The sequence below is a fragment of the Cynocephalus volans genome, chromosome 10, assembly GCF_027409185.1.
Source record: "Cynocephalus volans isolate mCynVol1 chromosome 10, mCynVol1.pri, whole genome shotgun sequence".
NCBI classification, from domain to species: domain Eukaryota; kingdom Metazoa; phylum Chordata; class Mammalia; order Dermoptera; family Cynocephalidae; genus Cynocephalus; species Cynocephalus volans.
Window position 1 is genome coordinate 23851527 of NC_084469.1, and position 121633 is coordinate 23973159.

A 121633-nucleotide genomic window follows, 5' to 3' on the forward strand; every position below is an offset into this window, starting at 1 on the left:
GGGCATTTGGGAGGTGATTAGGCCATGAAGGCCGAGCCCAATGCATGGGACTAGTGCTCTTATAAAATTGGCCCAAGAGAGCTCATTCATCCCTTCCACCATGTGAGGACACAGTAAGAAGGCACCATCTATGAACCAGGAAACAGGCCCTCACCAGACACCAAATCTCCAAGTGCTTTAATCTTAGACTTTCCAGCCTCCAGAACTGTGAGAAATAAATTTCGGTTGTTCATAAGCCACCTGGTATACAGTATTTTGTTTTAACAGCCCAAACAGACTAAGACAGCTCCAATACTCCAGAAAATCAAGACATTTTTTAGATGCATGTTAAAAAAAAAAAAAAAAACTGGCTGTCACTCATGCCTCTCCAGCTTGCCCAGATGCAGTGGCTCAGCTCTGTTCAAATGTAGGAAGAAGGGCAGAGATTACCACCTGGGGGCTTGCTGTGGGGACACAGATCTCCTATTCTCCTGGGGAAGGAGAGGTGAAGTAACACCCACCAGGGATGGATCTCAAAGACTGTGCACAGCAATCCTAATCTTAATTTTATAGAGAGGGAAAAGAACCAGAAAGGTCCAGTAATTTGCACATGGAATGTGGCAAAGTTGGGATACAAACTCGTGTCTTAGCTCGTAAGTCCATTCTTTTCTACTCCCACACCCATAACCTAGAGAACTCACAATGTTATTAAGAGATCATTTAGTTTCTAGGGCTGCTAGTCAGTATTTCCACAAGGGTTCAGTGACTAAGTTGCTTCTCGAGAAAGGGTTGCATAAACCAGGAAAATTGTTAGACACAAGCAGATTAATACATCTGCCTGGGTACTTTAAGAGTAGGCATGTGTGTGGCACGTAGGTGCAAATATCCAGGACTCGGTTTGGTAAGGCATGGACTGGGCAGGATGGAGATTGGGTCAGCTTCCCCAGGTTCAGTTCCTCAGGGACAGGGGAAAGGGCAACTTGCCAAGACCTGACTAGTATATCACTCCCCTGTTTAGAATTCTTGAGAGTAGAATCTCTAAAGAGGGTAAGAGAGGATCTCTGGACAAAGCACAGGTGAGTGCAGCCCGGTTCTACTGTGAACAGGGTGGGTGTAGGGGGTGTGAAGTGGTCAAATGCATACTAAATCCCAAGACTCAGCTCCTGGATGCTGGCAGCCAGGCCTTGATCCTTCTGAGACCTAAAAGATGAAAAGCTGGGCGGACAGGGTTCAGGACAGAGGAAGCATCTGCAAATGGCCAAACAGAGAATAAGCAAGGTGCATCCTTAGAACTGAAAGAAGTTCTATATGGCTGGAGTGTAGTCAGATGGGAAGAGTACAAATTTGGCTGCAAAGGTCAGGGGCCAGGTCTGCAGGGCCTCCTAAACCACTTTAAGATTTGAATTTTACATAAGGGAAAGGGGAAGACATTGAAGGGTTTGTTCTATTTTTTTTTTCAAAATTATACATGTGCATACTTTATTACTGTAAAAATTTTTAACCACTGTACTGCTAACAAATTTGTAACTCAGTTGCCCAAACAGATTATAACCTCTTCAAGGGCAAAGCCTGTGTACTGAACTACTTTGACTTCAATGTCTGGTGCAGTGATTCTCAAAACTCAGCATGCACCAGAATCATGGGGTGTGGGGGAAGTGGGTATTGGGGGTGGGTGGATATTAACACAGATTTTGCTGGATCCCAACCTCCAAGTTTCTAATTCAGTAGGACCAGAATGGGGGTGAGGGTGGGGAGTTGAAAATGGTACTCCTTACAAGTTCCCAGGTTCTCCACAGTTGGAGAATCTGGGGAAAAAGAGATCTGCAAGGGAGTGAGTAAAAACAGCGGTGGATGTATGAAGATGCATTCAGCCACTCAAGCTCTCTGTGCTATACAGAAGTGGCTGGGATGGAGGAGATAAAATTATAGAAATCCCCAAGGCAGATTACAGAAGTAGAAATAAAAACAGTCAAGTTATTGACAAAACTTTATTCGAGCTCCCCCCGATTAAAGCCCCTGTTCCACAGTCCTTCTCCATATATGAAATGTGAATAAGTAAAAAGTAAAACAGTATTTTTTCCAAAATTAATAATTTAAGAACAGCTACACAAAAGTCATAAAGTGTTTTAAAGAGTAGTTATATCCCTTCCTTCAAATAACTGATGTAAACCTAACCACCGTGCCTGCACTCCTGTCAACAGATACCAACAATACGTTAGTGACAGCTACCAGAAATGAAGGGAAAATGCTTCGGAGGACGTGAAATGCTTCCAGAAAATTTGCCTTGTCAATTTTAACCCTTTTTATTAGCACCACGCTCTAACCAACTGAGCTAACCGGCCGCTCAACCGTTTTTAGTAATAGAAATGTCAAAACTCTTTAATGGGTTTTTCCTTTCCTCCCCCACCCCCCACACTCCCCACTTAGGCCTGGCTTTTTAAACAGAATATACTGCAAACTTTCTAAAAGTAGGAAATAAAGCCCAGTCGTTAAAGGCTGGCTCCTACACTGGAAGGAGTACTGAACTGGCAATACTATTATTGGAAAATACAGCTATGAACCAGAATGGCACTACGAAGTTAGGAAGTGTTTCCTAATGATGCCAAAATCTCACCTTCTAGTAAGGTGTCCATACTTTCTGAACCAAAAATAATTGAGACAAATGGTCTGACAAGTCGAGTGTGTCACGGGAGCAGGGGAACAGTTTTTGAAATTGAGACGCACTAGAGAGATCTGAGATACATGACTGACACTCACAGGTCAGAGACTTCCACAGAGCTGAGGGCGAAGCAGGTTAACAGACATCCCTTCTCTCTGACAGCGACTTCTGATAAATAGAGTTAAAAAGAAAAGAACTACTTGCAACCTTAGGGGTTTAAACAAGTGGGTTATTGGACTATGAATCTGGGGATGAAGGCATTTGAAAAGTCAGGCTACCCGTGTGGAGCATTCCCATACTGTGAACATTAAATTTAGCATCTCGACATGTGGTATTTCTCAAAAAGTATCTAGTCCCAAATCACCTTCCTAAAAACACATTAACTGTTAAAAATTAAAGTACGATGTCAAATAAACATGTTAATCAGAACTATGTCACATGCTTATTTTTAAGAGTTGCACATAAGTTTTGAAGACACCTTTACAGTGACTTTTACTAGTGCAATTCAGACAAATGGGGCATCAAAGTTAACTCCAGTTACATTCTGAGGGCCTCTTTAGGAAAGATTTACATTCCACCACAGAGATTGTGCACTTACCTCTGACTTCTCCCTGCTATTCATTATTCAGCGACCTTCCCTCAGGTCAGGGAAGTTCTCATTTCATTCAGGACTGGATCAGTATACTTCTTTGGTGCCTTTCCAACAGGTGCTGCGCAGATAGATATGCACAGACAGATATCCACAGTCCTCCCACCTCTTCTTCCATAGACCATTCCAGAATAGTTATGTGCTCCCCAAATTTCTAACATCGGAGCCCAATCCTACTGTAGTGTTTATCAGCACCAACAATGTAGAAAATTGGTCTCTTTGCAGTCAAATGTGAAAGAGATAGACATGAATGGAAAGAAGCAACAGACCCTTGATGTACTAGGTAAGGCTAAGTTACCACCTTATGCCCTAGGACTACAACCTTCAGAGTGATGTTTCTTCACAGGGATGCCTTGTTATACATCGAAGTACTGTAGCAAACAGCCTCAGATCCGTCCATTTAAGAGATAATGGAAATGGTGTAAAGTGAGATTTCCTTTCAACTCTCAAGTTCCTATTTTCCTCAGTACTTTTACAGCTTGCATCTTCCAAGCAAACTGTAAAAGCCAGAAGAAGCCTATTACTGTATTCACACATTTTTCCACGTTAACTTGTCTCTACAGTGGATGTAAATAAAGAAAAATATCTGCATGTGCCTGTAGGTTAAAGAGGAGAAAGCAGAGATAGTTCCCTCTGCTCACCCATCCCGCCTAGATCGACTGACGGGAGAGCAAGGACGCTTAGCCAGGGGCATGCCTAGAGCAGGTAGGAGGTAGGGCAGGTGCAAGGTAGGGCAGCTGCCAGTCTGCCTTCTTGTGAAACAAAGACACCAAGCTTCAGATGGAAAGATTAAGAAAGAAAATCTAAACATATAAACACACCACTTTTTACCTCTTGTCAAACTATCATCTTTCCTGTTTCTCACAAACACAACAATCTATAAGGCATATTCATTTAAAACAATATTTCAATCAAAACAGAAAAGAACTTGGAATGAAAGAATTGTCACTGAAAGCTGTGTAACTGACAAATTTATTTGGTAAATGGAGAATTCTCAAAATAATAAAAATAAGGAGTTACCAGATTTTTGCTTAGTTTTCCTTTTCCTCAAATTTAGACTGAAAATGGGAGGGGGAGGGAGAGACAGAGAAGTATGCAAGTAAATGTGGCATATATTATTTTACAAGCTTATAGCTAGTTAAGTTATACTGTTACTAGTTGCTCAAGAAGTGTAATCTTGTAAGAAAATGTCCCTCAGAAAAGCAAAGGGGAAAAACCATGTTAAATGAGAAAATAAACATGTAAACCATAGTAGAAACCATATTAGGTATGTGTATGGGAACCCAATTGTTCTTTTCTAAGGACAGATTTCCCAACAACTTTTAAATATATTTCCTCTTACATATATAAATCATACTTGACTTTTTAATGAGTATTATCTTTTCACATAAAAAATAATTTCCCATGTAAGAAAGATAGAAACCAGAGGACTTCGCTCACTTCTGTACAGAAATATTTACTTTGTAAGACAAAAAACTCAAGATCATAGTACACAGCAGTTATTTATTTAAATACATGAAAAGGTCAATGATGGAAAAAATAGGTTTATAATGAGAGTATAATCATTAGATTTATTTTATCATTTAAAAAAGTGCTGCCTTTAGGTTATCCTAGCCAGATATAAAACACTTCATGACACATGCAGCTACTGTAATACACTATAATAGACAGAGCCATTATAGAATGATTCACACTTTGGGAGGAGATTTAACAGTAGTAAGGGTGACTGTTTATTTAAACTAAAAACATTGATAATATACAAATTGTTTTTCTCATTTGATTGAAAGGGCTATAAAACTGAACATACTGACAGACAAAGCAACATAATCACATAGGTAACACCTCTAACTGCTTTTACCTTACTTCTTCCTTAAAGGAAAGCTGCACACTCAGCTGTACAATTTTCTAGACTGCACAATGGCTTCGAGGCTGGCCTACTAGAAGTGACTGAAAATTGTGTTGGTAAACTGACTCTGACTCGTGTGTTTTTAAAAATGGAGAGAAAATGCCAAATTGTGCCTCGTGTACTTATAGAACCCAAAGGATCATTCTGAATAAATGTGAAATAAATAAGTGATCCATGAGTAAATACAATCTCTGGGCTGACTTAAACCCAGGAGAGTGAGCCACGGAGCACTAACAATACCATGTAGAAACATCTAGAAACACTATTTCTAGAACTCAGTTTGGGAGACCATATCTTGCCTGAATATGTACATTATTTACAAAATATTCCCTTTTTGGCCTCTGAAATTTAGCCATTTTAGTTTGGCTGTTAAGCTGTTTTCTTTCTATATGCTAGCCAATACTGCAGTTATAGCTATCATTAAAATACTCTTATGCATGAATTACAAATATTAATAAAGTAACTCTGCATGTATAAATATCTCAATATTTCTAACAGAATTTAAAGCATTCAGAATATACATAAAAGTATTTGTTTTTGTAGGGCCAGTATTTTTTTAATCATCGCTGTTTCAATAATGCTTTGTACATAGCAAAGCCCAGAACAGCAAAAACAGTAGCACCAAAACTTGCTCGAAGCCAAAACGTGGAGCTCTTGAGGTCAGCTTGTGTCACATGCCTGTGGTCAGAAAATATAATTAATATTTAAAACATGATTAGTATGAAAACCTTATAACAGTTATATAATAGTCTACTTTTAGGGAAGTATTAGCACACTTGTCAGGATAATTGCATACAGTAATGCTTACCAAAAACATTTATCATATAGCCATGTACACAGTGCTTAAATAATCATTATCTTAAAAAAATGACATAATGTGGACATCAATAAAGAGAAATATTTGCAATTAGCCACTACTTAGGAGGAGACATCTAAAATTGTATACAGTTTCTTCACATGGGAAATGAAGTTCACACAACTTAATCTCCTGTCCCCAATAACCAAAAGCTACCTTGTAAGCAGTTAAGTGACAAGTGACAATACTTTTCTATAAGCAATAATTAAAGTCAACTTTGGAAACATTGAGCCCCATAAAAATTTACCAAAAAAAAATCCCAAAGGGGGAGGACAAGATTTACCAGTTTGCATTAATTTGGTTACTTCTAATTAAAGAGAAAAAACCCCTGGTGTTAGTCAGACAGGCAGTGATAATGGTACCAACTAAAGGACATAATGTAACATGATGGATTGAAAGGCAATGACATAAAAGAAGCCATAGTATGCATGACAAGAACAGGAACAGCCTGTACCACACAAACTGAGTTTGTGACCATGCTCAGTTATAACATTGCTAAGCACCCTCAAGAGTCTCAAGTATGACAGCTTACCATGAAGAAGATAAAGCTTTAAAGCAAAGGTTGGAACTTTTTATTCAAGTGTCACTGAAGTCTTAGTTAAGTGAACACAATTGAGGTGATGTAGAAAATTTACAGAATTAAGAGCTTAGAGCAACTGTGTAGTTTAGGTTATTTTACAACTAAATTTAACAAACAGATTTGAAGCAAAAGCCAGATGTCATTAAAAGACCAAGACACTGACATATGCAAAAGAGTTAAGAGCCAAGAATTCAAATTGTACAAAACTACTTTGCCTCAGTAATAGTCACAGAATGATCAGATTAGTTATCACAAAATGCAATCTGTACATTCCTAGAAACATAAGTCTACAATACAAGTGAGTGATCCATGCTTAACACCATGGCAAAGCAACACAGCACTCCAATTTCTCATCCTCACTAGTTTTTATTTGGGGGGGAAAAAATCACTCCGCGAGTAATTATTTATTATAAAGCAAAGTGATAACACAGGTTCATTCCACCTTGCAAGTTAGTTCTTCCAACAGGCAATGTTTTATTTAAAAAAAAAAAAAAGTTAGGGAAGAGAATGGTTAGGTTTCAGTTTTTGCAGTTGGAAAAACTCCAACAAGGCCAATCCATTGGGTCTGGGAAATGTTACCTGGCTTCAAGAAAAAGTGGACCATGAGATGACTCCATGAAGATGGAATCTTCTACAGAGCTGACAGCGTGCACCTGGTGAGTAATACTGCCTTCGTCGTCTGCTAACAGCATGGCACCCCACTCAGCTACCCGGGCTCTTAACCTTTTATACACATGCACAGTTTGCAGTTCACAGTAGAGCTCACAAAAGAAGTGGACTCAAAATAACATCTCTCAATTAAACATCCCATAAATAAATTGACTTGCAACCCTATATGATGCATCTCATGCTTTCTATATTTAAAATAAACATATTCTATAGCAAATTGCCAAACTTAAAAAACAACAACAAAAACTCTATCTATATGTACTCTTTTAAAACATTCACACCAGACAAGGAAACCTAAAGCTGTTACATACATTTTCTATATATCCCTCTGAGGCTGGTCTTGGTATATATGAAACACTAAGAAGTCCTTGACACCAGTACCTTAAGCAGTACCTGACAACATGTGGTAACCATAAGTATTCATTTGAAATGAAGTTAACAAATACTAGTCATGAAGTTTATAGATGCTTATAATTTCAGACTCTCAAAAGCTATAAATATACATCTCTGAAAAATTGAGTCCAACATCCCAAATTCATAGACCAACTTGAACCTCTGATGACAGTAACAAAGTTTACAACTGTCAATAGAGATGTATAAAATTTAAAGTGAGAACATAGGCTAACAGTGCATTAGAGCTTTTGCTTCAGCTTTGGTCTTCCTGGGATTATCATCTATCTTCACTGCTGGAGGTTTCTGTTTTTGTTTCTTTCTACATTTATTTTTTAATTTAGAGGGAGAAAGGGATTAGAGGGATTAAAGGATTAAAGCTAGCTGTAATCACACTAAAATCAGTCTATATGATTTCTCATAAATATTCTTCAAATATAGATGTGTTTTACCTAGCTCCCCTTGTGTTTTAAGAAAGTATTACCATTTGTGAAATAATATATTCTGACTGACTTTATTGCTTAGTTTTCTTTTGCATTTCAAGATAGTTACTATTATTTTCCCCAAGCTAGAGTATAGCCTTCAATAGGCAAAACAGATGTACATATCTACGTATAAGAAACAATATAGACACACATTCAAGATACAGCTAGTTTAAAATTAAGGCAACTCTTAACTTATAGAATATATTTCAATGGCTCCATCAATGGTACAATAGTATTTTGAGACACTCTTAGACATGGGAAATGTAAATGGTTAAGATCTAAAAGTATAGTGTGATCGAAATGTATTCCATAAGTATCAAGAACTAATTTATGTTTGTCATTTCAGGTCTCAAGCACAGGTAGTTTTTTTTTTTTTTTTTAATCCTATATAAAGGTGACCGGTAAGGGGATCTTAACCCTTGGCTTGTTGTTGTCAGCACCACGCTCAGCCAGTGAGCTAACCGGCCACCCCTATATGGGATCCAAACCCGTGGCCTTGGTGTTATCAGCACCGCACTCTCCCGAGTGAGCCACGGGCCGGCCCAGCAGAGGTAGTTTCTTAAAGCTGCTTCCTACTTCATTTCTAAACTCCAGCAGAAATAATTCTCCCACAATTCAAAAGCATAATTCTTTCAAAATGACTCAAAAAATATCATCTTAGAATAAGCCATAATATCTTACTGCGCTGTTTTACTTTCTCCTTAAAGTTCACTTTCTTTTAGACTATAAAAAAGGTAATATACACCTTTAGAAACTATATAGAAAACAAAGTAGGAAGAAAAAAAATCAATATGTATCATCTAAGACAACTCATTAAAACTTGGGGTATTTCATTTTAGACCTTTCTTACGTATTTTTTACATGTATTGTGTGTGATATTTAACTTTATATATTTTAAAAAACTTTTTCATAGATTATGGAAACATTTTAAATAGCTGCATTATATTCCATGCTCCTATTGCTAGTGATCTCCATTTATGAGTGACTACAAATAAAGTGATATCTTCCTACCCAAGATTTTTCTCTATATTTAGTATATTTTCTTTAAGATAAACTTCCCAGAAATAAATATTACAGGGTCAAAAATATGGGTGTGAGCATGTGTGTGTGTATAAATGTTTGTTTTTTACTTAGTGATATATCAGCATCACTGAATTTTCCTATTCTATGTCGAACAAGATCATTTAGTTCAGCAGTATCTCTTTTTAGAACATAAGAGATTATGAATAAATGCTGGAATACAGTTTGAGTACACCTTTTCCAAAATGCTGGGGATCAGAAATGTTTTGGGTTTGGGATTTGTTTGGATTTTTGAATATTTGAATTATACTTAGAGTTCAGCATCTCTAACAAGAAAATCTGAAATCTGAAAAGCTCCAATGAGCATTTATTTTCAGTACCATGTTCGTGCTCAAAAATTTTGGATTTTGGATTTTCAGATTAGGGATACTAAACCTGTATAACCCTAATTAATCATTTGTAGCTTGTCAGAGTTTTCACGTTCTTATGTGGAAAATTCCCCACATCTGGGATTCTGGCTTTCTGGCGTAGAAGTGCTGAGGGCCCATATGTAATTAGCTGTCAAGCTGTCCTTGACACAGGTGTGGAAGCCAACCAACATGTTTGGACTTGGATATCATTAAGGCTGCTACCTAATAATGCAGAGAGAAGAAAATACTTCAAAATTCAGCCAATGAAAAGCTAAAAGAAGAAGAGTTTGTGTAAGAAGAGTCACACAGGCATATACAGGGTGACCAAAATTTGTGTACCTTTGTACTGGATACCTTAAAGAAGGGATACAAAATGCTTTTAATTAATTCTGCAACTTATGGTGAATATAAAAACATGAGCTAAAGACTACTAGTTCAATGGATGTAACCAATAATAAATAAAGGAAATGTCATCAATTGTAATATTTAGAAACATAAAATATCAAATTCTAAAGGGCTTAAGGGAATTAAATCCATTTTATTTATTCCTTTTTTTTTAAAAAAAAAAAAAAGATGACCAGTAAGGGGATCTTAACCCTTGGCTTGGTGTTGTCAGCACCACACTCTCCCAAGTGAGCAACCGGCCATCCCTATATAGGATCCAAACCCGTGGCGTTGGTGTTATCAGCACCGCACTCTCCCGAGTGAGCCACAGGCAGCCCATTTTAGCTATTCCTAAATAGAGTATTTTTAATATTCCAGTTGAAATTGTTTTTTATAATCTGTCACATGATTTTATATCTGGGGCATAAAAACTATATTGCAGTGACCTAAAAGTCTGCAAAAATTAAAATTTGAGGAAGGGGAAGAATTCAGAAAGGTCTAGATATCAATTAATCTTGTCTTAAATGGAAGGCTATTATGCAGAGGGAAAGAAACGCTCAGTAAAATATCCTCAAATGCACAAAGCTAAGAGTAGCTCCACCCAGAGAGTCACTTTTATCAGTTTTCTCACAAAATTTCCCAGAAATGAATTTGAATTTCCTATTTTTTATTCTTCTCATCTCACCATTTTATCCTTTCCAAATATGAGTGTACATCAAAAAGCTCATGGAAAGATTGGTATTATCTTTTAATTCTACTTTTCCTCAAACTTTTTGAAGTATCCTCATGCAACTCAGAGTTGTACAAATGCACTAATACGAATGGTCTTCTAATTTCACAACTCTAACCATATATGTATCTCAGGCATGAACTTTTAAGATGATACAACCTACATAACTGCAATGCATGTGTACCTAATGTTACTAGGGCACAGAAATATCATATAGTTTTTTCCTATTTGCAATTATGTATCTCAAGCTGAAAACTGTACTGAGGTCACCAAAACTACTGTCAAGTTTTCTGGTTTTAAATTCCACTTTTTTAAGTCTTCTGAGTCTTACTAGTTTTATTTCTCTAAATGTTTCTACCTAGTGAAATATTTACTATAGTTATTTCTAATAATAATGCCATACTGCTAATAATAATTTTAATAATGATGATTCTCCTAATTGAACTAGTAGGCATGAAATATTTTAATACGATATTTCTCAAAATAGGTTAAGAAATTGATATACAGTGTCTAGCAAAGATGAATTGCAGCACAAATCATAAGCAAGCTGTTAACTGAGCATGCCTAAATAGTAACATACTTTGGAAAAGGACATAGGTGTGCACCAATGTCAAGAAATGCTTCATCAAGTCTTAGAAGAATCCAAATATATACAGATAATGCTCCAATATCTGTATGTTAACTAGTGATACTTAAAGATCAGACTAGGTAAACTCCACCATATCACGTCCCTTAATATACTAACCAAATAGCAAAAATTTAAAAAATTATAAGCAGCAGCAGCAGCTTACTTAATGAGAATCTATAACACAAACTCTTGTATAATTTTAAATTTATAACTATGTATATAAATTCAGAGAACAGACTTATAAAGACCTTCATACAAGGGAACATAGAAATTTCATAAGAAACTAAAACAGGACTTCCTTGGATACAATATCTTATTATAACATAATATCCTAAGACTTCTTAGATTCCTGACATCTAACTTGAAGATTTCTAGAAACCTATCCTTTTCTTAAGGCAATCCTGTGAAAAAGCAGTTCATTTTGGTTTGATTATAGTAAAATTCTTTCTCCAAAAGAGAGCTCCTATTTTAAGTAACATGAGTTTAAATACATAGAAGAGAAACTCAGGTGATTATTCAAGCAATATGGGTAAATGAAGTAAGTCACTAATGAGTGGCTTAAAATAAATGTCACATACATTCAATTAGAAAAATACATTTTAAAAATAGGGTGAAAAATACAATGGGTATGATGACTGTCCATCATACCCTTGGGTCTCTGTAAATATTCAGTATGAATTATGCACTTGGTTGCCAAAGTAAAATGCTACTACTGAACTTAAAGCAACATAAACAATTTATAAGGCTAATGCAAATAATCAAATGGAATGAAAGAAATCCTGAAACCAAAATATGCACCAAAGGAAATTACACCAAAATAATAAATTGTAAAATAAATAATTTTGATTAAATTATAAGTTAGGATAAGTGGGAAGACTATATACAGAAACCTAGGTGGGAAAGAGATCAAGAAGATTAAAAAATGACTAAGTGGCACAGACAAATAAGTGAAATGAACACCTAAAGGAAAGGACAAATTAAAGTTCATAGCACACTACAATACAGTAACGTTCTCATGCAAAGTAGGAGTGTTCTCAAGTCAGAACAACAAATACCTAATAAATAAAAATCCTGGATAGTTCAAACCAACAATCAGGCTCATTCCTACATAATCATTTTATCACTTTTGGATTTAAAAGTATTTAAAAATTAAAATATATCCAAAAGGTGTTTTTCCCAAGTAACATGATTTACAAATCATCTGACCACATTAATCATCCTCCAAATGTATTTAAATCCAAATCATTCCAGTTATTCATAAACTGTTCTAAAGAAAAACATAAACCTACCCAGATCTGAAGAGTGAGACCGTAATTACCAAAGAGCAAAGTTACACATGAGATAGATGTGTTGTAATTTAATACTACTCTTCACATGTTAAAGTACACTCAGTTAAGTTGGAAAGAAAAAATTTTTCTTAGCACTTTCTACGTAAAATATGCAGTGTCAGTAAATAAGATCAAGAAAAAAGACTTACTTTTTCCTGGTAAAAGAGAAAAAACAGTTTCAGAAATTAACCTATTGAAACTGCCTAAACTCATGATCAGATTATAGCACTTTCTTTTTTAGCATGAGAGACCAATGTCACTGAAAATATAACTAAAGTTTAAAAAAAAAAACTTTAGCAACATAACATTTAGAAAGGTACTTAAAGGCAGGTATCATATCTTCATCTTCAAATTTTGCCCCAGCTCACAGCAGGTTCCAATTCAAACCAGGTACTTAAATATTTTGAATGAATAAATCAAGGTGGGGGTGAAAAGTGGGAGTGGGGTAGTGGGAGAATGGGGCCCCAAACATGTATTATATCTGGTAGTAATTTCTATTTTAGTGATGAAAAATTCTACAACCACATTAAAACAATGTGCTAATTTGAGACCAGCATGTATGTACCAATACTGTCTAATTTAATTCTTTGCAGACATTTAATGAAGGTTTTTGCTTAAATAAAAATGACAAACCTTTGGACTGCTCTTTTTACAGTTCTAAATCAAACACTAAGCACATCAGTTCTGATTTCTAAAAACACAGATTTAAGACTTAGTGTTAAGTGGGAACTCTCTCTACTGAACGAAGTACAGTGAAAAATTCTTAAATGACTTTTACTCAATTAGTTAATCTTTTTTCTGCTTATGTAACATTAAGTATGACTAGCATGGCAAACCAATAGTGACCAACCACCAAAGGCTGCCAAAACCTGAGAAGTAGTAAGAAAAGGCAGCACCATTTTCACCCTACCACCCAATAACTTTTTCAAATTTTCCATGGGAAAGTAGTAAAATGTTAGGGTGGGGGTGGGAGCAGAGACATTTTCACTCCTTAGGTATCCTTTTTTTTTTTTTTTGGCCTCCACTTTCACAACTCTAGACCATATCGTAAGACTGAGGTTGCAAACTGGTGGCCTGTAATCATACTTTGCTCTGATTAGTAACATACTTTTAAATTTTTTAAATTAACTGCTATTCTTTAAATATCAGTAAATTTCACATAAAAATCTTGATTTCCAGGGCTGGCCGGTTAGCTCAATTGGTTAGAGCGCAGCCTTGTAACACCAAGGTCAAGGGTTTGGATCCCCATACCAGCCAGAAACCCCAAAAATAAAATAAAATAAAATTAAAATAAATATCTTGATTTCCAGTCTCTTAACAGAATCAGAAAACCTGGCAATGTCAGGCTTGCACAGCAACAAATGGCCACAGCTGAGTGGTGGCTGCCTCTAGACAGGGACCATCACAGTCCCCACCTCTCCGTTTCTTCACTTGGCCACTTTCATTCATTTACGTTATCCACCCAGACTCCTAGGCTCTGAGTTTTTAGCTCCCACCCACCTACCTTATCTACCTATAGCCTTTCAGAAACTAGAAGAAACTTCAATATAGAACCCCGAAACTCCACTATACTTCTATTAAATAAGTGATTGGGATACTAACAAGAATAAAAAAGGAGTTCTTTGAATGGTACACTGGTTTCCCTACTCATCTTTTTCATTCTTTCCATTCTTGATTACCAGATGTCAGTGACGAGTGCTGACATTACCATTAAACTACTTCCAGTTTATAAATAGATATGACAAAATGCACTGATTTCTCTTTGAGAATTGCTGTACAGAGTAATTTACTACGAGCAAGTGCATCTATTTAATACACATCCAGCCTACTTCATTTGGAAACTGACTAAACCCACCTAAAATTGACACCAATAAAATAAAATTGTCACCAAAGATGCAGACAATAAATCAGCCTGCAATTATGGACAATCAAGAGCTTCTAGAATAGATAATAAAATAAATGGTTTGTGATCAGCAATTACTGGGAGCTGAGACGAGTCCACCAAGAATAAGACACCAAGTAGATGGTACTTCCTACTTCAATAAAGTTACATTGGTAGATCAGAGGAATGTGGTGGAAATTACATACTGATTTCAGAAAAAACCTTCATGAAATCTCTAAACAAGAAGATAAAATGTGGGCTGGATACTAATATATTTTTAATTGACCAAAAATCCTTCCCCAAGAATTTTGAACCTGTCACTGGGAAGAAGAGTTTTCTAGTGGAGTACCATAGGGCTTGCTTGTTTTAGCACTCTCTCCAACCTCTGGGTAGTCAACATTATTTTTTGTCAGTTATCTTTTTAAATTGAAAGATAAAACATATCTACCAAATTTGCAAATAACACAATGCTGAAAGAGATATATAATGGGACAAATGACAGAAATAATGTTTGAAATGACTGAGCTAGAACAAATGGATCAAAAAGAATATGACATTTAATAGAGATACATATGTATCTGCACTTAGATTCAAAGAGTTAACTAAAAATGTCAAATACACAATTAGAGAGAAGGGGACATATGCCTTAACTGCACTTTATATGAAAAAAATCTGATTTCAATTAACCCCAAGATAACATACATCAACAGTGGGATGGGGCTGCTAAAAAGTTAATTCATGCACTAGACAGGTGCTGTCCTAACTGTGGAACATGACTGCCCAACTCTTCTGGACTAGTCAGACCACATCTGGAGCACTGTTATCCATTCTCAGAAGCACCTTTTATGAGACACCCTGAAAACCTAAGGGGCTTTCAGATGAGGGTAACCAGGAATGATGAGGTCACTAAACCATCTAATTTAGGAAAAGGCTGAAAGAAATGGGGATGTTCTACCTGGAGAAGAGAAAATTAGGGGAGACATGATGGCCGTCTTCAAATGTCTGAAGGATGGCTATGTTGAAGAGGGAGTAGAATAGTCGTATGTTGTTCTAAAGGGCAGAACTAAAACTAGAGGAGAGAAAGTTATAGGGAAAACATTTTAGTTTAAAAAAATAAAACCAAAAGCAAAAACCCTCTTCAATGAGGAAAGCCATCATCAGATAAACAGCACTCTCTCAGGAAGGCTTGGGAAGGCATTCTAACAGGAGGCTAGGCCAGATGAACTCTAGAATCTCTTCCAACTCTAAGATCCCAATACTGGAGCTCCTGAACGTTGTTTGGTTTGAACTAGCCTTGTATTTTCTCAGTCAGTTGTCATGAGAGAAGCTGTCTGGGTTACTACTTTAAGATGTTACTCAAAGGATAGAAGTAGAACTTTACCACCAAATGAGTGTGGTGATCCCTTCAAAGCAGTCACCTGCGATGGCTGCATCCTTATTCCAGAGCTGCTAGTGCTCAAAACGTCACTGAAACTCTTTTAGAATGCCTTCAAAGTCAGTTTCTGACTCACATAAGAAATTGTCTCACTGTTTCATAGACACATTTACTATATTGCTGGTAAACACAAACTATGATCATTTGATACAGTTGGGAGTCTAGCACTCAGTAAGTGGTCCAATGGTGAACCAAATAACTGACCCATTTCTAACCAAAATCTATTATTTAGCTTGATTATCCATCCTAATCAAGCCCAGTTCCCAATGACATTTAAATGATTTTCAAAAACCTTATTCATCCTTAGACATATACAAATTTGACAGATACAAATTATTACATAGGATCTTACATGCTCAAAAAATGTAAATCTGATTTGAACAAAGGTGGCATGATCAGAATAAGAATATAACCTTTCACGTTCATTGCTTTGAGGGCATGTATACATCTTTTTTATCTCTTTCTTTTTTAAAAGCATATTACTTTATAGAAATACTTCATATCTGGCTCAGTTATTAAGACCTCAAAAACCAGTACTACATATCTTTTTCATTTCCATCTTTCTTTGAGTTCTTAAAGTTGGTTATTATCCTCATTTCCAGAACCATGTACTTTCAAATAAACATCCCAGTACTTAAAAGTAGATTGTATTTATAAATAGTTTCAAGAACAGAGAATTTTTTTCAAACCCCAAATACTGTTTTAATAAGACATATTATTTGCATATAAACTGAGCACAGTATAACATAATATCTTTTATTTGGAATAAACATGTCTTTTCCTTACTACAAAAGTCCCAAGCTATTTCTACAACTCACAGCCAAAAGATTTTAATCTCCTGACACATATTATCTTCTAATATGAAAGATTCTTTAACTTAATGAAAAAAATTCAAAATCTCATTTTATAGTCCTCTAAATATACCTATTAATTTTAAAAGATTATTAAGGATGCTCCCAAGGCTAAAAACTGTCATCACAGTGAGAATTTTAGTGGAAGTTAGTTGGGCATCAGTCAGCTTGTTGTCTTTGTGGTGAGTATCTGTATAATAAAGAGTTATCCACTTTTTTCTTTGGTATTTTAACAGAATGCCTGGTATCCAGTAAATAAAGTTAAGAACCTGTTAAGAACTGCAGTGAAGATTTTGTTCTTTACAGATTGCAGCAAGTCTGAGTTGAGGAAGTTCTGACAGATGCAAAATGTACACCTGTTGCAGGTGCACATACAGCGTAACCGGGCATGGCTGCGAAAACACACAGAAGGACAGGAGTTGAGTTCTTACTTACAAATATGGCACAAGTCAGGGTGTGCCAACTTAAAAAAAAAAAAGGTTTAGGCATAAGCAACACTCTTTGTAGAAAGGAAAAGGACAGTGTGGGGCATGCTAAAGTTGTGCAGAATTCCACATTTACCAAAAACATAATAAATAGTAATAGCTTCCTCCTCCCTTGCTGTAGAAAATCTAGGAAGAATTGGCTACACTTTTGCTTTGCTTTTTTTTTTTTGGAGAATTATTATTACATGACTTTTAGTGGAATAAATATGCACAGCAATAGATGGCACCCTCATCTAAATTAATAAAAAGAAAAACTGAGTAAGCCATAGCACCCACCAAAAGGACAAGGTTTGCTAGCACTTAAATAACCATTCCCTCCTCCTCCTCCTCCCGCAGCATACACACATGCCTGAAAACCAGGAAGGAGAAGAGTGACAAATACACAAGAGTCAAAAGACGAGTATATTCAACCCTGAGAAGATATGAACAACATCGTCTTTAATTCATCAAGCACCCTGGCTCCCAAAGGAAATCAAAGTGCTTCATAAATTTCCACGTGAACAAATATAAGGTTAATTTCATCTGCTACCAAAACACAACAGCTAAGTATGATAGTATAAATCTCTGGGTAAGGATGTCAAAATCAACAATGGATCTAATTGAAATCAGATATGAAATTTAGGAAAGCTTTCTGACTCCTTTCTGGTTGAGTGGAGTTACACTAGTTGGTGTAGGCACATAGGGCAACCCATTTCACCTCAGTCCTAACTACCAAAGTAGGGATCTCCAATAACTGTTCAGTGGTCAGAGCCACTCAGACATACAAAGCCATCACACCACCCATGAAGAGGTACTGGCGCAGAACCCACTCAGAAGAGCGCCACCTGACGAATCAATGCCATCACTTCCTGTAACACCTGAATATTTTTAGAGGCTTCCCAGTCAAAGGACTGGCCCAATCTGACTTGGCTTAGCTTGTGAGATCTGATGAGACCATAGCATACGGTGGCATGGTTGTGGAGATTAGCAGCATCCCAATAACGCCTAATTTCCAACATGAAGAAAAACAAAAATTAATTTTTAAAAAACTTTTATAGGTTCAAGACATTTCTTTTTAAAACTTGACTTGTGGTGATGAGCATATCAATGCTACCAAGTCACTGCCAGCTGTCATACTGGAATCCATCTGTTATTTTATAAACTGAATCTGACTCTTCAACATACACAAGGCTCCACCCACCAAAAAGGAGAGATGCAAAGTATGCTTAGCAACAGGGAGATGCTTCATGAGAAGTAGTTTGGAATTAACCATATAAACAAATATCCATGTATGTACATTTATCATATATATACATACACACGCACACGCGCGCGCGCACACACACACACAAAGAATTGCAGTAAAATGTTTTAAAGATGTAGATTTAAAAACACAGTTGCAGTTATTTACAAGATTAAAAAAGTACATTTACATAGTAAACAAGACATCATAATACACAGTTAGGCTGTAAGCCCGACCAAGCAGTGCGTTTCTAGATAATTACTAAATGTAAATTATGGCAAGAAAGGAGACTTGGTCATCCTATAAGAAAATGTCAACAAAATCCAACATAAGTCATAAAGAAAAAGTAACTTACAAAGCAGTTTTTAGAAAGACCCAGATTTTTCTCAAATTCTCTATTCTATCAGTGTTGCCCATGGCTCGGGTGAGTCTGTCTCTGTAATGATCCTCTCTGTAGATAACATACACGAGAGTTTTAAAGCAAAGGTAAAACATAAATAAGGTTTTGCTTATCTGATAGTAATAGGAATGACTTGTCTTCCAATACAAATAGATATTCAAGGGTTTGCTGCACTATTTTAAAGTATTAGTTTATGGAATAACAGTAAACTGAACTCTGATTTTAAAAATCTATACAAATTAACACATTTGTGAAAAACCTCAGTCTTGGTTTATAGCAACATTTAATTACTACTCTATTTTATACTGTAGTTTTCATAAGAAGAAAAATACTTTAGGGACTAAACTAATAATAAATAGAATAAGCTATAGAGTGAAGTCCTGAGAAACGCACTGCCTGAAAAACTACTTTGTTACAAAACATAAGCGAACACATTACTTGAGGAAAATGCCACTAAGATCCATGCAATTTTAAGGCAGTTAGTAAACTATGAAGATGACAACAGTTATGTGCTTGTGCATATGCATGTGTAGATATACAATAAATGTACATGAAATTTGTGGCTCATAACGTTTTAATGCAAAACATTTATATAGTGGAAATTCCAATTATAACTACTTTTTACAGCACTTAAAAAAGACATTATATCCTGAACTCAAACATAACCATAATTTCAACATAAATTCATAAAAGATTTTAGAATATTTCACATACCCAAGGTCAATTAATCAACAGAAAAATATAAAAATGAACTTCTCGTTCATATGGAAATGCCTTATAAGCATAAAACAACAGGATGCCAACTCCGTTTTATTGCAGTTAAGATGTTTTTTATGCTAGGTAGGGGGTTATGTTTTATTGTACTATCCTATTGAGATAGTTACAGCCTGCTCAAAAATATTGTCGGAAACACCGTTTACATCATTTTATTATGATACCCAAACCAAAGTTGCATTAACTCAAATTTGTACCTTCTCATTTTTCTTTCTGTTGCTGAGCAACTTCTGTATGACAGAGATTCCTGCCCCCCCCCCACCCCCATGGCTAATAATGGCATGCAATGTTATTATGAACCATGCAACATGAAAGTGAAGACAGAACAAGTACTTACGGGTACATGGCCATTGTTGTCAATTTAACAAAGATATCCTTACTGGGTGCATCAGCAGTACTGCAAGTGAAGGCTTGTGGTGGAGGCATTTTGTGTTTCCTGCAGAAATCAGTCGGTGAAATACTGTATTCTTGTTTAACTTCATGCAGGTCTGACTTTGCAGCAATAATCAAGCAGGGTATTCTGCTGTCCATAAAGTGTTGCTATAGAATAAAAAATGAAACAAAAATCTGATAAGTTCAAAAATTACTATTTAATTAAATGTGAACTAAAAATTTTCTCTGGATAGGCAAAATAACAATAATTTCAGGGAGAGAAAATAAACCAAGATGCAAAGACTGATCTAGGTCAGTCTCACATAAAAATAAGACCAAGCCACTTCTCTAATGCTGGTAACAAACCAGACCTATACTGATTCTTTAGATTCAGTACCATTTTTAAAATATGTTTTTTAAATTAAAAAGACACAAACATTTTGAAATAAAAAGAAAGCCACCTGAATTCTTCTATCCTAAAGGAGACTATTTTCATATGACCTCTAGTCCTTGAGCATATGCATTTATATACATGTTTATATAGTGGTAGTCATGCTGGACATAACCATTTAAAAATATAATGCTATATCTTTTTTTTTTTTTTAAAGATGACCGGTAAGGGGATCTTAACCCTTGACTTGGTGTTGTCAGCACCACACTCAGCTAGTGAGCGAACCGGCCATCCGTATATGGGATCTGAACCCGGGGCCTTGGTGTTATCAGCACCGCACTCTCCTGAGTGAGCCACGGGCCGGCCCCATAATGCTATATCTTTCATGTTCTTCAGAATTCAAAACTATTGTTTTTAACGGTTGCTTAATATTCCACTACGTTATTTTATCTTAATTTGGTAAACCATCCTCCTATTGTTAGACATCTTGATCATTCCCAGCATTTTTGCTATTAAAAACAGTGCTAGAATAAATACCTTTGTACATATAGCTTTTTACTTCTATTGAATCTTGTTGATAATCTCAAAGTGACTTATAAACTTTCCAAGCCTCTGGTTTATCCCCTTGCTCTGGCTGTTATTCTTGATGTAATTGGCAATATATAATACGTATGCATTCCTAACAGCCAGGAAGACCTTTCATTAATGCAGAAGTTCTTAACCATGAATGCTCATCAGAGTCACATGTGGAAAAATTTTTTTTAAAATACACATGTCTGGGACACTACCACTTTAGAACAAACCAGAACCTTTAGGGATAGGGTAAAGATATATGTATTTTTAAATAGCTCCATAAATGATTTTGTTGCATTTTTCTGGTTAGGAAACACCACACTGTAATACCATTAAAACTCCATATAAAGTTATATTCAGTCATAGACCATAAGAGCAGCAAACCTTAAAAATCCTGGCACAGTATTCAAAGGATTTGGGATTACTGACATCATATACCAGGCACACAACATCACAAATGATCTCCGCCTCAGTTAGAAATTCCGATTCTGAGATATCATGCAACTTGTAAAAGGAAAAAGATAATGAGAAATGTAAGTATCATAATATTGGTGTATAGTTAAAGTCATGATATTTTATTACTTGCTCAACTAGACTTCCTAATAAGAAAGTACTAGTTAAGCATAATGTTTCAGACCATTTTTAAAAGTAGAAAGTATAGAAAAATGAGTGTCTTTGGATTTTGTGGATTAAAAATGGTGATTAAGATTCTACAGAAATGAGTGACTAAATGTGTGCTGGGCAGACCCTTTACATGCGTTGTCTACATTCTACAGGTAATGAGACAGGGTAGAATGATTAAGTCAGCTGTAAAAGATAACACATCAAAGAAGTCATCAGACCAAAATCTGAACTCAGATATGATTCCCAAGTCTATTTTCTTTCTACCACACCACCTTTTCTCCCCACTAGTCAAAAACACAAAGCAGATGATTCTTTATACTAAGGTCATTTTATTCTACTTCACTGCCTACTCTTTTCAATGTTTATTATAAAATCTCTTAAAGAAATATCCCATCTATGATAGGATAATGATTCAACAACAGTAATATTCAGTACTAAGTTATATAAAAGAATGCATCATTGTTGAGAAGATGAAAGGGAAGTGTAGAGTCAGAAATGACTCAATATATCCCAAATAAAACACTAGTATAGCAGCATAGTCAGAGACATAAAAGGTAAGAATTTTCAAAGAATAGTGTAAGAATAAGAAAGAAAACAGAAAAATTAACAAGTCAACAGTATTTACTGAGTACCAAATATGTAGAATTATACTTATAGGAGAAGAATGGGAGATAAACAAGGTTTAATAAGAAACTGACAAATTTTTGTCATAAAAAGTAAAATATGTATAAAATTCAATGTGATCATCTGGCCAAATAAACTATTTCCAAAAAGAAAAGGAAAGAAATGACCTTTTTATAGTACCTATTATTTGTTAGGAGCTTCTTTCTCATTTAGCTAACTTAATAAGACACTCAGACTCGGAGAATAGGCCACTTGCCCTAGGTCACACAACTAATCAATGGTAGACCAGGGATGAAACTGAAATATGACTGGATCCAAGGAGAGCATATAACCTCTTTCAACTGTATTTCATAGTATCTCTTCACTTCCTTCATAGATTTTTCTGGTTTACACATTTGTTAAATATACTTCTCCCTGCTAAATAGATAAACTTGATTCAGATTATACATAAACTACCAAGCACCAGCACTGCTTTCATATTAATTTCTAGTCAATCATAGAGGAAATCATTTTTTTAAACAGAAGTGGAAAAAGAGTAAAAAGGGTAATTTTTTTTTCTACTTTTTTACTGTGGTCTCACTAACATACAATTAAGTGCACAAATAGATGTAGTTTTCTACTTATATCTATATCCATGAAATCATCACACAAAGGAATTAAAATCCCAATGAATAAACCAGGTGAAAAAAAAATTGCACATAAGTTCTACATACAGCCATTAAATTAAAACCAATTTGTTTTCAAAGAGTCGCTTCAGAATGCACCCAGGAGTTAATAATCTTGGTATGCCACGGAATTTCTTACCAATAAGTATTTCTCTTGTCCGTATACATAAACAGTATTAATAGCATAGTAGGATTTATGGTCATCACGAATTTTTTTCTGCCTCTGAAAACAGAACCGAAAATCTCAATATTTACAGTAAGAAATTACAGTAACTAGTTTTCATCAACACACACACACCCTCTCTGTATGTATGTGTGGGTGTGTTACAAATAAAAAGGCATTCTTCCCTACACTATGTACTATTTATCAGTACAAAGAGGGTATTGATTTTATGCTTCTCAGTTCTTAAGGTCTCAGACAAAAGATGCATTTGTTCTGCATAAAGTGAAAGTAGCCCAAAAGGAAATAAACTATATTACTGAAAGTAGGAGGGTACTTTAAAAAGTTCATGGAAAGATTTGTACTATCTTTTAATTCTTTTTTTCCATAAACTTTTTGGAGTACCTGCGTATACTTTAGAGCCACCTGCTGGCAATTCTCACTATACTATACTATAATTTGGTATGATATTAGACTCATTTGGAAACAGGTCAGTCTTCTTACTCAAGGGAGTAGTCAGAACTAGGTATCAGTACTCAATTTGAAATACTTACTATGCATTTACTTCATGCCAAGGACTGTGTTAGGGGCTTTCACCTGTGTAGGCATTTAATCCTCATCTAAGCATTGGTTTAAAAAATGATACCAATGAAACAAAGATAAAGACAGTTCAACAGGAGTATAGTTACATTTAGGTTGTACTTTACTAATACATGTAGGCCACTGAGTTCTAGTAATCATCTAAAACAGTTAATGGCTATGAAAAAAATTATGTAAACTCATGACTATAAAAATTTGTGTATAAAGTTCTATTTTCCAAGAACTCTCACCGCTAAGTTTCTTCCAAGAAGAGCCTGAAGAACTCCACTTTTCCCACAGTTCTTCATTCCAATTACATTACATCTGAACACATTTCTTTGAGTCTGTTTTTTCTGTAGGTCTATCTTTTTATCTCTTGTTACTAAAAAGAAAAAAAAACAAAACACAAATATGTACCACTTAGAGTGACTGAGCCTCCATCACACCTGCTGCAAAATAGGATACTGTTTATCACTTTTATGAAGTGTTTGATTTATAAACACATACTGCAATAGTCAAGCTGTATGTGAATAAAGTACTAATTGTAATGCAGAGGGACCTCACTTAGTGGTAAAGATGAATTTCTGAAAGTTGACTGTAAAGTGAATTTCTAGTACCCAAATATTTATTTCATAATAAAATAAATAGTATATTTTCATAAGGAAAATGATTTCCCACAAGGGAATGAAAATTACAATGAATGCTGCCAACACTGTATCCCATCTAATATTTTCTGTGATAAATTATAGTCATAAATCATGAACTAAAAGTTGCTATTTCACATATGCACTTTTTTGGAGCTGGATCTATATATGGGAAAGCAATATGCATTCTGGGGTTAACTGGCCTTTCAAATGTAACTCTGTAAAATGAGGCAGGTTAGAAAACAATGCTGTATCATCAGAACAATGAGGCATCTCTTCCTGAGGTAAAGAGACGTCCTTAACCTGTACCCAAAGTTTCAACTATGACATACCTCACTAGAGGCACTTCAATAGTAGCAAAAAACTGAAAATGATAAAAATACGCAATAATTATGACAAGAATGTTATAGAACAACCACATAATGAGACATTATTTAACATTAAAGATATATAAAGGTGTACATAGTGATATAGAAAGATGTCCACAATACGTTGAGTGAAAGAACCTCACGGCTGGCTAGCAATTAATTTCTTACTCTCTGCTGCTGAAATTAATACTGTCTAATTGGTTAAGTACTTTAAAGGGTACTTGCTCTGTCAATTTAAGAAAAGCTGTCTTCTTGTGCTAGGGTTTTTGGTAAGATACAACAGATTTTTCAACAATTGGGATATAAGAAATTCTTGAAATGATCAGTTCCTTTGTCATTCCATATCTATGGGTTTTCTTTAAGTGGAGCACATTCCTTGGCAAAAATGCCTGGTTTACATTACAAGATCTGTGAAACATTTGTTAATATGGAAAAATCTGAGAGATGTACAGTTAGTTCAAGATCAAGATCATGTGTTAATAGGCATTGTTTCTAGTGTTTAAAGAAAATTAAAATGCAAGATAGACTGGTAAATCCTTTAATGCCCATAGCTCTCCCTCATTTTCATCAGTGGAATACCACCAGGAAGTAGACTAGAAGCAAAATCGCTACTCTTTCTCTTTTGATGTACAATAAAATCAAGCATCTCAATTCAAAAGAAATTACAAAATCATGAGGAAAACTAATAAAGTATAGACATGGAAGACTAACAAAGATGAGTTTATTTTTACTATTTGTTACGTTTGAAACCGAGAGTCTTAAAAAATGTTTTTAATCATGAGCTAAACAGTATCCAGATACTTGCCCGTAATGGCTGAAGCTTGAGACTCCTGTTCAGTCAATATTGAATAGCCTAGATAGCCCAAATACTCCAGGCACCTCTGTACATCTAAATAGGTTGTAAGCCTAGGAAAGGGAAGAGTTTAAAATGTGAAAAGTTCCTAAATGAACATTTATAGAAAAAAATTTTACCCATTCAAAAAATTTTATCCACCACGCCCAGATAATTTTTGTCAAATTGTTTTAATTTTCTATGTGCCCAACTATGGTTTTTCATACACTACCATTGTTAAGGCTAAGAACAAAGGAAGGAGAATGCAAGATGGGGTCAAATTCCTCTATCTACTCCACTTGCCCAGAGAAAGCAAGGCCACATGAAAGAGCAGTGAGAAACTGATAACAATCTAGAGTAGGGATATTTTTTATTACCTGCTCCCCAAGTTAATATGCAGCATACAACTGCAAATATTGGCTTGTTGAGGACTTAATGATAATTAAACAAATCTGAAAAGGTTTGACAAAGGCTCAAAAATAACTGAAAGGCACCTATAACTAATTAGCCTTTCTTACATACTGTATCTGAAAAAAGAAAATATCCCAATGTTGAGAAAGTTAGTCTCACCAAGGCTAAAGCAATTATGTCATCATGTAAGACCAGATGATTCCCTTAATACCCTAGTCACAGTGTCAACCATACTATAAGTAGGTTGTAGACAAATCCTCACTGTCTTACTAAGAGTTCATTAAAAACAAATAATAAAAAAACGCAAAATAAGTCTTCACAGCCAAGTAAAATGTTTCTTCCCATATTCTGAAGGAGTAAGGATTGTGTGATTGCAAAGACATTTCCAATTCCCTTAATCAAAGAAGTACTAAAATTTAGTTCAGTTTTGATATGACTTATTACTGTTTCCCTGTGCATCATCCAAAAGAAAACAATCCCTTTCTGATAAATGTATAGAAAATCTATAGTTCATCTTAGAAATAGCAGCACTATAAATCCTGCCTAGAGGCAGCTATGGTTGAAGCATTTCATAAGATCTAACAAGCTTGCAAAACTAGTAGAAACTATAGAGGAAAGAAGTGAGCTCTATACTCACGTCCACTGGGAAAGGAATCCCTGGTAGGTTATCCAGCCTCTGTCATTCGTACAGACTGTGTTATTCACATCTGGCCCCCAGGGTATGTAAGGGAAAACTTTAAATAAATCTTTAAGCTCATCAGGTGACAAAGCACAGTCTCTATCCTGAAAATACACAAGGAAGTATATATAATGTTCAGATATCTAAGAGAATAATTCCCAAACACACAAGCCCCCTAGTCTAGTAAAGCTATGCTTCTAAAACTAATTAACGGGTTGGCCTGTGGCTCACTCGGGAGAGTGTGGTGCTGATAACACCAAGGCCACAGGGCTTGGATCCTATATAGGGATGGCAGGTTAGCTCACTTGGGAGAGCATGGTGCTGATAACACCAAGTCAAGGGTTAAAATCCCCTTACCAGTCATCTTTTCAAAAAAATAAAAATAAAAATAATTAACAAATGACAAGAAATTTACATATTATCTAGAAAATTTCTTACATGTATATTAGAACCTATGAAAGAGTCTATCAGAAACGAGACTTTTTCATCTTGAGAAAACAATAAAAGTAAGTAGCAGAAAATATTTTTGCTAGTATAACAGAGTGAATTTTTGGCTAAGTGACATAAGCATCCCATAGCTGAGGCTGGCTGGTTAGCTCAGTTGTTTAGAGCACAATCTTGTAACACCAAGGTCAAGCATTTGAATCCCCATACGGCAAGCCACATGCACAAAAAAGCATCCCATAACCCATAACTAAGAGAACAGAGTTAAATCATTCACAGAAAAATATTTTACCATATATCATAGAAAACTGTGGTGAAAAGCTTACCAAATCATGCTTGTCAAAGGTGCTTTGGAGAAACAAATATGCATGATGATTTAATTCAGTAGTGCAATCAGGAGGTATTTTTAGCCTGTCGATGAAAAAATTTAATAGTAAAACTAACCATTAATCAAACATTAAAATTTAAGAAATGAATGTAAAATTGCAACAAGTCTTTTTGTGGGATGACACCACTTACAAAAATATCTTCAATGGCATCAGTTAGACTTTCCCAGGGAAAAATCTCTGGAGTGGTTATGGCACTCCTCAGAAGAGTCACAATAATACTCATTCCAAAGTGACATACAAAGGCTCCTTAAATATCAGAAGGGCAGGTTGAAATAAAAATTTTACAAATAAAACTGATTAAACTGTAATGGGTTTGCTCTTCCTATAAACAAATTTTAAGTCATAATTATGAGTTTTATATTAATGCTAATATTATAATGAGTTGAAAATGATATGAAGAGATGTTATTTTTACCTGATTTGAACTTTCTGACCCACCCTAAATTCAGTTCAATAAACATTAATCAAACACACTGAGCTAGGTACTAGGGAGATAAAAACAAGACAGGCTCCCTACTTCTAAAGAACCAATTCAAGTGGGAGGTGGACCACAAACAGATCTCAACAGAATGAGGCAAGTGCCAAGTATGGGTAAGCTAAGGATGCAGGGGAGCCCACATGAAAGGGAACATCTCCTGCCTGGGGGTGGGAAGGTGTCAATACTGCTGGGAGACACTGTCCCCTGAAATGAGACTTAAAAGATAAGAGGCATTAATTAGGTTGGGGGAGAGGGAGGGAGAGAGTGAAAATAGCGTGGGCAAAAGCCGGTAGGAAGCAACATATGTCTGGTGAACTATAAATAGTTTGGTGTTTACTTCTAGAATGAAGGCAGGGGGTGAGCATAAGCACAGCAAATCATGAATGACCTCATATACCATGTTAAGAAGCTTGGGCTTTATCCTGTGTCTTGAAGGGAGGAGTTGAAGGGAGGTGACAAGGCCAAATTTGTATTTATATATCTACTAATCTATAAGCAATGCGAAGGACAGAGGCAGTGAGTTTAATAACAAGGCTAGAGAGACTCAAGTGGTAGCGCTAGGGGGCTATTTTGTGGAAAATTAAAGGCAGAGGGAATAAATAAACTCAAAGAGATGATCAGTATAAGTCACAAAGCTTTAAGAGATGGAGTTTCCTAACTCTCACACTTAAGAAAGCAATAAGCAACTTCCTGTAGAATTTATCTACCCACACAAATGGCACAGAAAAGAAAACTTGATGAAAGGGTCCCAGGAGAAATCCATTCATTTGGTAAATATTTATTGAAAAAAAATCTGAGAAATTAACTAGAGCCAACATTTAGTAACTTAAACAGGGGAAGTTTCAACTTAGAACTGAGTAATGGACCAGGAAGCTAATCAGAAAGATCTTTGCTTCCTCAGTGATGGGGAAGGGAAAAACAACAAAGCCTTTCTGAACTGTTTCATAGATAAGTCTAGGTGCTATGCTAAAATAGAAAAAGACACCATGAAGGTGACATGCCACTGAAAAAATGAAGAAGAAAGGCCAGAGTCCCAGGTCGGATCTTGAGAAGTCACCACTCCTGAAAAGCTTGTTTCCCTGGGGTACAGAAGAGGCATCCTGTGGCAAGGCAGTCTCCTGTTTGGGGAGACCACTGGGGCCATTTTTTTTTTTTTTTTTTTTTGGCAGCTGGCTGGTATGGGGATCTGAACCATGACCTTGGTGTTACAAGGCTGTGCTCTAGCCAACTGAGCTAATCAGCCAGCCCTGAGTCTATTTTTAAACAAGCAGAACATAAACATAGTATTAGCAAAGGAAAATAACTACAAATAGACCAATTATTTAGGAAAAATACTTATTTTATCCTGAGCTAAGAACAGGCTATAAAACTGAGGGAGGTGAAGAACTGATTAAAGGATAGGAAAATGCTAATCAACATATTTCTGACCTCTTGACTCCAAAGACAAGTTTTTCTAGCATCTTTTTTCTCCTTCCTCAGTAAAATGAATTTTAAAAAGATACTTGTATTCTCCATGAAAAGAAAAGTCTGAGCTATGATATAAATCAGTGGCTCTCAAATGGGGATGATTTTACTTCTTAGTGAACATTTGGCAATTTTGGAGATAGTTTTGGTTGTCACAACTGGAAACGGAGGTGTTAGCAGCATCTAAGGATGTGCTAAACATCCTATAATGCACAGGGCAGGCTCCACAACAAATTATCTAGTCCAAAATGTCAACAGTGCTGACACTGAGAAAGCCTGCTATAAACCCCTGCTATAATTCTAAATTATTTCTGAGTAGCTTGAAGCCTACCTACCTACGTGCTAAATAAAACTTAAAAATACTTGGCTTCGGATCCCATACCGGCCAGCTACCAAAACCAAACAAAACAGAAATACTTTGTAAGTGAAATCAATTAGAAAACCAAAGGTACATACAGGGGAAATAAATATTCAGGTGTCAAATCCAGATCATCATCGTAACCAAATCGTCGAAGCACAGTCCAAGTAGTCTCATGTCTCCCTCTCTGGATAAAAAGTGTGTGTAAAAAGAGAAAACCTGAAATAAAGTAAATTAGTAAATACAGTTGATGTGGAGAAGGGTACAGAGTCACATTGGAGAAAAGCATATAACACATAATGACAAGAGTTAGATTCGTGAACATATGTATACTGGTTTTTGCAAGTGTCTCAATGAAACAGATCTGATTTTGGAATCATTTCACTACGAGTAGGCCCAGCTCAGCAAGAGAGAGCACTGGATGCAAGTGCCAAAATTATATCCCAGGGAATACACTCGGTTCACAAAGTTACATGATAGACACAAATGAAACTGTTTTAGAGATCCTTGAGCTCATTTCTATAATGGAAAATTCTGGCCTTCGATTTCACTTCTTATTTTACTGTGGCTCTATAGTATATTCTACAGGGAACATTTTATATTTGGTAAATTTGATTCACAGACAAAATTCCCTAAAAATAACTTCTATTTAAAGGCAGTTTATAAGTAGGAAAAATTTTAAGATATATTTGTTTTTCCCGATATCTCTTTCCCTCAGACTGACCTCTATGTCTCTGAGATCCAACCAATTTCCCTATCCCTAACTTATACTGACAGTAAGGATGATAATCCCCAACAATGGCCTGTTGCCTCCAACTCCTAAATATCCAAGTCAGATTTTAGGCATACTAACATTTCCTTAAAATACAAATAATGCTATAAAGACTTCTTTTTCATCATCTTCTGCCAAATTTTGAAAATATTAAGTTCAAAAGGAAGAAAAACACCATTCACCCACCTTTCAGTGTCAATCCACTGTCAGCTACGCCATCACTTATATGTTTTCTGACTACGTTCTTGACATCTTCCAGAGCTTGAGGAGCTAATGGAGTGTTGAAACAAATTCTCTAGCAAAAAAATTATAAAAACAATTTAAAAACAAATCAGCTTTAAAACCACCAATAATATAAAACAATAATCCACAAAGCAACATTAAATTAAAAAGTTGTAACCAAAAGAAACAAATTCTAAATTAGGATAGTCTCCACTTTTTACTAAGTAAAATGTGTCATATTTAGAGGACAAGAAACTTTCCCAATTCCCCTCATTCTGTTTCAAAAACACAGGGCTGTTTGTGCAGCTATGATAGACAAAACCAAGAAAGCAAAATAATTCAGAGTTCGGACTTCGAGTCATCCTTAATATGCCCACTGTATACCATGAAATGAAACTATCAGAGTCCTCTCATTTCCTAAGCATAAGAGAGTTTTATACTCTAAGTAAAGGCTTAAATACCTTGATGTGAAAGATAATGTTGTTTAAGCTAATAATTTTTTATAGCTTATATCAGTAAAGAAACAGTATGCAAATGTCTAAAATAAAAGACAGCCAGCTACCTGAAAGAAGTTGAGTTCAGCATCATTGAGAGTACCATCATTATCTTGATCAGATATTTTAAATATACGAGTAAGTGCTTTTATACAGGCTGGTTTCATCTATAAATCATTGAGAAAAAACAATTAAAATAAGATTTTAAAATATAATTTTCACGAGCAATACTGGGAATAATTCTAACTGATTTCAAATAACATAAAAAATAACCATCAGGAAAAATGAACTAAAGCAAAGCCATTTACTTTTATACTCAGTCTCTTTAAGTAAATGAGGCAATATTTACTTGGACTGATATATGAAATGGTCAAACTCTCCTCTCATGACCACCAATCCTCTAACGATGGGCAAAAGAGAAGTTCATATTTAGGAAAGACTCATTCTTCCAGTCACATAACAGAACTATTTATTTATTTATGTCCTCCCTTATTCCATAAAGAATTTAAGCTGACTTATAAAACTTAGTTACTAAGGGCTTTATTTCCCCCCCAACTTCTGATTTCTAACCATCATCCTTCTGGTAGCAGAATGGGATTCAATGTTTTAATCTGTCCCTTGTGTGTGTATGTTAAAGCTGGGATATAAAATGTGCTTATTCATAAACAGGTGGCAAAACATCACTGAATAATAAGTGTAAAAGACTTTTCCTAACTTCCTATTATGAGGTAAGAATTATTTACATTTTTAAAAAGAAACTTGTCTTTTGTGACTCTGTAAGACTTTTATAAGTAATGCTGCTGGAAATGTATTTTGACTCTTTCATTTTTGTTTCAGGATTTACAATGAATAGAATAAATGTTTGATTATTTTTTTTAAAAAGGCCCACATATTTCTAATTTATATAATTACTATAGGGTAATCACTGTCAACAATTTTGAGAATAAAACTTTCAGGAAGATCTTTGAACTTTGGAAGTTTGAAGGTACATCTCTTATGGACCTATCTGAATCAGAGAAAAGAGATGGCAAGGTGAGGAAATGCATATTTATTAACTTATAACTTCAGTCACATGGCCTTACAGAGCAAAGTGGTAATGATGACAGCTTTGATACTATCAAACTTAAATGCAGAAAAGAAATTCTTTAAAAAACAGGAAAGGAAACAGTTATCTTCCAAACATACATAGTTAACCCCTTCTTTTTTTGTTTTAAATGGAGTCTCTGGGAGAGGAACTTGATATAGTGAAAGAAAGATAAAATATAAGATATAAAGAAATTAGAAAGTGGTGAAAAAAAGAAGTCAAACATTTAGAGAGCATTGGAGAGGGCTTCCTGTGTAAAATAGTACTAAATGTACCATAACCTGTAACATCTACAATCATGGGTGATTTATTTTTTTAAGTAAGGAAAGTAAGATATTGCTTCTATAAATGTGATCCTATTATTAGACATTCAAGACTAATAAATAAAGATTACATTGTTATATTTTATTTAATCTCCTTTAAAAAAAAAATCCATTATATAATAATCTGAAAGTTTCCAAAAGTAGCAATAGCTAGAATAATATCTAAAACAGAACCTAAAAATAACTTTATATTTTGTATGTGATTTTTCCTCAGATAATAAAAGATTACATTTTTTAGAAAAGTAATTTGAAGAAAAATAAAGTGATGCATTTTTCATTAAAGCTTAAAATGCATCAGAAGGTAAAGTGCTCTAAGGTGCTGGCTCAATGTGATATTTAAATACTAATCACCTTAATATTTAACACCAAAAAATTACAACTAAAAAGTATGAAAAATTATACCTCAATAAAGCTGTAAAAAATGTTTACAGTAATAAATCAAAAACATTTTGTATATGACTAATCTAAACCCTCACACAGTAAATGTTATAATTACATAATAGTTACATCTTTTTCAGTTTTAGATAAACTGAGACCACCATGGGACAGTACAGAGTTAATCATCAGTGGAAACATATTTACAGCTCAGGCTTTAATTCTGACTACTATCTTTTTGATGATTCTACCTCAAATCTATGTTAAAAACTTATTGTTATTTAAACAAAAGATTCTGGTATTAGCTTACACTTAAAGTTTGTACTTGTGTAAAACAAGGTATATTCTAAAAGCTGAAAATTTTGCTGAAGAGAGCAACACCCAGGGTCCTAGGCAGAAGCTGAGGGCAGCCCCCTCTGCCAAGAAGCAGGCAAGAAAGCAATGCTCAGGGTCCTAGGCAAGAGCTGAGGGTGGTCTCTTCTGCCCAGAAGCAGGCCAGGGAGCACACCAAAAACACCACTTCCACCACAGCCACAGGTGCTGCAAAATCAGCTCGATGCTGCAGCAGTAGCCACAGCCATCGTGCAGGCAGCTCACCAGACACTTGAATGCATTGACACAAGTCACCAGCAGAGACCAGAAAAAGAAAAGGATGTTTCTCTCCTCAAAGCCCACTCCAGAGTAACAGAAGAAGCAACTGCTCTACCAGATGACCAGACATCAATGTAGAGATACTAGGAATACAAAAACCCAGGAAAATGACACCACCAAAAGAATACAGTAATTCTCAAACACTAGACCCTATAGAGCAAGAAACCCTTGAAATGACTGAAAAGGAAATCCGAGCAACAATCTTAAGGAAACTCACTAAGATATGAGAAGACTCAATTAGACAACATAATGAAATGAGAAAAAAATCCAGGATATGAAAGAGGAAATTTACGAAGAGATTAATACCTTAAAAAAGAATGCAGCAGAACTCATGGAATCGAAAGATTCACCCAATGAAATAAAAAACACATCCAATAGCTTAAGCATTAGGCTAAAACAAGCAGAAGGAAGAATTTCTGATCTTGAAGATAGTCTTTTCAAAATAACCCAGGCAGACAAAAAAGGGAAAAAAGAATTTTTAAAAATGAAGAAAATCTAAGAGAACTTGCAGACAACCTTAAGTGCACAAACATTCAAATCATGGGTGTTCCAGAAGGGAAAGAGAAAGGAAAAGGTATGGAAAACCTATTCAATGAATTAATAATGGAAAACTTCCCAGGTATAGGGAGAGACATGGACCTTCATATCCAGGAGGCTCAAAGATTCCCAAATAGATCCAACTCAAAAAGATCCTCTCCAAGACACATTATACTGAAAGCTCAAAGATGAAGAAAGAATCTTAAAAGAAGAGAAAAGTGTTGTCACCTATAAGGAGGCCCCTATCAGACTAACAACAGACTTCTCAACAGAAACTCTACAGGCCAGAAGAAAATGGGAGGATATATCAAAATACTAAAAGAAAAAAATTTGCCAGCCAAGAATACTATACCCAGCAATGCTATCCTTCAGATATGAAGGAGAAATAGTGTCTTTTCTAGACATACAAAAACTGCAGGAGTTCACCACCATACAACCAGCCGTACAAGAAATCCTCAAGGAAGTCCTGCATCTGGAATGTGAAAAACAATAATCACTACCATGAACACACAAGAAAGAACAAAACCCACTGGTAGAACAAAAATGCAAATGAGCTACACATTAGATTACCTTCATCAGCCAGGTCCTGAGGAATGGAACTGGCGCAAGCTAAGCCCAGTTGCAACCAGCCACACTGCTGCCGACAACCTGGGGCCCCTCTGGGGTCCTGAGTTATGAAGCCAGGAGAAGCCAATCCCAGCTGCAACCAGGAATGCCACCACCACCCCAGGGTCTCACTGTGGTCCTGAGGCAAGAGCCAGAGGAAGCCAAACCCAACCACGACCAGGTAAAGAGCACACCAAAAACACCATTTCCACAGGGCAGCCCACCATAGCAATTGCAATTGCCACAGCTGCCGCAAAATCGGCTGGTCACTATAGCAGTAGTCACAGCCACCATGCAGATGGCATGCCAGACACTCTACTGTATTGACACAAGGAGAGTCATCAGTGGAAACCAAAAAAAAAAAAAAAAAAAGAAGAGGTCCTCTCTCTCCACAAAGCGCACTCCAGAGTAACAGAAGCAGCATCTGCTATACAATAATAGTGGGGGACCTGAACACACCTCTTTCAGTACTGGACAGACCATCTAAGCAACAAATCAACAGAGTAAGTTAATCTATCAGAAGGAGAGAACAAATCTATGATTACTAGAGGGGGGAGGGGGAAGGGGAGAGATTGGATAAGGGGCATAAAGAATAAGTATGATTTTTAATAATGAATATGCTAATAAAAATTTTTTTAAAAATGCAAATGGGAAAGAGAACTAAATCTTATCACTACAAAAAACCATAGTGACAATGTAATAATGGCCCTGTTTTATTTCTGATTTTAGTGATTTTGGTCTTCTCTCTTTTCCTTGGTCAGTCTAGATAAAGGTTTGCAAATTTTGTCGATCTTTTTAAAGAATCTACTTTTAGTTTTGATTTTCTCTATTGCTTTTTAGTTCTCTATTTCATATATTTCTGTTGTAATCTTTGTTATTTCCTATTTATATCTGCTTTTGGTTTAGCTTGCTCTACTTTTTCTATTTTTTTAAGGTAGAAGTTTATATTACTGATTTGAGATTTTTCTTATTTTTAATATAGGTGTTTAAAGGTATAAATTTTCCTCTAAGCAATGCCCTGCACCCTGTAAATTTTGATATGTTGCACTTCGATCTCTATCTGAAAGTACTTTCTAATTTCCCCATGATTTTTCTTTTTATCCATTGTTTATTTAGGAGAGTGTTGTTTAATTTCCACACATTTGTGAGTTTTTTAAATTTCCTTCTGTTGTTGTGGTCAGAAAACACATTTTCTATGATCTTAGTCTTTTTAAATGTATTAAGACTTGTTCTGTGGCCAAAAAAAAAAAAGATAATACAAACCTTTCCGTAAATTTTGAAGACTCCTCATATAAGTTTCATCACAAATCAAGTTTCTGTATATGTGTTATTCTCTTTCTAAGCTCTCTATTCTGTATCAGTGATCTATTTGCCCAATGTTGTGCCAATACAATACTTTCTGAATTGCTATAACTTTTCTAAAATTCTAAAACTTGGTAGGGCAAATCCCTTCACCTTATTCTTTTCTTCAGGAGCATCTTGGGCATTCTTGACCTTTGCTCTTCCATATAATTTAAAAATTCAATTTGACAAATTCCACAGGGAAAAAAAGTTGAATTTTTAATCAGAATTTTTACCAATCAGAATTTACAAATCAATTTGAGGAGAAATGACATCTTTGAAACCTTGAATCTTCCTACACATAAACCGTATATTTCTCCGTGTGTTTGAGTCAAGTTGTGTTCTTCTCTTTGAAAATGTCTGGCACACCAGATGCTATTCTTAGTTTATTTGTGTTTTCTGATGTTATTGTAAATATTTTTAATTTTTTTTTAACTATTTGCTGCTTGTTTATAAAAATGTATTTTTTTTGTAGATTGATTTTTGTATCTAACAAAATCTATGTCTAATCTAATTTTTCTGATTTATCTACAGATCCTTCTGGGTTTTCTACTAGACAGTCATACAGTTTGCAAATAAGAACAGTTTTGCTTCATCCTTTCTATTTTTTATGTTATTTACCTTATCACAAAAATTATAATCTTCAGTATAATTTTAATAGAATCAATGACATATAGGCCCCTTTCTCTTATTTCTGGTCTTAAAGGGAAAGCTTTTAGTTCAGCATCAAGTATGATAGTTTCTATAGGACTTTTGTAGATACCCCTTTTCAGGTTAAAGAAGTTCCCTTTTTTTATCTAATGTGCTAATAATTTTTATTACAAATTTTATAAAATTTGTTTTCTGCATCTATTGAGATAATCATATATTTCTCTTTAATTTGTTAAGTGGTAAAATATGTTAATTAACTTAACATCAAATCAACCTGAAATTTCTAGGATAAAAGAAACTGAATCAAAATGTACTGTCTTTTTATATTGCTGGAGTTATTCTTTTATTTAGGATTTTTCCTCTATGTTTCTGAGTGAGGTTAGCCTACAATTTTACTTTTTTGGGTCTTATTATAAGTTTATGCTAGTTTCATAAAACAAATTGATGAATGTTCCTGCTTTTTCTTACTCTGGAGTAATGCATAAGATTGAAGTGATATGTTCCTTATAATTTTTAATAAAACTCTCCAGCAAAACTAAAAAAGAAAAGAAAAGAAAATTTTACCTATCAGTCAAGTCCACCTAAGAAATGAATAACAGATGGTGGTAAATGTTTCACTCTTGTGGGACTATGGGAGAGACAGGGGGATTAGCAGATTAGCAGAACTAAAAATAGGCCTGAGAACAAAGTAGCAATTAAAGAATTGAGAACAAACTAATAGTAGGGATTTAATGTAGCACTTGGCTAAAGGCCTCAGAGGTAAATTCCCATAGTATAAGACTGTTTCCCAAATTTCCTTGATCATAATATACAGCACCTGATTAAATGAGAATGGAATCCATTTTTAACAAATATACCTAATGACTGCTATGATGAGGCAAGTCTGGGAAATAATGTGTTAAAGTAGCTTAGAAAGAATCATCCCAATTAAGAAACAGTAAATCAGGAATAAGAGTAAACCAGGGTAAGACTAAGGAATAACTCAGATTAATTATTCATACCAACGTTCAGCACTTTTTCTCTAAAGGGCCACATAGCAAGTATTTTAGGTTTGGGGACCAAAAGGCAAAATCAGGGATATCATGTAAGTATTTTTATAGCAAGAGAAATCAAATTTCCACAAAGTTTTTATTGATTACATTAAAAATATAGTAATAATAATAACTAAGTATAATTCTGCTATAAAGGTCTATTAATGGAAGAATGAAATTTTTTGGAGGGATAACATTTTTGCTTAACTGGGGTTCAAAGTTAGTGTTCTCTGCCATGAAAATTAACTGCAGATGTTCTTATGTTAGTGGTGATCTGTAATGAGATTTTATGTGGTTCATCTTTGAAAATGTCTTTTTACACAAATATATACTGCCAATACTGATACATATCCACAAACCAATTATTTTAATGGAGCACATTTGTTGCTTGGAAGGCATTTATAGAATTATATTAGATTCTTTTCTTGATATTTGCCTTTTAGCATGTTGTCACACTGCAGATTAATCAGTTCCAATTGAAGGTTAGGTGGAAACTCAACTGCACAGCTAAATAAATTATGAAATATGAAAATTTTCTTTGTACTTGCATCAAGGCCAAAAATAAGATGCTGGAAATGCAGCTTGGGCTTGGAATATTTACCTGCCTTGCCATCTAAAAATCCACTGTTTTCTTGTTTTGGGAGAATGGGTATGCACCAACAATAAATAAAATGTCATGGTAGAGTGATACACATGGTAATTGAAATGCTGTTCAGTTATAACTGTGTCAGTGCAATTAGTAGTGCACTGAACAGCAGTGAGAAGTGATGAGAGCACCACACATAAGCTCTGATGAAAGTTTTGTAGTATAAAAGCAGCCAAAGACAATCATAAATGAGTGAGCATGGCTGTGTTACAATAAAACTTTATGTATGAAATGACAACATTTGAACATATTAATTTTCACTTATCACAAAATATTATTCTTTTTTTTTCAATCATTAAGAAAAAAATGTAAAATGTATCCTTAGCTCACAGGCTGTACAAAAACAGGTAGCAGGCCAAATTCGGACAATGGGTCACAGTTTTCCAACCACTCACCTATACCATAAACTTTTCCTGAAAGAAATCTGCAACTTTTCTTGTCTTAAAAACAGTATCTCAATAATAAAGAGACAAATAATTCAATTAAAAAATGGGGAAAGGACCGTGAATAGACATTTCTCCAAAGAAGATATACAGATGGCTGATAAGGACTTGAAAAAGTAATAAATAGTAAGCGTAATAAAGAGTAATCAATGTCATTAGCCAACAGGGAAACACAAATCAAAATCACAATAAGATACCAATCACATCTACTAGGATGGCCACAATAAACCAAAAAAGACAAAGAAAAGAAAAAGTAAAATAACAAATGTAAGCAAAGATGTGGAGAAACTGTAACTCTCATACATTGCTGGTGGGAATGTAAAATGGTCCAGTCACTGTGAAAAACAGTATGGTGGTTACTCAATAAGTTAAACATTCAATTATTATGTGACTGAGCAATTCCACTCCTAAATATATACTCAAAAGAATTGAAAACAAGTGTTCAAATAAAAACTTGTACATGAATGTTCACAGCAGTCTATTCATAGTGACCAAAAAATAGACACTATCCCAAATATCCATCAACAGAGGAAGGGATAAACAAAATGTGGTATATCCATACAATGCAATGTTATTTGGCCATAAAAAGAAATGAAATACTGATACATGCTGTAACATGGATGTACTTTGAAAAAATTATGCTAAGTGAAAGAAGCCAGAAACAAAGGCCACACATTGCATGATTCCATTTATGTGAACTGTCCAGAAGAGGCAAATCCATAGAGACAGAAAGTAGATTAGTGATTGCCAGGAGCTGGGGTAAGGGGAGAACGGAGAGTGACTGCTAACGGGTACAGAGTTTCTCTTTTGGGTGATAAAATGTTCTAAAATTAGATAGTGGGGATGGCTGCATAACTTTATGAATATACTAATTGTATATTCATAAATATACATATATATGCACTGAATTGTGCACTTTAAAGAGGTGAATTTTATGGTATGTGAGTTATATGTCAAGAAATTTAATCAGTTCTCTAAAGTTTATAGCAAAATATTTTAAATTTTAGATATTTCAATAAGGAATTACTGTGTTTCTTAGCTATAAAAGAAGAAAAGGGAATATTCAAGTTGTGTTACATGTTGTACCCATGTCAAAAAACTACACAAGTTTTTTGTTTGTGTATGTTTTTAAGTTTGTAGATTTTATAATAGCAAAGCAAATAGATCATTAACTAAGTTTTTGGATTTTTTGTTGTTACGGTTGCCAATTCTCCTGATTGTTTTAATGGCACTTCCTGAAGTAGTGCTTGATCTAGAAAATATTCTGAGTATTTAATGTGAATGTCATTGAAGAAAGTTACCTAGAAAATGTAACAATTTAGTAAGCAATAAATTTAAATTTTGGTAGTTTTATCTTTACAACACTACTTAAGAGTTACCAAAAATCTCTACCATACTGGAGTTACTACCTACACATTCCAGCCCCTATAAACACAGCCTGAGGGGTTACCTCCTTCTCCTCTGGGCAGTACAGGGGCCCTGTAGGATGAAGAACAGCTTTCTGTGCATAATAAAAGAGCTCTGATATGTTCTTCAGGTTTTTTGCTGAGCACTGAAAAAAAAGTTTAAAATTTTACACTCTCAAATCACTTATGAAAGCCAAATACATTTTTTAAACTATCGATGTAAGGTAACAGTAAGATTCCTTGAAGAAACTGAAAAATGCATTTTTCTTTGTGGACAGCACAATGTGAATGTTACAAAGAGCTCAGAGGCCAACTCTAAATTCTCTGTTTTATTTGGTTTACATGACTTCATAAAGAACAGGAAATTTATTCCATCCCACATTGTCCCCCCTCCTATTCAGAACTTCAATTTTCTGAAAATTCAACAACAATAAATTTCTAAATCAAATGATGAGGCATACCTCCACACAGGTTTCTATTTCTGTATACTGATTCATAATAGGAAGGATGGTCTCCATACTACTATATTCCACCAGATCAGATTTGTTCCCAACTAATATCAAAGGCAGCCTGAAATAAACAGGGCATATTATAATAAGGAAGGCAAAAGACATTAGACTTACATTTTAATTTGCATTATAACTCATTCTAACTAAAAAAAGCTTTTATTTAATCTCCCCAACATGAACTCTCTCCTATAGTCGGAACAAGCCCCCTAGATAGCAGGTTCATTCATTTATTCAACACAGATTTATTGAGTACCTATTATAAGCCACATACTGTTCTAATATTAAGGACACAAGGCAGGCAAGGTATCTGCCTATTCTAATAGTGAAAACCAGAAAATGAATTTCCAGTTCACTAAGTGCTATGAAGAAAATAAATAAGGAGATATGGGATACAGTAATGGGAGAGAGCTAACTATATATAGTAATCAGGGAAAAACCTCACTGATAAGGTGATGTTTGAGCCAAGAAGTGAAGGACAAGATGGAATCTGTCATGTGAAGAGCCAGGGAAGAGCTGGCTGGGAAGGAACAACATGTGCAAAGGCCCCAAACTGAAAAAACATGCTGACAGGGCCAAAGAATAGGAGAATGCCAGGGTGGCTGGAGAGTACTGAGCAATGGGAAAGAGATATGAAATGGGGCTGGAGAGAGGATCAAAGGCCGGACACACAAGGACTTAATACACTGTGGCAAGGAGTGTGGGTTTTCTTTTCTTTTTTTTTTTTAAAGATGACCGGAAAGGGGATCTTAACCCTTGACTTGGTGTTGTCAGCACCAGGCTCTCCCAAGTGAGCTAACCGGCCATCACTATATAGGGATCCGAACCCGTGGCCTTGGTGTTATCAGCACCACACCCTCCCAAGTGAGCCACAGGCCGGCCCCAGAAGTGTGGGTTTTATTGTAAGTGTAAAATGGGAAGGCACTGAATAAGTAGAGAAATGACATAACCTGATCAACATTTTTAAATGCAGTGATTTATCTTTTATTTATTCATTTATGTATTCATTTATTTTGGGTGGCTGGTAAGTACTGGGATCGGAACACTTGACCTTAGTGTTACAACACCTGATTTGTTACCTTTCAGAGTTACATATTGAAATAATTACAGCATGATATTACATCTCAATTTGCTTCAAAATGATCTCAATGGGAGGGGTAATAGATGAAACAAGAGTGGCCATGAGTTAATAATTTTTGAAGCTGGATAACAGGTACACAGGGACTTATTATACTGTACTATTCTAATTTTGTATATATTTAATTTTTTTCATTAAGAAAACACCTATTATAAGCCTATTTAAATGTGGTGGCTTGGATTAGAGCAGTGGCAGTGAATATGGTGAGGAAATACTCAAATTTGAGACATATTTGAGTACAACTGACAGGAGCAGCTGATAGATATAGAGGTTGAGGGAAAGGCAGAAATCAAGAAATATACATAGGTTTTTGGCTGCAGAAAATGGGTAGACCTCCTAAGACAAAGAAGATTAAGAGGTCTTTTTTTGTGTGAATTCTGCAGGAGAGCTTGGAGAGAAAGTAAATCATTTTGCAGAACTCCCGACTGCAACAGAAACAGTTGCAAGCATCTAGTTTACCTAACTCTTGGTGTGACCATTATGCTTAAAAGGACTGATCCACTGTACAACCTAAATATAATTGGTAACAGAGCCAGGAGGATTTCCAAAAATGTAGTGGTTTGTAAGCAAAGGTGTGCATCAGAATCATTTATGGAGCCTAAAAAAAATATACCTGTCCAAGCCCTACTCCAAACCTAGTGATTCTAAAATTCCAAGAGTAGGCCTGAGGCAGCTACATTTTTTTGAACGTGCCTCAGGTGATAGTGATGGGCATCCCTGACTAAGAACCACTGTGACAATGGTCCAAGGAAGTCCTAAGGAAGAATATATAGGTAGCAAATATAAACCGAAGGTATGAGGCCCATGGAAAGTACTGGGGAGTGTAAGATTTGGGAAAAGTCAATAACAAGAAAGATAAGTATGCTCACATAATTCTGGGAGGGAAAAATAAAAGTCCGGGGATAGGCACATGCATGACTGTGGACCACAGCCACACCTGAGAATGATAAAATAGATCTTCAAGTATTAAAAGCTACTTCCAGGTGGTACTAAAAGGGCCGCCAAACTAGCCGCAGCATTTTAGCAAGCCGTCATAGTAAAGCCAAAATTTTTCAATTCAGTGGCCCAAGATGCTGCTTGACAGATCCTGGCAAAACTGCCTTCTCTGAAGAGTCCCTCCTGGAAATGGCTCAAGCAATCAGCAAGAACTGTAGGTGTCAGGAGCATGCAGGTATTGGATCCTCTACAGCTCTGCCCCATACAACCTTCTATGGTGGTGATAATGCTCTTCATTTGTACTGTTCATTTCTGTAACCACTAGCTACATGCGGCTCTTCAGCACTTGAAATGTGGCTAAGTGAGTCTGATGAACTGAATTTTTAGTTTTATTTATTTTTTCTTTTCTTTTTTTTTTTTTTTGGCGGCTGGCCGATGGGGCATCTGAACCTGTGACCCTGCGCACTGGTCAACTGAGCTAACCAGCCAGTCTAGTTTTATTTAATTTTAATTAATTTAAAGTTAACTTCCCACAACTGACTAGAGGCTAGTGCACTGGACAGCACAGCTCTAGAGGGTCATTCTCTCCTTTCTCCCTTGTCAGTAAGTCACCACAAAGTTTAAAACCATGATAAAGAGGAGCCATTAGAGCTATAAGCACAGTACCTACAATGCCATCCCAATCACAAAGTTTCCCTTCCATAAATACATAAGATGGAAAGTCAATGACCACATCTGTTTAGAACGAGATCTTAAGAGTTTCAAGGAGGGCCGGCCTGTAGGCTCACTTGGGAGAGTGTGGTGCTGATAACACCAAGGCCGCGGGTTCGGATCCTTACAGAGGGACGGCTGGTTCGCTCACTTGGGAGAGCGTGGGGCTGAAAACACCAAGTCAAGGGTTAAGATCCCCTTGCCGGTCATCTTTAAAAAAAAAAAAAGAGTTTCAAGGAAATGGCAGTGGGTCGTGGGCCTCAGTCCCTCCCACTGCCTACTGTAAACAGGTCTGTGACGAAGCCAGAAGCCCCCCTGGGTCTCAGATGGCCCCCCTCCAACCCAGGGCCTTGGCCCAACCCTCCTACCCCAGGTAACAACATCTTAGAATGTACCTATTAGCTATGTGTGTTTCTATGGGATGTGTAACTTATCTGCTCATGTCTTTCACCAAATTTCTTCTTAGATCTTTCTAATTCATTTTTAAGAGTTCTTTTTTCATTAAGGATGTTAACCTTTGTGTTAAATTTGTTTCTTATCAATTGACTTTAAAATTAATTTGTAATGTTTTCCTTTGTTTCTATGTTGAGAAAATAATTTTCTATCTAAACATTAAAAAAAATTCACATCCCATATAACTCATATATCATAAAATTGACCCTTTTAAACTGTACAATTCAGTGCTTTTTAATACATTCAGAATTGTATAACCATCACCACTATCTAATTTCAGAACATTTTAATCATGCTCCAAAGAAACCTGGTACCCACTGGCAGTCACTAGTCACTTCCTATTCCTCCCTCCTCCTGGCCTCTAGCAACCACTAATCTACTTACTGTCTCTGTGGATTTGTCTGTTCTGGACATTTCAAATAAATAAAATAAAGTAAAATGTGTAAAAAAAAAAAAAGTTTCAAGGCACCAAAATGCACAACTGAAAGAGGAATCTAAAAAATTGAGTAAAGAACCAGATGTATACAATACATAGATAGTAATCTGATTTTCCTAACATTTAAAAAGACTCAAATGCTTTGTAAATAACTTATGTTCAATTCAATACTATTGCAAGAAAAATGTTTTGTTTCCATTTTTACTTAAAATTCAAAACAGGGCTGGCCAGTTAGCTCACTTGGTTAGAAATAGAACACAGTGCCAACAACACCAAGGTCAAGGGTTTGGATCTCTGTACCAGCCAGTTCAAAAAAACCCCCCAAAAACAAAACAAAAAAACTCAAAACATTTATATCCACAACTATCATTCTGCTCAGAATACAAAATGTGTGTTCTCTTGCTTCTTCTTTATCACACATATATCTTCCAAAGAAGTGCAAAGAAATCTCCCTGCATGAAGTCCTAAAAAAGATCTCTAAAGTTTTTTAGAGAACTTATAAAATGCTTAAACATCCATTATTTCATTTGATTCTCAAATTAAACACATGAAGCCAAGACAGTTATTATCCTCATCTCCACTTACAGATGCAGAAACTAAGAAGTCAAATGAAGTCCAAGTCTTAGAGCTCATAGTTGGCCACTCCTGATTTCAAAAGTTGTTCATTTTTCTCCAAGTCCTATACTCTCACATACAGCACAGCACGAGCAGTCAATGACAGTGGGGAACACCACACCTCATCAAAGGGGCATCTCAACAGAGTGGGCACATACAATACAGGTGGATGATGTATTGTAAAGGTAAGACTTTTCAAGAAGCAGTGTGAAAAAGGAGATTTACTATTATAGTATCTAACCAGTCTGAAATTGTGAATCACTATACTATCAGAGCTCTGTTTCTTGCTTTGCTCTCAAATATATTTGCTGCCTCAAATGATTCCCCCCATAAAGGTAGAGGTGTGTGTGTGTGTGTGTTTGTGTGTCTATGTCTGTGTCTGTGTGTCTATGTCTGTGTGTCAGAGAAACGATAAAGCAAATGTGGAAAAATTGTTAACGACTGGTGTACCTGAGTGAAGGGTTTATGGATGTTCATTGTACTATTTCTTGCACCTTTCTGTAAGTCTGCAATTTTTCAATATACAAAGTTTGAGAGAAAAAAAAAATACCTGCTGTCTTTGTCTGTTCTTTCATTTATGAGAGGAATCCATCGACTCGTTACCTAAGATGAAAATTAATAAGAGCTAAGCCATGATGAAGATTTTCTTTGAAAAACACTATGACCTTAGACTCCTAAAATTCTAAACTGAGGATTAACCTTTGAAAGTGCCCCACTGAAGTTTAACTAAATACTTACATAGTGAAAAAAAGGTCACACATTCATACCTTATCAATAGAATGCTTGTTGTTAACAGCATAAACTATGCAGATGACATTAGCCTAGAAGAAAAATTACAAATTAATGATATTTTTAAATAATAAAAATGTAAACAGTAGCATTTAATTACTAACTAGTTAATATATTTGGGCCAAAGGAGGAAAAAATTTTGAAAACTTAGAAAAAGGAAAATTAGCCTACCTCTAAGAGGAAAAAATGCCTAAGTACTCTCAGCAAAAATACATACTCAAAATCAGCAATAACAACAAAGAATTTAAAAAGCCACCTTGGTATAAATCAGAGAGTGAAAAAGGCAGACTCATCACTGTTTTTACACATACACAAAAAACTTGCAACTATTTTTTTAACCTCACCTGTGATATTTCTTGATGAAGTTGTTCATCACTCTGCTCTGCTTCTACAAATGACAAAAAGTCAATGTTTCATACTGTAAAACATTTCATGAAAACTTACGGTCAAGCTAAAATTTATGTGACACCCATCTAACATCCCTCAAAATGACACAGTGTAGGGCCAGACTGGGTGGCAAAGACAAGGGCAAGCCAGAGGAAGGAAAAAGTTGAAGTATGATAAGGTAGCTGGCTGGCACTGAAAGACAAAACTACAAAAGGATGACTCGGGCACGGAAGAGCAGAGGCATTGTGTGATAAATGTAGGCCAGCATCTGATCTAGAGTTGAAAAGGGTCAGGCAAAAGAGATCAGAAACCCAAGCCAGAAGATTTGTTGCTAAAGAGTCAGAAGCTCAGATAAAGAGTCTATACAAACAGAGTCAAAAGGCTGGGTGAGAATCTGGACAACATAAGCTTAAGATCTAGACAGCAGGTAGGAGTGATAATAACCAGGGCCCAGAAGCAAAACCATCTCATGATAATGAAGAGTCAAGAATTCCCTGTCTAGTGCATTATCTCTAGCTAGAACTGGTCCCAATGGGTGGGTGTGGCTGCAATCTCACAGGTGCAGGGGATATGCCTGATATAGCTAGAAAGAGGAACAAACGAAATGAAGAGCAAAGCAATTATTGACACATTAATCTAGATCACCTACATATGTCTCCCCCCCCAAATCCCTGTTATTTCTAACATACAAACTAATATCACATGAGTTCAATGGTATTTTATACTATGCTAAGTAACTGGCCATATTTTTAATATCTTTCCGTATGTTGTATAATCAATGGGTGAATGCTTCAATTCTTAATACTGAAGTAAATCGAATTATATGGCTATACATATTGAAAAAGAATAATTCTGTAAATAAAGCTAGTTACAAGACTGATTACCATAGAAGGCACTCATCCCCCCTCAGCTTCTAGTACAGTGCTGTCCAACAGACATACAATGTAAGCCACATAATGTAGCTTTTATTTTTCTAGTAGTCTCCTTAAAAAAGGTAAACAATATTGGACAGAGCAGTACTAGCATTTATTCTTTAGACTATGTGGAATACCAGATTACCAAAATAAACTGGTATCAATGTATTTATACCTGTTTTTTAAAAAAGAAGTTCCAGAACAAAGCAAAATAATTTAATGGTTAAAGATTAAGTAGTAGTGTGTAGAAAAAAATTTAATTACTAAGAGCAATACAGATGTACTTATATATCATATAATGTAAGCAAGATAACAACTGTTTTAATTATTATTTTATTTGGGACAAAGGTTGAAAAACTGAAGAACAAATTCAGAACTTAAATTCTCAAATTTAGAACTCCTTCTAAATCATTAAGAGCATACTTGAATGCCTGATAACAAAGTTAACCCAGAACTTCTCTCTACAAACATGCCAATTCAAGGAGGGTAACGACTTGTCTACTTACCATTCCTCCTTTCTTTTCATTATTATGGAACCTAATTTAGTAATTTGGGGACAGAACTGCCAGATGGAGGCTTTGGGTGGCTGTGGGATGGAAGTTGGCATAGAAAAGTGAGACAAGAATAGTAAAAGATTGTTTACTGCTACAGAGAAAGGACCTCCTCTCTTTGAACATTTTTAAAAGTTCATTAAGTACCTTTTTTCAAGTCTACAGTACTTAACGCACTTTACAGCTTCACCCACAAGAGGATATTCATTACCTGAGTAATCTACAATGTGTGTTGGAACTCTCTCAGGGGTGACATCAGCTGGAATGGTGATTTCTTCTGCACGGGGAGGAACCTTCGTTTGCAAACAAATACAGAAAAGGAAAAAAACTTTGGATATTATCAATCAAATCTATTAACAGATTATGTAAAAAAAAAAAACAAAAAAAACTTATAGGGCTGGACAGTTAGCAGGTGGTTAGAGAGTGATGCTGATAACACCAAGGTCCAGGGTTCAATACCTGTACTAGCCAGCTACCAAAAAAAAAAAGTATGATAAAATATTTTTTTAAAATGTACTTTTCTGGGCCGAGCCCGTGGCGCACTCGGTAGAGTGCTGCGCTGGGAGCGCGGCGACGCTCCCGCCGCGGGTTCGGATCCTACATAGGAATGACCGGTGCACTCACTGGCTGAGTGCCGGTCACGAAAAAGACAAAAAAAAAAAAAAAAAAAAAAATGTACTTTTCTATCTATGTAAGCACAGGACATATTATGGATACTTCAGACCTAAAACAGTTTAAAACAATTCTTAAATTAATTTGATGTTTCAAACATTAGATTTTTAAAATGTCATTTTGATTCTACTTTGTTGAAGGCTTAAGATACTCTGCAAATGAGGAGCCATGTTAATCCAAACCTATCTTCAAATAAACCAATAAATTATCAAAACTCTTTTCTTTGAGAAGATAACTGATTAGCTACATAAGCCTTATTTTTAATGATTGTATTTTTCCAAAAGACTGTATAATTTTTTAATTAATTAAAAATCCCTTATGCACACTCAAGAGGACTATGCTAAAACAATTTTAAACTAAGTTAACTATCACCAAAAACTTTTAGGTATTATACCCCAAGTGATTATAAATTAATGTTACTGATTCCACAAACGGCAAATGAAAATATACTTCATTTCTCAAATTAAGTAATTATTTAACTATCTTATTTAAGAAAAGAAAGAAACAAAGAATGATCAAATGAAACAAAGTTGTAAATGTTGAAAACACCAACACACAATACATCAAATTTCTGTCTGAACAATGAAATTATACAGATAGTCCTATCTAAACAAGAGTAAAGAAAGGGTAAATGCAAAGTGTGACGCTAATAATACCTACCACGTGAGGAAGAGAATAAATATCATTTTCATACCATTGCATGGATCCCATTCCCTATAGTAATATCCTAACTTTACTTTATAAAGGACTTAGCCAGCAGTCCCTCACACTCGAACTTCCAAAACGTAAATAGATATACTGTCAATAATAAAAAAACACCTTTTTTGGTGGCATTCCACTATTATTAAACTCATCTCATTTGAGACCCACAACAGTGCTTTGAGGTAGGCAAAGGAAGAATGAATTAGTTTTGTCATTTGTAAAAAATGAGGCAGGTAGATAATATTAAAGGTTTTCAAATATACATGTGAGAATTCTAGTGGTTCTGACAAAAAAACCTCAAAGACCAGAAAGAGAGTGTCAGGTGGAAGGCAAGCAGGGATCCAGACCTTCATCCTAATTTTAACTTGTGGAAACACTCATCATCTCTTTCATATTTTGGACTTATGAGCAACATTTTATTTTTTAAGAAAGGATTAAACAGTGTAGATGATATCTATATCCCTTTCAGCTCCCATTTTACAGATGAGACAACTGAGGCACAGAGGTGACAAATGTCCTTGACAAGGTCAAAGGAAGGAAACGCAAAGAACTTGGGTGAACTTAGATCTAGTTTGGTTCTTTCTCCTACACTGTATTTCAGGGATGTCCTCTATAAACTAACATGAGACTTTTAAAAAGTCACAACTGTCAGAAAGGAAACACATGCAAAAAAAGGGTGAAATTTATTTCATTTAACTTAATTTTGATACATTTAAAAAATTTTTAATGTAGTAAAGAAATCAAAATGTTTACCTCTTCTGGAAATTCTTCACTGACCAGAGACATAATCAGTGATGTCTTCCCAACTCTAGCTGTGAAAAGAAAAATCATTAGTTTAATAAAGTGTTTAGGTTCCACATAAGCTCAAATTCAGCAACTGCATAGGTATGTCAGTTATTTGTTAGCTAAAATCAAACGCATCCAAGTTACCAAGTTTTAGTACAATATTTAAAAGTAAATCCTTTTTTCTGCTTAGAAAAGTAACATACTCATTGTTAAAAAAAAAATTACCAAAATATATATTGTAAACATAAGAATCACCTATAATATCTCCCCTTAGCAGTTTAATATATATGAATATATATATTCTCCCAGATTTCTCCTACACTTATATTAGCTAATGATAATTTACCACAATTGAACCATAATATTCATACTATTTTGTAATCTTCCTTTATCACTTAATTATGTATTTGGGCAGTATTCCATGTCAATATATAAAAACCTCCTGGAAGGGAGAGTTATTGTTTAATGAGTACAGAGATTTTATTGTGGATGACGAAAAAATTTTAGGTACAGATAGTGGTGTTAGTTACACAACACTGTGAATGTATTTAATGCCACTGAACTGCATACTTACGAATTTAAAATGATAAATGTTATATATATTTTACAACAGTTTTTAAAAATTGCAATAATAAATCCATCTCATATTAACATTAAAAAACCCTCCTGCATTATTTTCTGATAATTGTATAAGAATCCGTCGTATGATATAATTTATTAATGTAATCTCCTAACAATGAACATGTGGATTGTTTCCAAGTTTTCACATTCACAAACAATGCTGCAATCAGTATTTCTACAGGATAAATTCCTAGAAGTGGAACTCAAGTTAGCACACATAATCTATTTTGTTTTTAATAGATATTGTTAAGTTACCTATAGAAAAGAATAAAACAATTTACATCCTCACTAACAGAATATCAGAGTTTGTTATTCTCTACATCCCTACATTCTTTCTCTCTTAGAGTCTCATATTTAAAGGGTTAGTAACAAGGTAAAAGCAAAGAAACTTTCCTTTTACATTTTCTATTCTAGCAATTTATTATGCAAACATTAAGATTTTAATTTTTATTACAAAATTTGGATTTCAATTCCCATCACTTTCTGATCACATAATTACTACTGTTAGACATTCAACTACTTATCAACCAAGTCTTTTTGTGATTTTAGAGGAAAACAGTCCACCTGCCTATTAATCTCTGCCAAAACAACAAATTACTGTTTCCAAAAGCCTAAATATAAAAGAAATGAAAATTTTTAGCGTTAAGAAAATCACATTCCCTTCTTCAAATGATTAAAAGAAAGGATGAACTAAAAACACAAGTCAAGTCTCTGGAGAAATAATGAATGCCTGGAACACAGGAAGGACAGCCCTGGTCCAAACAGAGCATGCTGTGAACAACTGGGTTCTGCAGGTGGAGGGATAGACTAGATGGCTTAACAGGTGTCTTCTAGCTCTGATTTCTACAGATCTTTTCAACTGACTTGTATGAGAAGGCTCGGTCCTTCTTCAAGTGGCTGACAATAAGGTAACATTTCACTGAGTTCTGACCATGTCAGTGAATCTAGAACCCATCATCACAGAACTGCAAGAACCTAGCCAACGATGTCAGCTTATTCCGCTCCCTGCAAAATTTTCAGATGAGGAACATGGGACCCACAGGTTTCACTAAAAGATTAGCTGCAGACCTAAGAGTCTCCTCTTAGGTCTCCTGATGGCCAAGGCAGTGCTCTTTCTTACACTATACTTTTAAAAATATTGGTAACACAGGTTAAAAATATAGAAAGCGAATGGTGACCCCTGGAGTCAACAAGCATTGCATACACAAACAAATACCACCTAGATTAATTAAAATATTCATCAGTTCATTGGTGACTAATCCAGCAGCTCTGGCTGTTTCACTTTTTTTTTTTTTTTTTTTTTAACTTATTTTGAGAAAATTTCAGACTTACAGAGAAATTACAAAAATAGTACAAAGGATTCATGTTGATCCTTCACCTAGATTCCCCATGTTAACATTTTACCATATTTGCATTATCATTCTCTCTCTGTCTCTCTCTCTATATATTTAAACCATTTGAGAATAAATCGGCCTTAGTATATATTTACTAAAAGGTCATTCTCTTACATAACCACAGTACACTGTTAAGAGTAGAAAATTAAAGTCAATACAATACCATTGTCCAATTGACAGACCTTATTCACATTTTGTTTGTCCCACTACTATCCTTTATAGAAAAGAAAAATCATTTTTTTCTGGTCCAGGATCAAAAGTTGCATTTGGTTGTCATGCCTCTTTAGCCTCCCTTAACCTGGAAGAGTTTCTTAATCTTTTCTGTCTTTCATGACCTTAATATTTTGGGATGTTTTTGCATTTTTGGTAGGAATACCCCAGAAGTGATATTGTGTCTTCCTCAGTGCATCTTAGAAGAAAGGAGACGACGTCAATTTGTCCCTTTACTGGTGATGTTAGGTACCATTACTCAGGTGAGGTGGTGTCTGCCATGTTTCTCCACTGTGAAGTTATTTTTCCCTTTGTAATGAATAAATACCTTGTAAGGCGATATTTTGAGACTATGTAAACATCCTGTTTCTCACTGAACTTCTGCCTAGTAGTTTTAGCACCCACTGATGATTCTTGCCTGAAACAAGCATTGCTGTAGTGGTTGCGAGACAGTAATTCTCTAGTTATTTCTATCAATACTTCTACACTATTTCCTTCTACTGTAACGAAAACTTTCTCTTCTGATTCATATTTCATATATATTTGTGTGTATACATACAGAGAGAGAGAGAAAATGCACTCATGGATTCCTACACTATTCTATTGTTTTATGGGTTATAATCCTTTACTGTCATTCATTATTTGGAGGCCCAAATTGTTCCATTTTACTTGTAAAAATGACATTTATGCAGTAGAGATCAACATGTACAATATGATCCCATTTTACAAATATGTATGTGCATAGAAAAACACCTAGAAGAACATATATATATATATACACACACACACACCAACAGTGGTTATCTCTGAAGTAAAAGTAATTGTAATTTTATTTCTTGTGCTTATCCATATTTTCCAAGTTTTCTAATAAAAACGTAATTTTTGCTACTAGAAAAGATCAATAATTACTATGTTAAAAGTCATTTTTTGGTAGTAAAAACTGGCATATTCTAAATTTACAGATAGCAATTGAAATTTACCTAAAGGTTAACAGGTTAAATGCATTGTTTCATTGCTTTGACAACCAATACTACTAATTCTTGAGCACTACTATGTGCCAAGCACAATTCCAGACACTGAGGATACCACTCTGATCAAGGCTACTACATCTTTCCTACTTTTTCAGAGATCACATTCTAACAGATTTATGTAGTTATCACCAATAAAATTAACACACTTTCTACAGATCGGGATTAAAAAGAAAAACTTAAAAACTGTATAATCTCTGACCACCTTTCCTCTGTACTTAGCATTCAAGTTTGCATTATCAAATTTTCCTTTGAAATTTTTAATATTCATTCCCTCCTCTGTTTCCCCTTCTCCCTAATTATGGTACTTTTATTGAATCACCTCCTAGTTCCCAGCTTTCTATCCCCTTCTCCAGCCTCTCCACTAATTAATTTACCAACAATACACATGCCAATTCATTTTTCTTACACACACTTTCCATTTTCTAACTCACCGGATCAAAACCCTTCTTTTGACTCTCAATTACCTACCACGTGAAGGTAAAACCATTCTACTGGCCTTTGAAAATCATACGTAATCTGGGCCGACCCTGTGGCGCACTCGGGAGAGTGCGGTGCTAGGAGCGCAGCGGCGCTCCCACCGCAGGTTCGGATCCTATATAGGGATGGCCGGTGCGCTCACTGGCTGAGCTCGGTGCAGCCGGTCACAAAAAAAAAAAAAAAGAAAGAAAATCATACATAATCTAATCCCAGCTTGCCTATCTAATCTCATTCCCCACTCTTCTCCACATACACAGTTTGCTAAAATAAGGTCATTATGCTTTAATAAGCACAAACAAGCCATGATGAATCTTACCCCCCCACACACAGTTTTTCTTATCTAGAATATCATTCCCTCTCTCCCCTCAACTTGTCTAAATTTTAACCATTTCTCAAGGTTCAAATTCTACCTCATCCCTAAAGACATCCCAGAGTTACTGTAGCTCACAATCCCTCTATTTCCTCCTTTGAACTACTCCTATGCCAAATAATTTATATTAAATTATAATTTATATATAAGGTACATACATAACATGTATGAGTCCACATTAACACAACAACCAATTATTTGGAAACACTTGGATAATTAACTGAACTTTCTAATTTTATATGAATGGGAGAAGGACTTGTGTAGCACATCGACCAGACTAAATGATCTGACTTGATTTTACCTTGCCCAAGCACAACAGTATTGCGATAGTTTCAGCACTACCACTAGGGAAATTAGTCCCATCTCCTGGAGCTTCTGGAATTCCTATTCAAAGCATTTCTTAGAGCAGTTGGAGAGCTGTGAATAGTAGGTAACTGATGAAACAATTTTGAAAAACACAATATATCTGAAAATTATTTTGTTCAATTTGTTTTTAGTAAAAAATAATGTTGAAATTTCAAATAATATTACAGGAGGGTGTGTTATAATAAAGAATATATCTGCTCTTTGTCCTACTCCCTGGCAGAGCATCGAAATCCCTTGGAATTTCCTGAATGTTAGGAGTGTCTTTTGTTATAAATAATAAGCCCCTTTCAACTATACTTGAGTTCATCCTAAGAAGGTGACTTATTTAGTGCATGGGGGGGAAGCAAGACAGCTTCAGGATGGGGTTGGTCACCAGAAACACCAACCACATGATTAGAGGGTTAGGTCTTTCAGCCCTACCCCCAAAACTCCAAATAGGAAAGGGGGGCTGGAGATTGAGTTCAACCACATGGCCAATAATTTAATCAATCATACCTGCATAATAAAACCCCATATAAAAACACCGGACATCAAAGCTTAGGAGAGCTTCCTGGTTGGTGAACATATCAACATACCAGGAAGGTGGTACACCCTGACTCCATGGGGACAGAAGCTCCTGCACTTGGGACTCTTCAAGACCTTTCTCTATGTACCTCTTCATCTGGCTATTCTTTTGTAGAATTGTGAGCGTAGCACCTTTCAGAGTCCTGTGCATTGTTCTAGTCAATAACTGAACCCGAAGGGGCTGTAGGAAGCCCCGAATTTGTAGTCAGGCAGAAGTGCAGGCAGTTTGGGGGTCCCACTTGCACCTGGTGTCTGAAGTAAGGGCGATCTTGTTGGGGATCTTGCCCTTTAATTTGTGGGATATAATGCTAACTCTGGGTAGTGTTAGAATTTAATAGAATTGTATTGCAGGACACCCAGCTGGTGTCAGAGAACCAGTGTCAGAATGTAGAGGGCATGAGGGTTTTGTATTTATCAAAAAAAGTTATGGCTCAAAAAACTGAGAAATACGTTAACAGATCTTATATTCAAGAGTACTAGCTCCTTCCAGACACATTTCACACTGCCTGGACCAAACTAGAGAACACACTAGAAGAACAAACAGACAGAATTAACTTATGCCTCTACATGACCCTTTTTTGTGTGTGCAATCTCTTACTATTAATTCATTTGATAATTATTTACCTGACTGTCTTCTAAGCACAAAGTTTAATCTTAAATGCTACATGGGGATAATATGGAAAATGTATTAAATAAGATAAACAAAATTGCTGTGAAAGAGGTATGTATTGGGCTGGCCCATTAGCTCACTTGGTTAGAGCATGTTCACAACACCAAGGTCAATGGTTCTGATCTCATTACTGGCCAGCCACCAGAAAAAAAAATAATAATAAAATGAATGAATGAATGAATGAATGAATGAATAAACAAATAAACAATAAATAAAAATGGAGGAAGGGAGAAAGAAGGGAGGGGAAGTGAGTGAAGGGGAAGGGAAGGGAGGGAAAGGAAAGAAAGATAACCATTCCTCCCAGAAGTCTCTAAACAGAGCAGGAAATCAAAATGCTCATTTTAAAAAATACAACTTATAATTTGGTCTCTAGAAGGAAAAAGTTAATAATTAGTGATCCAGTTAAGACATGTGCATTCTTAAGACAGTGTTGTGCCTGTATAATACCTAGGCAACTTCCCAATATATCACTGGCGGTCTGCTGAAGGACTTCTCAGACTTCCTTGATGAAAATGGGACATTTCCTACGAGCTACTGAATATCTCCAGAAAGATTAAAAAACAAGTGTTTCGCTATAACCCACAAGAAACTCCTCAAGGGCAGAAAACGTGTCTTTCTTATTCACTGCTAAATCTCTAGCTCCTAGCAAATCACCTGGCATTTAATAAATGCAGCTGTATAGCTTAGTGGTTAAGAGCACAGATTTGAAATTCAGGAAAATGGCTGACTATTTCTGAAAGAAAGAGAGGACAATGAAATGGGAAGGGAGCTTTAAATGATTGGTGACATTTTATTTCTTCAGCTGGGTAATAAGTATTTGTTATATTATTTTTCATACCTTTTATATAAATATTTCACCAAAAGTAGAAGAAAATAAAAAGAACACAGGCTTTAGATCAGACAGAATTGGACTAAAATCTTAATTCCAGCACTTACTAGCTGTGTTTCCTCAGGCAAGTTATCAAGACTCAGTTTGTTGATCTATAAAATATAGTACTGACCAGCCTCCTAAAAGTGTTAAGAGGATTAAGAAGACAGCTATATAATGCTTAGCACAATACATGGTACACATTAAATGCACAAATGGTAGTTGTTGCTATGATGATGATGCTTGAATTAAAGAAGTTAAGTGTTCACTGGCATGGCCAGAAAATCTGGATTCAGATTTTGCCATTAACAGTACGACCCTGAGATGTCACTGACTCTCTCCAGGCCTCAATTTTCTCATCAGTTGAATCAGTTAAAAAAAGGGAGAGACGGGTTGGACTAGATGCTATCTAAATGCTTATACTGTATGATTAATGTAAACTACCATGTAGCACAACTGGAAAAAAGGTCTGTAACACAAGAATAAGTGCCCGTTACATTAGGTAAGATATAGTACCCTAGAGGACTGGCCGATTAGCTCAGTTGGTTAGAATGCTGTGTGTGACAACACCAAGGTTAAGGGTTCGGATCCCCATACTGGCCAGCTGCAAAAAAAAAAAAAAAAAAAAAAAGATATGGTGCTCTAGAAATGGCAGACACACCTACAAATTTTATCTGTTTTAATTGTGTATGGGAAAATGAGTTGGCAAGAACATTCATCTATGTATAAGAACAAAGTAGGACTCACAAGCTAATGTGGGGTCCAGGAATTTCTAGAACTTGCTGACTTATACGTAACATTTCATAACCTTTTTTCCTTAAATAACTCCTTTCATCACGGCCTTGTTTAAGGTCCCAGCAACTCCAAACTTTCAGCTAGCTCAAAGTAGTATTCCTTTCAACATCCACAGCAGTGCATCCTAATTCCACATGACTATGCAAAATGGAAGCAAAATAGTTATCTTAAAATATGCCAAGCTGTCATCCACTTATTCCAGCATCAGGAAACCTAGAACTTGGATCTCATTTTCTTGGCAACTGATGCTGCAGAACAAGAACACATTTGGGAGAGAGCAAAAAGTGGTAATGTCTGATTTAAGCCAAATGAAACACACAGCAGAGCTCTCTGTGCATCACCAGACAGGAGAATGCCTCTGCTGGGGTCCCATCAAGTTCACCAGGCTCTGTACTTGATGTAATTTATTTCAGTAGTAGTGTAACTCCACAGTACTCAAACAACAAGCCTTTTCAAGGATCCAATGCCTGTACAACTCCTGTGACCTCTGAACTTCTGGGCCTTTCTGGTCCCAGTAGAGATATCTACTTTTTCCTTAGTGTCTCCAAAATTCCACAACTACCACCAGCACAGATGTTCCCAGAAACTTTCCCATTTTGGAAGAACTCTCCTGGATATCTTAAACATCTCTACATTCTTATCCCTGATCTACTACACCAAGAATGAGAAAAATGAGGCAGACACTCAACAACTCAGATGCTCCTGGGTAACCAAAAGGAAACCAGTCCCACTCCTGGTCCTTGAGAAATTTGCCTACCTTTGAACCCTTAAGATCTTTATTCTTCTCATAATCCCTTTTTCAGAATTACCTTTTTAACATTTTGCTTGTGTCTCACCACTCTAAGGCCCTCACCAGTTTCAGAAGAAACCTGTCTTTTAATCCACAGCTCAAAAAGTAAAACAAAGTGATCAAAATTAAGACAATCACCAACACTAACAGGCTTGATAGCTTCCAAGAAAGGTAAGGACTTGTTGCTCCTTAATCCCGGTCACTCAGGATCCCTTAGCAAAATTCTGGCTTTCAACAGGTGTTCAGTGTTACCTTTAAAGTCCCCTCCCACACCATGACCCTTAAAACTCACTCATTCTTCCTCATCCCTCTTAAAACTCACTAGAACAACCCTTTTCCTAGTCATAGACCCCTTTTGCTTTTCCCGTGGACCCCCTACATCTCCAGTGATATTTTCAGAACAGAATGTTCTGAAATTCATTATGAGGAACATTATGAGGAAATTCAGATTTCTTCACAGCTCAGTTCATTAGTTTGAAGGGCAGTTCTGGCTGCCTGTGCAGCAGCAGGCTCCTGCCGAAGTACATATCTGCCACCAGATCTGTTTCCAAAAGGCAGGCCTCAGAGACACAAAAGGAAACACCTTGGCAGGAGAGAAGGCATTGTCAAAACTACAACAATGAAATAGCTTTACTTAGGCCTGAACATATAGACATATAAGACAGTAGTACCAAAGAGTGGGAATAATTTATTTTAAGTTATTTATATCAATTACTACCTTTTAAAGGGGGATATTTTTTATGTATTTATTCGTATCCTGCCTCATCTGGAAAAGAATTTGAGGCAATTTAGCATTTACTACAATATGAACATTCCATCTTGTTTGTGAAGTAATTCTATAATAAAAAAAAAACTTTTAAAAATCAAAGAACATGAATCTCTTCCACACTGAAATCCAAGAGTGATTTCCTTTTTAAAAAAAGTTCAAAATTACAGGATGGCCAATGAACTCAGCTGGTTAGAACGTGGTGCTGATAACACCAAGGTCCAGGGTTCGAACACTGGAACAGCCAGCCAAAGAAAAGAAAAAAATTCAAAATGAGGGCTGGCCAGTTAGTTCAGGTGGTTAGAGCACTGTGTTATAACACCAGGGTCAAGGGTTCTGATGCCGGAAAAACAAAACAAAACAAAATGAAGTTCAAAATTAGAGCAAGAGATGAATTACGGGGAACTTAAGAAAAAATCAGTACGTTTTTATCAGTATCATTTTGTGTTTCCTTTGGAAGGACAGTGAAATGATAACTACTTTAATAAAGTTTTATGCAGATGTGATTTAGTTAAGAAATGCTTTTTGCCTCCCTCAAGGACTACAAACCTAACCCTGAGTGAGGATATCAAAGAAATAATGAAGCAGCAGATTTAAAATTTAAAAAGGCCAGTTTTAAGCAAATTTTAATTATGAAATAAATAAGAGTGCCTTAAAGATGGTAAAAAAATTTTAAGATATTAAATTTTGAAAATGATTTAAATAAGCCACAATCAAAAAGGTCCCTAAACAATGGCAGATCTGAGTATAAAAACTACGTATTTTAGGCCGGCCCGTGGCTCACTCGGTAGAGTGCGGTGCTGATAACACCAAGGCCACGGGTTCGGATCCCATATAGGGATGGCCGGTTTGCTCACTGGCTGAGCGTGGTGCTGACAACACCAAGCCAAGGGTTGAGATCCCCTTACCGGTCATCTTTATTTAAAAAAAAAAAAAAAAAAACTACATATTTTTAACTGCTCCAAAAAATAAAAATTATTTCCATTAGGGAACAAAATCCAAGATCCTGTTTAATTATTATACTAATTAAATTTTATATCTAATATAAACATTATAATACAAATATTATATAGGAAATATATTTTATAATAAAATGTATAATAATTTATTACAAATAAAAATTTATAATAAAATATATTTGATATATTTAATATAAATGTGAACATTAATATGAAGTACAAAAAATTATCCTTTGTTAGCCAACCATCTAATGATCTCCACTGCCTCTATTTTGCCTGAGAAATATTGACATGATCTATAAAAGGAAGACCACAATTATCCCCAGGACAGAAGGCCTTCTGATCCAGTTCAACACAACATGCCACGGTTCTGTCTGAAACTCCATGCTTCTAAGTAGGTCATCCATGGAAAACATAATTCATCACTATAGAGCAAATTATCTAGATTTATCCAGACCAAAAATTCCTTTGTTTTTTCATCATATCTTTTGAACCTCTAGTTCCAAATGACAGCAAATTCCTAATATTCATGAAGCAGAAATAACATTCTCTGATTCCAATTACCACCCTACCAGCCATATTGGCTGTTTTTCTTGATAACAAAAACCCCTTTCTTCAAGTGGCACTCCTCATTTTTATCTGCTTCTTTTTTAAGAAGGCTTGTAGTATCTTCCTAAGCTTATCATAATTAGAATACACTGGGGGGTTAGAGGGTGACTGCTGAGTTATATTTTTAACTAGAAAACTTTAGCATTTGAGGAAATATCTAAACATGTTCAAAGGAAAATTGCATTGACTAAATGCAGATGATGTGGCCTGCAGGACAAATGCTGTCGCACGGCTACAACCTATCCCTATCCTTCAAACCAGATCAACATTAGTACCCAACCTGTGCCAGAGGCACAAAGAAGTGGAGAATTGGTTTCAATATATATGTGAAAATGACGTACAAAAGACTCTCTGTATGAACAGAATAGACTCTATGCAGAATGGACCCAGGTAATAAACACAGTATAAGTGAAACTGGAGCAGTTTAATCTTTAAATATCATTCCAACAAAGACTAGAATGGAAAGCAATATGGCTTTAAAATTATCTTAGCAAGTTTTTTTCTAAAAAACTTATATCTGGAGTCTCTTTGACTTTTATACCTGAAGAACCTTTCCCCAACCCCTTCAGTCCCCTAAGATGGTCTCTGGTGTTTCAAAGAGAAGCTGACCTGACCTCTTGGCAAGGATTATATAATTCCTGGTAGCCTAGACATGGCATTGTCATCATAAGTCACTGATCTACTTTACTGCCAGAATACAGGAATCTTCCAGACAAAACAAAGCTGAGGATACAGAACAAGAGAACGGATAAATGCTGCCCCTTCAAATCCTAATAATAACCACAAAGGACTAGATTTAAGAAAGAAGAGTGATTGCATTTTTCTGACTGAAAGGAGTAGTTTGGAAAACAAGGAAAGGCTAAATAAACTGGACTAGCTTGAACTTATTCATTCTTTCAACAAATACTTGAGTACCTACTTTGTGCCAGGCCTGTTTTAGCTGCTGGGGATATAGCAATAAACAAGACAAATCCCCTGCCCTCAAGAAGCTTCCTTTCCAGCCTGAGAGACAGAAAAACAAATGGCAAATATGCACAGGAATGGGGATAATGCTTAGATCAGGGCCTTCTTGTAGAGAGAGCAATAAAGGAGAGAGTAGTAGGAGAGCAAAGCAAGGGCCGGATTGTGGAGGGCCTTGTAGGCCCACATTTAAAAGTTTGGACTTCTCTAACTGAAAGAAAAATCATCAGAGAATTTTAAAAGTGGGTGACAGGATTTGAGATATTTTCTAAAGATAACTTTACCTGCTACATGGAGAATGGACAAAAGTAGAAGCAGGGAGACCAGCTAAGGGGATATTACAAAAATCTAGTCCAGAGCCAACTGAAGCTTGAACTAGTTTGGCAGAGGTTGCAATGATAATCATATTTAGACAAAGTAAGAGCTACCAGATTTACTTAAAAAAGAGGGTAACAGTTCCATTTTCTTAATGAATTTGACCAGTAGAAGACAACACAAGAATATCTCAATTTAATTTAAAACTAAGACTTCATTAAGACTTCAAATTCATGCCTACTTTTAATGTAGCTATATAATTTAGATAAAAGGGTAATAAGGCTCTTGCTACTTTTATTGTAAGAAGGACATTTGTTAAGCATACTAAAGCAAATCTACTTAAATATAAATTCTGGCCAAAAAATAGGACCATGAAAAATTATGACCTGAAAAACTATGTTTGGTGTGGATGCATTTTTAAAGTTTTTTTCTTTCTTTCTTTCTTTTCTTTTTTTTTTTGGCAGCTGGCAGGTATGGTGATCCAAACTGTGACCTTGGTGTTAGAAAGCTAAACAGCCAGCTGCATTTTTAAAGATTTTTAAAATGCTCTTTGGTTTAAAGAATAGTAATTGACTTTTGATTTGTCCTGGTATTTGATATGCTCAATTATTAAGATAAGATGCAGATGATATTTAAAACGCTTTGGCTTTCTCTGCAACTTTTCTGATCTAAGCACTAAATAGATGTTAAGCAATTTGTTAGCATTAAAGCCTGAATGGCCAGAAGTGGGCCAAGAAAAGATCCCTCTCACCTCAACAGTGCAGTACAAAAGTTTAGCCAACAGAATGTTGAAACCATTCACAACTATTTCAGAGCTTCAGTGAATGAAGCTGCTGCTATGTGGCTCAGTGACAGACACTGACAGCAATAAAATGTACTGAAGTGATAAAGAACAAATAAACAAACCTTAACAACAATAATACCAGAGATGATGCTCCTTTTTCTTTGCTTTTCCTTTTCCCCCTAGCTAACCATCTCAAAACTACAACTGAAAACTAGACTTGCTCAAATGAGCAAGCAATAAATCAAATCACTACTACTTTTTTCTAATATCAGCAGTGTAGATAAATCCATGTATCAGACCAGTATTAAAATAGCCTTATGTTTACCTAGCATTTGAAGTACTCCACCTAGGCTAACAGCTGTCAAAATCTCAAAAAGTAAAGCCTCAAACATTTCCCCCCCAAAATACCAGCTTTTAAAATAACTAATGAAAATTATGTATTCCAATTAAGTATAATTCCATTTCTAATAGTTTTAAATATGAAGAAAATCATATACTTTATATTGTAGATGGCCTAATGCTTTTGGTACCATCCTTTTAAGAAAAGTGTTTTTCTCAAAAACTAATGCATTCTCTTGTGTCAAGTTTCTCACTATGATCAGAAAACATACATGGTTTTATCAACTCTCATTTGCTTTCATTTCTACAGAATGTAGCTTGTAATTTTTCTAACAAATTTTGAATTCTTTTATGTATTCCTAAATAAGTAATACAGTTAACATTTTAATTTGACTGTCCTAAGGCTGACATATCTTTCGTATGTATAGCATTTCTATATAGATGTTTTACACACCAATAATATGGCAGAAGATTTTTCTTTTTTTAAAATTAGTATAAAAATTGCTATACTATAAAACTACTTTATGATACAGCTAAGGATCAGTTTTTTAAACGAGTCATGTTCTCAACTTTCCCTACCTTGTTCCAAATGCATCGGCATGAATCATACATTAAATAACACCTTCCCGAACTTTATCAAGGAAGTCTGTGCAAAACACAGACTAAGATACAGTTATAAATAAAAACTAAACTTCACAACTGAAAACCAAAAAGTAAACTGTCTGACTAAGCTTACTTCTAAAAGGAGGGCTGGCCGGTTAGTTCAGTTGGTTACAGCGCAGTGCTGATAATACCAAGGTCCAGGGTTCGATCCCTGTACTGGCCAGCCCCCAATAAATAAATCAGAAAAGGAAATCTTCAAACAGCAGGTGAACAGAGATTTCAATGAACATCAAAGAAGAGGGTAAAAATGTGTCGACTTCCCTCGTTGGGAGTACATCACAGTGTCCTGGAGGGGCCACTCAAGATTGGAATAGGGTTTAGAATAGAATGCTTCCAAACAGCAAAGGCAGACCATTAACTACTGTAATTTAAAACAAACAATTCAGGCCTCCCCGGCCCACTTTCTTCTTATTTTAGTCCTAGCGATTGAGTCATGTAACTTGCACAGTGACATCAAGAAGTCCCTGCTGTTCTGTCCTCATGTCAGTGAACAGAAACATTTTTTCTTTATTATATCTTCAAAAAGTGAAAACTAAGAATCTCTAGAGGGTCTCATGCATCTGTGTCTGTTTGGGTCTCTGTGTCTGTCGTTATTTACAAATGTAATACCAAGTAACTACGGAAGAAGTAATGCTTAAAGAGAGGGCAGAAGTTAAGTTTTAGGGTAACAGAAATTGCCTCAACTAAAAGACACTCCCTGGATAATTATCATTCATTGAGCACTTGTATAACTTGAAGTTGAGAGTAAATTTCGGAGGAAATACAGCGAGTACCGGGAGTTATCCCAATGCAAGGCGAAAGTATCGCTAAAAACGCATCATACCCTACTGTCAATGCGCAAAAGATCCAGAAACCTGACCTTGCCCACAAGTCGAACAGTTCTGCACCCCTCCCCCTAGCTTTCACGGGAGCTGGTTCACGCAATCCCCACTGGTCTGTCTGCCTGTTCCAGCACCTGCCCTGCAGTGACAAGGGAATCTCCACATAAGACAAGAGGGTCTGAAAGGAGGAGGCCCGAGAAACGGTGAGGCCCAGGAAAAGAGGATTCAAAGGGGAGAGGACCTTCGGAGAGATGAGGTCAGGCGGTTAGGGGTAACAGGGACATGGCTTGGGAGGACGACTCGGGGACAGGGAAGAGAGGTCTGAGGAGGGCTCAGACGAGGAGAGAGGGTGAGGGCCGCCGGCAGGCAGCCGAAAGGAAAGAGCGAAGGGGCTGGGAGGCCTGGGGAAGCGGAGAGAGGAGAGTGGGGCTGCGAGGGGCGAGGAAGGCCGGGGCTGCAGATGTGGCAGGGGTGGCGGGAACCGGGGCTACGGCCAGCCCGGGCGAGCAAACTCACGTTCTCCCACCAGCAGGATCCGCACGTCTTTCTTCATGTCGGCAGCTGGCGGGGGCCGACCTTGGCCCGCATGCATGGAGTGGGCCCCTCTAGCCGGGAGCGTCCACCCCTCGGCTCCGCTCTACCCAAGCTGCCGGCGCCACCGGCCAGCCTCCTTGACCGCCCGGGCCGCCGCGCCGCCTCCTCGGCAGCTTCCCCGCTAGGGAGCCAGGACAGCGCCAGCTCCGCCTCCTCCGGCTCCGCGGGCGGCGGCGGCGGGGACGACGGCGCGCGGCGAGGGACACGCACTTTCGCAACGCGAACGCTCTCCGGGCCCGAAGAGCGCCCCCGCCGTCAGGTTCGCCGCAGCGCAGTGCCGGGGAGCCTCGCCCGGCCGCCTCGGGGCACAGCGGCCAGGAGTACGCTTGGGGCCGAGAGTTTGGGTGGTGGACTCCCTAGTCTAACCCTATTTATTTTACAGAGAGGGATAGGACAAGTTCCTTGTCCAAGGTCACAGAGTTAGAGCTTGGCAATAACTCAGAGCAGGGATCTTCTCACTAAGCTATAAGCTCCCGGAAGGCAGTGACCTGCCTACCTGTTTTCAGCTCTATCCCCATCTTATTGGACACAGTCCTCAGAAAACGCTTGAGCAAGTATGATGACTGGCTCCCAGGGTCCGGCCCTTTCCACACCACCCTAGCTGCTTTTTGCCTGTGGTAGTTATAAATACAATTATAAAATAATGGTAGTTTTTATACTATGTAAACAGACTCGTATCTTTGTAACCAAGCTAAGTGACTTTCCTCTCTCTATGGGGAAACACTATCTGTGCATAATGTACCTTTTTTCTATCTCACGTATTACATAATAAATTTTTTAAGGGGAAAAAATGTGCCTATACCAATCTCCCTTTCTCCTAGGAGAAGCCACGTAGTTCCTACAGCAGTCAGGAGCTGTTGACAGATTGCTTGGGCTTGAATCCAGATTCCATCACCCAACAGCTGTGTGATCCTGAGTAAGTTCTTTTACTTCTCTGAGCCTGTTCCTTCTTCTGTAGCATGGCAATGATAATAACACCCACCTCTTAAGGTGGTTGTGAGGAATATGTAATACATGTCAGGCATTTGATACAGTGCCAGACTCAGAGTATGTGCTCTACTGATCTCAGCTATCGTTATTATCATTAAAGTTTACTAAAAAGTTGTAATCCACAGGTTGTAGGCAAATACGTTGTGTTCACCACAGTATTACACCATCTTAGTTATATGATGTCCCAGAGGAGCACAGAGGAGGAAGCCTTTTCAAAAGCCACTCTGTCGGTGCTATGACAAGAAGGGAGACGGGAGAGAACCACTCCTTGTTCATCGGGAGACAATGAAATCATATTCCAGGGTGGGTACAAATAAGGTGCTTTAATCTCCTTCCTCTCACCCACATCTCAATGAGTAGAAATGTGAAATTCAGGAGGCTTGATTACCTGATCTTTCAGGGAAAAGTATTCCTCAGAAATTTCTTATTGCAATACGTTTGGGTTGGAAGAACCCTTATAGAGCACCCATTCCAATCCCATTATTCTGTAGGTGAGAAAAGCAAGGTCCACAGAGATACAGTGACTTGCCAAAGGTAGCACAGCTGAGACTGAGCCCTGGCTCTGCCATCCCCAAGAACATGACTCTGGGCAACTCAGGTCGCCTCCCTCTATGCCTCAGTTTCCTTTCTACCAAATGAAGACTATAATCTCTTGTGGAGTTGTTTGGAGGATCCCGTGAAATAATGTATTGTATGTGAATAATGCAAGGTATTATAAAGCTTTTCTTTAGAAAATAAGTTACCCAAATATCAGATCACAAAGGAAAAGGGTTTTTACAGAGGGGCAAACTCCTTAGGACACCGTTTGCTCCAAGCAGCATTTTGTAGAGAACCTTAACCACAGGAACTCTCAATCAGCACTGCCAGTTGATGACAATGTTAATTCTGTGGGGCTTCTCCAGGAGGGTGAGAAGAGACAGGCCTTCATGGTGTTGTAGATGTGTGCTGGGTAAAGGCTTTGGCATTTTTATTAAGCAAAATGTCTGGTCGCTTATTTGAGGGCGGGGGGGACATCGCAGAGATAATATTGCAAAAAACTCCTTAGTAAATACAATTTACTTAAAAATCCAGACTCAAGGGCTGCAGAAAGGTGACATCAAGCATTTTCAGTTGGCAATGACTGTGGTTTAGTACAGATCGAGGCCAGCACTCTCTAAAGTCAGGGAGAGGGAGTTTGACATGCCAGAGTTTGCCTCTCCTACAATGTCTTTTTTTACAGTCCCTCTCTATCTCCCGATCAGCTGTATTTCTGCCAGTCTGGCCCCCTGGCCTGACTTGAGCTGTATGCCCTTCTTATGATGTTAACAAACATCCATCAGGGAACACTCTGCTGTTCTCCTGGAGACGGCATAGATCAATGGTTAAGAACAGGGACTCTGGAGTCAGCTTGGCAGGTCTGAACATCAACTCTGCCAATTACTAGCTATGTATCGTTGGACAAATTATTTAACCTCTCTGTGCCTCATCTGTAAAATGAGAACAAGAATAGGACATACCTCATAAGATTATAAAGATTAAATTAGTTAATGCAAGAGGGAAATACTTAGAGAAGTGCCTGGTACATGGTCAGTGATACAAAAATATAGGGTAAATAAAATAAATTGTGAGGGAAGTGACTTATGTACACCTCTCTGAGCCTGAGGCTAGAGCTCCATGATGACACACACTGCAGCAAAACATAAGCCAGAGAATGGAGTTGTTGGCAGTGGAATTTACTGTTGGGATATTACAGATTGATTACAGTATGTTAAATAGATTGGATAAAGCCAAGAGGACAGAACGGTATCTAGAAGGCACTCATGGAATTTTCCTCTAGAGTGCTAGGAAAGAGTTCTACCCTCATACAACATGCTTCATGCCTCCTAAACTGTGCAGGGGGCACAGGGAAGTCAGAGTAAAATACTTTTGCCAGGAGATAAGAGGGGGGATCTTTTATGCCTTTCAAAGAGGGAATTTGCAACACAGCCTCTCTCTGAGTCCCACAACAGTGGAACACCCCAGTCCAGTGATCAGACTTGCTGGGGAGAAGGTATAGTGTGTGTTAAATGACTGACACTAGGTGGAACAAAGGCCCCATCTCTGATTGGTGAGTTGACAAAGTCCTGGGCAGGAGGCCAGATAAGACTTGGGTTGGCAAATGTCCCAATTTTCAGATCCAACTATCTTTAGTCTCTCAAGTTAAACTCCAAGCAGCATCTGTGAATTTTCTTCACTTTTGTCTCCCATTCCTTCCAGAAAGTCTTCCTCCTTTTCTTACCAAGCCCACTATGGTGAAGCAAAAAAGTCCAGTACCAAGGTAAATATTTTACCTTGCCTTTTAGTGCACTCCTTCTTGGTTCACTGTTCGAACATGCACGTTCTCTGCATATCAGAAGGGCTGGTCTCTAGAGGACGTGGATTCTGTTTGCTTGATTTGGCTTGAAGGTACATCACTCAACACAATTACTTACTAAAAGGCATTTGATTATGACTAACTGTGTTAAAAGGAAATTTCCTGGCAAGAGCCTCATCTATTGATGAGGTTGCATCCAGTTTTCTTTTTAATTTTCTGAAGCGCCTCTCAGATACACTGGGTAAAAAATACCCTCAATTAAGAGATAATTGGTATTGAGAAGCCTCCAACCATCCTCCTCTGAAGATTGCATTTCATCTCCAATACTTTGCTAGCTGTGCAACACTGGGCAAGTGACATAACCTCTCTGAAAAACATAAACCTCATCTGCAAAATGGAGCTATCTCATACAGCTCTTTTGAGAATTAAATAAAATAATGCAGGTAAAGCATTCATCACACTGCTTAACACATAGTACATCTCACATATCACCCTTAACAGCTGCATTTTAAATTTGGAATTCATTTGCTGACTTGCATTATCTTTCCAAAGGCAAATTGATTAGCCTTCCCCCCAAATTGTGAACTCTGAAAGGCAAAAATGCATTTAATATAATTTATAATCACTTTAGACATATTAAAAATTTTGCTGACTTATTGCAGTTATATTTTTTAGGCTACAGGCCATTTCTGCAAAACAAAAATTCCATGGAACAGTAAATTTATAATTTTTATTTACCTCTGCAAAGAGATCACCAGAAGTAAATATATTCCAAGAAAATAATTCAAAAAAGAATACATATATAATATAGATACAGATATTAATATTGTGAACTATATTTTTGGTCTTGTCTGTTTCCTGACATACAGCTTTTAAAACCCTGGGAATCTCCAGAGTGGTAAGAGTAGAGTGTCTTTTGTATGCTGATGAGATGACTGGTGGCTGGGGACCCCTGGGTAGCTTTGGGATAGGATGGTCACAGGAAAGAACAAGGCAGGACTAGAGGGTTGGAACTTTTAGCCTCATCCCTCAAACTCTAGGGAGGGGAGAGGGGCTGAAGATTGAGTTGACATCAATTGTCAGTGATTTAATCAATCATGCCTAAGCAATGAAGCCTACATAACAACCCAAGAGGACTGGGTTCGGAGAGTTTCTAAACTTGTGGAGGTTCCTGGAAGGTGGTGGACCTGGAGAGGACATAGGAGCTCCCCTTCTCATATACTTTGCCCTGTGAATCTCTTCCATCTGGCTGTTCATCTGTATCCTTTGTAGTATGCTTTATACTAAATGGGTAAATGTAAGTGTTTTACTGAGTTCTGAGAGCTGCTCTAACAAATTAATTGAACCTGAGGAGGAGGTCGTGGGAACCCTAATTTATAGCTGGTCAGTCAGAAGCAGAGGCCTTGCAATTGGTATCTGAAGATTAGATGGTCTTGTGGGACTCAGCTCTCAGCCTGTGGAATCTGATGCTATCTCCTGGTAGATAGGGTCAGAATCAAGTTAAATTATAGGACACCCAGCTAGTGTCCACTGCAGTTTTGCTTGGTATGTAGGGGAACAACCCTCTCACATCTGGAGTCAAATAAGTGTTCTGTGTAGAGAGTAAAGAAAAGGAAAAACAGCACTTTGGTTTTTTTTCCCTATCTCTAACAGGCTCAAATGTCAATAATCCGGGAGAGAAGTGATATGAGGGTAAACCCACAGTGTGGATAAAGAAGGAAAAGGAGAGGCTGGAGTTGAGATGGTTTGAGGAGGCAGAACCAAGTGTCAGAACTTGGTGACTAATTGATATGGGAGATGGTAAGAGAACAGAATTTAGGTTAACTCCCAAACATTATGTCCTGGAGATTGCCACTAATCAAAGCCATGAGGTTCTCTCCTCCAGGGCATATTTATTTTGAAAAATAAAGGTGAAACAATTTCACTGAGCAGAGATAGAAGACACAATTCTTCAGTGAGGTATAGCAGCTGTAGAAGAATCGAGACCGCCAGTGAAAGTCAAATTCCTCCGGAGGATGAAGGAACCATATTGCACCAGACGAATCTCTTAGAATTGTGTTTCCTAATGTGATGGAACAAGAGATCATTGTAGATGGTGCAGGAACATTGAGAAACAATGACACTCTTGTTCAGAAGGTTTTTCCTTTTTGCATTATCTTTCAATCCTGATTAAGCCAAGGTGAAAGCCTCAGTACATCTTTAATGTCTGATAATCTCCTTTTTTAAAGAGAGATGGAGCACACATGCATGCTCCTGAGCAAGTCTCAGGTTCAGAGCCTTAGACAGAGTACAATACCAAGCTAGTTGCAATGTTTTGTTTTCCCTGAATATGTTTAGGGTTACCCCTCTATCTAAAACACATTATTCTTGTTTCTCTCCACATAAATTTTAAAAGTTACCTTTTGAGTCAAGGGTTTGGATCCTTGAACTGGCCAGCTGCCAAAAAAAAAAATTTCCTTTTGAAATAAATGTACTTGGTGGGGGTGGTGGTGAGGGGGAGTGGAAATGTACTTGGGAGAGTGGTGGGGGTCTAGGAAAAAAAATAGTAAGTAAAATATGGTACAGGAGACATGCAGATGTGACAAGAATCCTGAAGGTGGCACATGAACAGCTGATGCTTAGGAAACACTGTCCTAAAAAACAAAACAAAACTGTGGCTGGTTAGGAAGGTAAATCCCAAATCAAAATGAATCTTCAGCATAATGTAAACACAGTTAAGGAGTAAGTCTGCAGTCTTTGGAAGGACAATCATGCAATGATTAGGGTTTTGAGGAATCATGAATGAGGATGAATTTGGGGTTTGAGGCTGAGGGCTCAGGCAAGAGTGAGTGGTGCTGGGCATACACCAAAGAAGTTTCTCCCTTTCCTGTCAAAAGCCCCAAGCACCCTGGGGAAGAGACTTCTCCCTTGACCAGAGCAAGAGGGGCTGAGAAGTCTCCCCATAGAGCAGAATTGTTTGATTTTTGTGGTTTGTTTCTGAAGTCAGCCAGGAAATAAAGTCTTCAAATTAAACTTTTCCAGAAAGACCCGTGGGGTGTCGCGCGCAGTTAAGCAGCAGCAGCAGGAGCAGTAGCCGCTGTGTGAGGGAGCCATGAAGCACTATGAGTGACAGAAATGCACTCTGCATTGTCCAGGATGATACCCATTAACCCACAGAAATGTTAATCCGAAGATGGCTGTCTGAAGGCAGCGGCAGCGGTGGAAACTCAAGACTTGGGGGCCTCAGGGACTGGAAGAAATCACAGTGCCTACTTGGAAAGAAGAAAAGGTAGCAACTTGCCCCAGCCCAAACCCAGAGCGGGCCCCTAGAAAGGTTGGAGCTACCACCACTTGCAGTCGGTGACTGCATGACTCTGCGCCTGCCCGCGGAAGAGGCAGCAGCGGCAGCAGCGGCAGCAGCGGAGGAGCTGGTGGCAGCGGCAGAAATGGCAGCAGCGGTGCCCTCGACAGCAGCGGCGGTGGAAGCAGCGACAGCAGCGGAGGAGCTGGTGGCAGCTGCAGCGGCGGCAGTGGAGTAAGCAGCACCGGCGGTAGTTGCACGAGCAGCAGCAGCGGGGGAAGCGGCAGCGGCGGTAGCGGCAGCAGCGGCGGGAGCGAAGGAAGCAGCAGCAGCGGGGGAAGCGGCAGCAGCAGGAGCGACACCCTGCGGTACAGCCCCATCACCCAGCAGCCAGGCAGAGTCAAAGCTGACCAGAGAGGTGGCTCCCCGGAGAAGCCCAAGACCCGAGGCAACCACATACGCAAGGCACTAGTGGCCAACTGAGTAGTCACTGAGGTAGCCATACCAAATTGGCAACCCCAGCAACATCTTAGTCAGTCAATAGTGTCAAACCTGTGGACTGTGCAACCCCCTGCCACAATGAATAAACATCAAAGAAAAGATACCAGAAATGCGAAAAATCAAGAAAGTACACCACCCAAAGATAATAAATCTCAATCTCTAGATCCTATAGAAAAAGAAGCCCTTGAAATGACTGACAAGGAATTTTGAGTGATAATTCTAAGGAAACTGAATGAGATACAAGAAAACTCAGCTAGACATCATGATGAAATGAGGAAAAGTATACAAGACCTGAAAGAGGAAATGTACAAGGAAATCAATGCCCTGAAAAAAATTGTAGCAGAACTTGCCGAACTGAAGAAGTTATTCAGCGAAATAAAAAACACAACGGAGAGTTTAACCAGCAGGCTTGTGGAAGTTGAAGAGAGAACCTCTGAACTTGAAGATGGGCTGTTTGAAATAACACAAGCAGACAAAAAAAAAAAGAAAAAAGAATCAAAGGCATTGAAGAAAATCTGAGAGAGATATCAGACAACCTTAAGCACTCAAATATCCAAGTCATGGGTATTCCAGAAGGAGAGGAAAAAGGAGATTGCATTGAAAACATACCCAACAAAATAGTGGCAGAAAACTTCCCAGGTATAGGAAAAATCACAGATCTTCAGATCCAGGAAGCTCAACGATCTCCAAACGTATTCAACCCAAAAAGGTCTTCTCCAAGACATGTTATAGTCAAATTGGCAAAACTCAAAGACAAAGAGAGAATCTTAAAAGCTGCAAGAGAGAAGCGTCAAATCACCTATAAGGGAGCCCCAATCAGGCTAACATCAGACTTTTCATCACAAACCCTAAAAGCCAGAAAGGAATGGGATGATAAATTCAAAATACTAAAAGACAGAGACTGTCAGCCAAGAATACTCTACCCTGCAAGGCTATCCTTCCAAAATGAAGGGCAAATAGTATATTTCTAAGACAAACAAAAACTGCGGGAGTTCACCACACCACCACCCTTACAAGAAATTCTCAAGGGAGTACTGGGTTTGGTTCCTGAAAAATAACTACCACTGCCATGAAAACCCAAGAAAAATCTAAACCCACTAGTATAATAAAAATGGCATTCATGAAGAGAAAACAAACAAACATAAAGGCTATTTACAACCTAAGAAACCAACAAACACAGAAACCAAACAGTAAATCAGAAAGCAAGGAACAAAAGACACCTAAGACAACTAAACAACAATCAATAAAATGCTAGGAATAAATCAACACTTTTCAATAACAACTCTTAATGTAAAAGGCTTAAATTCCCCAATCAAAAGACACAGACTGGCTGACTGGATCAAAAAGGAAGACCCAACTATATGCTGCCTTCAAGAGACCCACCTCACCCATAAAGACTCACATAGACTAAGAGTGAAAGGATGGGAAAAGATTTACCATGCAAACAGAAAAGAAAAACGAGCTGGAGTAGCTATTCTTATATCTGACAAAGTAGACTTTAAACTAAAAACCATAAAAAGAGACAATGAGGGACACTACATAATGATAAAAGGAATGATGCATCAAGAAGACATAACAATCATAAATATGTACGCACCCAATGTTGGAGCAGCCAGATTTATAAAACAAACTCTATTAGACCTAAAGAAGGAAATAGACACTAATACCATAATAGCAGGGGACCTTTCATGCCAAAAACACACACACACACAAAAAAAAAAAATAGCAGGGGACCTGAACACCCCACTGTCAATATTGGACAGATCATCTAGGCAAAGAATCAGCAGAGAAACACAAGATCTAAACAATACTCTAGACCAATTGGACATGGCAGATATCTACAGAACATTCCATCCAACAACCTCAGAATATTCATTCTTCTCATCAGCACATGGATCATTCCCCAGGAGAGATCACATATTAGGTCACAAATCAAGTGTCAACAAATTCAAAAAAATTGGAATTATCCCATGTATTTTCTCAGACCATAATGGATTAAAATTAGAAATCACTGACAAATGAAATTCTGGAAACTATACAAATACATGGAAATTAAACAGCATTGTACTTAATGACATATGGGTCAAAGAAGAAATCAAGCAGGAAATCAAAAAATTTACTGAAACTAACGAAAAGAATGATACATCATACCAAAACCTGTGGGATACTGCAAAAGCAGTATTAAGGGGGAAATTTATTGCATTAAATGCTCACCTCAGAAGAATGGAAAGATGACAAGTGAACAACCTAACACTTCACCTTAAAGAACTAGAAAAACAAGAACGATCCAAACCTAAAGTTAGCAGACGGAAAGAAATCATAAAGATCAGAGCAGAACTGAATGAAATTGAAACCCAAAAAACAATACAAAAGATCAATGAATCAAAAAGTTGGTTTTTTGAAAAGATAAATAAAATTGACAAACCGTTATAATGGCTAACAAAAAAAAGAAGAGAGAAGATTCAAATAACAACAATTAGATATGAAAAAGGTGATATTACAACTGATTCATCTGAAATACAAGGAATCATTCGAGACTACTATAAACAACTATACGCCAACAAGTTTGAAAATCTGGAGGAAATGGATAAATTTCTGGACACACACAAGCTCCCAAAACTGAGCCATGAAGATGGAGAAAATCTGAACAGACCAATAACAATAAAGGAGATTGAAGCTGTTATCAGAAAGCTCCCAACAAAGAAAAGCCCAGGACCAGATGGATTCACAGCAGAATTTTACCAAACATTCAAAGAGGAATTGACACCAATTCTTTACAAACTATTCCAAAAGATTGAAACAGACGCAAATCTCCCAAACTCATTCTATGAAGCAAACATCATCCTGATACCAAAACCAGGTAAAGATATAACCAGAAAAGAAAACTACAGGCCGATATCCTTGATGAATATAGATGCAAAAATCCTCACTAAAATACTAGCAAACAGAATACAGCAACACATACGTAAAATTATTCACCACGATCAAGTGGGATTCATCCCAGGGATGCAAGGTTGGTTCAACATATGCAAATCAATAAATGTGATACACCATATTAATAAAGTCAAACACAAGGACCATATGATCATCTCTATAGATGCTGAAAAAGCATTTGATAAAATTCAACACTCATTCATGACAAAGACTCTCTATAAGTTAGGTATAGATGGAAAGTATCTCAACATAATCAAAGCCATGTATGATAAACCCACTGCCATTATCATCCTGAATGGGGAAAAGCTAAAAGCTTTTCCTTTAAGAACAGGAACTAGACAAAGATGCCCCCTCTCACCACTCCTATTCAACATAGTGTTGGAAGTACTAGCCAGAGCAATCAGAGAAGAGAAGGAAATAAAGGGCATCCAGATTGGAAAAGATGAAGTCAAACTGTCCCTGTTTGCAGATGACATGATCCTATATATCGAACAGCCTAAAGCCTCTACAAAAAAACTGTTGGAATTGATAAATGATTTCAGCACAGTAGCAGGATACAAAATCAACACACAAAAATCAGTAGCATATTTATTCTCCAATAGTGAACATGCATGAAGAGAAATCAAGAAAGCCTGCCCATTTACAATAGCCACCAAAAAAATTAAATACTTAGGAACTGAGTTAACCAAGGATGTGAAAAATCTCTATAATGAGAACTACAAACCACTGTTGAGAGAAATTAGAGAGGATACAAGAAGATGGAAAGATATCCCATGCTCTTGGATTGGAAGAATCAACATAGTGAAAATGTCCATACTACCCAAAGTGATATACAAATTCAATGCAATCCCCATCAAAATTCCAAAGACATTTTTCTCAGAAATGGAAAGAACTATCCATACATTTATATGGAATAACAAAAGACCACACATAGCCAAAGCAACACTGAGCAAAAAAATAAAGCTGGAGGCAAAACACTACCCAACTTTAAGCTATACTCCAAAGCTATAATAACCAAAACAGTATGGTACTGGCATAAAAACAGACACACTGATCAATGGAATAGAATAGAGAATCCAGAAATCAACCCACACACCTACACCCATCTGGTCTTTGACAAAGGCACCAAGCCTATACACTGGGGAAGAGACTGCCTCTTTAGCAAATGGTGCTGGTAAAACTGGATATCAATATGCAGGAGAATGAAACTAGACCCATACCTTTCATCATACACTAAACTCAACTCAAAATGGATTAAAGAATTAAATATACACCCTGAAACAGTAAAACTTCTTAAAGAAAACATAGGAGAGACACTTCAGGAAATAAGACTGGACACAGACTTCATGAATACGACCCCAAAAGCACAGGCAACCACAGGAAAAATAAACAAATGGGATTATATCAAACTAAAAAGCTTCTGCACAGCAAAAGAAACAATTAACAGAGTTAAAAGACAACCAACAGAGTGGGAGAAAATATTTGCAAAATATACATCCGACAAAGGATTAATATCCAGAATATATAAGGAACTCAAACAACTTTACAAGAAAAAAACAAGCAACCCAATTAAAAAATGGGCAAAAGGGCTAAGTAGGCATTTCTCTAAAGAAGATATACAAATGGCCAACAGACATATGAAAAAATGCTCAACATCACTCAGCATCCGGGAAATGCAAATCAAAACTACACTGGGATACCATCTCACCCCAGTTAGGATGGCTAAAATCCAAAAGACCCTGAACGATAAATGCTGGCAAGGTTGCGGAGAAAAAGGAACTCTCATACATTGTTGGTGGGACTGCAAAATGGTGCAGCCTCTATGGAAAATGGTATGGAGGTTCCTCAAACAATTGCAGATAGATCTGCCATACGACCCAGCTATCCCACTGCTGGGAATATACCCAGAGGAATGGAAATCATCAAGTCGAAGGTATACCTGTTCCCCAATGTTTATCGCAGCACTCTTTACAATAGCCAAGAGTTGGAACCAGCCCAAATGCCCATCATCAGATGAGTGGATACGGAAAATGTGGTACATCTACACAATGGAATACTACTCAGCTATAAAAACGAATGAAATACTGCCATTTGCAACAACATGGATGGACCTTGAGAGAATTATATTAAGTGAAACAAGTCAGGCACAGAAAGAGAAATACCACATGTTCTCACTTATTGGTGGGAGCTAAAAATAAATAAATAAATTCACACACACACACACACACACACACACACACACACACACACACACACACACACACACACACACACACACACCGGGGGGTGGCGGGAGAAGACATAACAACTACAATTCCTTGAAGTTGATACGACAAGCAAAGAGAAAGGACATTGTTGGGTGGGAGGGGGTGAGGGAGGAGGGAGGGGGGTTTTGGTAAAGGGCCACAATAATCAACCACATTGTATATCGACAAAATAAAATTAAGAAAAAAATAAATAAATAAAAATAAATAAACTTTTCCAGAAAAAAAAAATGTATTTCGGGGAGGAGAAGCAAGGGACATATGGGTGTAAGTGAATTAGAGGTTGCCTTGATCCTAATAAGATGGTGGCTTCCTGCTTAGCAGATGGTTCCTCCAGGAACCCTGAACCCAAATAATGGGGACAATAGTACTTTCCAGTAGCTGCCTCACCAGGGGGTGAGTGTGTGAGGTGGACGGGAAGAGTGACAGGCAGGCAGCATGTCACTGATGAGGTTACTCCATTGTTCCAAACACCCAGGAAGAAAGAGGCAGGGCCTGAAAGAAAAGACAACTTTTTGAGAGAAACATCCCCAGTAGGGGGAGAAGCTGCCAACGAGTCCCTGGTGCTCTCCCCATGAGCCTTTCTGTCCCTGCTATAGACCGAAAGTTTGTGTCCTCCCAACATTCATATAGTGAAATCCCATCTCCCAGTGTCACAGTATTAAGAGGTGGGGCCTTTGGGAATTGATCAGGTCATGAGGGTGGAGCCCTCATGTAAGGGATAGTGCCCTTATAAAAGGAACCCCGGAGAGCTCACTCACTAGACACCAAACTTGCCAAGGCCATGATGTTGGACTTCCCAGCCTTCAGAACCGTGAGAAATAAATTTCTGTAGTTTATAAGCCACCCAGTCCATGGTATTCTGTTATATTAGTCAAAGCAGACTAAGACATGGCCCATGGTTAGTCATTCTGGCTTGGTCTATGAGTGGAAGATTTCCTCAGCCACACAATGCAGACCCATGTGAGTTCTCCTTTAGAGGATTTTCTGTTTTGTTTGAGGGAACAATGCTATTTTCTACAATGTATTAGAAGGGGTATGCTGACCGAAAACCTAAGACAAAAACAAGGCAACCAAGAGTGATAACATTTCCTGTCTATCTTTATGATTCTTGTGTTTTGCCCCCAGTTTGGGGAAATCACGTGGCCAGCAGATAAACCCCACATTCACAGAAAGCCCATTACCCAAACTATCTGAGAGGAACGGTTTTGAACCAAAAGACCTCAAGAGGCTAAAATCCTGGCCTCTCAATTCTGAATCTTGGCACAAAAGGCAAACTCAAGGTGACTCTGGGTGAGAAGATAAAAGTTCCATAATACAGAAAGTGACAGCAAGGAATCTTTTAATGGTCATCTGGCAGAAAGAGAGAAGCCCTGCCCTTGCAAGGCAACCCAAGGCCACTATACTAACTGGGATGACCACCAACAGTCAGAAAAAAAAGGAGCACTTCATGACTTTAGGACTAACTGTATCCTATCAAAGTGGAAGGCAAGGTCCTGGTCTCAGTGAGGGACCTCATCAGAGGGTAATAAGAAGTTCAGAGCTCAGTTGGTTAGAGTATGGTTTTATAACACCAGGGACAAAGGTTCAGATCCCCGTACTGATCAGCTGCAAAAAAAAAAAAAAGACTCCACAGTGGGAAAACTGGGCCTGCCATGTTCTGCCATGACAAGCTAATTGACCCTGGACAAACTACTAAACCTGTATGGGCTTCTGCTTCCTCATGTGTTAACAGGAAATAAATAATATGTCCCTCATGCAGGGTGATTATGAGACTCAGAAAGCAAATTAGTAGACCATGTAGAAAAATTCCGCTTACCTTTGTTTGCAAGGATATGTATAGAAATTAGGTGTGAATCTCAAGATGTTAGAAGACAGTGTGTGATATTAAAATGTAGTCCGTCATTGTTGCTGTGGTTATAATCACCCTTGCATTCTTCCAATGTCCTCACCTATTACTTTATTTCTTTCAGCAACCCTGGGAGGAAGGTAAGGAAGAGCAAATAATAATGATCTCTATTTTACAGGGGAAAGAGAGGCAAAGAGAGGTTAAATGTACTGCCAAAGGTTGCCTGGCTGGTTTGCACAACAGGGCTTTCTGTTCAATCTAGTCCAACAGAGTTGAAATTCCACATCTTCAAAATAGGTGCCACTCTGGCCTGGGGTAAGGGGGAAAAACGGGAGAGAGAAACGTGTAGATGAGGAGACTTAAAAGACATATCAGCTGATAATGGGTATGAGGGTTCTTTCTGGGATGATGGAAATGTTCTAAATTATGGTGATGGTTTCACAACTCTGTAAACATACTAAAAAACATTGATTGGTACATTTTAAATAGATGAATTTTATAGTATGTAAATTATATCTCAACAAAGCTGTTTTTAAAAGGCATACCAATTTTTTTATTTTATTTTATTTTTTTAAGATGACCGGTAAGGGGATCTTAACCCTTGACTTGGTGTTGTCAGCACCACGCTCAGCCAGTGAGCGAACCGGCCATCCCTATATGGGATTCGAACCTGCGGCCTTGGTGTTATCAGCACCACATTCTCCTGAGTGAGCCTCAGGCCGGCCCACAAGGCATACCAATTTTTTTTAAATGGGCAAGACTAGACTATTGTGGTGGATGCATATTCGGATGATAAAACTCTACAGAAGTGCAAGAGGTGATTAGTATGAAAGTTGGGATTCCTTTCAGGCAAAGGGAGCATTTTGTGATTGGAATGGGCCACAAGAGCGAGCTTCTAGGGTCAGTACCAGGTTTTATTTCTGGACCTGAATGGTAGTTACAAAGTGTTTACCTTCTAATAACTCATTAAGCTCCACATGATTTGTATAGTTTTCTGTATTTGTTTAGTTACATAATAAAATGGTTTTAAAAAATAGGGAAGGGCTGGCCAGTTAGCTCAGTTGGTGAGTGTGGTGCTGATAACACCAAGGTCCAGGGTTCGATCCCTGTACCAGCCAGCCACCAAAAAAAAGCGGGGGCTGGAAATCAAGTATGAAACAATACCGTGTGCCGACGGACTGTAAGGTGGCCCCTGAGAATTCACTCCACCTTCTGATGTTCATGCCCTTGTGTAATTCCCTCCCCTTGAGACTGTGACTGGCTTCTAACCAATAGAATAAAGGTAAGGCAATGGGACATATGCAGTTACATGTTTATATGATTATGTTATATGATTTCATATCTCCCTGACTAAGAGATCATCTCTCTCTTATTGGCTTAAGTAACTGTGCTGCAAAGACCCATGGGATAAAGAACTGAGGATGTTCTACAACCAACAGGCAGCAAAAAATACCGAGGCCAACTACCCACAGGGAACTGAACGCTGCCAACACCCATGTGAGTTTGAAAGCAGAACATTCCCCAGTCAAGCCTCCAATGACACTATGACCACAGCTGACGTGTTGACTGCAGCTTGTGAGACTCCAAAGCAGAAGCCTCAGCTAACCTGTGCCCAGATTCTTGTCCCACAGAAACTGTGAAACAATAAATGTATATTATTTTAAACCACTAAATGTGTGATAATATTATTACACGGCAATTGATAAGTAACATATGTCCCTTATGTTTGGGGTCCCTAAGACCACACTCAGGTTTAATAAAACACTGGAAGGACTCACAGAACTCAGCAAAGCTGTTATGCCACAGTCACAGTTTATTACAATGACAGTCTGCAGATTAAAATCAGCAATGGAAAAAGACACATAGGGCAAGGTCCAGGAGAACTTCCAATTATCCTCTCCCAGTAGAGTCATGAGGTCTCCCAGCAATGATGTGTGGCAACATGCATGAAGTATTGCCAACCAGGGAAGCTCAGCCAAGCCTTGGTGTCCAGGGCTTTTATTGGGGATCAGTCACACAGGCATGTCTCACTGCCCACATGGCTGACTTGATCTCCAGCCCCTGCTGACATCAAGCTGATACTACATAGCCCAAGGCCCCCTAAACAAAGAACTCTTATCAGGCAGGATATTCCAGGGGCTTAGAGGTTATCTCCCTCAAGCCAGCCAGGGACTGGTCCTTTCTTTGGAATTTGCAGGGTTCAAACACCCCAAGCCCGCTGAGTTAATCTTGTACTGCACAGGAGGATTAACATCAAAAGTGGGATTCTTAAGTCAAGTTGCCACCCTCCTTGAAAGCAGGGAGAGACACCAAGAAACCACTGTATTTTAACCCCTGACAAACCTTTACGCCTTTACTTGCCTTATGATCAGGGAATTTCCAGGATGTAAGCCATATAGCCAGAAGGCAGGGTGCAGAGGAGAGGAGGCAGACACTATACACTCATACAGAAGCTTCTCCTGATCAGCCACTGAATAGAAGGCAAGCTTTCCCTCCTCAAGGTCCAGCCAGATGCCCACTACCTCAGGTCTGTCTGAGCCGAGGACAGTCTCCTTGACCATGTGCCATGCAGAGAGATGGCCTGTTCCCTTCCACTCTACACACGAAGAGTCTATAGTCCTTCCCAGGATAAAGTCACGGCTCATCCCCCAGGAAGCTACTCCAACTGCCCAGTGGCTGCAATACCTAGTGTCCACTTCCCAGTACTGCTGCCCAGAAGAAAGGGCCTGAGAACATAAGACCTGGCTGGTTGAAAACCTGTCACGACTCCACTGATAGGGCTGTGGATAGTGAGACACAGTCACTCTCCGGCAATCCTCGGATACCTCCAGGCTACAGGCCAGGCTGCCCAAGTCAAAGGTTGGATTGATGGCCCCTGGGGAAAAAGCAAGCACATGGCCAGTCAGCTTTTGATTGTCCATGCTGCCAACCTAAATTACAAACAGAAAGAGGCTCTCTAAAAAAATAATGAGCTTAATTGGGATTAGAACATTGCAATAGAACACATGCCATAATAAACTATGTGGGTATTAAGGAAATAGAGACAAAGGATTGTAAAGGAAAAATGATGGAGGTCACATAACTGTTTGGGGATAATTATCCTTGGCTACAGGGACCAATAACAAGAGACACACCAGTCTGTGGTTGGACAGACAGTTGCTGGACAGATGTCTTTGCAGAAGTACTTTTTGTGTAAGGTTGTGATGGCCTTGAAGAGGTGATTAGATTCTAGCACCATGCCATAGTGAATAGATTAATAATGGTCATCAGAGACATGATTCTGAGCGCTTTAAAAGAAGAGCACATGAGAGGTTGGTCTCTCTCTGCTCCAACATTTTCTGCCATGCGAGACCCCTGGGTCACTGTCACCACCACCAAGACCATCACCAGATGTATCCACTGGACTTTGGACTTCCCAGCCTCAGAAACCGTAAGCAATAAATTTTGTTTTCTTATAAATCACCCAGTTCAGTTATTTCTGTTATAAGCAACAGTAACGGACTAATAACAGAAAATTGGTACCAGAGAAGTGGGGTGTTGCTTATAACAAATACTTGAAAATGTGGAAACAGTTTTGGAACTGGGAGGTGAGGAGAGGCTGGAGGAATTTGGAGGAATGGGCTAGAAAAAGCCTAGATGCTGGTGAAAGTTTAGAAGACAAGAAAACCAGGGAAAGTCTGGAATGTTTTAGAGACTGGTTAAATGGTGGTGAGCAGAATGCTGATAGAAATATGGACAGTAAAGACCACTCTAAAAAGACCTCGAATGTAAATGAGAAGGGACTTATTGAAAACTGGTGGCAAAGATCACCCTTGCTATGAACTGGCAAGGAACTTTCTGTATGGTGTCCATGCCCTAGGACTTTGTGAAAGTTTGAATTTAAGAGTTGTGAACCAGAGTATTTGGCAGAAGAAATATCTAAGCAGCAAGTCATTCAGGAAGCTGCATGGCTACTTGCAACAGCCTATGCTGAGTTATGGTGGCAAAGGTATTACATAAAGCCAGAATTTAAAAGGGAAGCAGAGCATAAAGATTTGGAAAATTTGTAGCCTGTCCATGGTAGAGAAGCAGAGAGCATTTTCAGGAGAAAATGCAATGGTACTAAGAAGATTAGTACAAAAGAAAGGGAATATCAAGAGAAGGGGAAAGGCACTGAAAGCATTGCAGAAGCCTCTGGGGCCAACCCTTCCATTTCAGGCCCAAAGACCTAGGGAGACAAAATGGTCTAGGGGAACAGGCCTGAGGCGTCCTCCACAGGCTCACTGCTCAGGGCCATCTCTGGAAGCTGCTTCCAGCACCAGCACCCTGCTTTGGCTGCTCCAGCGGTGGCTAAATTGGCCCCAGGCTTGGCTGGACATGCAGCTTTGGAAGCTACAAGTCAGAAGGCTTGGCGGCATCCAAATAGCGTTAAGTCCCTAGGCTTGCAGAATGCCCAGAGCTGTGAAGGCTTGGGAGCCTTTGCCCCAATTTCAAAGGATGTATGGAAAAGTCAGGGAGCCCAGGAAGAGATCTGTCACAGGGGCAGAGTCACCACAGACAGCCTTTGCTAGAGCAATGCCAAGCAGAAATGTGGAGTCAGAGCTGCAGAAGAGAAACCCCAAAAACGCCATGCCTAGTGGAGCCATGGGAGCAGGACCACCATAGAGACCCCAGACTTGTGGAGCTACCAGGGTGAAATGCCAGCCTGAAAAAATTGAAGCATGGCCTCAGACCAGGAAAGCTGTAGAAACGGAGCTGCCCAAGGACTTGGGGACCCAACCCTCACACAGGTGTGCAGAGGATGTCAAATATGCAGTTCAGGTACCTGATTCACCAGCTGTAAGGTTGGTGATGCCTGCACTGCTAGGTTTTGGACTTGTTTATGACCTATTACCCCTTTCTTTTCAAATAGGAATTTGTACCCTATGCTTCTCCTACCATCGTATCTTGGCAGTAGATAAATTGTTTCGGTTTCACAGATAAGACCTTGAGACTTTGGACTTTTGAGTTGAAACAAGACTTTGGGAACAAAATGAATGTATGTGTGTGAAAAGGACATGAGTTTGGGGGGTCGGGGTCAGAATGCTGTAGATTAGGTGCCCCCACCCCATCTCACTGAGGCTTAATTCCCACTGTAACTGTTGAAGATGGGAAATCCTATTACAGTAATGAAAGGTGGAGCCTTGAAGAGGCAATTAGATTGTAGGACTGTGCCTTGTGAATGGATTAATAATGGTGGCCAGGGGCATGGTTCTGAGGGTTTTAAAAGGAGAGCATGTGAGAGGTTAGTCTCTCTCTGCTCTGCCATTTTTTGCCACATAAGACCCCTGGGTCACTGTCACAACTACCAAGACCCTCACCAGATGTGTTCAACTGGACTGTGGACTTCCCAGTTTCCAAAACTGTAAGCAATAAATTTTGTTTTCTTATAAATCACCCAGTTCAATTATTTCTGTTATAAGCAACAGAAACAGGCTAATACATATACTGTTTCCTACTGAGTGCATAAATCATTGCTAATGCTTATGTAGCATGACTACTGCTGGTGTTTTACACACATTCATGCAGTCAACCCTCACGGCAATACCACAAGAGAAGTACTAGATTATCTCCACTTTACAGATGAGGGAACCAAGGCTTTAAGAGCTTAAGTGACTCGTCTAATACCATAGCTAGGGACCGGAGCTACTGGGAGTCAAACCCAAGCAGTCTGATTCCAGGATCCTTGCTATTAAGGATCACCCCAGACCGGGACAGCAGTAAAACCTAAGCAGCTTGGAGAACAGGCAGTTGGCTGTAATTGGTGGCCCCAGTATAGATGCCCAAAGGTTGTCTGGGCTCTGACTGTTCATAGGTCTGGCTGAGCCTGGAATTTGGGAGTCTCAACCCACTTTGCCTTTGTAACCAGCTCCCCATGTGGAAGGACCTGGTCTGGGGAACAAATCCAGGAACATAAGCCAAGGAATGGGCCTAGAAGCAGGGAGATGGACTCAGCATGTTTTCACAGCTCCTCTCCACAGCAGGCCAAACCCAAGTTTTAAACAGACCACATACTTACATTGAGCAAACTGAGATGTCCTCTTGGGTGCAGTGGGGCTCTGGTCAGGCAGTGGGCATGAGGAAGAAGATGGAGCTTTTAGGAGTTTCACTAAGGAACCAAAAGAATTGGGAGGAAGAAGTCCCATTAGAAAAAAGCAAACTGAAGGTATCCAAACATCACGATCAGGGCACATGTCTTTCTTCCTCATCACATGTTAGAATGTCACAACGTGATTAGGCAGTACATTCAGCCCAGGTGCATCGAGCCCCACGTCCTGGCCATGGGCTTTTTACTGTCTGTTTCCCCACGGAGCTCTAAGCTCCTTGTGACGAGGGATCTTCTTCATCTCTACGTTCTAAGCACCAAGACCCATGCCAGCCTTATACATAGGAAGTATTTGATTCATATTTATCAAATAAATTAACTAAGACAGGTCCAGTGGATCACGGCATGCTGGCACCCACAATATCCAGGACCCCCATGTCAACGCTTTAAATTGTTGTATGAATAAACTGGGTAACATGAGTTGGTGTGAGATCCATCTCAACTGCTGACACCTCCTCATTCCCTCTCAATGTACTGAAGTTTAATTATTAATTTAAAGCAACCATGTGTGCTAGACTGCAATGACCATTCCAGGAGGAGAAGAGAAAGTGAGGGGAGCCCTAGAGTGTGGGCTTTGCAGGTGAAATCTTCCCCCATTTGTATCTTGAAGTGACAAAAGCATAAACTGAATCTAAGACTCAGATGAAAGACCCTGTCGAGGGTGTGGGCGGTGGTAACTTCGGTCGTGAGAGCAGGAGAGCTGCCTGTCAAGAGGCCATTCTCAACATTCAGGTGGTTACTGAAGAAACCCAAGTGTCCATCGAAGGACAAATGGAAAAACACAATGTGGTATATACATACAATGGAATTTTATTCAGCCTTAAAAAGGAAGGACTTCTATAACACCAAGGTCAACAGGTTGGATCCTTGTACTGGCCAGCTGCCCCCCAAAAAGGGAAGGAAATTCTGACACATGCTACAACATGGATGAACCTTGAAGACATTATGCTAAGTGAAACAAGACAGTCACAAAAAGACAAAAACTGTATGATTCCACTTATGTGAGGTACCCAGAGTAGTGAAATTCATAGAAACAAAAAGCAGAACATTGGTTGCCAGGGGCTGGCGGGCAGGGGTGGGGAGGAAGGAATGTAGAGGAGTTGTTTAATGGGTACGGACTTTCAATTTTGTAAGATGAAAAAGTTCTGGAGATTAGTTGTACAACAATATAAACATACTTAACAGTACTGAGCTGCACACTTAAAAATGGTAAAGATGGTAAATTTTATGTTATGAATATTTTACCACGATTAAAAAAAAAAATTAGGTGGGTATCCCTGTTCTATTTGGCTGATAGGGCTGTTGTGTATTGTTGATCACAATTTTAAAAAACATTTGCAAGACCTGCTGAAGTTATTTACTTCTTTTTTCTTTTGGCGGCTGGCTGTTATGGGAATCCAAACCCTTGACCTTAGTGTTACCAGCACCACGCTCTCCCAAGTGAGCTAACCAGCCAGCCCCTATTTACTTTTTTTTAAAACTAACACTCACTGTTTTAGTCCGTTTTGTGTTGCTATAACAGAAATACCTGAGACTGGGTAATTTATAAGGAAAAGAGGTTTATTTGGCTTACGACTCTGGGACAGCTGCATCTGGCATGGGCCTCAGGCTGCTTCTACTCATGGCAGAAAATGGTAGGCAGCCGGCGGGTACAAGCAGATCACATGGTGGGAGAGGAAGCAAGAGAGAGGAAGCAAGAGAGAGAGAGAGAGAGGGTGCCAGGGTCTTTTTAAGCAACAAGCTCTCGCAGGAACTAATAGAGTGAGAACTCGCTCATTAATCCTCCCTCCCCCAGGGAGAGCATTAATCCATTCATGAGGGATCCGCCCCCATGACTCAATCGGTTTCCAGCACTGCCACATTGGAGATCAAATTTCCACATGAGTTTCGGAGGGGACAACACATCCAAACTCCATCACTCACTAACACTTTTTCCCCTACTGATGGGAGAAATAATCTACACTTGATTGTTTCTTATTTTAAAGATACTTAGGAAAAATTACATATGGTGTACACTCATAAATGCTGATTAACTATTAAATAAAACACTGGTAACTATTAAGGAGATAAGTTTTATGATAAATTAATCTCTCTGGGTTTATACCTAGATTGCTTACCCACTGGTTATAAAAGGTTTTGTTAAATGTGTGATAAGTTTTGTAGAGAAAACAAAATGATGTTTTCATTAAGCAGTTGATTTTACAGAAATATTTGTTGCATATACTTAACTACTGAGAAGTTTCTTTATAATAGAGTCTAAACAATCTCATTTCTCTACTATAAAAGTAAATAGCCACAAGACTTTTCTCCTATAAAAACTAGCCAGGATCTCTTGAGCATTGAAAATAATTTAATAATTTCAGGAAAAGGTCTCTTATAGCACTATTCTGTTTAAATAGAATGATTCTGCATAAGATTACTTCCCAATAATTAAACTTATATTACAAATAATCAATCCTTCTGGAATAAGCTGCACCAAAGTGGTTTTCAAAACTTTAGTGTACATCAAAATCTCCTGACAAGACTGTCAAAAATGCAGATTCCTGGGGCTTACTCCCATAGACGTTGATGTTCAGTAGCCTGGGACTGGGGCCTAGAATCTGCATTGTAATTAATAATGAAGTCCTAGGACACACCTTGGAAGCACTGTTCTGGTTAGGCTTGTGATTTCCGTAGCATCTCAAGATGTACTTACTTAGGGTCAAAGGAAATTATTGTGATGATACATTATGTTATACGTATTTCACAACATGAAGCAAATTACTTAGCAGGTGTTAAAGGGTTGATGTGAAGAACATCTAATCTATTATGTTAAAAATAATCTTGTGAAAATTTTAAGGAATGATCTTTCAAGAAGTAGGGATATACCACATCTTATGTTTTAAAGATGTTCCAGATAAATCAAAATAAAATAACGACAGAGGAAGAAGCATATTGTACTTGCTAAAGCATTCTTAGAGAAATACCATTTTCTACATTAATTTTTTTTTTTGCCTTTTGATTTTTTTATTACTCAGAAAAGCTTCATTTTTTAAATTTAGCTTTCTGACTCCGTGCTTGTGCTTTCAACACTTTCACAACCATTTTCTGCTCATCAATAAGGAAAGTATGCTTGATCCTGTCATGGACACATTTGGCACACATGGAGCCACCACAGGCCCTGCTGACATGTTTTTTCATTTTAGACAACCTCATAAGAACTTTAGGTCTCACAGCACAAAACCCTTGAAATCTGTCTGGACACACGCCACATGAAGATTTTGGTGCTTTCCCAACCTTCTTGGTATAAAGGGAAACTATTCTATTACCAGGGGTTTGGGACAGTCTAGTTTTGTTAGAGGCTGTATTGTAGGAAAGCCTACGACGGTATGTCAGACACCAGACCATTCTGAGTGCCTCTCTAGACACCATCCCCAGAAAAGCTTCTATATTAAATTTTAAAAAATACTTAAATACTCAAAAAAATAAAAATAGAATTACCATATGATTCAGCAATTCTGCTTCTGGATATATATCCAAAGAATTAAAACCACGGTGTTGACATGACATTTGCACACCCATGTTCATAGTGGCATTACTCACAATAGCCAAGAGGTGACAGTGACTCAACTGTCCATTCACAGATGAACAAATATACAAAATGGGGTATATACATACAATGGAATATGGGGGTCCTTCAAAAAGTTCATGGAAAGATTAGTATTATCTCTTAATTCTATTTTTCCACAAACTTATTGAAGTACACTCATATTATTCAGCCTTAACATAAGGAAGAAATTCTAACACACACTACAACATGAATGAACATAGAAATAAACATTTTTAAAAATATATACTTAATCAAAGAAAGTGATAACTTTTCCCAAGGAATCATGTTTCTCCAGTTAAATATGGAACAACATTTTAAGTAGAACAACATCATTAAATATAAACATGTTATAAGAGATATGTCTCTGAAGTAGTGCTGTGTAAATATTATTATTTAAAATTCACTGGGGCACATGCCAAGATAAACTTTGAATGGATCAAAGATTTAAATATAAAACATGAAACCAAAGATTTGAATATAAAAGAGAAAAGTACAAACACACCATCAGAAAATTCCTTTCTAAACTTGGGGTAGTGAAGTTTTCTAAATAAAAGTTAAAATCTAGAATGCATGAAAGAAAAGACTAATAAAATTTATTACATGAAAATAAAAATGTCTATATAGCCAGGGTGGAGCAAGATGGCCAACTAGAAGAACCTACCAGATAAAATTTATTACATGAAAATAAAAATGTCTATATAGCATTACAAAACCCAGGGTGGAACAAGATGGCCAACTAGAAGATCCTACCATTTGTTTCTCCCACAAGGACAGACAAAACTGTGAATAAACAACTATATTTGGAAGAAAATTACTAAAGGAGAGCACTGGAGCACATCAGAGGAATAACAAAAACACTAGTGAGCACAGAAACTCAGGATAGCCACAAGAGAACAGAAGGAAACACCTAGCTTCCATTACCCCATCCCCTACCAGGATGAGCTGGAAACAAAGAAGAACTTCTCCCTGAGGGGGAAAAACCTACATGCCACAGTCAGTACATGAGACCATGAACCCAGGATCCTGGGTCCACAGCCCCTCTAAATACCTGCACCTGGAACCCAGCACAGCTGCAGCAGCTTGTAGGTCAGGTCAGACCTGACACCAAGAGGAACCCTCTCAGCCAATAATAGAGGGAATAAAAGGATCCCCAAAGCCCTTGCCACTGAAGACCTTAACAACCTATGCCACTGCTGCCACCACCTAAAGAAACTTCAACAGCCAAGGTCACTGAGGCACCAACAGTTATCAGTGACACTGATCACAGCTGAAGAAGCTGCCCCAAAACTATACCACTGCATCTGTGTGGAACCAAAATCACTACACCCTTCCCAACCAGCCCACTAAGACCCAACTGCTGGTGAAAGACTGTGTCTATGAAAGCCATTCTGTGAAGTTTGGAAGAGATGATTGTTCCACTAAATACACAGACATCAATGCAGGGACACAAGAAACATGAAAAAGTAAGGAAATATGACACCACCAAAGGAACACAATAACATGCTAGTGACAGACTCCAAAGAAAAGGAAATCTATGAACTCACAGAAAAGGAATTCAAAGAATGATCTTTAAAAAATTAGGGCTGGCCAGTTAGTTCAGTTGGTCAATGTGTGGTGTTATAACACCAAGGTCAAGAGTTTAGATACCTATACCAGCCAGCCCCCCCCCAAAAAAATTAAAATCCAAGAAACAACAACAACAATAAAAAACTTAATGAGGGGGACTGGCCAATTAGCTCATTGGTTAGAGAATGGTGCTGATAACACCACGGCCAAGGGTTTAGATCCCCATACTGGCCAGCCACAAAAAAAAAAAAAAAAAATGCAGATAGACAATGCAAAAAAGTCTGGAAAACAATCCATGATATGAATGAGAAATCTGACAAAGAAATATATACCATAAAAAAGTTCCAAACAGAAATCCTACAGCTGAAGAATTCAATGAATGGAATAAAAAATACAATAGAGAGCTTCAACAGCAGACTAGAACAAGCAGAAGAAAGAATCTCTGAACTTTAAGATAGGTCATTTGAAGTTACCCAGTCACAGAAAAGAAGAAAAAAGGTTAAAAAGAGTGAAGAAAGCCTACAAGAATTATGGAACACTATTAAATGAACAAATATTCAAATTATGGGCATTCCCAAAGGAGAAGAGAAGGGAAAATGCATTAAAAACCAATTTAAAGAAATAATAGCTGAAAACATCCCAAGTCTTGGGAGAGAAATGAACATAGAGATCCAGGAAGCTCAAATGTTCCCAAAAGATTCAACCCAAAATGTCATCTTCAATGCACATTATACTCAAAAGTCAAAAACAAAGAGGATTCTAAGAACAGCAAGAGAAAAACACCAGGTCATATATAAGGGAATCCTCATTAGACTAACAGAAGATTTCTTGGCACAAACTTTACAGGCCAGGAGAGAATGGGATTATATATTTTACAGTGCTGCAAGAAAAAAATTGCCAACCAAGAATACTATACCCAGCAAAGCTAACACTCAGGAATAAAGGAGAAATAAAATTTTGCACAAACAAGCAAAACTGAGGATTAGGTTAGGGTTAGGGTAGGCTGGGTAAAGACTACATGAAAGAGACCTAAAAAGAACAGGGAACAAAAGCAAAAACAGACAAATGGGATAATATCAAACTAAAAAGCTTCTGCACAGCAAAGGAAACAATCAACAGAGTGAAGAGACAATCTGCAGAATGGGAGAAAATATTTGTAAACTATGCATCCAACAAAGAATTAATAGCCAGAATATACAAGGAACTCAAACAACTCAACACCAAAAAACAAAAACAAACAAACAAAAAAACCCAAATAATTCAATCAAAAACTGTGCAAATAAGTTGAATAGACATTTCCCAAAAGAAGACATATAAATGGCCAACAGGTATATGAAAAAATGCTCAACGTCACTAACCATCTGGGAAATTCAAATCAAAACCACAATGAGATGTCATCTTAATCCAGTTAGAATAACTATTATCAAATAGAGGTAAAATAACAAATGCTGGCAAGGATTCAGAGAAAGGAGAATGCTTATACACCTTTGGTGGGAATGTAAATTAGTATAGCCATTATGGAAAACAGTATGGAAGTTCCTCCAAGACTAAAAATAGAACTCCCATATGATCTAGCAACCCCACTACTGGGTATATATCCAAAGGAAAGGAAATTAGTACATTGAAGAGATATGTGCACCCTCTTCCTTATTGCAGCACTATTCACAATTGCCAAGATATGGATAGTGGAATATTAGTAAGCTATAAAAAAGAATGAAATCTAGTCATTTGAGACAACAGAGATGAGCTTGGAAGACATTATATTAAGAATAGTAAACCAGGAACAGAAAGAGAAATGCTATATGTTCTCAATCATATGTGGAAGCTATGAAAATTGATCACATATAAGTAGAAAGAGAATGGTGGGGGCCGAGCCCGTGGCGCACTCGGTAGCGTGCTGCGCTGGGAGCGCGGCGACGCTCCCGCCGCGGGTTCGGATCCTATATAGGAATGACCAGTGCACTCACTGGCTGAGTGCCGGTCACGAAAAAACGACAAAAAAAAAAAAAAAAAAAAGAGAATGGTGGTTACCAGGGGCCGGAAAGGGTGGTGGGACACTGAGAGGTTGGTTAATGGATACAAAAGTACAACTAGATCGGAGGAATAATATCTAGAGTTCTATAGCACTCTGGGGTGACTATAACTAACAATTTAGCATATACTTTTAATTAGCTAGAAGGAAGGATTTTGAATGTTCCCAACACAATGAAATGACAAATGTTTGAGGTAATGGGGGAAAAAAATCAGTGGTTGCCAGAGTTTCAGGGAGGGAGGGAGGGGAGATGAACAGGTGAAGCATAGAGGATTTTTAGGGCAGTGAAACTATTCTGTATGACACTATAATGGTGAATACATGATATTACGCATTTGGCAACACCCATAGAACTAGGCAGCATAAAGAGGGAATCCTAATGTAAAACTGAGTTAATAATAATAGATCAATCTTGGTTTATAACTATAACAAATGTACCACACTTATGCAACACATTAATAATAGGAGAAACTACATGTGTTGGGGTAGGGGGTGGGGATATGGGAACTATTTGTGCTTTTGATTTCTCTGTAAACCCAAAACTGCTATAAAAAATGAATTAATTAATTGTGTTAAAAAAGAAAGCCCACACTAAACAGAATCAAATGATAAATGACAAATTGGGAACAAAATTTGTAATTCATATCACAGACAAAAGGTTATCCTCCCTGATTTACAAAGAGTTCCTAAAAGTTAATTTTTAAAGTACTAACACAAGGTATGAACAGACAATTCATGAAGAAATACAAATTAAAAGTGTAGTATACTTATATATCAATAATTTTTTTACCATTGGATTGGCAAAAAAATACAAAAGTTTGACAACAGTCTCAGATGGCAGGCTGTGGGGATATACACTTCTGTGGGAGAGTAAACTGATATAATCCTATTGGAAGGCAATTTAGCAACATATATCAAAATTACACATGAATTTACCCTATGACCCTGCAACCCTTACTGGCAATTTAATCTACAATTATATCTGCACCTATATGAAATAATGTATGTCAGTTATTGACTTCAGCATTGTTTATAATTGGAAACAACTGGAAACAATCATGCATCCATCAATAGAATATTGGGTAAATAAATGTTGGCATATACATAAACTGGAATACTGTGCAGCTATAAAAGACAAGATGCTCTAGGTACTGAATCATAAAGGTATCAAGTGTATTAGGTAAAAGGAAAATGCAGAAAAATGTTTATACTATGCTACTTGTAGTGTAAAAATAAGATTGGGAGAAATAAGAATATAAATTTATATTTGCTTGTATTTGTATAAATAACTTCTGAATAGACACTCAAAAAACTAATAAAAGTGGTAAACTGAGACGGGGGAATTCAGCCCAGATGGGAAAAAGACTTTTGCTATATGCCTTTTTACATTGTTTTGATTTTCGAATAAAAAAATATTATGGCTTGCCAGTTGGCTCGCTTGGTTCAAGCGCAGTATTATAACACCAAGGTCAAGGGTTCAGATCCTCTTACCCGCCAGCTGCCAAAACAAAACAAAACAAAACTCTGGGAGAACAACCGAGAAACCACAAAGTCAAGACAGAAAGATTCCTCTCTACATTGTTACTGTTTAATATTAACGCATTCCCCAGAGATTACATTTTAATAGAATGTATCAAGAACTATTTAAAAGTTGTGTGCTTTGTTAATAAAGACATTTACTAGTTTAGAATTGAAAAGCGGACTATTTGGGAATCCCTTTGGGAAGATAACGCAGATGATGAGTAATCTAGGTTCTGGGTTTATGGGTCTTGGAAAATGAGCTTCCGTCTATTAAAGGTCTGTGATTCATCAAACTTCCAGTCATGTCCAAAAACATATCCAGCCACAAAAACACATCGGCCACTCTTATCTGATTCACACTCTCTCAGTGATTTACAACATAGCTGGGCTCTGGGATCCTGTTCACAAGGGACAAAGCCATGGAGCACTTGGCCATTTCCCACCAATTTCCACATCTCATCCTCCCGCACTCAATGAAATCAACTCACCTTGTGTTTGTTCTTCTGGAGCTTCTTTCAATGTGAAGTTTTCTTGTAATTTTTCCCGAATTGTTTCTAGGTGATGTAGAACATCTCTAATTTTTCCCTCGGATGTGTTGGAAGTCACTAGCTTTGGAGAAGCCGAGGCAAGGTCCATCCCAGAAGAAAAAGTCTATTGATGAGTCATGAAAAAATAGATGGAAGTCCCTTATTAGAACCCATCAAAAACTATATTCAAGTTCTGCCCTAGATCTGTACTTTTTAATTTAACTCAGAGCAAGTTTTTTTGGTTTTCTTCTTCCAAGAAACTTGGAAGATCTTTTTAAAACAAAATTAAGCCCTCAAAATATGTGCCTTGAAAACAATCTGAAATAATACATACAAAAATATCAAACAGTGCAGCAAAAATATCAAAGAGTGGTTATTTCTAGGTGACAGGGTTATGAAGGATTTTAATTTGTTTTCTTTAAATTGTAATGTATTTTCTAATATTTTGTACAATAAATGTGGATTTCTTAGGCAATACCAAAAAAGTTTTTAAAAAATTTAGGCCCACCTAACAGGGCCTTTACAAAGTAAATAACACAGATAGTCACTGAGATAAGTAAACTGCAGAGGGCAGAATAATCTCCTGACTTTATATCATAGTATTTCTAAAGAGCCAATGTAAACATGTTGCCTGCATCCAGGCCCCACTTTCTGGGGCCTCCAACACATGCTCCCTGTCCAGTTATTGCTCAATACAGCCCTTCACCTACTCACCAACTTTGACACCTGACTTTCCTTCCTAATTCTGCATAATCCATTCCCCATTCTTTTCACCGATCATAGCAGTAGTATAGTAAACACTACACTCATCGAGTGCTCTCCACGTGCTATGTATTGCTGACCTCTAATTTGCATAACAGCCTCACAAGGTAGGTTCATTATCCCCATTTTACAAAAGAAGTTGAAGTTCATGGAGGTTAACTAAATTGCCACAGTCAATTATATCATCCTACATTTTCACATTGCTCAAGCACTTTTTTATATAAATCTCTTTTAATCCTCACAACAAGCCAATGAGGTAGCAGGCCATGTATCATTATACTTATGTTATAGATAGGAGCCTGAGACTCAGAAAGATGAAATGACTTGCCTAAGGTCATCATACTAGTGAGTGGCAATGTCAGGTTTGAAAGTCAGATGCTCAGACTTTCTATCCCAACACATCACCTTGCCGAAGACCCATCTATTCACTCATTCGTTGGGTATTTGTTGAGCACCTACTATATGTGCCAAGTACTGTGCTAGAGCCTGGGGATACAATGAAGAACAAAAGAACAAAAGCATTAAAGTCCCTATCCTCATAAGGCTTAGAGTCCAGTGCAGGGGTAGGGATGGAGGAGCAGACATTAATGAAGTACGGCACAAATCTGTGACAGCTGCTGCAAATGAAAGGGACATGGAATCATAAGAGCCTCTAACTGGGGGATTTTATTTGTTCAAGGAATTCAGTGAAGGCTTCTCTCTGAGGAAGCAGTGATCTATCTAGGGTCTGAAGAATGAGCAAACATCACTGCTGTAGACTGGACGCCCCCTCTCAACCTCATTGAGGCTTAATTCCCACTGTTAACTGTAGAGGGTAGGAAATCCTATTACAGTAATTAAAAGATGGGGCCTTGAAGAGGTGATTAGATTATAGGACAATGCCATAGTGAATGGATTAATAATGGTGGACATGGGCGTGGTTCTGAAGGCTTTAAAAGGACAGTGCATGAGGAGCTATCTCTCTGCTCTGCTCCACCATTTTCACAATGTGATACTCTGCCATCACGGAAGTCACCACCAAAGAAAGGCTTCACCAGATGTATTCCCTAGACTTTGGACTTCTGAGCCTTCAAAACTGTAAGCAATACATTTTGTTTCTTTATAAATCACCCAGTTCTGTGTATTTTGTTATAAGCAACAGAAACAGACTAATACAATCACCCAGGTGATGGGGTAAAGGAAGGGCATTCTGTGAAGGGTGCCCTGTAGTGGGAAGAAGTGAGAAACACTAGAGGGACAGATGTGGCCAGTGTGGCTGGAGCTTATAGAGCCTGGAGGAGGTAGGGTGAGATGAGATGGGAAAGGTAGACAGGGATGGGATCCTACAGGACCTTGCTGGTCCTGTGAGGATTTGGGTCTTAATCCTGAGCAAACACATGTCATTGGAGTGTTTGAAGCAAATGAGTTATATGATCAGATCTCTGTTTGAGAAGGTTGTTCAGATGAACGTGAGGAGAATAGACTATAGGCAAGAAGCACAGCCTTATAACACCAAGGTCAAGGCTCTGGATCCCTGTACCAGCCAGCCACCAAAAAACATTTTTTTAAATAAAAAAATTAAGTTTTGGGCTGACCAGTTAGCTCAGTCGATCAGAGAGCAGCCTTATAACACTAAGGTCATGGGTTCAGATCACTGTACTGACCAGCCACCAAAAAAAAAATTATCACAGGCTCAGATTAGAGCTTAGGAGTAGTAAACAGATTTGAGAGATATTTAGGGAGGTCTTGGAACTACTATATGCTGCATGGTAGGGTGCGAGAGAAGGAGGTGACATAACTCCCACGTTTCTGGTTTGTGTACTTGGAAAGATAACAGGGCCAGTATTAAGGTGGGGAATGCTAAGTGTGATATGCTTTTGAAATATCCAAGAGGAAAGATGAGAAGGAAAATACCAGCCTAGAGTTCAGAGAAATTTCCAGGCTGGAGATATATTTGTGCAAAGAGGTGGTAAATAATGCCATGGTTGTGGGAAAGTCCACTTAAAGGGGAAGAGGAAGGGACCTACAACTTAGCCTTGAAGAATTCCAGCATTTAATTGCTGAGCAGAGGAGTGAGCCTGCAAACAGACTGAGAAGGCACAGAGAGAGCCAGAGAGAGGTGGGAGAAAGCTAGAAGACTTGTGTCCCAGAAGAAAAGGGAAGGGAAGGCTTCAAGAATGAAAGTGTGGTCAATTGTGTCAAAGGCTGAGGAAAGGCCAAAGCAGATAAAGACTAGAATGTCTGCAGGCTTTACATAGAGGTCACTGGTGATCTTAAGAGAGAAAGCTGGTTAGGCGGAATGATAAAGATGGGTTCTAGCCCACCTGAAGCTCCTAGACCTCATCTCAAGCATTCCAAATTTCCAGTCATCCAAGTTTGGTAGTGAAGAGAATGGTAAAAGATTGAGACTTATTGTATCCTTCAGCTTCAAACATGTTTATGTTACTCCAGTTGGAAGCTGTCCTTAGCCCCACCCCCCACATCCTTTCCTCCCCAGCTGAGCCTACCATGCACAGGATGCTCTGTTTATCATCTCGTCCAGATTCTGAGTGGGGCCCCTGACTCTGAAGGCTCCTGACAATGTCTTCAAGCTGTTCCACCAGCTCTGTCAGCTCCCGACCAACTTCTGTGATGTTCTTCTGTACCACCACCTTTAAAAGAGCAAAGTTTGGCTCCTGGGTTACGTAAAACTGGACCCCGGAAACATTACTATACAGAGGAAGCCATAAACACCATGGTACTGGCATAAAGACAGACATATAGACCAATGGAGTAGGATAGAGAGCCCAGAAATAAATCCTCACATATGGTCAAACAATTTTAACAAGGGTGCCAAGACCATTCAATGGGGAAAGGACAGTCTTTTTAACAAATGGTACCAAAAAAACTGAATATCCGTATGCAAAAGAATGATGTTGGACCCTTACCTAACATCATATATAAAAATTAACTCAGAACGGATCAAAGACTTAAATGTAAGACCTAAAACAATACAACTCTTAGAAGAATACACAGGGTGGGCCGGCCCGTGGCTCACTCGGGAGAGTGCGGTGCTGATAACACCAAGGCCATGGGTTCGGATCCCATATAGGGATGGCCGGTTCACTCACTGGCTGAGTGTGGTGCCGAAAACACCAAGTCAAGGGTTAAATCCCCTTACCAGTCATCTTAAAAAAAAGAAAAAAGAAAAAGAAGAATACACAGGGCAAAATCTTTGCATTGGATTTGGCAATAATTTCTTGGATATGACACCAAAGGCACAGGCAACAAAAGAAAAATAAAACTGGACTGCATGAAATTTTTAAAAATTTGTGCAAAAAAAGACACTAACAAGAGAAAGAAAGAAACAAAGAAAGAATAATAATAAAAGACACTAACAACAGAGTAAAAAGGCAACCCACAGAATACAATATTTACAGATCATACATCTGATAAGGGATTAATACCAGAATATACAGAAAATTCCTGAAACTCCACAAGAAAAAACAAACAACCCATTTAACAAATGGGCAAAGGACTTGAATAGACATTTCTCCAAAGAAGATATACAAATGGCCAATAAGCACATGAAACAATGTTTAATGTCATGAGTTACTAGGGAAATACAAATCAAAACTACAATGAGATACCATCACACACCCATTAGGATGGTTACTATCAACAACAAAAACAGAAAATAACAAGTGTTGGTGAGGATGTGAGAAGATGGGAATCCTTGTACACTGTTTTTGGGAATGTGAAATGGGACAACTGTGGAAAACAGTATGGTGGCTGCTCAAAAAATTAAAAATAGAATTACCATATGATCCAGCAATTCTACTTCTGGATATATACTGAAAAGAATTGAAAGCAGAATCTCATAGAGATATTTGTAAACTCCTGTTCATAGTGACATTATTCACAATAACTAAAACATGGAAGCAACCCAAGTGTCCATGTCCAATTGAATGAATAAGCAAAATGTGCCATATATATATAATGGAACATTCTTCAGCCTTAAAGAGAAAGGAACTGTTGACATATGCTATGACATGAATGAACCTTGAAGATACTGTGCTAAATGAAACAGGCCAGTCACAAAAAGACAAATACTATGTAATTCCATTTATAATCTGTATTTAGAGTAGTCAAAATCAGAGCCAGAAAATAAAATGGTGACTGCAGTGGGGGTTGGAGGGGTGGTTGAGGAGAAAATGGGAAGTTATTGTTTGATGGGTATAAAATTTCAGTTTTGCAAGACAAATAGAGTTATGGAAATGGATGGTAGTGATGCTTTCAAAACATTATGAATGCATTTTTTTCTTTATTTAAGTTTTTTCCTTTCAACTGGAGACCATTAATTGGAATGAATATATTGAATACTGATGAACTATACACTTAAAAATGGTTAATGTAATTTTAAAAAGCAAAAAAAAAAAAAAAGAAAGAAAGAAAAAAGTAAAAAAAGTTTTTTTAATTTAAAAAGTAAGATAAAATATTTTTAAAAGAAATTTTTAAAATGGTTAAGATGGTAAATTTTATATGATGTGTATTTTCACAACAAAAATATGGGGAGAAAGAGGCAGAGGTTGGTAGAATGGATAGAAAGTACAGATCTATCTATATGCTGCCTCCAAGAGATTCGCTTTATATCCAAAGACATGAATAGATTAAAAGTGAACTAAAATAACAATAATAATAATAATAAAAGTAAAAGGATGGACAAAGATATTATATGCAAAGGGTAACCAAATGAGAGCTGGGGTGGCTATATTAATATCAAACAAAATAGATTAAATCAAACACAGTTACAAGAGACAGTGAAGTACATTTAGATCAACAAAAGGATCAATTCAACAAGAAAATGTAACAATTATAAACATTTATGCACCAAACGCAGAGTCCCAAAATATATGAAGCAAACATTGACAGAATTGAAGAGAGAAGTAGAGAGTTCTACAATAATACTTAGAAACTTCAATAACCACTTTCAGCAATGGATTGAACATTTAGACACAAGGTCAATAAGGAAATAGAAAACTTGCACAATACTAAAAAACAACTAGACCGAACAGATATACACAGAACACTCCACCTAACAACAACAGAATACACATTCTTCTCAAGAGTACATGGAACATTCTCTAGGACAGCCCATATGTTTGACCACAAAAAAGTATCAATAAGTTTAAAAATTATAAAGTCATACAAAGTATCTTTTTCAATCACAATGGAACGAGGTTAGAAATCAATAACAGAAATTAAAATGGAAAATTCAATTATATATGGTTATTAAACAACATGCTTTTAAATAACCAATGGGTCAAAGAAGAAATCACAAAAGAAGTTAGAAAATAATTAGAGATGAATGAAAATGAAAACACAACATACCAAAACTTATGCGATACAGTTAAGGCAGTATTTAGAAGAAAATTTATAACTATAAATATCTATATTAAAAGAAAAGAAAGATCTCAATAACCTAAATTTATACTTTTAGGAACTGGAAAAGAAGAACACTCTAAACCCAAAGCTAGCAGAAAAAAGAAAATAATAAATATTAATACAAAGATAAATAAGATAGAGAATAGAAAAACAGCAAACAAAATCAGTGAAACCAATAGTTGGTTATTTGAAAAGATAAATGAGGTTAACAAAACTTTAGGTAGACTGATAAAAAGAGAGAACATACAAATAACTTAAATTATAAATAAAGTAGAAACATTACTAGTGACCTTACAGAAATAAAAAGGATTATAAGAGAGTACTACAAACAACTATATGCCTACAAATTAGATAACCTAGATGAAATGGACAAATTTCTAGAAAAACAAAAATTACCTAAACTGACTCAAGAAGAAATAGAAAAATTCAACAAATGTGTAACAAGTAAAGATACTTACTCAGTAATTAAAAACACCCCAAGGAAAAGTTCAGGACCAGATGACTTCACTGGTCAACTTTACCAAACTCTTAAATAAAAATTAGCACCAATTCTCAACCTCTTCCAAAAAATTGAAGAGAGAGGAACACTTCGTAACTCATTCAATGAGGCCAGCATTACCCTGATACCAAAGCTAGATAAAGACATCACAAGAAAAGAAAGCTATAAACCAATATCCCTTATAAATATTGATGCAAAAATCCTCAACAAAATACTAACAAACCAAATACAACAGCATATTAAAAGGATGATATACCATGACCAAGTGGGGATTTTTCCCAGGAATGCAAGTGAGTCAAACCTAAGAAAATCAACCAATGTAATTCACCACATTACTAGAATGAAGAAAGAAAACCACGTGATCATCTCAATTCACACAAAAAAGGCATCTGACAAAATCCAACACCCTTTCATGATAAAAACACTCAGAAAACTGGGAATAGAAGAGGACTTCCTCAACACGATAAAGGAAAATTTTTAAAAAGTTATAGCTAACATCATACTTAGTGGTGAAAGACCGAAAGCTTTCTCCCCTAAGATTGGAAACAAGACAAGGATGTCTGCTTTCACCACTGTTATTCAACATTGTCCTAAAAATTTTAGCCAGAGCGATGAGACATGAAAAAGAAATAAAAGGCATTTAAATTAGAAAGAAGTAAAACTACCTCTATTTGAATGTGACATAAACCCATAAGTAGAAAATACCAAAGAATCCATAAGAAAGCGAGTAGAACTAATAAATGAATTCAGCAAAGTTGGCAGGGCACAAGATCAACAAAAAAGCAGTCGTGTTTTTATATACCCGCAATGAATATTCCAAAAAAGAAATCAAGAAGGCAATTCCATTCATAATAGCATCTAGGGCTGGCCAGTTAGCTCAGTTGGTTATAATGCAGTGCTATAGCACAAGGTCAAGGGTTTGGATCCCCTACCAGTCAGCCACAAAAAGAAAGAAAAGAAAAAGAAAAAGAAATAAAATAGCATCTAAAATAATAAAATACCTATAAATCTAACCAAAGAGGTGAAAGACTTATACAAAACACTGCTGAAAGAAATTAAAGAAGACCTAAATAAATGGAAAGAAATTCTATATTTTGGGGGAAAAAAGACTTAATAATGTTAAGATGTCAATACTACCCAAAGTGATCGACAGATTCAACACAATCTCTATCAAAATTCCAACAGCCTTTCTGCAGAAGTGGAAAAGCTAATCCTCAAATTTATATGGAATTGTAAGGGACCTTGAATAGCCAAAACAATCTTTAAAAAGAACAAAGTCAGGAAACTCAAACTTTCCAATTTCAAAATTTACTACAACAAAAAGAGGAGAAACAAAGAAAAAAAAACCAAAAAGAAAAAAATGGACAAAATTTACTACAAAGTGGTAGTAATCAAAACAGTGTGGTACTGGCATAAGGATAGACAAATATATCAATGGAATAAAATTGAGAGTACAGAAATAAACCCATACATCTATGACCAATTGATTTCTGACAAAGATGGTAAGTCCACTCAATGGAGAAAGATAGTCTCTTCAACAAATGGTGCTGGGACAACTGGATTTTCACATACAAAGGAATGAAGTTGGATCCCTACCTCACACCATACACAAAAATTAACTCAAAATGGATCAAGAACCTAAATATAAGTGAAAAATCATAAAACTCTAAGGAGAAAACACTGGGATAAATCTTTACAAACTGGGATTTGGCAATGGATTTGTAACTATAACACAGGAAACAGAAGCAACTAAAGAAGAAAGATCAATTGGACATCATCCAAAATTAAATTTAAAACTTTTCTGCATCAAAGGACACTGTCCAGAAAGTGACACCTCCTAGAATGGGAGAATGTATTCATAAGTCTAATATGTAAAAGTTTAATATCCAGAATATATTAAAAATTCCTACAACTCAACAACAAAGAAACAACCTGTATTAGTCTGTTCCTGTTGCTTATAACACAATACATGGAACTGGGTGATTTATAAAGAAAACAAAATTTATTGCTTACAGTTTTGGAGGCAGGGAAATCCAAAGTACAGGCAACACATTTGGTGAAGGCCTTGGTGGTGGTGACAGTGACAGCAGGGTATTACATTGTGAAAATGGTGGAGCATAGAGAAAAACAGTCTCACTGCTTTCCTCTTAAAGCCCTCAGAATCACATCCCTGACTACCATTATTAATCCATTCACTACAACATGGTCCTACAATCTAATCACCTCTTCAAGGCTGCACCTTGAAATTACCATAATAGGATTTCCCACCCTCAACAGCTATAGTGGGGATTTAAGCTTCAAGGAAGTTGGCATCCAGTCTACAGCACAACCCAACTTAAAAACATTCTAAGGACTGGAACAGACATTTCTTCAATGAAGATATACAAACGACCGATAAGCACATGAAAAGATGGTCAATATCATTAGTCATTAGAGAAATGCAAATCAAAACCACAATGAGACACTACTTCACACCTATATTAAAGTGTGAAGGCTTTACTAAAAACCAGTAACACCCAGAAATAAGTGTTCACAAGGATGTGGAAAAATTGGAACCTTCATACATTGCTGGTGAAATGGTGCAGCCATTGTGAAAAACAGCTGGTAATTCTAAGTTAAACACAGAATTACCACATGATCCAACCATTCCACTCCTAGGTATATACCAAAAGAATTGAAAATAGGTTTCAGATTAGTGATGTCAAAGAAAAAAGGAAAAAAAAAATTCAAAATAGGGACTCAGATACTCATTCAGCGGTGTTCCCTGTGCCATTAGTCACAAAAACCAAAAGGTGGAAACAATCCAAATGTCCATGGATGGATGAATGGGTTTTTTTTTAAATGTGTTATATCCACACAGTAGAATATTATTCAGCCATAAAAGGGAATAAAGTTCTGACACGTGCTACAACACGAATGAACCTGGAAAACATGATACTAACTGAAAAGAAGCCAGACACAAAGGGACAAACATTGATTGATTCCACTTATGTGAAACAGCTAGAACAGGCAAGTTCAGAGACAGAAAGTAGACTGGAGTTACCACGGGCGGGCGGCAGGGTTTTAAACGAGGAGTTATTGTTTAATGGGCACAGATTTTCTGTTTGTGGTGATGAAGTTTTTGGCAACAGATACTGGTGATAGTTGCACATTAGAAATGTAACTAATGCCACTGACTTGTACACTTAAAACTGGTTAAAATAGCAAATTTTGTGTTATATTTATTTTACCACAATAAAAAGTTTTTCACACCAAGGTCAAGGGTTCAGAACCGTTCCAGCCGGCCGCCTAAATAAATAAATTTCAGAGACAGAGAGCGCGAGGAAGAGAGACCGCGAAAAGACTGGAAAGAAGTGGAGATACGCCACGGTGAGCTGGGTTAGCAAGATTTCAAGGAATTTGGAATTTTTTTTCTGCTTTTTCATACTTTTCTAAACTTTCCAAAGATTCTCAAGAGCGGATTCGACTTTCAGACTGAGAAAAGTAATGTCTAGGTAGACCTGACGGGGAAGGGGGACGAACCCTCTGGGGATGGGGGCAGGCGGCGGGGGCAGCCCGGGGACAGAGGCAGTGCGACGCGGCCTCCCTACCGGCGGCTGCGCGGGGCGGCGCTGGGGCGCGGGGACCGAGCTCGGGGCGGGCTCGGGGCCGGCGTCCAGCTCGCGCACGGCCCGGCGGTACTTGTCGGCCAGGTCCTGCAGCAGCGTGTTCTTCCGCAGCCGCGGGGGTCGCGCGCCGTCCTCGCGGCAGGTGGGGCAGGTCCAGGGACGCCCCGCGCCCCGCGCGCCCCACAGGCCCTGCAGGCAGTCGCGGCAGAAGCTGTGGCCGCAGGGCAGCGTCGCGGGCCAGTCGAGCAGCCCGTGGCAGATGATGCAGCCCAGGTCGTCCTCGGCCAGCCACACGGGGACGGAGGGACCGGACCCCAGGCCCGCCATGGCGCCGGGGCGCGGAAGTCGCCCACCCGCGGCCACGTCTCGGCAGGCTCCTCCCTCGCTCTTCCTCTTCCCTTCCTCCTCCTCCCGGCCGCCTCTGCCTCTCCTGTCCTCGGCCCACCCTCTCTTCCTTTCTGCGGTCCTGCCGAGGGCTCGTTTGGAGCCTCCACCGCGCAGCCAGCGGCGCCCGCTAGGCAGAGCGGGCCTGGAGGTACAGCCTCCTGCCCTGGGAGGCTAGTTAGCTGCAAGCCACGTCCCCAGATTCCCTTTAGCTTGATGTCGCCCCGTTAAGATGCAACCCCGACAATGCGGAGACAGAATTCGATTCAGGAACTCATTTAGGAGAAGGTGCCCACTAGGTGTCCTCCAGCTCCTCTAACAAGCAGCCGGTGCACGTCACCCGGGGAGCTCTTGGAGAATACCGTTGTGTGATTTCTTCGTCTGGGGTGGAGCCCCCGCACGAGTAAGGGATTCTTATAAAATGTCCCCCCAGGGGATCCGAATGCGCAGCCAAGGTTGAGTAACTGTCAACGGGCACAGGTCCGGCGGCCTACGCCCTTTCAAAAATAAACCACATGTTGGTGAAAATGGAAGTCGGCTTTTATTCAGGAACCCGGTGACCTGAGGAGAGATGTTAGGCTGGCCCATCTGTTCTGTAGACCTGAAGGACAATGGCCAGACTAAAGCCATCTCCAAGACTCAGCTTTACGGAGAGGTTTTTAAAGAGGGGACTGAGGAATAATGGGCCGTGGGAAATGAAAAGCAGGAAGGCAGGGGACATGCAAGGAGCCTGGTGCAAGTTCCCGCCAAGGCTCCGTCCGGCTTCTGCTCCCATCCTTACTGTTATCTCAAGGTCCTGCTGGAATCAGCATAGCTTTATTCATGTCTTCCTTGGTTTCCCAGTGTTTGGATGGTATGTGCAAGACTCCAGGCTGGCTGGAAAATAACTTTACATTCATGCAAATAATGTTATCTTTCCTCATAACCAAGGCTCAAAGTATCAACTAACCATGAGAACAGAGGGAACTCAGAAAAATGCGTGCCAGGAAAAAAAAAAACTGTATCCTTTTAAAATTTACCTACAGCCCATGTGGTTTTAGTTCCCAACAAGGCTTTAGTCCTGTTCACTGCAACGTAACTGACCCCCTAGGCGTTTTTTGTGTTTGTTTCTTTTGTTTTTGTGGGTGGTCTGACCCATAGGCGTTTTTTGTGCTTGTTTCTTTTGTTTTTGTGGGTGGTCTGACCCCTAGGCGTTTTTTGTGCTTGTTTCTTTCATTTGTTTTTGTGGGTGGTGGGTACAGGGATCTGAACCCTTAGCCTTGGTGTTATCAACACCGGTTCTTACCAACCCAGCTAAATGGTCAGCCCGCACCTCCTCCGCCCCTGCTTTTTACGTCGCTATTATAATGCAGAATTGTGCCGCTGTCTCCTCACTGCCGTCTGCGGGCTGGAAAGCACATTACGCAACAGGCACCTGGACAAAAATATACTAAAAAGTGTTTTCCTGAGATGACACTCCTGGCACTTCTTGGGCTTGCTTTCTCCCCCTTCGCCTCTTATCCAGTCCCAAGCGCATTACAACCAGAATGTTACAGCTTGGAAGAGCTCCAAGTCCGCGCAAGGTAAAGGAACGCTCAGGCTTGCCTAGCAACAACGGAGTGGCAGGGACGGGAGTCCATTACTCTCTGATCTGCTGAAGTGAACTAACAGTCTGTTATGCTTTACCCCGTCTTGCCTGGGCTCAGTGTAGGTACCAAATAATACAAGTTTGTGGCCGTTTCCAATACTGGCTCATCAAAGTTTCCAAATCTTTCCCTTTCTGGGCACATGGTAGGATTGGCCCTTCTCTGACCCACTTGAAACACTCGGGAGTAATACATGTTACTTCCCACCAGCTTTAAAAGGTAATGAGCAAGTCATTGTATCCCTTTCTGCCAGCTGCCCCAGCGATGGAGAGGAAGCCATCATCTGGTGACTTGGGTCTCAGAGTAGCTTAGATGAACAGACTCCCTGCTGACCCACCCTAGGACATATATAAGGGAGAAAAATAAACTTGTGATGTATTAAGCTTACTGAGATTTAGTAGGTGATTGTTGCTACATCATAACCTAGCTTATCCTGACTGATATATTACTGATCTTGTTCAAGATATAGTACCCCGATCTTGTTCCAGAGCATCTTGTTTGGAATAAAGTCATAGCTTCTCGAGCCTCTCTTTTCTTTTCTGTAAAATGGGCATGATATTAAATGCTTGAACATTCTTAAAAAATAAAGCCACCTTTGATCTAAGCCTTTCTCTAGACTGCTCTCCCTCTCTTTTCCATTTCACAGCCAAGTTTCTGGAAAGAGAGGCTTAATTAGTGGTCTTCGAACTTTTTTATTAGACAGCCCCTAAAAATTTTATGCAAAGTCATGGAGGGAGAGGTGGGCGTGGTCAGTCCAAGCAGTAAAAATGCATTAATAAATTCTTCGTTTACATCACAAATTTTATCATTTTTTTTATCTTCTTGAACTTGTATTTCCATTCCACTTTCTCCATAGAACTATATTCCAAGGTAATATATTTTTTGCATGAAAGTCTTTTATTTATCACTTTGTAATACTTCTCTGTAACAAAAATATGTACATGTATTGAAATTTTCATTCTTTTTTACTTCCTATGACAAAAAAGCTCTTGTTAAACTTTTCTTCTGGATTGAATTATCATTATAATTATTATTAACAATCAAAATAAAAATACATATATTGTAAATTTATATAGATAATTTTAAAACAAGAAGTAAAAATTTTTTTGGAAGTACAGCTATTTTTTTTTTTTTAATTAATTTATTTTTTTTTAGTTGTACTTTTATTTATTTATTTATTTATTTTTAAATTTTATTTTGTCGATATACATTGTAGCTGATTAATGCTCCCCATCACCAAAACCTCCCTCCCTTCTCCCTCCCCCCTCCCCCCCAACAATGTCCTTTCTGTTTGCTTGTTGTATCAACTTCAAATAATTGTTGTTGTTATATCTTCTTCCCCCCCCCCCCCCCCCGGTTTGTGTGTGTGTGTGTGTGTGTGAATTTATATATTAATTTTTAGCTCCCTCCAATAAGTGAGAACATGTGGTATTTCTCTTTCTGTGCCTGACTTGTTTCACTTAATATAATTCTCTCAAGGTCCATCCATGTTGTTGCAAATGGCAGTATTTCATTCGTTTTTATAGCTGAGTAGTATTCCATTGTGTAGATGTACCACACAGCTATTCATCAGATGGATGAGCTGGTTTCTTTTAAAAATGCTTTTACCTGCAATGTTACCTAGAATTAGATATGTTCAGCAATAAATTCTATTCCTATCTTTTTGTTTCTCTGAATGTTTTTATAAAAGTGTTGAGGGGCTGAGCCGGTGGCGCACTCGGGAGAGTGCTGCACTGGGGGTGCGGCGACGCTCCCGCCGCGGATTCGGATCCTATATAGGAATGGCCGGTTCGCTCACTGGCTGAGTGCTGGTCACGAAAAAGACAAAAAAATAAAAAAATAAAAAAAAATAAAAGTGTTGAGAAATCTTATTCACATATCTAAATAGATGACAACAATGTCACACATTTTATCGAACACTTTCTGAAGTATACACAAAAAAACATAGTACTCCATCATCAAAAATTATTTTTAATAGTCTCTCTGCTGACAACTTGACTAGATTTTTGTTTAATTTTTGTTGAAGCAATAATTCTTTTTTTTTCTTGCAGCTGGCTGGTACAGAGCTTGAACCCTGGACCTTGTTGTTATCAGCATCACCCTCTAACCAACTGAGCTAGCCAGCCAGCCCGAAAGCAAGAGTTTGAAACCACCTGTTTTGCAAAAGACATTAGAAGTATTCACTTTCTCATATTCTGGGAGATGTGCCAAAAAACTTTGTCAAGGTTTATCAATTAATTATCGATTGTAACCAGTAACACTTTTACTTAGAGACACCTTGTTTAACCTGATATATTCAGAAAGGGTTAGGAAAATTAGAATACCGGGGGGGGGGGGGGGGGGGGGGGGTGTCCTTTTTTTTCTTTTCTTGGCTCTGGCCTATATTGGGATCTGAACTCTTGACCTTGGTGCTATAACACTGCGTTCTAACCAATTGAGCTAACTACCAGCCCAGAATATTGTTCCTTTCAATACATGTTTGTCAACCAAATATTTTTTTAGAAAGATATTTTTCCAAATATCCAAGATATTTCCAAAAATGTTGGATAATTTTGTTTTTGTTTTTGGTAACCGGCTAGTATGGGGATCTGAACCTGACCTTGGTTTTACACCACCGCACTCTAACCAATATTTTTTGTCTTATATGCTTGAAATAGAATTTCTTCAAAAGTTTGGAGCTACAGATTAAGCTCATTAAATTTTTGTAAAATTTGGCCACATCACCTAATTGGCAAAGCCAATTTTTATTGTAAAGCTAGTCAAATCAGACTCATTTTCTGCCAGAAAGTCTGACATTTTTTCAGTTCAAGTAAATGTGATAATACACATCCCTAATCACACTGGGTTGTACTGATAAGTTAGGTAAGAAATGACAAGGTCCTTGAGTTTGTATGCTAGATGAAATAAGGCGCAATTGCCATTAACATGTTCTACTAGTGCCTCCTTGGCTTTGCACTTTGGTCTTACTAGATTCCTTCAGAGACAAAGCAATTTTTGTTAGGAGAAGGAAGAGGTCATTAAACTTGCATTGTCCTTAGTTCCAGTCCACTTTATAATAAGTGAATACAAACATCCAATCGTAAGCTAAAACACCCCATTTTTAATACCAAATTTTGTCAGCAACAAAAATCTGCATAGAACAGAGACAGTCATCAACACTGACCTCAATGCCTTGATTAAAGACTCTTCACTGACACTGTTAAGAGAATGAAAAACTACAGACTTGGGGAAAATATTTGCAAGTCCATGTCTGTCAAAGGACTAGTATCCAGAATATATAAAGAACTCTAAAGGGCTGGCTAGTCAGTCAGTTGGTTAGAATACAGCCTTACAACACCAAGGTCATGGGTTCAGATCCCTGTACCAGCCAGGCACCAAAAAATTAAATGAAAAGTCAACAATAAGAAAACAAATCACACATACACACAAAAAAACCCAACCACAAAAAAACAAAAAGAAACAAAACAAATCACCTAATTTAGAAAAGGGCAATGGAAATCAGTCACTTCACCAAAAAATACATACGGCTGGGCAATAAGCACACATAAAAAGTCTTCAACATCATCAGCCACTAGGGAAGTGCAGATTAAAACCATGATGAGATACTACTATATACCTATTAGAACAATTAAAATTAAAATTACTGACAATACTAAGTGCTGGTGATTATGCAGAGTAACAGGAACTCTCATACATTGCTAGTGGAAATGCAATGTAGTATAGCAACTTTGACAGTTTGTTATAAAGTTAAAATATACACCTACTGTATGACCTAGCAATCTCATTACTTGATATTGTTGCATGTATGAATGATTTGATCCTTTTTATTGCTGAGGAGTATTCCATTGGACAAGCAAACTACGATACATCCATACTACAAAATACTCGTCAGCAATAAAAAGGAAAGAACTACTAATACATGCAATCACTTGGATGAATCTCAAAGGCATTTTGCAATGTAAAAGAAGCCAGTCTCAAAAGATTACATATTGAATGATTCTGTTTTTATAGCATTCTCAAAAATCCAAATCTGTAGGGATGAAGAACAGATCAGTGGTTGCCAAGGGGCGGGGGAAGGATGTGGCTACAAAGAGATAGCATGAGGGAGTTTTTGGGATGATGAAACTGTTCTTTATTCTGATTGTGGTGGTGGTTACATGAACTCATGTATGTACTAAAATTCATAGAATGGTACAAAAAAATAAAAAGTCAATTTTACTCTGTGATAATATAAGAAATACATTTTAAAAAGAAGGCTTAATTGTCATTAATATTTTAAATCGTTTCTTTATTTAACATCCCAAAGATTTTGTCTTTTTTTTTTTTCCCCTCCTCTAGTAAGATTCCAGAGGGGTGAGAGGTATGCCTTTCTTTTCTAAATGGGAGAATGATGTGTAGGAAAGAGGTGGGAAAGGAGAGCAAGTATGATGCCTCAGACATGAGCCCAGTGTCTGTGATTCACTGCAGTGACCTCTCACTTGGTAGGTCTCTTTCCCATCAACACTCCAGATTGCTGCTTTGTTTTTTAAAAACTCAAATCTGATCATGTCATTCCCCTGCTTAATACTTTTAGTGCTGTAAGTCTAAATGCCTTAAAGTAGTGTAGCTATTGGTCTATAAAAAAATAAATAAATACATAAATGCCTTGAAGTGGTTTATAAAACCCTGCCTGATCTGCTACGAGCTTTTAAATCTCATCTGTAATTGTGTGCTACCCCCAGTCTTCTCTCTTTTGTTTTGATCAGTCTAACAAAGGGTTTCTCATTTTTATTGCTTTTTTTAAAAACCCACTTCTGGCTTTGCTCATTTACTCCATTATTTGTCTGTTTTCTATTTCATTGATTTCTGCTTTATTATCTATTTTCTTCTACTTACATTGGGCTTACCTTGCTCTTCTTTTTCTAGCTTCTTAAAGTAAAACATTAATTCAGTGTTATCCTATAGAAATATAATGTGCAACATATTTGTAATTTTTTTACATAATATTTACATTGTACTAGGTCTTATAAGTAATTTAGAGATGATTTAAAGTTTACAGGAAAATATGCATATGATATATAGAAATAGTACATCATTTTATATAAAGGACTTGAGCATCTCCAAATTTTGGTAGCCAAAAGTGTTAGAAAACCATCCCCCATTAATATTAAGAGACAACTGTACATTCCTAGCATTTTTCTCCTGTGTGACTTCTTTGATGTATCCCAAGATGTGACTTCAGGTGAAAGGTTTTTCCACACTCAATACACTTATAGAGCTATCTACCTGAATTCTCAGATATTTTGGGAAGTATGACTTCTTGTAGAAAAATTTCTTACTTTCCATTTATATGGTTTCTTACCTGTGTGAGTTCTTCCATGCAACCTGAGGATTGACTTTGGGGAAAAGGTTATTTTCACATTCATTACATTCAAAGAGCTTCTGACCTGTATACATTCTCTGATGCACTGAGAGTTGATTTGTGATAGAAAGATTTCCTACAATCCTTACATTTACATGGTTTCTCACCTGTGTGAGATATCTGAGGTACACTGAGTGGTGATTTACTGTAAAAAGTTTTTCTACAGTTTTTGCATTCAAATACTATCTTATATGTGTAAATTCTCTGATGTCTGCTGAGGAGTGACTGCTAAAAAAGGTTTTTCCTCATTCATTATATTCATATAGTTTCTCATCTGTATGAATTCTCTGGTGTACACTGAAGGCTGATTTCTAGTAGAAAGATGTCCCAGATCCTTTACTTTCACATGGTTTCTGACCTGTGTGTGTTCTCTGAAGCACTGTAAGGATATACTTCTGGCGAAAGGTTTTACCACAGTCATCACATTCATAGGGTTTTTCCCCCATGTGAATTCTCTCACGTTTAGTGAGGGCCGACTTCCACCAGAATGTTTTTCCATAATCAGTGCATTCATATTGTTTCTCACCAGCATGAGTTCTCTGATGTACATTGAGGGCTGATTTCTGGTAGAAAGATTTCCTACATGGGCCGGCCCGTGGCTCACTCGGGAGAGTGCGGTGCTGATAACACCAAGGCCCCGGGTTCGGATCCCATATACGGATGGCCGGTTCGCTCACTGGCTGAGCGTGGTGCTGCCAACACCAAGTCAAGGGTTAAGATCCCCTTACCGGTCATCTTTAAAAAAAAAAAGAAAGATTTCCTACATTCTTTATATTCATATGGTTTCTCACCTGTGTGAGTTCTCCGATGTACACTGAAGACTGAATTCCAGGAAAAAGATTTTCCACATTTGCGACATTCATAGGGTTTCTCACCTGCAGGAGTTCTCTGATGCAAACTGAGGTGTGACATACTGTAGAAAATTTTTCCACCTTCTTTACATTCATATGGTTTCTCACTTGTGTGAATTCTCTGACGCCTACTAAGGAGTGACTTCAAATGATAGATTTTCCCACACACGTTATATCCATAGGGTTTCTCCCCTTTGTGAGTTCTCTGACATATATTGAGGTCTGATTTCAGGTAGAAAGATTTCCTACATTCTATACATTCACATGGTTTTTCAACGGTGAGAATTCTCTGATGCTTGCTAAGAAGTGATTTCTGGTGAAAAGTTTTTCCACATACGTTACATCCATAGGGTTTTTTTCCTTTGTGTGTCCTCTGATGGATTGTAAGGGATGATTTATTAATGTAGGACTTTTCACATTCACTACATTTATAGAGTTTCTCTCCTGTGTGTACTTTTTGATGATTAGTGAGTTTAAACTTCCTATAAAATGCTTTCCCACATACATCACATTGAAACATTTCCCTCCCTATCTGAGTTATCTCTTGGGCAATCAGAGCTGACTTACCACAGGTTTTCCCACATTCATTATATGTACAGGAGGTCTCTTCCACATGAAACTTCTTCTGCAGCAAAAATATTGGCTCTGTGTTGAAAGTTTTCCCTTGTCAACCATATTTAAAAGGCTGCTGCCTAGTTTGAACTTTGGGATGCTGGCTAAGATGCTTACAATGTCTCATGGATTTTCCAGTTATATTATGGTCATCAGGTTTCTCTACAGCATGTGTCTCATTAGGCTTTCTAGAGAAAAGCCCACCCTGACATACTTTATACTCCTCAGACCTCATTCCTGAATAGTTTCCATTATTGATAATCAGATTCGAAATGCAGTTTGACTTCAAATTGAATATTTTTCCTAACTCAGCTCTCTCTTCCTTTGATGTGTTGCTGTTGGTGATTATAATCTGACACAAGCATCGGTCATAACTTTCTTGGCTCCTCTCAGTTAGGTCATCAACTATCTGGACATTTGGGAGGCTCTGTTTTGGGGGTTCATCAGTCATCCACGGCTCTGCTCCTTGCTCCAACATGAAGATCACCTCAGGTTTGGTAACGCAGCATCTCAGCAATACCAGGCTGTTGCAGGTCTCCAGCATCACATCAGTGTACAGGGTCCTCTGAGCATTATTCAGATCCTACCACTCTTCCATGGTGAATCCCACAGCCACATCCTCAAATGACACCAACCCTGAACATTTACTCATTTTTTTGTTGCTCTTAGAAATGCATAGAGCACTGTGGCAGCATAGCTTCAAGGATGCACAAACCAACCCCGATCCATATTTGTAATTTTTAATTTTCAGTACCCGTGTTTTAAAAAGTAAAACGAAATAGGTAAAATTAATTTTAATAATATAGTTCACTTAATCAATATATCCAAGTATTATCATTTTAACATGTAATCAGTATAAAACATTTTAATGAGATATTTACATTCATAGGTTTGTACTAAGTCTTTGAAATCCAGTTTATACACAGAGCACATCTCAATTTAGCAAAATTTTAGTTGGGAATACTTGATTTGTATTGGGATTTCATAAAATTTAGAGTTAAAAGGGTAGATTCACATACCAAGTTGTTCCAAAGATGCTTAAAAGTATTCCAGTAACTGAATCAGTTATTAAAACATCAGAGGAAAATTAAGCATCCAAAATATGGCTGGACAAGCAGAAGAAAATGTACCAATTTCTGCCCCAGTAAAGTTCTGAATCCCCTATGAGTCTCTTTCAGTGTCGGCCAAACTGGAGTTAAATCCATCCTCTTAAATTCAATGTGTGCTCAGAGTATATGTGTAACAACATAAGCAGTTGTATGACTGATACAGAAAACTTCCAGAAAGTTTTAATCAAAGCAGTTTAATTAACGTGTCAAAAATAGCCTTGCTTACTATCAAAAAGTTTCAATAGGTTCAGCTTGCAGCTCAAATGTGGATCGTTTATGAAGCAGGTTTATGTTTCTAAAGATGTTAACAAGATCTTCATCTGAAACAATCTGAACTGCAAGGATGTGATTATGAGCATAATTTTCTAAACTGAAAGTTTTTGGAAAAAATGAAAGGTCTGAATAAGAGCCTTTAGTTATGCTGTGCAGTTTTAAAAGAACTATTGAAAACTTTTGAAAATTCATGTAAATAAAAGTCACAGAGTGAAAATTTTCTTTGTTAAATTATCTTAATAACTTAAAACTACATGATTTCCTGGAAAATTTTATTATTTAAAATGTAGAGGTATTGTAAAAAGGAAATAGTGGTGTAAATAAATATATTCTCTTTCAAAAAAAAAAAAAGGGCTGACTGGTTTTCTTAGTTGGTTAGAGCATGGTGTTGATAACACCAAGGACCCGGGCTCTGCCAGTCACGCCCCCAAAAAACAATTGAAAAACTGTTCCATCTTTTTGGGAAGAATTATTTTGACTTTGAAGCAAAAGCATATCAGTTTCCAAACTGTGTCTGTCCGAAGCTGAATACATTCATTAATTCTAGTGTGAACTCAGTATTATTAACATTAAATATTAAACTGAAAGGAATAGTGCATAAATTTAAAAGCAACTTCAATAACAATAAAGTGTTCAAGTTTTTCTTCTAGTTTTTGCATCCAATATTTGTAACCATTGATTATAAACAAAACAAAAGCTTTCCCATATTTGTTACTGAACCAACCTACTAGTGGAGAGCAAAGAAACAAAGAATTTTCCCAATAAGAACATGTCTAACTGTCCAGATAGTAGTGATATTTGAAGAAAAATTCTTCTAATGTCTAGCTCGGCCACAAATTAGCTTTTCCTTCTCTTGGAGCTTCAAAATTAGCCCATTCATATGCAGTGTGATATCAATGAGAAAATATAATCACACTGACTTACAGCTTTGATTTTTGTCAAGCATTTGTTTGGTTTCAAGAAAATCTTGGCATTTACAGTGCAGTAAATCATTGTAAAACTTATCCAAAATTCAATCAAAATTTTGGATAAGTTGTCTTATGTTTCTTTCAGCAGTTCCATAAACTGGCAATAATTCATAACATTTGCATGTATATGCTGAATAATTTTAACTATATCCGTGACACTTTTCATAGAGTCTGCCTCAGAAAACTGAGCGCAAATATTTTCACTATCATACAACAGAACAACACCATAAGGGAATCAGTCTCTTGTTTTAAAATTTCAACATATTTGAATTTTTGACCTAATGCAACTAAAAGAACCATCTCTCTCAATATAAATTAAGTTTTCCATCTCTACCTGAAATTCTTCTTGAACAGATGTAAAAGATTTTAAAATATCTGCACCATGAAGCTGATATTTTAGGCAGTGAATTGACATTTCCTCATAAATTTAAAAGTCCTTTGAAACAAAACTAACCCAAATTACTCACTGTTAGTCTGGGTATCATACAACTCACCTAAAGCTAAAGAATAGTACCTTTATTTTTTCAAATTTTGAATCCATTGATCTTTGATGTTATTAGAAACATCTTGTATTTTACAGACAATTGTTTGACAGCTTAATTGAAGGTCTTTCACTTTTTTTTAATAAAATTTAATTTTTAGTCTTTTCCTCAGCATTAAAATTTTTTACACAACTGAAGTAATAAAAATCTTATGCTATGCTTGACTTCCAACATTGGCCAAAAAAAAAAAAAAAACTTATACAATGCAATGATTAAAGTGAATTATAGGGGCTGGCCAGTTAGCTCAGTTTTTTAGAGTATGGTGTTATAGTACTAAGGTCAAGGGTTTGGATTCCTGCAGCAGCCAGTTGCCAAAAATTTTTTTAAAAATAAATAAATAAAGTGAAATGTAGTCTCACCAAAACAATTAAGTTGTCTTTGAAGGAAAAATATTTTACATTTAAAAATTTAATTTTAAATTATTTAAAATTAGAGAAAATTAAATTAACTGCAGAGACATTAAAAAGATCAGTGGTTGCCAGAGATTAAGGGGGAGGCAGAGATAAATAGATGGAACACAGAGGATTTTTAGGGCAACGAAAATACTCTATGATACTATTATAATACATACATGTCATTATATATTTGTCCAAACCCTAGAATGTATAACACCAAGATTGAACCCTAATGTAAACTATGGTATCTGGGTGATAATAATGTGTCAGTGTAGGTTCATCAATTGTAACAAATGTACCGCTCTGGTGGGGGACATTGATAATGGAGAAGGCTAGCATGTGTTAAGGCAGAGGGTATATGGGAAATCTCTGTACCTTCTGCTCAATTTTGCTGTGAATCTAAAACTGCTCTAAAAAGAAAGTCTTTAAAAATTAATATAACACCAAGTTCAAGGGTTCAGATCCCTGTACCAGCCAGCCACCAAAAAAATAAATAAATAAATAAATAAATAAATAAATAAATAAATTTTAAGTAAAACTGAACTAAGAAAAACAATTAAAAATTAGTTCCTAGATATGATGTAGTTGTGAGTAGTAAAGAGGGAGGGAGGAAAGAGGAATGGGTAAAGAGACACAAAAATCAACTACAATGTATACTGAAAAGTTAAAATAAAAAATAAAATAAAATAAAAATTTAGTTCCTCAGCTGCATTAACCACATTTCAATGTTCAGTGGTAACATGTGACTAGTAGTCATCATATTGCCATCAATATGGCATCAATAAGCCTTTGGTTATTGATTTTTATGCCTTTCCCTTTAATTGCTGCTATAGCTACATCATTTTAGTTTTGACATTTTGCTTTTTCATTACCATTCAGTTAAAAATCTTTCTAATTCCCATTCCAGCAGGAGTAGCCAAAAAAAAAAAAAAAAAAAATCTTCCTAATTTTTTGATCCATGGTTATTTGTCTATTTATCTTTTAAAAAAATTTTTTTTTGGCAGGTGGCCTGTACAGGGATCCAAACCCTTGACCTTGGTGTTACAACACTGCATTCTAACCAACTGAACAAAGTGGCCAGCCTCTCTTTTCTTTTTGTAACTCCTAATATATACATGTTTGGGCTTTTGAGATAATCTTACAGGTCAATGAGTTTCTATGTTCACTTCTTCAATCCTTTCTTCTTTTTGGTAGCTTGCTGGTATGGGGATCTGAACTTGTGACCGTGGGGGTTAAAGGCTGTGCTCTAACCGACTGAGCTAATCAGCCAACCAATTTTTTTTTTTCTTACTGTTTTTCAGATTGGACAATTTCCATCAATGCATCTTCAAGTTCATTGACTCTTCTGTCATCTCCAGTTTACTGTTGAGCTGAGTTTTTTATGCACATATTGTATTTTTGTATTCTAGAATTTCCATTTGGTTCTTTTTTTATAATTTCTATTTCTCTGCTGAAATTTCGAATCTGTTCATTCATTATGAGCATATTTTCCTTTACATATAGTTATGAGCATAGTTATAATGGCTGCTTTAAACTTCTTGTCTGCTAATTCAAATATCTGAGATATCTTGGAATCAGTCTCCACTGATTGGCTTTTCTCTTGAGTATTAAGAAAGTTAATTTTTGTGTCACCTTGACTGGGCTAAGGGTTGCCCATATAGCTGGCAAAACATTATTTCTGAGGGTTTCCAGAAGAGATTAGCATTTTAATAGGTAGACTGAGTAAAGAAGATTACCCTCACCAATGTATGTGGGCATCATCTGATCCACTGAGTTCCTGAATAAACAAAGATGTGGGGAAGGGTGAATTTGATCTCTCTGCTTGAGCTAAGACATCCTTTTTCTCCTGCCCTCAGACATTGGCACTCCTGGTTCAGGCTTTGACTGGAACTATGCCACTGGTTTTCCTGGGCCTCCAGCTTACAGATGGCAGATCATGGGACTTTTCAGCCTCTGTAATCACATGAGCTAATCCCTCACAATAAATATCTTTGTATATATTAAGATATATGTCTTATTGGTTCTTTTTCTCTGGAGAACCTTGAGTAATCAAATATGGTTCATATTTTCTTGTTTCTTCATATGTCTAGTAATTTTGCTTATATCCTGATATTGTGAAAGATACATTGTAGACTTTCTGGATACTGTTATGTTCCTCCCAAGATCAGGCAGTTTATATGCAGAATTCAAGTCTCTCCCTCTGTGGCCTTCTCCCAGACTTAAACTCTGTCCTCTATTTTTCAGTCAGTAAGACTGCAGGTTCCCATCAGAGTTTTAGTGGCCCTCTGAGGCACTTACCTGGCGAAAAGCTAAAAAATAAGAAATTCAACCATGCTATTTTCTGCTTCCTAGTACCAACTCCTCTCTGGTTTCTGCCTGCTTTTTTGGTCATTTTCCAGTGCCTTCACATAGTCGCTTTGTTATAGTCTGTCCAGAGTTAATAATTGTTATCGGTGGGATGGTTCTGATATGAGCTGCTCCACCATTACTGGACACAAACCCTCCTCCAATCTCATCTATTCCTTACTCCCCTTCTTCCCCCCAAAAACCTGTACTCTAGCCATATTCAAGTATTTTAAGTTTCCAGAATAGGCCTTTTTCTCTGCCTTCCCCTACCCCAACCCAAATATCTTCTACTTATTCTTCAGGATTCAGCATAGATACAATCTCTTTTGGAGAACTTTATCAGTTGGGACTGATTCAAGTAATAGACACTTCGTTGCAACAGCAAGCCGAAAACAGAGAAGGGAATTTAATGTAAGAGTACAGAGGTATCCTTAGGGAACCTAAAGAGAGATAAAACCAGGTGTCAGGAACCAACCAAAACCAGGCACTCCATTCATTGGGATTTCATCTCCTCTATCTGCTCTGCCCCTCTGACGGGCTCCCACCCTTAGAATCCCAGTTTCCCTCCTCGAGGAATTTTTTTACTGCCTGACTACTTCTCTTTCTTTCCTTCTAGACCATAAGTTCCTTGAGGATGAGATTATGCATTTATTAATTCCCTCATTCCCAGAACTCAGCAGAGTTCACCCACCAGAGCTCACAGTTGTGAAAAAGGCAGACAAAGAAACTGACCCTTCACACACAACCCAGCAAGTGTTGCAACAGACATTTTCAAAGTGCTTTAGGAGCCAGAGGGGATGGAGAGGACCCACCTCTCTACCTGGGCAGTCAGGAAGCCTCAGGAGAAACTAAGATGTGTTGCCTGTCCTCTGATTGGGGGATCCAAAGGAAAGTTCCATAAAATGCAGAGAATCTCTTAAAGACCCTCCCAACCCTCTGAGTCTCCATAGAAGTGAAGAAAGAACACCCAGTGTATTTCCTCATGTCAGCTGAAAGGAGACGAAAGAAACAAAGAATCTGAGTAGAGATCTCGGGGATGTGTTTCTCTAACATTTAAGCCATTCGATATTTCTTTCAGTTCCTCTTTCCCATCTTGGGGTCCTTGAACATTTTCTTTCCTAAGCTTAGAGTGTTTTCTTCATCTTCTTCCCTTTGACTAACCTCTAAACAGCCTGAAGATTTCTATTTAAACATCAGTTTCTGGAAAGGAAGGCTTCCCTCTCCCTTTCAGGGTAAACCCTATTGCTGCACGCCCCGACAGCAATCCGTCCTTGCCCTTTCTGAACGCTCACCTCCTTGTGCTGCCCTGTTCAAGGGCTGCCTGCCCCAGCAGTCTATAATCTGTGACAGCAGAGACCATGTCATCCTGTTCTGCCTATCTGCAGAGCTTGGCACAGAGCCCAGCACCTGGAAAGTGGCCAAAAATACTTGTTACTTGCATTGAATTCCAATAGTTAGAGCAGCTTCTTCATTTTAAAGGGAAAAACCAAGGCACAGAGGTGGGGAATTTTCCAACGGTCTCAATTTAGTGGTAGGGCCAGATCCTGGACCACTCAGTTTGCTTCTTTCTTTCCAGGGCACTCTGGTGATCAGTGTGGGCATTGTATTTTATGTCATCTAGGCTTTATTTCTTCTAAATGTGCATGCACAAAAATAGAACTCTCCCAGGAACTTTTTTTTTTTTTTTTTTTTTTGGTGGCTGTCTGCTGTGGGGATCCAAGCCTGTAACCTTAGTGTTATAAGGCTATGCTCTAACCAACCGAGCTATCCAGCCAGCTCAGCCAGGAACATTTTCGACTCATGAAAACAAAACAAACAAAAACCACTGCTTTTGAAGAGTGAAAAGTGGTTTTTTATTTCCTTCCAACTTTTTAATTTGAAGACTTTCAAATTTACATAAAATTTGCCTGAATAAAACAATAAACATCCATCTATACTTCATCTAGATTCATCAGTTGCTAACATTTTGCACAGTGGTGCACTCTCTCTACACACACTCTATACATATACATGTACACATACTTATCTTTTGCCAAACCATTTAAGAATCAATTATAGATATCATTACATTTTATCCCTAAATTATTCAGCATGTATCTCCTAAGAACAAGAGCATTCTCCTATAAAAATACAGCACAATTATCACAGTCTTACAATACTTTTAGCTAGGATGCATCCATATTCAAATTTCCCCAATTATCTCAGTTATATCCTTTATAGCCATTTTTAAAAAATCCAGGATCCAATTAAGAATCATGAGTTGCGTTTGCCATTTCTGTCTCCTTTAATCTAGAATAGTTCCCAGACTACTTTGTCTTTCATGATACTGACATTTTTGAAGAATTCAGGCCAGTTGTTTAGCAGAATGTCCCTCATGTGGATTTGTCTGATCATTTCCTCATGATTAGATTCAAATTAAACTTTTC

The 121633-nt window shown here is 37.6% G+C and overlaps 3 protein-coding genes and 1 long non-coding RNA gene across 6 annotated transcripts; 1 reads left to right on the top strand and 3 right to left on the bottom strand.

Annotated features, from left to right (window-relative positions):
- Nucleotides 1–4788: 4788 nt before the first annotated feature.
- Nucleotides 4789–65086, bottom strand: RHOT1 (ras homolog family member T1). Of its 2 annotated transcripts, XM_063109350.1 has the most exons (21): nt 64843–65086; nt 49922–49980; nt 48006–48087; nt 46287–46330; nt 45921–45974; nt 45704–45756; nt 40820–40928; nt 40403–40504; nt 31333–31431; nt 30735–30843; nt 29875–29995; nt 27415–27499; nt 26603–26748; nt 25528–25628; nt 23962–24092; nt 23111–23194; nt 21443–21562; nt 20060–20262; nt 17111–17233; nt 7209–7352; nt 4789–5871 (listed from the first exon to the last, which is right to left on the bottom strand). In XM_063109350.1, the coding sequence occupies exons 1-21, from the start codon at nt 64916–64918 to the stop codon at nt 5754–5756; spliced, it is 2163 nt and encodes a 720-aa protein (XP_062965420.1). In that variant the 5' UTR covers nt 64919–65086; the 3' UTR covers nt 4789–5753. The 2 variants fall into 2 exon arrangements, with proteins under 2 accessions (XP_062965420.1, XP_062965421.1); XM_063109351.1 differs by lacking the exons at nt 7209–7352; nt 17111–17233.
- Nucleotides 65028–71339, top strand: LOC134387091 (uncharacterized). Its single transcript, XR_010024572.1, has 4 exons — nt 65028–65240; nt 65742–65836; nt 68146–68206; nt 71264–71339. It is a non-coding gene; the product is annotated as an uncharacterized LOC134387091 (long non-coding RNA).
- A 9536-nt stretch (nt 71340–80875) lies between these two features.
- On the bottom strand, nt 80876–105051 carry RNF135 (ring finger protein 135). Of its 2 annotated transcripts, XM_063109352.1 has the most exons (5): nt 104684–105051; nt 97678–97821; nt 94391–94553; nt 85108–85197; nt 80876–81945 (listed from the first exon to the last, which is right to left on the bottom strand). In XM_063109352.1, exons 1-5 carry the CDS (start codon nt 105026–105028, stop codon nt 81416–81418), a joined length of 1272 nt encoding a protein of 423 aa, XP_062965422.1. In that variant the 5' UTR covers nt 105029–105051; the 3' UTR covers nt 80876–81415. The 2 variants fall into 2 exon arrangements, with proteins under 2 accessions (XP_062965422.1, XP_062965423.1); XM_063109353.1 differs by lacking the exon at nt 97678–97821.
- LOC134389496 (large ribosomal subunit protein eL34-like) lies at nt 88219–88581 on the bottom strand. The gene has a single exon (XM_063113067.1). The coding sequence runs from the start codon at nt 88579–88581 to the stop codon at nt 88219–88221; it is 363 nt and encodes a 120-aa protein (XP_062969137.1).
- Nucleotides 105052–121633: the final 16582 nt, after the last annotated feature.

Bases quoted from the DNA above. Each gene is read 5' to 3' on its own strand.
- RHOT1 (XM_063109350.1), bottom strand. From the start codon at position 64,918: ATGCATGCGGGCCAAGGTCGGCCCCCGCCAGCTGCCGACATGAAGAAA. The intron at 45,975-46,286 runs GTGAGGTTAAAA...TTTTTCTTCTAG, and splicing joins TTCATCAAGAAATATCACAG to GCTAATGTCATCTGCATAGT. The intron at 17,234-20,059 runs GTAAGTACTTGT...GTGTTTTCGCAG, and splicing joins ACAACAATGGCCATGTACCC to CCATGCCCGGTTACGCTGTA.
- RNF135 (XM_063109352.1), bottom strand. From the start codon at position 105,028: ATGGCGGGCCTGGGGTCCGGTCCCTCCGTCCCCGTGTGGCTGGCCGAG. The intron at 94,554-97,677 runs GTAGGCTCAGCT...ACTCATCAATAG, and splicing joins AACAGAGCATCCTGTGCATG to ACTTTTTCTTCTGGGATGGA. The intron at 81,946-85,107 runs GTAAGTATGTGG...CTTTTTCCCCAG, and splicing joins GACATCTCAGTTTGCTCAAT to GGGCCATCAATCCAACCTTT.
- LOC134389496 (XM_063113067.1), bottom strand. From the start codon at position 88,581: ATGGTCTGGTGTCTGACATACCGTCGTAGGCTTTCCTACAATACAGCC.